The following is a 144,179-nucleotide window of genomic DNA, read 5'->3' as shown; positions in this document are numbered from 1 at the left end:
TCGGGATACAGCACTGCACCCCAAGGTGCTGTACCACCCTCGTCGACAGATGCGAGTCACGAGGAAGCAGTTGCTTCTGATTCGGAAGAGATTTTTCGGAAACGTCTTCTCCAGGGTCCCAAGAGTTGACTCTGCCACCGTCACCCACACCCCCCCTCCCCCCCCACCCCCATCCCCACAACAGCAGCGCTTGAGGTGCCCTGCTGCAAGACGACATGGCAGAAGGGGGAGCATAAGTGGGAACGGGAGGGTTAATATGAGGGGGACCGTGGTAGAAACATAGAAACATAGAAAATAGGTGCAGGAGTAGGCCATTCGGCCCTTCTAGCCTGCACCGCCATTCAATGAGTTCATGGCTGAACATGCAACTTCAGTACCCCATTCCTGCTTTCTCACCATACCCCTTGATTCCCCTAGTAGTAAGGACTTCATCTAACTCCTTTTTGAATATATTTAGTGAATTGGCCTCAACAACTTTCTGTGGTAGAGAATTCCACAGGTTCACCACTCTCTGGGTGAAGAAATTCCTCCTCATCTCGGTCCTAAATGGCTTCCCCCTTATCCTTAGACTGTGTCCCCTGGTTCTGGACTTCCCCAACATTGGAAACATTCTTCCTGCATCGAACCTGTCCAACCCCGTCAGAATTTTAAACGTTTCTATGAGGTCCCCTCTCATTCTTCTGAACTCCAGTGAATACAAGCCCAGTTGATCCAGTCTTTCTTGATAGGTCAGTCCCGCCATCCCGGGAATCAGTCTGGTGAACCTTCGCTGCACTCCCTCAATAGCAAGAATGTCCTTCCTCAGGTTAGGAGACCAAAACTATACACAATACTCCAGGTGTGGCCTCACCAATGCCCTGTACAATTGTAGCAACACCTCCCTGCCCCTGTACTCAAATCCCCTCGCTATGAAGGCCAACATGCCATTTGCTTTCTTAACCGCCTGCTGTACCTGCATGCCAACCTTCAATGACTGATGTACCATGACACCCAGGTCTCTTTGCACCTCCCCTTTTCCTAATCTGTCACCATTCAGGTAATAGTCTGTCTCTCTGTTTTTACCACCAAAGTGGATAACCTCACATTTATCCACATTATACTTCATCTGCCATGCATTTGCCCACTCACCTAACCTATCCAAGTCGCTCTACAGCCTCATAGCATCCTCCTCGCAGCTCACACTGCCACCCAACTTAGTGTCATCCGCAAATTTGAAGATACTACATTTAATCCCCTCGTCTAAATCATTAATGTACAGTGTAAACAGCTGGGGCCCCAGCACAGAACCTTGCGGTACCCCACTAGTCACTGCCTGCCATTCTGAAAAGTCCCCATTTACTCCTACTCTTTGCTTCCTGTCTGACAACCAGTTCTCAATCCATGTCAGCACACTACCCCCAATCCCATGTGCTTTAACTTTGCACATTAATCTCTTGTGTGGGACCTTGTTGAAAGCCTTCTGAAAGTCCAAATATACCACATCAACTGGTTCTCCCTTGTCCACTCTACTGGAAACATCCTCAAAAAATTCCAGAAGATTTGTCAAGCATGATTTCCCTTTCACAAATCCATGCTGACTTGTACCTATCATATTACCTCTTTCCAAATGCACTGCTATGACATCCTTAATAATTGATTCCATAATTTTACCCACTACCGATGTCAGGCTGACCGGTCTATAATTCCCTGTTTTCTCTCTCCCTCCTTTTTTAAAAAGTGGGGTTACATTGGCTACCCTCCACTCCATAGGAACTGATCCAGAGTCAATGGAATGTTAGAGGGAAGCGCGGCTTCAGGTAGGGGGATATTCGCATGGTTGGGAGGGGGTCCTTATTCTTGTGATTATTATTGTTATTTAAAAATTTGTTGACTGTCAGGAGGGTGGGTGGGTGCGTGTTTATGTCCTGTTATAGTTGAATCGTTATTGAAAATTTATTGTTGTGGGAGTTACTGTTATTAAACATGTGTTGACTGTTGGGTGTGGGGGTAGATGGGTGTTTCTATTCAATTATTTATTTAATGTATATGTTTGTTTTTTCACATAGTTTAGCTAAAAAAAAAATTACTTCAAGTGTTAAATCATTAAATATTTTTATTTAACTTTACAATTGTTGTGCAGTGTCTTCGAATAACAGAAGTTAAAACATGAATACAAGGGTTGCAAACAATGGCCAGGCCAGGATGAAACATAACGTAACGCAACTATAACTGTCACCAACGTAACTTCACGCAGTAGATAAGAGTGGAACCAAGCGAAGGCTGTGCCATCGAGCTGGACAAGAGGTGAGGTGCTGGACGAGGGTCAATCATGTCAAAGGCTGCAGAGAGGTAGAGGAGTTCTGACGAAGTGTCATCGACCTGAAACGTTAACTCTGTTTCTCTCTCCACAGATTGAGATCCGCTGAGATTTCAAGCATTTTCTGTTTTTTATTATCTGCTCAGAAAATGTCATTAATTGGGGCATTTCAGTTTCATGGGGTATCATATGTAACCTGTCCTCATCTTGATGCTTTCACACACTTCCAGCAGGGGTCACTGATTAACAATCAGAAGCAGGATATATGGACATTTTTAACCCTTCTCTAAACCAAGGACCATGAGACCATGTATATGCTCTGCTGCTGCCTCAGCCGACACCGGGGATCACACCGGGGATTGACCCTTGAACCTTCCAGTGGTTTCGTATGGTGAGCTGTTCACTGGACTAACTCATTGTGATACCGAGATTGATGTTACTTTAGGTAGGTTAAAAGATAGTATTACTTATTGTAAAGTAATTTTTGATGACTTATATTTCAATCATTACAAAAAGTTAAAACATCTGTTTAAGATATGCAGGTTGTGGCAGACCAAGAATGCGATATATTAAAACCATAAACTTTATTCCTGTTATAGCAAAAATTCCAGATTACGAATATATGTTGTGACCTTTTTCCTGTTACAGTTCTGTAACCTGAGCCTCCTACCTCCTCAAGGAAATGAATGTGAATGTTGACGGGTCAGTGCATAGCTGTGCGTTGCTCGCCACTGGGAAATTGAGAGGTTAATACAACACCCGCAGTTTGCAACTGAGGAACAATTTAAAATGGATGTCAATGTCAGCCTCAGCGATTGCTTCCTACTCCATCATTACAGTGCATTGAGCTCCTCACATTTACCCCGTTAGCTTCTTACTGGAAAGCATCAGCAATTCGAATGGAAATTCGGGGCAGTTTTCTGTCATCAACACAGATCCAGCGGGAATTGAGTTCATTGATTTTTGTTGCCCTCCACCTGACATCCTGAGTCAACTAAGAGGAAATATCAGTATAACCTTGGTCTGGGCTTGATTTAGACCTGGATTTTGGAGTTGAAAGAGCGGCCCTTTGGAACAATGCTCCACAAGCTCTGCCAGCTGGGAATGATCTTATCCAGATTTGTAACAATGAAATACTGTACAATAAAGTAATATAGACATATCTCAAAATACTTCTTTACGAGTCAATGGAAATGTGCTTCGGGTTACCTACCGCCTGTTATAAATGGAGCATTTTAATCCAGTGAGCAAACCTGGGAAGAATAAATAACATTTGGAAAAGCAATAATCATTTTCTACTTTGCACTAATTTTACTATCGCAACATGCACTTTTATAAGTCGCGTGACTTGACACAGCAGTCAAAGGCTGAACATACCATTATTGAAACCGTACATGCACCATCTGTTGTGTGACTGACAAACACTGCACAAAAGTCACTTGGGTATTTTTAGCAGGTCATCTATGGAATGTGCCTTTTAGACCTTGAAAGGTTAAACAATGTAGAAAGCAGCTGCCAGACAGCAATGGGCCTCCCCAAACTCCTGGTATAATCAAAAAATAGCATGCACTGTTACAAATATCGAGAGGTGCGTGTGTTTGTGGAATGGTTCTCCTTTCCTTTGAGGAAGGGAAATTAAAGGGGCATTGTCATTGTCAAAAAACAGCTTTGGACAAACACTTTGGCCTTGAAATTTGCCTGAGTGATAATAGCATTGGAACACTTCCTTCAGATACTTATCCAACTCCCTTTCTCTCTATCTACTCTGTCCAGACCCCTCATGATTCTGAACACAGCTATCAAATCTCCTCTCAATCTTCTCTGCTCCAAGGAGAACAACCCCAGCTTCTCCAGTCTATCCACGTAACTGAAGTCCCTAATCCCTAGAATTATTCTCGTAAATCTTTTCTGCACCCTCTCGGTAAGGCCGTCACATCTGTAATGTATTTGCTTCATGGGTTCTTTGCTTAAGAATTCATAGCAACATATTGCTATTAAGAACTAGTTGCTTTATTAGCAAAGGTTTAACAATCACACTACACATTACCAGTTCATCCACCAGGCTCACAACCACCTGTCTCATTGTGGACCCCCTGAACGCAACTGGCTGGGGTTTTATTCAGTCTTGTGAACATCACGTGACTGGCTAAACCACTCACAACTCAACAGCTAAATCAACCTATGAGCATACTCACGGTGCATACATTACACATATCCTTCCGAAAGTGCGGTGCCCAGGATTGGACACAGTACTCTAATTGGGACCGAACCAGAGTGTATACATGTTTATCATAATTTCTACATTCTATCCCTCTATTTTTGAAGCCCATAATCCCGTAAGTCTTTTTAACTGCTTTCTCAAACTGTCCTGCCACCTTCAATGATTTGTGCACACATACCCTAGGTCCCTCTGTATGTGCGACCCCTTTAGGATTGTACCATATGTCGTCTCCTCCAGCAAAATTTATCACTTCACACTTTTCTGCATTAAATCTTATCTGCCACGTGTCCATTTGCTACTTTAATGAGTGCATTTCTTTTAAATTTGCTAACACCTTCCTTAAAATAGTGGAGAAAATAATTTATTTCAAATGTATTGAGTGTTCATTTGCTGCTACCCAACATTTCATTTTCCTCTGGGAAGAACCATATAATGTGCGACACACATCATCTGTCGCAATATCATCACATGCAAGCAATGGCATGGAGAACTGCATTGGGGGTTATGGCATTGAGTCATGTGTTCAGAAATTAAGCATAATATATTTGCAAAACACTTTTGCCTGAAAATAGTTATCTTTCATAAAATGACAGAATACCAAAAGCCATATGTTTCCTACATTACAACAGTGACTATACCCCAAAAGTACTTCATTGGCTGTAAAGTGCTTTGAGACATCCGGTGGTCACGAAAGGATCTATAGAAATGCAAGTCTTGCTTTCTTTCTTTCTTTTGTTCTTTCGTTCTTTCGTTCTTTGATGGAAGAATGCAATACTCCAGCAAGTGATGATGTTTTGATAAATCAATCTGCCAAATGCCTGACAGCACAAATCAGGAGGCATGTGAAAATCTGAGTCTTCAGCATCTAGCCATAACTATTTGTCTTCAAGAAGAGATGTGAGGATTAAGCTTAGGCTTGGCCGTAAGACTTCTGTTCTTTAATAGGTTAAGAGCTGTACCCAGAGTGAGTTCTTACCGTGTAGATACAGGCTCAATGAACCCAATGATCTTCTTCTGTGGTATACAATTATGCGATTCAGTGACAATACCTCCTCACTCGGGGTTGGATATAAGTGCTCCCAGATGAATGAATATAAAAAAATGTTAGCAGTGCTGTTTCCACTGTATTACAGAGTATTATATAGTAATTATAGCACAGAAACCGGGCATTCGGCTCAACAGGTCCATGTCAGTGTTTATGCTCCACACGAGCCTCCTCCCACCCCTCTTCATCTCACCCCATCAACATATCCTCCCTACTCCCTCATGTACTTACATAGATTTCCTTTAAATGTATCTATTCTATTCGCCTCAACTATTCCCTGTGGTAACAAGTTCCACATTCTACATAACCTAAGAACATAAGAAATAGGAACAGGAGCAGGCCATACGGCCCCTCGAGCCTGCTCCGCCATTCAATAAAATCATGGCTGATCTGATCATGGACTCAGCTCCACTTCCCCGCTCAATCCCCATAACTCCTTATCCCCTTATCGATTAAGAAACTGTCTATTTCTGTCTTAAATTTATCCAGTTTCCACAGCTCTCTGAGGCAGCGAATTCCACAGATTTACAACCCTCTGAGAGAAGAAATTCCTCCACATCTCTGTTTTAAATGGGCAGACCCTTATTCTACGATCATGTCCTCTAGTTCTAGTCTCCCCTATCAGTGGAAACATCCTCTCTGCATCCACTTTGTAAAGCCCCCTTATAATCTTCTAACCACTCTCTGGGTAAAGAAGCTTCTCTTGAATTACTTATTTGGTTTATTAGTAACTATCTTATATTTATGACCCCAAGTTTTGAATTCCCCACAAGCAAACACATTTTCTCTAAGTCTAGCTTATCAAACACCTTCATAATTTTAAAGACCTCTATCAGGTCACCCCTCAGCCTTCTCTTTTCTAGAGCAAAGAGCCTCAGCCTGTTCAGTCTTTCTTGATAGTTATAACCTCTCAGTTCTGGTACCATGTTTGTAAATCTGTTTTGCGTCTTCTCCAGTGCCTCTACATCCTATATGTAATATGGAGATCAGAAGTGTGCACTGTACTCTAAATATGGTCTAACCAAGGTTCTATGGAAGTTTAACATAACTTCACTGCTTTTCAATTCTATCCCTCGAGAAATGAACCCCTGTGGAAGCTGGGTCATTGAATAAATTTAAGACAGAGATAGACAGTTTCTTAACTGATAAGGGAATAAGGGGTTATGAGCAGCGGGTAAGGAAGTGGACCTGAGTCCATGATTGGATCAGCCATGATCGTATTAAATGGCGGAGCAGGCTCGAGGGGCCGTATGGCCTACTCCTGTTCCTATTTCTTATGATCTTATGTTCTTATGTTGATGGCCTTGTTAACCTGTGTCACTACTTTTAGTCATTTGTGTATCTATAGCTCCAGATCCCTTTACTCCTTTACTTGATTTAGTCACTTATTTTCCAAGAGGTATTCTTTCTACCAAAATATACCACCTCACAATTATTTACCTTGAAGTTCATTTGCCAATTACATGCCCTTTCTGCAATTTTATTAATGTCTTCCTGAATTTGGTTGTAGTCCTCCTCTGTATTAACTGCACCCCCCAATTTGGTATCGTCTTCAAATTTTGAAATTATACTTCGGATTCCCGAGTCCAAATCATTTGTGTAAATGGTGAACAACAATGGGTCCCAGCACCAATCCTCGTGGAACACCACTTCCCACCTTTTGCCAGTCTGAGTAACTACCTTTAATTTCTACTCTTGGTTTATATTTTGCAGCCAGCTTTGTATCCATTCTGCTACTTGTCCCCTGACTCCACACGTTCTGACCTTTGTCATGAGTCCAATGTGTGGTATCTTATCGAAGGCCTTTTGAAAATCCAAATATTATTGCATTACCCTTGTCTTCCCTTTACATAGAAAATAGGTGCAGGAGTAGGCCATTCGGCCCATCGAGCCTGCACCACCATTCAATAAGATCATGGCTGATCATTCACCTCAGTACCCCTTTCCACCTTTCTCTCCATATCCCTTGATCCCTTTAGCCATAAGGGCCATATCTAAATCCCTCTTGAATATATCCAATGAACTGGCATCAACAATTCTCTGCGGTAGAGAATTCCACAGGTTAACAACACTTTGAGTGAAGAAGTTTCCCCTCATTTCAGTCCTAAATGGGTTACGCCTTATCCTTAGACTGTGACCTCTGGTTCTGGACTCCCCCAACATCGAGAACATTCTTCCTGCATCTAATCTGTCCAGTCCCGTAAGAATTTTATATGTTTCTATGAGATACCCTCTCATTCTTCTAAACTCCAGTGAATACAGGCCCAGTCGATCCAGTCTCTCCGCATATGTCAGTCCTGCCATCCCAGGAATCAGTCTGGTGAACATTTGCTACACTCCCTTAATGGCAAGAACGTCCTTCCTCAGATTAGGAGACCAAAACTGAACACAATATTCCAGGTGTGGCCTCAGCAAGGCCCTGTATAATGCTGTAAGACCTCCCTGCTCCTATGCTCAAAAATCCTAGCTATGAAGGCCAACATGCCATTTGCCTTCTTCACCGCCTGCTGTACCTGCATGCCAACCTTCAATGACTGATGTACCATGACACCCAGGTCTCGTTGCACCTCCCCTTTTCCTAATCTGCTGCCATTCAGATAATATTCTGCCTTCATGCTTTTGCCACCAAAGTGGATAACCTCACATTTATCCACATTATACTGCATCTGCCATGCATTTGCCCACTCACCTAACCTGTCCAAGGCATCCTGCAGCCTCTTAGTATCCTCCTCACAGCTCACACCGCCACCCAGCTTAGTGTCATCTGCAAACTTGGTGATATTACTCTGAATTCCTTCATCTAAATCCTTGATGTATATTATAAATAGCTGGGGTCCCACCACTGAGCCCTGCGGCACCACACTAGTCACTGCCTGCCATTCTGAAAAGGACCCGTTTATCCCAACTCTCTGCTTCCTGTCTGCCAACCAGTTCTCTATCCACGTCAATACATTACCCCTAATACCATTTGCTTTGATTTTGCACACTAATCTCTCATGTGGAACCTTGTCAAAAGCCTTTTGAAAGTCCAAATACACCACATCCACTGGTTCTCTCTTGTCCACTCTACCAGTTACATCCCCCAAAAATTCTAGAAGATTTGTCAAGCATGATTTCCCTTTCATAAATCTATGCAGACTTGGACCGATCCTGTCACTGCTTTCCAAATGTGTTGCTATTTCATCTTTAATAATTGATTTTTTTCCCACGACTGATGTCAGGCTAACTGGTCTATAATTAGCCATTTTCTCTCTCCCTCATTTATTAAAAAGTGGTGTTACATTACTTACCCTCCAGTCCATAGGAACTGATCCAGAGTCGATAGACTGTTGGAAAATGATCATCAATGCATCCACTATTTCTATGGTCACTTCCTTAAGTACTCTGGGATGCAGACTATCAGGCCCTGGTGAATAATACGCCTTCAATCCCATCAATTTCCCTAAAACAATTTCCTGACTAATAAGGATTTACAAAAGAACATAAGAACATAAGAATTAGGAACAGGAGTAGGGCATCTAGCCCCTCGAGCCTGCTCCGCCATTCAAAAAGATCATGGCTGATCTGGCCGTGGACTCAGATCCACTTACCCGCCCGCTCCCTATACCCCTTAATTCCCTTATTGGTTAAAAATTTATCTATCTGTGATTTGAATACATTCAATGAGCTAGCCTCAACTGCTTCCCTGGGCAGAGAATTCCACAGATTCACAACCCTCTGGGAGAAGAAATTCCTTCTCAACTCGGTTTTAAATTGGCTCCCCCATATTTTGAGGCTGTGCCCTCTAGTGCTAATCTCCCCGACCAGTGGAAACAACCTCTCTGCCTCTATCTTGTCTCTCCTTTTCATTATTTGAAATGTTTCTATAAGATCACCCCTCATCCTTCTGAACTCCAGCGAGTAAAGACCCAGTCTACTCAATCTATCATCATAAGGTAACCCCCTCATCTCCGGAATCAGCCTAGTGAATCGTCTCTGTACCCCCTCCAAAGCTAGTATATCCTTCCTTAAGTAAGGTGACCAAAACTGCACGCAGTACTCCAGGTGCGGCCTCACCAATAACCTGTACAGTTGCTGCAGGACCTCCCTGCTTTTGTACTCCAATCCTTCTTGCAATGAAGGCCAACATTCCCTTCGCCTTCCTGATTACCTGCTGTACCTGCAAACTAACTTTTTGGGATTCCTGCACAAGGACCCCCAGGTTCCTCTGCACCGCAGCATGTTGTAATTTCTCCCCATTCAAATAATATTCCCTTTTACTGTTTTTTTTTCCAAGGTGGATGACCTCACATTTTTCGACGTTGTATTCCATCTGCCAAACCTTAGCCCATTCGCTTAACCTATCTAAATCTCTTTGCAGCCTCTCTGTGTCCTCTACACAACCTGCTTTCCCACTAATCTTTGTGTCATCTGCAAATTTTGTTGCACTACACTCTGTCCCCTCCTCCAGGTCATCTATGTATATTGTAAACAGTTGTGGTCTCAGCACCGATCCCTGTGGCACACCACTAACCACCGATTTCCAACCTGAAAAGGACCCATTTATCCCGACTCTCTGCTTTCTGTTAGCCAGCCAATTCTCTATCCATGCTAATACATTTCCGCTGACTCTGCGTACCTTTATCTTCTGCAGTAACCTTTTGTGTGGCACGTTATCGAATGCCTTTTGGAAATCTAAATACACCACATCCATCGGTACACCTCTGTCCACCATGCTCGTTATATCCTCAAAGAATTCCAGTAAATTAGTTAAACATGATTTCCCCTTCATGAATCCATGTTGCGTCTGCTTGATTGCACTATTCCTATCTAGATGTCCTGCTATTTCTTCCTTAATAATAGCTTCAACCATTTTCCCCACTACAGGTGTTAAATTAACCGGCCTATAGTTACCTGCCTTTTGTCTGCCCCCTTTTTTAAACAGAGGCGTTACATTAGCTGCTTTCCAATCCACTGGTGCCTCCCCAGAATCCAGAGAAATTTGGTAGATTATAACGAATGCATCTGCTATAACTTCTGCCATCTCTTTTAATACCCTGGGATGCATTTCATCAGGACCAGGGGACTTGTCTACCTTGAGTCCCATTAGCCTGTCCAGCACTACCTCCCTAGTGATAGTGATTGTCTCAAGGTCCTCCCTTCCCACATTCCTGTGACCAGCAATTTTTGGCATGGTTTTTGTGTCTTCCACTGTAAAGACCGAAGCAAAATAATTTTTTAAGGTCTCAGCCATTTCCACATTTCCCATTACTAAACCCCCTTCTCATCTTCTAAGGGACCAACATTTACTTTAGTCACTCTTTTCCTTTTTATATATTGGTAAAAGCTTTTACTATCTGTTTTTATGCTTTGCGCAAGTTTACTTTTGTAATCTATCTTTCCTTTCTTTATTGCTTTCTTAGTCATACTTTGCTGTCGTTTAAAATTTTCCCAATCTTCTAGTTTCCCACTATCCTTAGCCACGTTATACGCATTGGTTTTTAATTTGATACTCTCCTTTATTTCCTTGGTTATCCACGGCTGGTTATCCCTTCTCTTACCACCCTTCTTTTTCACTGGAATATATTTTTGTTGCGCACTGTGAAAGAGCTCCTTAAAAGTCCTCCACTGTTCCTCAATTGTGCCACCGTTTAGTCTGTGTTCCCAGTCTACTTTAGCTAACTCTGCCCTCATCCCACTGTAGTCCCCTTTGTTTAAGCATAGTATGCTCGTTTGAGACACTACTTCCTCACCTTCAATCTGTATTACAAATTTAACCATACTGTGATCACTCATTCCGAGAGGATCTTTTACTAGGAGATTGTTTATTATTCCTGTCTCATTACACAGGACCAGATCTAAGATAGCTTGCTCCCTTGTAGGTTCTGTAAAATACTATTCTAAGAAACAATCCCGTATGCATTTCCTTCAGTTCCTCCTTCTCACTAGACCCTCGGTCCACTAGTATTTCCAGAAGGTTATTTATGTCTTCCTTCGTGAAGAGTGAACCAAAGTATTTGTTCAATTGGTCTGCCATTTCTTTGTTCCCCATTATAAATTCACCTGAATCTGACTGCAAGGGACCTATGTTTGTCTTCACTAATCTTTTTCTCTTCACGTATCTATCGAAGCTTTTGTAGTCACTTTTTATGTTCCCGGCAAGCTTCTTCTCGTACTTTATTTTCCTTCTCCTAATTAAATCCTTTGTCCTCCTCTGCTGAATTCTAAATTTCTCCCAGTCCTCAGGTTTGCTGCTTTTTCTGGCCAATTTATATGCCTCTTCCTTGGATTTAACACTATCCCTAATTTCCCTTGTTAGCCACGGTTGAGCCACCTTTCCCGTTTTATTTTTACTCCAAACAGGGATGCACAATTGCTGAAGTTCATCCATGTGATCTTTAAATGTTTCTGTTAATTCTTCACAGAATTCAACAAGGTTGGTCAAGCATGACCTTCCCTTTTGGAATCTGTGCTGGCTATTCTTTATTATATTTTCAGTGACTAGATGTTTTCCATTCCATCTTTGAGTAAGGATTCTATTCTCTTTCCCACCACTGACGTTAAGCTAATTGGACCATAGTTCCCTGCACTTGTTCTATCTCCTTTTTAAAATATAGGAACAACATTAGTTGTCCACCAGTCCTCTGGTACTATTCCCTTTTCTAATGAATTTTTATATTTTTGTAATAATGCCTCTGCTATCTCTTCCCTAACTTATTTTAGTGTTGGTGCACATCACCACCATAGGTGTCCTAATTGAGGAAGAGGTAACACGAGGATCCTTTTTTTTGGTATAAAGTAACAGTATCTGTATATTCTCATCCAATCTCTAGACTTGCAGCTTATGTCTGTCGTATTGCCTCCTTCTGTTCTGTAATGTCTATGATTCTATGAAAATTGGGCCAATGTAACATTTTAGAATTATACCATGACCCCTCTACTATTCCGAGCATTTACAAGTTGACAGCATTTGCTCAGTAGCCTTCATACAGTCCGTCAAAACAGCCACCTCAGAATGATGATTAGCATGAGTTTCAGAAGAGAGAAATATTGTACTTGGCCACAGTTTATGTTGCTGTGGATCTGCCAGAAAGTGCAAAGTAGCAGTGAAAACAATGGAAATAGAGGGAAAGGAATTGAGGTAAAGGCTAAAAATTCAAGAAAGTGAAATCAGCCACAACAATAATATGCTAAGAAGTGCACTTGAAATTGGAAATAAAAAAGAAAGAAAAGACTTGGATTTATATAGCAGATTTCATGACCACCGGATGTCTCACAGCGCTTTACAGCCAATGAAGTATTTTTGGACTGCAGTCACTGTTGTAATGTAAGAAGCACAACAGCCAATTTGCACACAAGCAAGCTTCAACAAACAGTAATGTGATAATTGTCATGTATTCAACTATCATTGTAACCCATGTATAAGCTGACCTAAGTTGTACACCTTGGGAATATTGACCACAAGGGGTGAACTTGTAGGAGACACACCTAACCTGGACTTTCAGGTATAAAAGGGGAAACTCCACCCACCTTCATCACTTGAGGTCTTGGGAATAAAGGAACTGGTCACAGAGTGACCTTCTCTCAAGTATGGGCCTCGTGTGCATTTATACTGCATAGTAAGGACGTATCACTGGCGACGAGAAACTGGGATTTAAACCACGTGAGCATGGCCACTAGCAGCACAGAAGAGAGGTACTATGCTGGTGATGATTGGGCCGACTTTATTGAGAGATTACAGCAAAATTTTGTCACTAAGGAATGGTTGGGACAGGATTCGGCCGACAAACGCAGGGCTCATCTCCTGACGGTTTGTGGATCCAGAAAGTATTCCCTGATGAAGGACCTTCTAGCGCCAGAGAAGCCGGCGGACAAGACGTTCGAGGAGCTCAGTAAGTTGATCGGGGAACACCTTAAACCAGCGAGCAGCATGCACATGGCGAGTCACCGGTTTGACACGCACCGGCGGCGAGAAGGGCAAAGCGTTCCAGACTTCGTGGCAGATCTCCGGCGACTGGCGAGCCTATGTAAGTTCCCAGATGCATGCAGAGCGGAGATGCTGCGAGACTTTTTTTTGAGGGCATCGGGCACGCTGGGGTTTTCAGGAAACTGATTGAGACCAAAGACTTGACCTTGGAAGCGGCGGCTCTGATAGCCTAGACATTTATCTCAGGGTAGGAAGAGACCAGAATGATGTATGACAAAAATCTTGGCTCAAATGCGGCAAACAACCAGGGAGTCAACATTGTTAACGCGACGCACAGTTCTCCAGGCAGGCAAGGGCAATCGGACATGCCCCAGCATGTAATCGAACCCAAAGGGGGAATTCAACAGAGACGATGGCTAGCTGAACGGCGATTCATGCCATCGCAATGGACAATGAGGCCAGTAATGGAGCCATCAACACCTGTTAATGGTGCGCTTAAGAGCAGTTACAGAGACGGTCAGAGACGATCGACTGGTAATGGCCTTTTGTTTCCAACAACGGGGCCTCCAGCTCATGCTGGAGGTGTGGAGGCAAACACCCAGCCAGAGCTTGCAGGTATCAGCAATATACCTGCAGAAACTGCAACGTCAGCGATCACTTGGCGCATATGTGCAGGAAGCCTGCAGCCAGGTTGATGTACGAGGAGGGCAGGCCCTGTGATGTATGTAGCACTCAAATCACTGACTCCACATAGTCTGGTTTTGTAGTAACTGCTGTGATCTTGGTCCTTTATTGTGTAACTCCAGAATGCCCTTCAGGTGTGGTGGTCAGCCTTTTATACTCTGTCTCGCAGGTACTTTCAGGTCTCCCACCACAGTGCCCCTTGTGGCGCACCATTGTAACTATACATTTAATGTACATGGACAATACATAACATCTCACTACCCCCCCAATTCCAAAAGCAAATTGTCGGTAACCTCGGCCTGGTTCGTCCTGGTTGATTAGTGAGTGTGAGTCCATGATCATCCACTTCCCTCTTCCCCCACATCCTGTAGAGATTATGCTTGCGATCCAGTGCAAGCGTGTGGTATTTGCAGTCCTTACATGGGTGATACAAGTACACAAACATAATCTCCAGTAGAAAGCAGGTACACATGGACAGTACATTTGTTTGCGTTGAAGAGTTATATCAAAAGGTTGCAGGTTATTAAATCTCAATTATTAAATCTGAACTCCACTGGCTGAGGTGTGCTGGAGGCATACTGCCCCTTTTTGCCCGAGGTAATGGGCTGCGCTGAGACAGGGAATGGCAACTAGTGCGTTGCCTCTGTTCTCAGAAAATAGTTGCCTTTTTGCGGCTTGTCTGCGGCTGCTGAACAATGCATAAATCACATTAAATCAGAAATCGCATTAATCCATTAGTCATGTTAGTCACAGATCCATTAACCCTTTTAACTGTGTATTGTGATATTAACTCTTTTCACCAATCATCTCAATCATTTTAATCACAGTAATCATTTTAGCATCAAAATATTAACTCTTGTCATAAATCACGTCATCATACAAATCACAGTAATCATTTTGAATCACTCTTGCACTTACAAAAGTCTCTTTGTGGGGACCGGCAATGGTGTAAGGCCCCTTGAAGACTCCCAGGTACATTTCCCTTTTAAGACGCCATTTTGATTTTTCTACGCGGTTTCTACTGGGCGCCGCCATTTGAGGTGCTCTGCTGGTGCCTGCCTGTCTCTCTCTGCAGAACTCTGCTGCCACGTGGCTCGCCGCCATCTTGAACTCGCTGTGCTGCTGCCTGCTCTCCCTCTCTCTCTCTCCGCAAACAGCTGGCGACCAAAGCAGCCCGGAAGAGCGCTCCGGCCATGGGTGGAGTGAAGAAGCCTCATCGCTACAGACCCGGCATCTTGGCTCTGAGGGAGATCCACCGCTACCAGAAATCCACCGAGCTGCTGCCTGCTCTCCCTCTCCCTTCTCCAGCTCGGTCGGCACTGCTGCTGGTTCCAGCGCCTCTTTCTCACTCTCAGTCTTTGCAGGGGAGAGTTGACGGCCACCGCTGCTCTGCCCAACCCCACACACGCTTCCTTCGCTTACATCCAATCCGAAGGTGGAGGCCTGCTCTGCCTGTGAACACGGGGGACAGCGGTCTGTGGAGGAATGAAGTATTCCCAGCTCCCGCGGACCTTCCCCATCCATCTCCTGCCGAGTAGTGTTGGCCCATCGCCTGCAATGATCCACAAAGGTAAACCGTGCGTCTCGCCACCGTGAGATACCTGCACATCCGCTCTGCCAAGAACAGGTATCAGTTCCTTGGTGTAGGTGTGCAGCTTCGCCGTGACCAGGACCAGCTTAGGTCGTGCAGCTGGGTTGACCCACAGTTTATCAAAAGTTTCCTGACTCATCAGCGACTGACCCGACCCCGTGTCCACTTCCATTCTCACTGGGACTCCGTTATTCTTGACTTCCATAATCACTGGGGCTGAATCGTCGGTACATGTATACAGTCCAAACGCATCATCTTCTTCTGCCTGGGGCTGGGATGCCCGTCGAGCCAAACCGCAATGCTCCTCGCTGGATAGCAGATCATCTACCATCTCCTCAGCCACACGGTGAATCATGTTTCTTTTGCACATAGGCTGAAGGTGGTCTTTCGTGTGACAGGTACTCTATGTATACTCCACAAACCTGCACCGGTGAGCCCCATGGCTTCCTCCGCAGCGCCATCATGGTGCTACTCGATTAGCCCCCCTCGGCGGACTCTGAGTTCCAGGACCCCGAGGTCCGTGCTCTCTGCCCTGGGCAGAGCCACGTTCTGCAGTTTTGTCCGTGACGGGCGCTATCCTGTGGCTAGTACCTACCGGGTTCGAGACTGTGTGGATCATCTGCTTGGTGCTGCAAGTCGAGGTCATAAATGCCCGGCTGATGTTGATGGCTTGCTGCAGGCTGACTGTAGGTTCAGTAGATAGCAGCTTGTGAAGGAGACCCTCATGTCCAATCCCCATAACAAAGACGTCTCGCAACGCCTGGTCAAGGTGTGTGCCAAAATCGCATGGCGCCGCAAGTCTCCTGATGTCCGCAGTATATTTTGTGACATCCTGGCCCTCAGGTCTGCAGTGGTGGTAGAATTTGTGCCTGGCCGTGAGGATGCTCTCCTTTGGTTTCAGTTGGTTACGAATGAGTTCAATCAGCTCCTCATATGACTTGTCCTTGGCGCTCGCGGGTGCCAGCAAATCCCTGACGAGACGGTAAACCTCCTCGCCACAACTGGAAAGCAATATCACCTTACGCTTCTCTTTCAGTGCATTCGTGTCCCCTGTCAGGTCGTTTGCTATAAAATAGTATGCGAGCCTTTCTGAAAAGGTATCCCAGTCATTACCCTCTGTGAAATCCTTTAGCGTGCCCAAAGTAGCCATGGTTGCATGAAGAGCTCGTCCGTGTCCTTGTCGCCAATTTGTGATGTATGTCGCACTCAAATCACTGACTCCACACAGTCTGGTGTTGTAGTAACTGCTGTGACCTTGGTCCTTTAGTGTGTAACTCCAGCGTGCCATTCAGGTGTGGTGGGCAGCCTTTTATACTCTGTCTCGCAGGTACTTTCGGGTCTCCCACCACAGTGCCCCTTGTGGCACACCATTGTAACTATACATTTAATGTACATGGACAATAGATAATAGGCCAAATGTAAGCCCTACGAGGCCAAATGAATACTGGGGGAAATCGCTGGAAGCTGAAGTTCAACGAGTTCATTTGGAGCACATATATGGTTCATACACCAGGACGCCACTGATAATGATGAAAGTGCTCCTCAATGGAATCCCAGTATTAATGGAGCTAGACACGGGGGCCAGCAAGTCCGAAAGGTTGTGGGTGTCCAAGGCCAGGAGGCCAAAATTATTGACGATTGACGCAAAGAAACGGACATATACAAAGGAGATCATTCCGGTGCTCGGCAGCGCCACGGTAGTTGTGACCCACAAAGGTTTGGAGAACAGGTTGCCACTCTGGATTGTCCCAGGGGATGGTCCCTCACTGCTGGGGAGGAGTTGACTTGCTGTCCTGAACTGGAAATGGGGCGATGTGAATGCAATTTCTTCTGTGGAATGAGTATCATGCTCCTGTACAAATTTGACTCATTATTTCAACACGGCATCAGCACATTCATGGGGGCCAAGGTAGTGATTCACATAAACCCGGACGTCAGGCCAGTACACCACAAGGCCAGAGCGGTGCCGTACGTGATGCGGGAAAAGATAGAATGCAAATTGGACTGCCTGCTGAGGGAAGGCATTATCTTGCCAGTCGAATTCAGTGACTGGGCGAGCCCGATCGTGACGGTGCTCAAGGTGGATGGGTCGGTCAGGATATGTGGCGATTACAAGGCCACCATCAATCGGGTGTCACTCCAAGACCAGTACCTGCTACCGAGAGCAGAGGACCTCTTTGCGATGCTATCTGGTGGCAAACCTTTTCAAAATTGCACCTGACCTCAGCTTACATGACCCAGGAGCTGGCGAGTGAGTCGAAGAAGCTGACCACCATCACGACACACAAGGGGTTGTTTGAGTATAACAGATGTCCATTCGGGATTTGTTCGGCCGCGGTGATCTTTCAACGAAATATGGAAAGCCTCCTCAAGTCGATTCCAAGGATGGTGGTTTTTCAAGACGACATCCTCATCACGGGTCGCGATACTGAAAAACATCTCCACAACCTGGAGGAGGTGCTATGCAGACTGGACCGGGTAGGGCTGCGACTGAAAAAGGTGAAGTGCATCTTCTTAGCTCCAAAGGTCGAATTCCTGGGGAGGAGGGTAGCAGCAGACGGGATCAGACCTACTGCGTCCAAAACAGAAGCGATCCAGAGAGCACCCAGACCCCGTAACACGATGGAGCTGCGTTCGTTCCTGGGGCTCCTGAACTATTTTGGTAACTTTCTTCCCAAATTGAGCACGTTGTTAGAGCCACTACATGTGCTCCTATGCAAAGGTCGTGATTGGGTCTGGGGGGACAGCCAGGAAAGGGCTTTTGATAGAGCACGCAATTTGTTATGCTCCAACAAACTGTTAATGTTATATGTCCCGTGTAAGAAACTTGTTTTAACGTGCGATGCATCGTCCCATAGGGTCGGGTGTGTGTTGCAGCATGTGAATGCCAATGGTCAGTTACAGCCAGTAGCTTATGCCTCCAGAAGTCTGTCCCAGGTAGAAAGGGGCTACGGGATGGTAGAAAAGGAAGCGCTAGCATGTGTATATGCAATAAAAAAAATGGACCAGTACCTGTTTGGCAGGAAATTTGAGCTGGAGACAGATCACAAACCCCTAACGTCCCTTTTGGCTGACAACTAAGCCATAAATGCGAATGCATCGGCCCGCATACAGAGGTGGGCACTCATGTTAGCCGCCTATGACTACACAATTCGGCACAGACCAGGCACTGAAAACTGCGCCGATGCACTCAGTAGGCTCCCACTAGCCACCACTGAGGGGACAACTGAGTATGTTGCTGAGATGGTCATGGCTGTTGAAGCTTTCGAAAGCAAAGGCTCACCTGTGACAGCCCGTCAAATTAAAGTCTGGACAAATAAAGACCCTTTAGTTAAGAAATGTGTCCTGAATGGGGACTGGGCAGCCACGTATGAGGTATGCCTGAGGAATTTAAACCGTTTCCTAGGCGCAAGGATGAACTCTCGATTCAGGCCGATTGCCTACTGTGGGGAAACCGAGTAGTCATGCCCCAGATGGGCAGAGAGGTGTTTATCAGAGAACTTCACAATGAGCACCCGGGCATATTCATAATGAAGGCAAATGCCAGGTCACACATTTGGTGGCCAGGGATAGATGCAGACCTGGAACTTTGTACTCGCAGGTACAACACATGTGCTAAGCTGGGCAACGCACCAAGGGAAGCTCCCCTTAGCCCCTGGTCCTGGCCCGCCAAGCCATGGTCACGCATCCATGTGGACTACGCAGGTCCTTTCATGGGAAAAATGTTTTTGGTTGTAGTAGACGCCTACTCCAAATTAATTGAGTGTGCCATTTTAAATTCAAGCACATCCTCTGCCATGGTAGAAAGTCTACGGGCAATGTTTACCGCCCATGTTCTACCGGATATCTTGGTCAGCGACAATGGCCCGTGCTTCACAAGCACTGAATTCCAGGACTTCATGGCAGGCAATGGAATCAACCATGTCAGAACGGCACCATTCAAGCCGGCCTCAAACGGCCAGGCGGAACGAGCAGTGCAGATAATCAAACAGGGGATGCTCAGAATCCAAGGGGGTTCCCTACAAAGCCGCTTATCGTGCCTCCTGTTGGCCAATAGATCCTGACCACACTCGCTCACAGGGGTTCCACCTGCAGAGCTGCTAATGAAAAGGACGCTCAAAACCAGGTTAACCCTTATACACCCGACTATGAAAGAAATTGTTGAGAGCAGGCGTCAGTCACAATATGACTACCATGACAGGAATGAGAGGGCGCGATATATTGATGTCAATGACCCTGTTTTTGTCTTTAATTACGCTGCAGGGCCCAAATGGCTTGCAGGCACTGTGATTGCCAAAGAGGGGAATAGGGTTTTGGTAGTTAAACTTACCAATGGACAAATTTGCCGCAAACACGTGGATCAAACTAAAAGGAGGTTCAGCAACCCCATAGAAGAAGCAGAGGAAGAACATGACAGGTGACTGAACACCGGAAGCAAGTGGAGGAGAGCCCAGTCACTGTGGGCAGTCCAGACAGGCCTGAGGCACCGCAAACAGCAGACACTCAGGCCAGCACCCAACAACCGAAGCCACAACTCAGGCGCTCTACAAGGGAGTGTAAACCACCAGAGAGACTTAACCTGTGATCCCAATAAGACTTTGGGGGGGAGGTAATGTCATGTATTCAACTATCATTGTAACCCATGTATAAGCTGACCTAAGTTGTACACCTTGAGAACATTGACCACAGGGGGCGAACTTTTAGGAGACACTCCTAACCTGGACTTTCAGGTATAAAAGGGGAAGCTCCACCCACCTTCATCCCTTGAGGTCTTGGGAATAAAGATAACTGGTCACAGAGTGACCTTCTCTCAAGTATGGCCCTCGTGTGCATTTATAATGTATAGTAAGAACGTATCAATAATGACCAGATAATCTGTTTTTTGAAGGATAAGTATTAGCCAGGACACCAGGGATAACTCCCCTGCTCTACTTCGAAATAGTGCCATGGGATCTTTTACATCCACCTGAGAGAGCATACAGAGCCTCGATTTAATGTCTCATCTGAAAGATGACACCTCTGACAGTGCCACACTCCCTCCGTATTGCACTGGAGTGTCAGCTTGGATTTTTCCTGTGTTCAAGAACCTGAAGTGGGACTTGAACCCACAACCTTCTGACTCAGAGGCAAGAGTGTTACCCATTGAACCACAGCTGACACTCATATAGCATTAGTGATCAGTGATGCAATTTGTTATGTCTGCAATAAAGGTTCAAACTGAGCACTGTTTAACTAAGCAAGGTACAAACTTGTCTCTGCTTTATTTAGGCCCAAAGTGCCTGACTCTCAAAGTGGCTGGCCTTATGTACCTGAGCAGCACCATGTGCGGCTGCTCAATGGTCTCCAACAATGACGCCATCTGGTGGCTACAAATAGAATGTACATACATGACACAATTCCTAATCTGGGCTCTTTTTCAAGGGTGCATTTGCACTTTCGGATAAAAATTGGACTTGCGTCTCCATTGGACATCAAGCCAGCAGAGCGTTTGATCTGTGTGCGGGTCTGTGCCTCCATTGAGCTGGTGAGTTGCAGCCGCCAAGCAGACATCTGGAATCAGCTCACCAATATATGCCAACTGTGATGCCGGCAGTGACCCTCAGGTAGGTCCATCGAGGGGGTAGGAGGCAGAAGAACTAGTCGGTGCTGCGTGGCTCAAGCTCTGCCTAGCCACTGTCCCATCCGTGTCCTAGAGTGAATATTTGAATAACCAAATCAGCCTTGCCGCCTGCTTCAGGCGGGTGCCATGGGCACAAGTGCCAGCCTGGGTTGTCTGGGCCGAATGGCTTGTTTCCGTGCTGTATATTCTATGTAATTCTAAGTAAAAGTAAACATTCAAATTCTTGTGAGGCACATTTCTGTCACCAATAGGGCACGGGAAATCGCGACCTGGTTTTGGACCCAGTTTCCCCTCATTCACGCCCAAAAAATGGATGCATTGATTTCCAATGTTCTAAAAAATCCTGTGTGTGTGGTGGCAGGGGGGGATCTCTGGAGAAGCAGCATGAACAGATTTATGGCAGTAGACTCAATGGTGGTAGCTCAACTGAATGACGAAGGAATTGAATGTAATATCTCCAAGTTTGCAGATGACACTAAGCTGGGTGGCAGTGTGAGCTGTAAGGAGGACGCTAAGAGGCTGTAGGGTGAAGTGGACAGGATAGGTGAGTGGGCAAATGCATGGTTGATGCAGTATAATGTAGATAAATGTGAGGTTATCCACTTTGGTGGCAAAAACAGGAAGGCAGAATATTATCTGAATGTTGACAAATTAGGTAAAGGGGAGGTGCAATGAGACCTGGGTGTCATGGTACATATATCATTGAAAGTTGGCATGCAGGTACAGCAGGCAGTGAAGAAGGCCAATGGTGTGTTGGCCTTCATAGCGAGAGGATTTGAGTATAGGAGCAGGAAGGTTTTACTGCAGTTGTACAGGGCCTTGGTGAGGCCACACCTTGAATATTGTGTACAGTTTTGGTCTCCTAATCTGAGGAAGGACATTCATGCTATTGAGGGAGTGCAGCGATGGATCACGAGACTGATTCCCGGGATGGCAGGACTGATATATGGATCGACTAGGCTTATATTCACTGGAATTTAGAAGAATGAGAGGGGATCTCATAGAAACATATAAAATTCTGAAGGGATTGGACAGGTTAGATGCAGGAAAAATGTTCCCGATGTTGGAGAAGTCCAGAACCAGGGGTCACAGTCTAAGGATAAGAGGTAAGCCATTTAGGACCGAGATGAGGAGAAACTTCTTCACTCAGAGAATTGTGAACCTGTGCAATTCTCTATCACAGAAAGTTGTTGATGCCAGTTCTTTAGATATATTCAAAAGGGAGTTAGATGTGGCCCTTATAACTAAAGGGATCAAGGGGTATGGAGAGAAAGCAGGAACGGGCTACTGAAGTTGCATGATCAGCCATGATCATATTGAATGGTGGTGCAGGCTCGAAGGGCCGAATGGTCTACTGCTGCACTTATTTTCTATGTTTCTAAGAAGTTTAGCATTGGCATGAAACACCTTCAACTTCGCATTGACACCAAGTTTGTGTAACGCGGGTTTCAGTGTCAAGGCCCAAAATGACTGAGGTGAAGCAAAGTGGTCCTCCTACCTCTAGGGAGTCCGACTCAACTTTACTCTGCTGGTAGGTCAGACACTGACTCCAGATTCATGCTTCATTTACATTACAGCTGCCGTGTGGTTGCAAAGCAAAATGGCTTTGCACTGACCCATACAGTTACAGTTATATGGTACTAACCAATATTCTAGAGTGAAATGGTATTACAGGTTGAACCTCTGTGGTCCGGTGTAGCGGAGGACGAAAACCCCTCATTTTACCCAAAAGGAAAAGGAGCTGTGGGATCTGCCTGTGCTGCAATAAAACAGAAGGCCAGTGTCCTGCAAGGAACAGACAACCCAGATCCAGGTGTGGGTTGCGACCGAGACGATGTGGCCTTGGCAGAGCAGTGATTGGATGGGGGAGGACACTGGAGGGCTAATGGTGGGATAGAGTTAGCCCAAAGCAAGGGGCTTCAAGCCAATGGGAGAGCACTTGCTCGAAAACTGTGGGACTGACTCATCACCATTATCGGGCTATTGTCTTCCCTATGTTTACACCATTATCAGGAAATTATGCAGACCTTCCCCACCAAAACTAGGGGACCCAAAACAAACCAAGGGTCTACACAATGGCTGCAGGAGGCCCACACCCTGCCAACCCAATCAACACCTACTCAACCCATGAGTAGGTTAACATCTGAATGGTCAGTGGAAAAAACCAGCGAAATCTAACACTGCTGCATTTTTCAAAATCACAAAGCCCACCAATGGGAAGGATCGATTTCAGCACGAGAGGTGGACTGGATATCTGGCTATAAGAAGGGCGTTCTGACCCAGTGTGTGTGTGTGTTCTGCTCTCGTGATCCAGCAACCAACAAGCCTCTCGACATAGAGGAAGACCAGTGTCCGAAGACATTGAAGACAGAAGAAACAAACCACCAGACTGCAAAAGGCACAGTAGTGAGTACTACCTCTGGTCCCCAGAACTCCCAACTCAGTTAGGTCAGGAAAGGTGGGAGGTTGGGCATTGTACTGCTAATACGTGTGTAAAAATTTTCGTTGTGTCCGTTTAGTTGGATTTAGGGGGATTGTTTTGATGGTGTATTGCTGTTTGTTGAGATACACCTTGTCAAATAAATTGGAAGCTTAAAGTTCCTCTTGGAATCGCCTCGTCTCAGTTCTGTTGTATTACATCTCCTGATCGTGAGTCTTGTGTCAGAACAGTGTAAGGAAAGCCAGTAGCACCTCGAAAACGCTCAACTGTGTGTCACAGGCTAGGGAAGAAAAGGGTTAGGAGTGTTTGACACTCACAGGTGCCTCACAGGCTAGTCATAAACTGTGGAGACGCACGCGTCTCAAAACCCCCTTCATAAGCTGTGGACACAGTCTCTCCAGGAGTGCTCTTGCAGCACTCAGGGTACCTCACAGGCCAGGCATAAGCTGTGAGGACAGAAGCCCAGAGAGAGACACCCAAGGCACAACACTCCCTCCCCTTATAGAACATGGGGACCGCGGCAGGACACAAGCAAACAGGAGATGTTAATATAACAGATGAGGTGATAAGAGAGGAAATTAAAATGGAGGAGAGAGGTCACCAAACCTTGGGTGCAAGCCCTCACTCGGGCAGAGCGCCCAGTGGATGCTGCTGCCCAGTGGACAGCAGGGAAGGACCACAACCACAAGGTGGAAAAGGCCATCTGGCTTATCTGCTTCACCCGCCAAGTCCGAAAGCTCGACCAGCGGGTGAAGGACTTGGAACAGAGTCTTCAGAAATCAGAGGAGCTCTCTGCTATCCGGGCTGCGGTTGGGGACAACCTGCTGGCCGAATTAGCTGAGGAGCAGCAAAGAAGAGGCAGTTGGAGGAGACCTTCCGAAATAGCCGGGACTATCTTCAGTGTCAGGTCACTGAGGCCAAGGGTAGTGAGGGGTCCCTCTGGGAACGGAACTCTCGATACACCCAGAAAATTAGGGAACTAGAGAATAAATTAAAAGACGTACAGGCAGCCTATAAGGTGGCCAGGAGCAGTGAGTTTGCAGATCACGGTCCCTGCCAGGAGAGGATTGAAACTCTCACCCACGCTCTATCCCAGGCAAAGAGGATGGTCGCCCTGATAGGACCTGGAGGGTCCACAGGGGACAAAGGGGAGTATTGGGGGGTAGAGGAGAATCCAAAGGCAAGAGAATCCCGACCACCTCCTGAGGCACCGGTGGTTTGTCCGGTGGGGTACCAGGAGGAGCGGGGCACGCAGGTAGTAGCATACCCAGGGCTGGGGGCAGGACCAATGTGTCCCGTTTGGCAGCAGGGATGTGAGACTCCCGCCGAGGGTCAGTTAAAGATTGGATCAGGCTACCAGGCACTGTTTGCTGCACCGGGTATGGTGGGACAGCCGGAGATAGAGGGACCAGCGCAGAAAGATCCTGAACCAGGGCGGATGTGCCCGGTCAGGCAGCGCAAGTACGGTCCTCCACAGGCAGGTGGCCAAGGTCAGGGAGCGCTGGAGAGTGACTTTATTATTCCCCATGGAGTTCAATCACTCAGGGCCATGGTGGCCCATTTGGCCAAACTCACTCGCAGCGGGGACCCGTCTATCCACTTCATGGAGGTGATGCAGGCAGGGGAAATTAATGGGTGCGACGAGGAAGAGACAGCCAAGCTGCTGCTCTTCTCTCTGGACAGCAAATTGTACCAGGCCCTACCGGCAGAATGCCGGAGGGGGCTGCGCATTTTTACTGAGATCCAGAGGGCCGTCCTTGAGGCTATGGGCTTCGATGACGGCAGTCCTTTCAAGGCAGCTCGCAGGGGAAACCCCGCAGGCATTTGCGGACAGGCTGTGGGTGGTATACCACACAGCCTGTGGGGAGCTCCTCGACCGGGCGAATCTTTCTGCGGTACAGACTGGCCGCTGGCTGAGGATGCTGGTGGCAAACTGCTTGCCCCGGCTCAAGGCCAGGGCAGAACTGTGGTTCGATTCCCGGGACCCCAACCTCATCGAGGAAGCAGTGGTCAGGCAACTGGCACTGATCCAACGGAATGGAGGAGGGGAGGAGGAGAGAACCTCCAAAGGTTGGGTAAATGAAGTAAAACCCAACTCGATTCCTAAAAGGAAATGGCACGAGGAGGGTGGTCGCTCGTCTGATAAGGAGGGAGTGTGCTACGGGTGCGGAAAAGCTGGGCATTTTAAAAGAGATTGCAGGAGCCCAGTAAAGAGATATGGGGGGAGAGGTCCTTCAGGAGCCGCCCAGAGTGGGGGAAGTGGAGCGAGCTCCTCACCATCCCTTGACCAGATAGCAGTTGCAGTGAGGACAGCTGGAGGGGACTGGGAAGGTAGCCACGGCAACAGGCAGGGAAGCACCAGCAACCCTGCCAGTACAGAGGCCGTGACTAGCACAGACTCAGCCTGCATACCTGTGCCCACTAGAATACGACCCCTGGGGACGACCCTGGGTCAAGATGAAGGTTGAGGGTGTATTGGGTATTTACCTTTTGGACACCGGTGCTTACAGCACCATAGTCGATTAGGAGGACCCTGCAACCTCACCTCTATCAAATGGGGTGCCGTATCAACTATTTTGGGTTCACAGGAAATGAGAAAGCTGGGTTTTTCTCAGTCCCGGTCGCAGTTCGTTTAGGAGCACTCCAAACGCAATGGAAGTGCGTCCTGATGAATTGGGAGCAGGTGGGAAAAGGGATCTTGGGGGCCGATTTTATCATCGCTCGCCAGATCCTAGCAGACTTGAGGAATCACTGTCTATGGGGCACAGTGAGCACGGTGCAGAGGGAGAAGTCATGGTTATTGATAAGAAACAGGGAAAAGGGACTCTGTATACAGTGAAACCAAAAGGGGGTTACGACCTGGAGGTTCTGGTCGGTAACATCCCGGCCGAGTACCGGGCCTATGTGCAAGTAAATCTTGCAGCATTTGCCACCCATAAACACGATTGTGGGAGAGTCACAGGAGTGGAGGTTAGAATAGATGGGGATCCCATGTCCCGCCGGCAAAAGCAGTATGGCTTTCCCCGAGAGGCAGAAGCAGACTTGGAGACAGCTTTAAGCTCGCTTTTCGAGCAGGGTGTTTTGAGACCTATAGCCACCCATGTCAACTCCCCGCTTTGGCCGGTTAGGAAACCGGACAATTCTTGGAGGGCTACTGTGGATTATAGGGTGCTCAATAAAAACATCCCAGCTTGTGCTCCCACAGTGGCGGCGGTTGCGGATCTGATAGGGGAAATCTCTGCATCCGCAACCACGTTCACAGTGTTGGACATATCCAATGGGTTCTGGTCTATCCCTGTATGGAGGGAAGACCAGTACAAGTTTGCCTTCATCTTCCGGGAACAACAGTATACATGGAGCTGCCTCCCACAGGGCTTTCATAATAGTCCCAGCATCTTTCACCAATGCATGGCGAACTGCTTAAAAGGCTTCAGCCAACCACACCAGCTGGTCCAGTATGTGGACGACCTGTTGTTGTTCACAGACAGCAGTGAGGAACACGGTCCACTGCTGGCTGAACTGCTGGTCTTACTGAAGGAAGGGGGTTTTAAAGTTAACCCCAAGAAAGCCCAGATAGGTCTAGGAGAGGTAAAATTCCTGAGCCTGACGATAAGGGCAGGAGAAAGGGCCATTGATGAGGCTAGAAGAAAGGCAGTGCAGGAACTCCCTGTCCCTAGGGATGTGTCGGGGGTAAGGTCTTTCCTGGGAATCACTGGCTACTGTAGGGACTTCATCGAGGACTATGCAGCCACTGCCACCCCTCTGCTCAGACTCCTACATAAGGGGTCGAGTGGGAGTGGGACAAGGGCTGTGAGGCAGCATTTGTCCGTCTTAAGAGAGACCTGCAGGTAGCACCAGCCCTAGGGGCAATTGATGGGGGGGAGGAATTCTTCCTGGAGATGGCAGCCAGTGGCGACAGCTTAAGTGCAGTGTTGCTCCAGGAGCGAAACGGTCAGCTGAGACCAGTGGTGTACTCCTCCAGGGTCCTCACGGAGGTAGAAAAGGGATACTCCAATTGTGAGAGGCACTTGCTTGCCACTCACTGGGCAGTAAAGAGAGCTCAGATCTTTACTGGAGTATCCCCCATTACACTCCTCACCCATCGTACCCCGACGCAGATGCTGTTGGACGGGAGGATTAAGGACGGGACAGTGAGCAGTGCTAGAATCACTCGCTGGACCCTCCTCCTCTCCCAAATGACTTTAAAGGTCAAGGGCCTCTGCGAGCCCAGGCTCGCAGCAAATTTAATCTATCCAGAACAGCCGCATAGATGCTCTGTGGAGGGGGTATGGGACATCAACTTTGGATTTCGGGCAGGGATACACCCCACAGGCCGCGAGATCTACGTTGATGGCTCCAGTTCAGTGTCAAGACTCACGGGCTGTGGAGTTTGGGATCCCAAGGCAGGGATTGCCTTGGCTCTTAAACTCCCATGCACCCTGAGCGCCCAGCAGGCGGAACTCTCGGCGGTGATGTATGTGGTCACACACCCCGAGGAATTCCCCACCCCATACACGATTTGGTCGGACAGCATGTTCACTTGCAATTCGTGTACAGAGTATCTGGCGATTTGGTCACGCTGGGGGTACTCCTCTGTGGATGGGAAGCCCCTTGTGACCAAATCCCTGCTAGAAAAGATCGTGGCTGCAGTGGGAGAAACCGGGGGTGTATATATCCATAAGATAAAGGCCCACTCCAAAACTGAGCCACGGGGGGAAGGTAACCAGCAGGCAGACCTGCTGGCAAGGCAAGGTGCTCTTACAGGTCACCTATAGGACCCATACGAGGCAGGCAGGATAGCAGAAGCAAGAAGCAAGCCAGGGACACAAGGGGCGGCTGCGGCCCCGGATCTTAAAGTCGTCCAGATGCAGGATCCGGTCCTGAAGGCTGCCTTCAAAAAGGGGGGAAAAGGCTGAGGGCCCGTACAGTGCTGCAGATATTGCTGTGCGGGAAGGCATGTTGTTTAAAGGGAACAAATGGGTAGTGCCACCACAACACCGGAGGGAGTTCCTTCAGCTGGCCCATGAAGGGTAGAAAAGGCAGGGTGGTGGCCAGGCCTCCGGGAAGACGTCCGCGACTTCTGTGCGGGCTGTCTGGTTTGTGCTGCAAACAACCCAGACCCTCAGAAAAGGAAGGCGTCTATGGGACATGTCAGCCGGGTAGAGGGACCATGGTAGTCAATCCAGATCGACGACATCGGACCCCTACCGGCCGCCCAGGGAGGTTATAAATACTGCCTCGTCCTGGTGGATGTGTTTTCCAAGTGGGTGGAAGCCTTTCCTTGCCGAACAGCTACCGCAGTGGGGACTGCAAAAATCCTGGTGAGGGAGGTGTTTTCTCGGTGGGGTCTACCTCAAATCGTGGGGTCCAACCGGGGAAGCCACTTCACTGGCCAGGTGATGCAGGCCACCCTAAAGATGCTGGGGATAAGAGCCAAATGGCATGTCGCCTACAACCCTCAGTCCTCAGGCCCCGTAGAACGCCTGAACCGGACCCTAAAGGAAAGGCTGCGCAAGGAGATGGGAGACTCACCGAACAAGTGGGTGGAGATCTTACCGTTGGTCCTCGTGAGAACCCGGGCCAGTCAGTCAAAGAGCACAGGGTATTCACCCCATGAGCTGATGACGGGCCGGATCATGAGAACCCCAGTGCATGTGTTGGCGCCGGTTCTCACCGAAGGGCAGCTCCGAGAGGACCGCTTCATCAGGAATCTCTTTGAACAGCTTCAACAGATTCACTGGCAGGTGGCCAACAACATGGGTAAACAGCACCGTGCCAATCGGCTGCTGCTGGAACCCCGCAGTCACCATGATTGGGAGGTGGGCGACCAGGTGATGGTGAGAAGCTTCGCCCGGGTCGGGGTATTTGAACCACTGTATATGGGACCATACAGCACAGTCGACACGGCTAGCCCTATGGTCTATGTGGTTCAATTGCCTCGCCGGGTGAAGTGGTATCACATTAATCAGTGTAAACTGTTTGACCCCAAAAGATATAAAAAACAGAGGGGACAAGCAAGGGAAGGGAATCAGGCACTGGCGGGGAGAACGGGCCCCGGTGGATTTGGAGGCTCCGGAGGAGGCAGCAGGCCCCGAAGCTCTACAGCCGGGGATGGCTCACTGCTCCAGTAAGGCTATCCCACCACTGGGTAGGGGTTCCCAGGCCACTAACAGAAGCAAGGTCCAAAGGGAAGCTGAACCTCCCATGGTGGATCAGCTGGGGTTAGCCCAAGAGGTGGAGGAGATGGCATTGCAGCCCATAACATGGGTCTCTGCACCGACAGTAAGGAGGAGTGACAGAGTGTCACAGCCCAGGGCGCCGTGGTCCCCTGTTTACTTAGCCCCCCGCCCCAGACCTAGAAGGCGAAAGACAACAGGGAGGGTGCTCTGTTGTGCTAGCAAGAGTCTCCCACCGATTATCCGGGGCTCATGAGGGCCTTGAAGGGCAGCACCAGATCCATTAAGGGGGACTATACGAGCCCCTCAGCGGAGGGCATCCTGGTCCCCAGGGTATGGTCAGCCGAGTGGTCGACGATGCCTATACAGTGACAGGATGTAGCCTGGCCACCCGGGGACGAGTGGCGGTGCATATATTTTCCCTTCCTGTTTTGTCACTTTGTGTTGTGAGTATATGTGTTTAGGTAAGGCAGTGATGGTTGGGTACAGCATTTTTGTGTTCGGAACATGTTACACGGGCCAAGCCTGGAGAGGTCTCTCAAGGCAAGGCCATGTTCTTCTTGCCTTTCAGATGTCAACACCTCCCTACTGGACGTTAGTGATGCTGGTATCGCTAAGGATCTGCACCGGACACCGAGGGGACACCGAGGACTCCCTGGTTTTCGGATGCTCCGGGGGCAGAGCGCCGACAATGACCACAGGAGAAGGGACTCCGGCGGCGGATGGCCGGGTCACCTACTCCCACGAGGGGAGATGGCCTGGGTGGTTGGGATCTAACTCCACCAAGTACTCCAACCATAAGGACTTTACCTACGGAGAGGCCTCCATCCCCTGCCTGGAGATCACTGTGGCCACTTCCAGAGTGAGAGTGACAGAAGGCAGGAAGGTATGCCTAACTTGCCAAGGGGACATACCTCTGGGATGGTGGTAGTGGCTCAGAAAGCTCAAGAGGGACGTGGGAGACCGACACTCGACTGGGAACGTCTGGATAATGATACCTACCGAACCATCATGGGGTCATCTGGCGGGGTCACGGTGTGCTGGGAGAAATGGTGGCCGTACGACCAAGGAACTTATTTGTGTATGTGGGGATTCGCTCGCGTGTGTTCAGAGGGGGTCTCCATTGCTTTCTATAGGTGGTGGCAGGATGTCGGGGATGGGGTGGTATGGGATCACAGCGGGGAGGCGTGTGTGACCCCCAATTCCCGGGTACCAGTAACTGCCACCGAACTAGTAGTTCGGGAAAGAAAACCCCACCCACGGCCAAGCCCACCAACCCACACGGGTGCCCGACAACAACCAGGGGGCCGGGGAATGGTTTAGTGTTGATTCCTACCGAGAAACTATTTTATCAGGGAGTACACTACGCGGTGGCATCAGTGGTGCTAAATCTGACAGAAGTCCGCCTACCTACGTGGTGTCCCCGGGAAACCGAGCTATTATACCAGGCTCTGCTGCGGGAGATGTTCCGGAAGTTCTACGAACTGGACTTCGGGGATGTCAAAGTGACAGACTTGTATAAACAGTGGGATAGGGCCGAACCGGGCAGGCAGAGGCGTGGCACTTTAAATGACATTTTCACGGGGTTTAACACCGGGGCGTCCACCATAAACAGTTTGGATAACATGCAGCTGGCCCTCCAGATAAATGGGTTAAAGAATCAGCTGCGCAAAATCCTGGGGGACGAGAATACCGTAGTGGGATCCGCGCTCCACGAAGAGGTGGCAATGACAGTTCACTTAAAGGAGATTATCTCTCAATTGGAGGCATAGGCCAGGGCTGTAAACGCTTTGATTCGGGAGGATAGAAACGCCTCCGAGCCAGCCGCCCAAAATGAGGTGTGCGTGCTCTATGGGGCCTGGTTGCTGGGAGAGGAACAGAGTAACCTCGAGGATCTGAGACAGGGACAGGTCCCCTCCTGGATCAGCAACGAGCACTTAGCAGCACTGCACCCTTATGATAATGTTTTGAGTCCTTGCCAACTTCGTGTAGCATCGGAAGCTTACCCGGTAGCGGTGGACTGTGGAAAGTCAAACCATACCATCATGGGTGTGGTGGTCAGGATGCCCGTGATGGGGGCATCCCCACGACCTCTGTACCAAGTGGAGAATGTGGGAGTTATTCGTGGAGGGTGCATGTTCGATTCCAAGAGGTCCCATCTTATGTCACAATGTGGGTGCACACTGTGACAGGTACAGACCTCTCGGGTTGTCGGAGCAGGGGAGCACAGGTAATCCTGTGCCCCCAGCACTTGAACGCTTTTGCAAGGCCACACTGCTGGGGCAGAGGCTATCAATTGCACAATGGAGGTAATGGCCCCTAACCACATGCCTCCACAGATAGCATATGTAGGCGGTGGGACATATTGTGTCACCACAAGTGCCCAACGGTATGAACACGGACCGGGAAGGTGGTGTCCAATACCGTACAGCAGCTTTTGCTTTAAACCCAGGGCAGAGGTTCAAGTGGCACACATCAGAATCACACCCATCTCTGAACCTCACGGTTCAAAACAACCTCAGCCACCTACAACAATATGTCGCCCATTTTGGCTATCCTATTGCCCCGCTACCTGAGAAACTTACAGCCCTCCTCCAGGCAGTGGATTTGTCTCAAAAACATTTTTACACCATGGAGCAGAAAACTGAAATTCTAGCAGGGGAGATTGCCCAGATTAAACCCTCAGCATGGTGGGATTTGGGGATACGGGCAGACATACCTGCGTGGATCCGGGTGGGATCGCATGCTTTAGTAATCGGCCAACTCCTGATTGTAGCTTATCTGCTAGCTACAAGCTGTAAGCTCAGGAGAAAAAGGAAAAGAACGCAGTTCCTCAGGCTACTACACAGACAGGAGAGCCGTTGCTAAACCCTCAAGGTGTGTAAACAAAGCTTGACTGCAACACTCAGGCGGTTTTGTTATTTCCAGGGATGACTGTGTTTTCATACATGACCCCTGGGGAGCTTACAGGGCAGGTTTGTTTGTTTTGCGGTTAAGACTGAAATGAGACTCAATGTGCAATTACTGCTGTAACCTAAAGTACATATATGTATATTGCTGTTGTATATTGTAACCTGTTGGATTCTGTGTTTTGCACCGCGTTAAAAGGAATTACGATATATATATCGACGGGATCAGTTTAGAGTTAAACTGGGGAAAGTTGGGCAATTTGGGAGACATGGGTTTTCTCACCACCCTGAACTTTGACACACTGGAGTGGTGTCTGACTGTGTCAGATGGGGGATTATGTAGGGGAGGACGAAAACCCCCTCATTTTACCCAGAAGGAAAGGAGCTGTGGATTCTGCCTGTGCTGCAATAAAACAGAAGGCCAGTGTCCTGGAAGGAACAGAGAACCTAGATCCAGGCATGGGTTGCGACCGAGACGATGTGGCCTTGGCAGAGCAGTGATTGGATGGGGGAGGACACTGGAGGGCCAATGGTGGGACAGAGTTAGCCCAAACCAAGGTGCTTCAAGCCAATGGGAGAGCACTTGCTCGAAAACTGTGGGACTGACTCATCACCATTATCGGGCTATTGTCTTCCCCATGTTTATACCATTATCGGGAAATTATGCAGACCTTCCCCACCAAAACTAGGGAACCCAAAACAAACCAAGGGTCTACACAATGGCTACAGGAGGCCCACACCCTGCCAACTCAATTAACCCTGTTAACCCTTGAGTAGGTTAACATCTGAATGGTCAGTGGAAAAAACCCGCGAAATCTAACAATGCTGCATTTTTCAAAATCACAAAGCCCACCAATGGGAAGGATCGATTTCAGCACGAGAGGTGGACTGGATATCTGGCTATAAGAAGGGCGTTCTGACCCAGTGTGTGTGTGTGTTCTGCTCTCGTGATCCAGCAACCTGCAAGCCTCTCGACACAGAGGAAGACCAGTGTCCGAAGACACTGAAGACAGAAGAAACAAACCACCAGACTGCAAAAGGCACAGTAGTGAGTACTACCTCTGGTCCCCAGAGCTCCCAACTCAGTTAGGCCAGGAAAGGTGGGAGGTTGGGCATTGTACTGCTAATACTTGTGTAAAAATTTTCGTTGTGTCCGTTTAGTGGGATTTAGGGGGATTGTTTTGATGGTGTATTGCTGTTTGTTGAGATACACCTTGTCAAATAAATTGGAAGCTTAAAGTTCCTCTTGGAATTGCCTCGTCTCAGTTCTGTTGTATTACATCTCCTGATCGTGAGTCTTGTGCCAGAACAGTATACGGGAAGCCAGTAGCACCTCGAAAATGCTCAACTGTGTGCCACAGGCTAGGGAAGAAAAGGGTTAGGAGTGTTTGACACTCACCGGTGCCTCACAGGCTATATTGTTGAACCAATCTTGCAGCTTTCGTTTTTTCTTTAATGAGTTTCTACCACCACTTCCACTGCTTGCTGGTCTCTTTGAAGCCACTCATAGGGGAAACTAAAACTAGGGTACATAGTCTCAGAATAAGGGTCCGTCCATTTAAAACTGAGATGAGGAGGAATTTCTTCTCTCAGAGGGTTGTAAATCTGTGGAATTCTCTGCCCCAGAGAGCTGTGGAGTCTGGGTCATTGAATATATTTAAGGCGGAGATAGACAGATTTTTGAGCTACAAAGGAGTCAAGGGTTATGGGGAGTGGGCAGGGAAGTGGAGCTGAGTCCATGATCAGATCAATCATGATCTTATTGAATGGTGGAGCAGGCTCGAGGGGCCAAATGACCTATCCTGCTCCTATTTCTTCTGTTCTTATGTTCACATATTCAGGGGTAAATTCGAGCTAAATAATGGCACAGAACGCAGAGCCACGATTACTGGCCGTATATAAACAAACTTTGCGGAAGCGTGGGAAACTGGGACGCCGCCCTCGCAAAGCAGCAGTTCCACAAACTAATGCCGAACCACAGATGTTTCCGGACCAGAGAGTCCCGGACCAGAGAGGTTCAACCTGTAGTAGATATTCTGTGCTGGTTTTGTGATATAATTTCAAAGAGAAATGTTAGACTACAGGTTTTTTTTAAATAACTTAGAAATTAGAGGGAGATATTGCATATAATGTTATAGTTTCATTCGACAGGCATTAGCAAAGTGGCTACAGTTAGATTCATTAGTAAACCCTTTGTTTATTAGTAATATGCAGTAGTGCACATTGTCCAATAGAAACTGCTGACCATCCCCAGGTGAGACAATGGCGACATCATTTTAGCCGCATGCCCTAATACGAGCAGAAAACACCGTACCAACAATATGTGAACGCACTTCATGTCCGTTCCAGCCTTATCAGGGAACGGAAAAAGGTTACATAGAAGGAAAGTGCTTTATATTTGCCTTTCATGTACTCAGGACATCACAAACTGTTTGATAGTCAATGTACTACTGAAGTATAATCTTCATTTGCAAAGACATGGAAAGGACAATCAGCATGGATTTGTTAAGGGAAGGATGTGTCTAACTAACTTGATTGAATTTTTTGTGGAGGTAACCACGAGGGTCGATGAGGACACTGCGTATGATGTAGTGTATATTTTTAGCAAAGCTTTTGATAAGATCCCATGTGGCAGACTAGTCATGCAAGTAAAAGCCCATGGGATCCAGGGCAAAGTGGCAAGTTGGATCCAAAATTGGCTCAGATGCAGGAAGCAAAGGGTTGATGGGTGCTTTTGTGACTGGAAGGCTGTATGCAGTGGGGTTTCACAGGGTTCAGTGCTAGGTCCCTTGCTTTTTGTGCGATATATATCAATGACTTGGACTTGAATGTTGGGGGTATGATTGAGATGTTTCAGACGACACTAAAACAGACTGTCTGGTTGATAATGAAAAATAAAGCTGCAGACTGCAGGCAGATATCAATGTACTGGTCAGGAACAGTGGCAAATGGAATTTAATCTGGATTAGTGTGAGGTAATGCATTTGGGGAGATCTAACAAGACAAGGGAATACACATTAAATGGTACAACATTGAAAAGTGTAGAGGAACAAACGACCTTGGAGTGCAGGTCCACAGATCCCTGAAGGTAGCAGGCCAGGTAGGTAAGGTGGTTAAGAAGGCATATGGAATACTTGCCAACAGCAAGGAGGTTATGCTTGAACTATATAAAACACTGCTTAGTCCGCAGCTGGAGTACTGTGTGCAGTTCTGGTTATCACACTACAGGAAAGATGTGATTGCACTGGAAAGGATGCAGAGGACATTTACGAGAGTGTTGCCTGAACTGGAGAATTTTGGCTATGAGGAAAGATTGGAGATGTTGGGTCTATTTTCTTTGGAACAGAGGAGGCTGAGAAGAGACCTCATTGAGTTGTATAAAATTATGAGGGGCCTGGATAGAGTGGATAGGAAAGACCTGTTTCCCTTGGCAGAAGGATCAACAACCAGGGTGCATAGATTTAAAGTAATTGGGGGGGAGGTTTAGAGGGGATTTGAGGGTAAATGTCTTTACCCAGAGGGTGGTGGGAATCTGGAACTCACTGCCTGAGATGGTGGTAGAGGCCAAAAGCCTCATCACATTTAAAAAATACTTGGATGTGCACCTGAAGTGCCGTAACCTGTAGGGTTAAGGACCTAGAGCTGGAAAGTGGGATTAGGCTGGATAGGCTCTAGTTGGCTGGCACTGACAAGATGGGTCGAAATGGCCTCCTTCCATACTGTAAACCTCTATGATTCTATGTTGAGTCCAGAAGGCTGTAAATGAAACATGAGGTGCTGTTCCTCGAGCTCGTGTTGAGCTTCATTGGAACAGTGTAAGAGGCCGAGGACGGAGAGGTCAGAGTGGGAGTCGAGCCGAGAATTAAAGTGACAGGCGATCGGAAGCTCGGGGTCACGCTTATGGACTGAATGAAGGTGTTCTGAAAAGTAATCACCCATCTGCATTTGGTCTCCCCAATGTAGAGGAGACCACATCGTGAGCAGCGAGTACAGTATATGAAATTGAAAGAAGTACAAGTAAATCACTGTTTCACCTGGAAGGAGTATTTGGGGCCCTGGACAGTGGGAAGGGAGGAGGTGAAGGGGCAGGTGTTGCATCTCCTGCACTTGCACGGAAAGGTTCCGTAGGAAAGGGAGAGGATGCAGGGGGTGACTGCGGAATAGACCAGGATGTCGCGGAGGGAGCGGTCCCTTCGGAATGCTGAGAGACGAGGGGATGGGAAGATGGTGGTGGGATCACGCTGGATGTGACGAAAATGGCAGAGGATGATCCGTTGAAAGTGGAGGCTGGTGGGGTGAAAGGTGAGGTCAAGGGGGAACCCTGTCGTGGTTCTGAGAGGAAGGGGAAAGGGTAAGAGCAGAAGTGCAGGAAATAGAACGGACACGTTCGAGGGCCATGTTAACCACGATGGAGGGGAATCCTCGGTTGAGGAAAAAGAAAGACATAACAGAGGTACATGAGTTAGAAAATGTCATTCATTTTGCATCCAATTTCCACCCTCCCCTCACCTTCACATAGTCCACCACTGACTCTTCCCTTCTCTGTCTCCATTTCCCGCGATAGGCTATTGACAAACATTCACTATGTGCCCACTGACTCCCACAGCTACCTGGACTACACTCCCTTCCACCCCATATCCTGTTAGGACTCCATTCCATTCTTGCAGTTCTCCACCTCCGTCACATCTATTCTGAGGACACCACCTTCCACACTAGTGCCTCTGATATGTCTCCCTTTTTCCTCAACTGAGGATTCCTCTCTGCCATGGTTAACATGCCCCGCTCCCCTTTTTATTTATCTTTTTCTCTTTCCCATGGCAACTGGTAATTATTCCGCCATTCATAGAAACATAGAAACATAGAAACATAGAAAATAGGTGCAGGAGTAGGCCATTCGGCCCTTCTAGCCTGCACCGCCATTCAATGAGTTCATGGCTGAACATTCAACTTCAGTACCCCATTCCTGCTTTCTCGCCATACCCCTTGATCCCCCTAGTAGTAAGGACCTCATCTAACTCCTTTTTGAATATATTTAGTGAATTGGCCTCAACAACTTTCTGTGGTAGAGAATTCCACAGGTTCACCACTCTCTGGGTGAAGAAGTTCCTCCGCATCTCGGTCCTAAATGGCTTACCCCTTATCCTTAGACTGTGACCTCTGGTTCTGGACTTCCCCAACATTGGGAACATTCTTCCTGCATCTAACCTGTCTAACCCCGTCAGAATTTTAAATGTTTCTATGAGGTCCCCTCTCATTCTTCTGAACTCCAGTGAATACAAGCCCAGTTGATCCAGTCTTTCTTGATAGGTCAGTCCCGCCATCCCGGGAATCAGTCTGGTGAACCTTCGCTGCACTCCCTCAATAGCAAGAATGTCCTTCCTCAGGTTAGGAGACCAAAACTGTACACAATACTCCAGGTGTGGCCTCACCAATGCCCTGTACAACTGTAGCAACACCTCCCTGCCCCTGTACTCAAATCCCCTCGCTATGAAGGCCAACATGCCATTTGCTTTCTTAACCGCCTGCTGCACCTGCATGCCAACCTTCAATGACTGATGTACCATGACACCCAGGTCTCTTTGCACCTCCCCTTTTCCTAATCTGTCACCATTCAGATAATAGTCTGTCTCTCTGTTTTTACCACCAAAGTGGATAACCTCACATTTATCCACATTATACTTCATCTGCCATGCATTTGCCCACTCACCTAACCTATCCAAGTCGCTCTGCAGCCTCACAGCATCCTCCTCGCAGCTCACACTGCCACCCAACTTAGTGTCATCCGCAAATTTGGAGATACTACATTTAATCCCCTCATCTAAATCATTAATGTACAGTGTAAACAGCTGGGGCCCCAGCACAGAACCTTGCGGTACCCCACTAGTCACTGCCTGCCATTCTGAAAAGTACCCATTTACTCCTACTCTTTGCTTCCTGTCTGACAACCAGTTCTCAATCCATGTCAGTACACTACCCCCAATCCCATGTGCTCTAACTTTGCACATCAATCTCTTGTGTGGGACCTTGTCGAACGCCTTCTGAAAGTCCAAATATACCACATCAACTGGTTCTCCCTTATCCACTCTACTGGAAACATCCTCAAAAAATTCCAGAAGATTTGTCAAGCATGATTTCCCTTTCACAAATCCATGCTGACTTGGACCTATCATGTCACCTCTTTCCAAATGCACTGCTATGACATCCTTAATAATTGATTCCATCATTTTACCCACTACCGATGTCAGGCTGACCGGTCTATAATTCCCTGTTTTCTCTCTCCCTCCTTTTTTAAAAAGTGGGGTTACATTGGCTACCCTCCACTCCATAAGAACTGATCCAGAGTCAATGGAATGTTGGAAAATGACTGTCAACGCATCCACTATTTCCAAGGCCACCTCCTTAAGTACTCTGGGATGCAGTCCATCAGGCCCTGGGGATTTATCGGCCTTCAATCCCATCAATTTCCCCAACACAATTTCCCGGCTAATAAGGATTTCCCTCAGTTCCTCCTCCTTACTAGACCCCCCGACCCCTTTTATAACCGGAAGGTTGTTCGTGTCCTCCTTCGTGAATACCGAACCAAAGTACTTGTTCAATTGGTCCGCCATTTCTTTGTTCCCCGTTATGACTTCCCCTGATTCTGACTGCAGGGGACCTACGTTTGTCTTTACTAACCTTTTTCTCTTTACATATCTATAGAAACTTTTGCAATCCGTCTTAATGTTCCCTGCAAGCTTCTTCTCATACTCCATTTTCCCTGCCCTAATCAAACCTTTGTCCTCCTCTGCTGAGTTCTAAATTTCTCCCAGTCCCCAGGTTCGCTGCTATTTCTGGCCAATTTGTATGCTACTTCCTTGGCTTTAATACTATCCCTGATTTCCCTTGATAGCCACGGTTGAGCCACCTTCCCTTTTTTATTTCTATGCCAGACAGGAATGTACAATTGTTGTAGTTCATCCATGCGGTCTCTAAATGTCTGCCATTGCCCATCCACAGTTCACCCCTTAAGTATCATTCGCCAATCCATCCCAGCCAATTCACGCCTCATACCTTCAAAGTTAGCCTTCTTTAAGTTCTGGACCATGGTCTCTGAATTAACTGTTTCATTCTCCATCCCAATGCAGAATTCCACCATATTATGGTCACTCTTCCCCAAGGGGCCTCGCACAACGAGATTGCTAATTAATCCTCTCTCATTACATAACACCCAGTCTAAGATGGCCTCCCCCCTAGTTGGTTGCTCGACATATTGGTCTAAAAAACCATCCCTTATGCACTCCAGAAAATCCTCCTCCACCGTATTGCTTCCAGTTTGGTTAGACCAATCTATGTGCATATTAAAGTCACCCATTATAACTGCTGCACCTTTATTGCACGCACCCCTAATTTCCTGTTTGATGCCCTCCCCAACATCACTACTACTGTTTGGAGGTCTGAAAACAACTCCCACTAACGTTTTTTGCCCTTTGGTGTTCTGCAGCTCTACCCATATAGATTCCACATCATCCAAGCTAATGTCCTTCCTAACTATTGCCTTAATCTCCTCCTTAACCAGCAATGCTACCCCACCTCCTTTTCCTTTTATTCTATCCTTCCTGAATGTTGAATACCCCTGGATGTTGAGTTCCCAGCCCTGCTCATCCTGGAGCCACGTCTCCGTAATCCCAATCACATCATATTTGTTAACATCTATTTGCACAGTTAATTCATCCACCTTATTGCGGATACTCCTTGCATTAAGACACAAAGCCTTTAGGCTTGTTTTTTTAACACCCTCTGTCCTTTTAGAATTTTGCTGTACAATGGCCCTTTTTGTTCTTTGCCTTGGGTTTCTCTGCCCTCCACTTTTCCTCATCTCCTTTCTGTCTTTTGTTTTTGCCTCCTTTTTGTTTCCCTCTATCTCCCTGCATTGGTTCCCATCCCCCTGCCATATTAGTTTAACTCCTCCCCAACAGCACTAGCAAACACTCCCCCGAGGACATTGGTTCCGATTCTGCCCAGGTGCAGACCGTCCGGATTGTACTGGTCCCACCTCCCCCAGAACCGGTTCCAATGCCCCAGGAATTTGAATCCCTCCCTGCTGCACCATTGCTCAAGCCACGTATTCATCTGAGCTATCCTGCGATTCCTACTCTGACTAGCACGTGGCACTGGTAGCAATCCCGAGATTACTACTTTTGAGGTCCTACTTTTTAATTTAGCTCTTAGCTCCTTAAATTCGTTTCGTAGGAACTCATCCCTTTTTTTACCTATGTCATTGGTACCAACGTGCACCACGACAACTGGCTGTTCTCCCTCCCTTTTTAGAATGTCCTGCACCCGCTCCGAGACATCCTTGACCCTTGCACCAGAGAGGCAACATACCATCCTGGAGTCTCGGTTGCGGCCGCAGAAATGCCTATCTATTCCCCTTACAATTGAATCCCCTATCACTATCGCTCGCCCACTCTTTTTCCTGCCCTCCTGTGCAACAGAGCCAGCCACGGTGCCATGAACTTGGCTGCTGCTGCCCACTCCTGATGAGTCATCCCCCTCAACAGCACTCAAAGCAGTGTATCTGTTTTGCAGTGGGATGACCACAGGGGACCCCTGCACTACCTTCCTTGCACTACTCTTCCTGCTGGTCTTCCATTCCCTCGCTGGCTGTGGACCCTTCTCCTGCGGTAAGACCAACTCGCTACACGTGATACTCACGTCATTCTCAGCATCGTGGATGATCCAGAGTGAATCCACCTTCAGCTCCAACTCCGCAACGCGGACCGTCAGTAGCCGGAGGTGGACACACTTCCCGCACATGTAGTCGTCAGGGACACTGGTGTTGTCCCCGTGTTCCCACATGATACAGGAGGAGCATATCACATGACCGAGCTGTCCTGCCATGACTTAACCCTTAGATACACTTAAATTGCCGACAACAATGTTAAAAGTTACTGACTAATAAAGAAAAAGAAAAACTACTCACCAATCAGCAGCCAATCACTTACCACGTTGGCTGTGACGTCACCTTTTGATTTCTTTCTACTTCTTTTTTGACTTCTCTCAGCTGGAGCTGCACCGGTACGTGTCTCTCGCCTCTCTCGACTCCCACCTCTCTCGACGCTCCCCGGACTGCTGAGTCTTTTATAGGCCGCTGCCTCTCTCGACTCCCGCCTCTCTCGACGCTCCCCGGACTGCTGAGCCTTTTATAGGCCGCTGCCTCTCTCGACTCCCGCCTCTCTCGACGCTCCCCGGACTGCTGAGTCTTTTATAGGCCGCTGCCTCTCTCGACTCCCGCCTCTCTCGACGCTCCCCGGACTGCTGAGTCTTTTATAGGCCGCTGCCTCTCTCGACTCCCGCCTCACACCCTACTTAGACTCATCTTTTGTTTCCTAACTTGTGCCATCACTATCTCAATTTGGCCTATCATCCCTTTTGTCTCTCTGATCATTCCTGCCTTCCCCCTATCACAGACCTTCCCTTTGGTTCTTTCCTCCCCTCCTCCTTTCACCGCCCCAGCAATTCCTTAAGAATCTGTTACATTTCAAACTTTCCCAGTTCTGACGAAGGGTCACAGACCCATAAAACGTTGACTCTGTTTCTCTCTCCACTGATGCTGCCTGACCTGCTGAGATTTCCAGCATTTTCTGTCTTTGTTTCATCTTCTCTCTCTCCTGCCTTGAGGATCTGTGCCGACGCAGGAAGAAAACCAAGGCACTTTGAAGAAATTCCCAGACATTTCTCAAAAAATTCATTTCCCAAAACTTCTGATGAATCGAGGATTTCTTTCACATTGTAGTGAATCCACAGCAAGGGGGAAAAGAGGGATTTATATATAATGCAGTAAATTTAAAGGAATATCGCTACTTATGAGAGGTGTTGATAGAGTAGCTAGGGAGAAACTGTTTCCACTGGCAGGAGGGTCAATAATCAGAGTACACAGATATAAGATCTTTGGCAAAAAAGCCAGGACAATTGTTTTATGCAACAAGTTTTTAATGATCTGAAAGGTACTGCACTAGTACTTTTCAAAGGGGAATTAGATATATACTTAAAAATTTTCAGGGCTACAGGGAAAGAGCAGGGGTGTGGGATTAATTGATAGCTCTTTCAGAGAGCTGGCACAAGCTCAATAGACCAAATGGCCTCTATTGTGTATTGAATAAAGAGTCTGACCAGATACTGTGAGCTCAAAGTAAGGTGTGACCGTAGTCCTTTATTACAGGTCTCCAGAGTGCCTCTCCAGCCTGTGAGGCCTCCTTATGTATAGGTGCCCCCAAGGGATTGTGGGATCCCTTGGGACACCAGGGGATGTGCCCTCTGGTGGATAAACAAGGTATTTACAGGTTTACATATAAAACAGCCACCTTCTGTGCTGTATGATTCTAAGAATATGCAAGTGTCTCAAAGGCTTTAATCTGTGAAGAAGAGAGTATACACCTAATAAATACTTGGGGAAATTGTAATGCCTTGGTTCACTCCGCTCCAGACCTCATTACAGCCTTGGTCCAAACATGGGCAAAAGAGCTGAATTCCAGAGGTGAGGTGAGAGTGACTGCTCTTGACATCAAGGCAGCATTTGATCGAGTGTGGCATCAAGGAGCCCTAGTAAAACTTAAGTCAATGGAAATCAGAGGGGAAAACACTCCACTGGCTGGAGTCATAGCTAGCACAAAGGAATATGGTTGTGATTGTTGGAGGTCAATCATCTCAGCCCCAGGACATCGCTGCAGGAGTTCCTCAGGGCAGTGTCCTAAGCCCAACCATCTTCATCTGCTTCATCAATGAACTTCCCTTCATCATAAAGTCAGAAGTGGAGATATTTGCTGATGACAGCACAGTGTTCAGTGCTATTTGCAACTCCTGAGATAATGAAGCAGTCCAAACCCGCATGCAGCAAGGCCTGGACAACATTCAGACTTGGGCTGATAAGTGGCAAGTAACATTCACGCCACACAAGTGCCAAGCAATGACTCCAACAAGCGAGAATCTAATCACCGCCCCTTGGCATTCAATGGCATTTCCATCGCCGAATCTGCCACCATTAAGGTCCTGGGGGTCATCATTGACCAGAAACTTAACTGGATCAGCCACATAAATACAAGAGTGGGTCAGAGACTGGGTATTCTTCAGCGAGTGGCTCATCTCCTGACTCCCCAAAACCTTGCCAGCGACGCTCGCATCCCGGAACGAATTTTAAAAAACTGCACTGAGAGTACACAACTTCATGTTGCCTAGACAGACAGAATCACTCACTGCAACGGAACAGTGCTACTTTGGAGTGGGAATCTTCAGTTGTAAAGGTCAGTCTTTATAAAAGACTTCAGAAGTTTTAATGATATAAATGTTTGCTTTAGTTAACTCCGAGAACAAAAACTTTGAAAAAAAATTGTTTTAAATTTTTTTAAATTAATAAACTCTGTGTAGACATTCCATTGCAGTTTTCAGCATGTAACAAATTATGATAAGTATATAACTTATAATGATGAAAGAACGATTTTCAATTTTGACAGTTATGTGGTTGCTTTCTAATAAATAGGTCCAACATACCTCAAGCAAATTGACTTTTCCCTTTTCTAAAATACAATGCGCTAGTTGTGTAGCGTCGTTGTGACTTGTTAGCAGACTAATTTTTAATTTGCATTTTCTTCTTCAGGTGAATTTCTCAGCCCTTAGGCAAAACAATCAAGATTAATGTTGTGTATAGGTTAAGGCAGATTTGGCACAGTCACTTTAACGCAACAACATCGGATTAACAAACAGCAATAATAATGTTAAATACTGTAAATGTTGCCAGTACGAAACCCACTCCAACTGCCATGCATCATGTTGGATTTCAACAGCGTCTCCATGTTGCAACAAGATGGAGCAAGACTGGTACTGTGGCAAGCAACCTTCGCACTGCCACTGGCAACCACAGGTGGCAATTTACAGCTGCATATTAGAGTTAAATCTGGGATTTGTTAGAAAATGTGAACCACTTATTAAAATGGAGAGCAGCTCTGCTGAGAGTGTAATTGATATCATAAGATCTTAAGCTAACCATGGATGAGGAAACCCAACCACACCCATCTTAGTTCATCCATCGAGAATAGTCCCTCTATTCCACCATCCAATTGGTTCTTAAATAATTCCAGGACTTTTCCCTCAACTGTTACATCCATGAGTCCATTCCACGAGCTGACCTCTCTTCATGTGCAGAAGTACTTCTCAGTGTCAGTAACTGTTTATTAGTTTGAACCTGTGTCGCCTTGTACTACTCTTGAAATTTAACATACTTGTTAGCTATCTGATATACCTTGACAAAATCGCCTCTCAGACATCTAGGGGTCGAAATTGTCCTGTGCCCCGATTGGGGGCAATAACCTTCTGGGATTTTATCAAACGGCCTGGAAGTTCCGCTCCCGATACAGAATTGGGCCTTACGCCCCTCAAAGAAAGTGGAGCACTGTCTCTGGCACTCCGCTTCCTTTGAGGGGCACTCCTGGGGCGAGCATTAAAGGGGAGGGTGGCTGCGCATTCTGCATGGCCCTTTGGTGGCCGCCACGGATGCATGAGACCGGGCCAGCAGCCCGGCACACAAAAACAGAGTGCCAGGCTGCACAATGGCGGACCGGTCCACACTAGGACCGCCATGGTCCAACAAAGATGGTGGCCCGGGGCATTGCAGCTCTCCCCTATAAACAGAGCCCCCAGAACGGATGTCTGCCCACTTCGCAACCCATGAGGCAATTTCCCCTGTGGGGCGTTAAGCAGTCAGCACACGGCCATGACGTTATCGGCGGTTGCACGCCGGGGAGCTAATTGTGAGGCACGGTGCTGCCGAGACAGCACCTCCCAAACCTCCGGGCCAATTTCCCGGGAGGCGGAAGCACCCCCCTCCCCTGATCGAAAACATCCTTGCGACCTGTTAGCGCCCCCTCCCGCGAAGCGCTAACGGGACTATAAAAAGGAGCAATTTCGCCTCCCTCTACCTTTAAGACAAAAAACCCAAGTTCCTCCAGTATTTCCTTACAATTCACAACTCTAGTGTTGGGATCTGTCATAAGGTCAGTAGTGGAGCTGTTCACTGATGATTCCACAGTGTTGAGCTACATTCACAACTCCTCCAATAAGATGTCTCTTGGTAAGCTTACATCATGACCATCCAGGCTTGGGCTGACAAATAGTAGGTACCGTTCGTGCCACGTAAATGTCGGGTAATGAGCATCTTGAATAAGAGAAGGCACAGCCATTTCCCCTGACCTTCAACTTCACCACCCTTGTTGAGATTCCCAACAGCATTATGGCCATTGACCAGAAACTTTACTGAATCACCATTGTGGCTACCAGAGTAGGGCAGAGACTAGGCGCTCTTCCAAGAGTGGCTGACCTCCTGAACCTTCATAGAAACATAGAAACGTAGAAAATAGAAAGTAGGTGCAGGAGTAGATCATTCAGCCCTTCGAGCCTGCACCGCCATTCAAGAAGATCATGGCTGATCATTCAACTTCAGTACCCCTTCCCTGCTTTCTCTCCATACCTCTTGACCCCTTTAGCCATAAGAGCCACATCTAACTCCCTTTTTAATATATCTAACGAACTGGCATCAACAACTCTCTGCAGTAGAGAATTCCACAGGTTCACAACTCTCTGAGTGAAGAGGTTTCTCCTCACTCAGTCCTAAATGGCTTACCCCTTATCCTTAGACTGTGACCCCTGGTTCTGGACTTCCCCAACATCGGGAACATACTTCCTGCATCTAACCTGAACAGTCCGTCAGATTTTTATATGTTTATATGAGATCCCCTCTCATTCTTTTATACTCCAGTGAATACAGGCCCAGTCGATCCAGTCTCTCCTCATATGTCAATCTTGCCATCCCGGGAATCAGTCTGGTGAACCTTCGCTGCATTGCATCAATAACAAGAATGTCCTTCCTCAAATTAGGAGACCAAAACTGAACACAATATTCCAGGTGAGACCTCACCAAGGCCTTGTACAACTGCAGTAAGACCTCCCTGCTCCTCTACTCAAATCCACTAGCTTTGATCATGTCTTCCTCTGACTTGTATTGTGCTGTTTTGGCTTCATAATGCAATATCCTATTGACTTTGTTGATTGCCGCTCTGCATTGATTCGACATTTGAGCATCACACCTACCAAGATGCCTCGGTGTTTTTCAACTTTAATAATAGAGCCTACATAGCCCAAAGTCCATTATTTACAGGGCTCAAGTCAGGAGTATGATGGAATACTCATCATGTCAGCTGTGGTTCAGTGGGTAGCACACTCATCTGAGTCAGAAGGTTGTGGGTTCAAGTCCCACTCCAGGGACTTGAGCACATAAATCTAGGTTGACACTCCAGCGCAGTACTGAGGGAGTGCTGCACTGTTGGCGGTGCCGTATTTCAGATGAGATGTTAGACCGAGGCCCCGTCTGCCTGATCCACCAGGCTTCTGCCAACAACACTCTGAGTTAGTATGCGCACTGCTCAGTAATGTCTCTCCTCCTCAAATTGGAGGCCTCTACACTCCACTTAATGCTTTTGCACAGCTAAGATCGGTAAGTTAACATCTTGAAGGACTACAGGAATCAACTTACACTCCCCATACTGAGGGGGTGCTGCACTGTCGGAGGTGCTGTTTTTTGGATGAGACGTTAAACCGAGGTCTCCATCTGCCCTCTCAGGTGGACGTAAAAGATCCCGTAGCATTATTTCGAAGATGAGCAGGGGAGTTCTCCCCGGTGTCCTGGCCAATATTTATCCCTCAATCAACATCACAGAAACAGATGATCTGGTCATTATCACGTTGCTGTTTGTGGGAGCTTGCTCTGCGTAAATCGGCTGCCACTTTTCCCACATAATAACAGTGACTACACTCCAAAAGTATTTCATTGGCTGTAAAGCACTTTGAGACATCCAGTGGTCGTGAAAGGCGCTATATAAATGCAAGTCTTTCTTTCTAGCTTTCACCTAGATGGGTGCAGCTACAACAACACTCAAGAAACTCTGCACCATCAAGGACAGAGCAGTACATTTGGTTAGTGCCCTACCACTGTGGCTGAAATATTCAAAATCTACAGATTGCACTCACCAAGGCTACTTCGATAGCATTTCATAAGAACATAAGAACTTAAGAAATAGGAGCAGGAGTAGGCCACCTGGCCCCTCGAGCCTGCTCCGCCTTTTAATAAGATCTTGGCTGATCTGATCATGGACTCAGCTCCGCTTTGCATAACCTTTTATTCCCTTATCGCTCAAAAATCTGTCTATCTCCTCCTTAAATATATTCAATAGCTCAACCTCCACAGCTCTTTGGGCAGAGAATTTCACAGATTTACAACCATCTGAGAGAAGAAATTCCTCCTCATCTCACTTTTAAATGGGCAGCCCCTTATTCTGAGACAATGCTCCCTAGTTTTAGTTTCCCCTATGAGTGGAAATATCCTCTCTGCATCCACCTTGTTGAGATGTCTCATTATCTTATGTTTCGATAAGATCGTCTCTCATTCTTCTGATCTCCATTGAGTATAGGCCCAACATACTCAACCTATCTTCATAAGTCAACCCCCTCATCTCTGGAATCAACCTAGTGAACCTTCTCTGAACAGCCTCCAATGGAAGTATATCTCTCGTTAAATACGAAGACCAAAACTACACGCAGTACTCCAGGTGTGGCCTCACCAATATCCTGTATAGTCGTAGCAGGACATCTCTGCTTTTATACTCTATCCCCCTTGCAATAAAGGCCAACATTCCATTTGCCTTCCTGATCACTTGCTGTACCTGTATACTAACTTTTTGTGTTTCATGCACATGGACCCCCAGGTCCCTCTGTACTGCAGCATTTTGTAATTTTTCTCCATTTAAATTAGAATTTGTTTTTCTATTTTTTCTGCCAAAGTGGATAACTTCATATTTTGCCACATTATACTCCATCTGCCAAAATTTTGCCCACTTTAGCCTGTCTATATCCCTTTGCAGATTTTTTGTGTCCTCCACACACATTGCTTTTCCTCCCATCTTTGTATCATCCGCAAACTTGGCTACATTACACTCGGTCCCTTCATCCAAGTAATTAATATAGATTGTAAATAGTTGAAGACCCAGCACCAACTCCTGCAGCACCCCACTAGTTACTGTTTGATCCATTTATCGGACCCATCGCCTCCCCTGCAACCTGACAGGGACAAGGGCAACAATATTGTGGAAACACCATCACCTCCAAGTTCCCATCAAGTCACATACCATCACTGTATCTTTGTTATCGGCAGGTCACTGTCCTGTAATTCCCTAGATAATATCATTGTGTGAGCACTAACACTACAAGGACTACAGCAGTTCAAGGAGAAAGCAAACACCACCTTCTCACGGCAGCTACGAATGGACAGTAAACGGCCGTGCGGGCAATGCCCACATCCTTAAATCATTTTTTTTTTAATCAGCTTTGTGTTTCTTCTTTGCACTGCTTCCAACACTTGAATGTCTCCCTTGTGTCTTGCTGAATACATACAAGGTATGGTGTGAGCAGTACACTATAATGTTTGATCATGACTTCCTCTGACTTGTATTGTGCTATTTTGGCTTCATAATGCAATATCCTATTGACTTTGTTGATTGCCGCTCTGCATTGATTCGACATTTGAGCATCACACCTACCAAGATGTCGAGGTGTTTTTCAACTTCAATAATAGAGCTTGTATAGCCCAAAGTTTCAGGGTATATTTTCAGGCCAGAACACTTCCTGTACAAATCTCCAATGCGCTCATAATACAGGTGACATTCCACTTACCCTGGTTAATCCCAGAAAAATTTAGTGAGAGCATGTTAGTAGTTTGTATGGGAACAACACCTGTGGGAATATATAACCCTTTGTATGGGTAATGATGATATACTTCAGTAATTATGTGGAACTCGTTACCACATGGAGTAGTTGAGGCGAATAGAATAGGTGCATTTAAAGAAAAAAAATAGAAAGACTTGCATTTATATAGTGCCTATCCTGACCTCAGAATGTCCCAAATCGCTTAACAGTCAATGAAGTATGTTTAAAGCATAGTCACTGTTGTAATGTGGGAAATGCGGCTGGCAATTTGCGCACAGCAAGGTCCCCTAAACGGCAATCTGATAATGATCAGATAATCTATTTTTGTTATGTTGATTGAGGGATAACGTATTGGCCAGGACACCGGGGATAACTCCCCTGCTCTTCTTCAAAATAGTGCCATGGGATCTTTTAAGTCACCTAAAAAAGCAGGCTCGGTTTAACGTCTGATCTGAAATACGGCACCTCTGACAGTGCGACACTCCCTCAGCACTGCATTAGAACGTCAGCCTAGATATTTGAGTTCAACTTTTTGGAGTCAGACCAAACTTCAAGTGAGGGCAAGACAAAGGAGACACAGCAGCATCTAATGATTGGATGTTTGTTTTAAAACCGGGTTGCCTCACACATAACTGAATTTGTTAAAAGGATAATACAGAAACCAAAGTACAAAACGTTGGGAATGCTCAGTAGGCCATTCAGCAATTAACTCATCAGTTCTAATGAAAGGATCTCATCCACAACATTAAACGTTCCCTTTCAGATTGACATATCTGCAAAGGTCCGCTGTCACAAACTCCTGATGTACCCTAGAGTTTCAAACCACCAACACCTTTGTTTGTGCATTCATTTTTTGACCATGACATGTGCAGTGAACTAAATATTCAAAATGCACATCGAAGACCCCTATTTAACATTGGATAGATGGGAATGCTTTTAAGGGTGCAAACTGAGGGCCAGGTGTTTATAAACCACAAGTGATGCTTGAGCAATTTAAGATACGATCTGATGTATGGCAACTGCACATAGACGTAGAAGAACATAAGAACATAAGAAATAGGAGCAGGAGTAGGCCCCTTGAGCCTGCTCCGCCATTTAATAAGATCATGGCTGATCTGATCTTAGGTTCAGCTCCACTTCCCTGCCCGCTCCCCATAACCCTTGACTCCATTATCGTTCAAAAGTCTGTCTATCTCCGCCTTAAATATATTCAATGACCCAGCCTCCACAGCTCTCTAGGGCAAAGAATTCCATAGATTTAAGCTTTCAATCGTCATAAAATTCAGCTTTGGAACTACAAAATAACTTCCTCATTGTAGCTTTCTGTGAATCCTATTCTGTAACAATGACGCAATAGCCTCTCAGTCTTCAATTTTCTGCTGCCACTTAGCTACAGTTTACTTTTATCACTTCCAGCGGACCCTGACACCCAAGGCCCCACCCCACTGCTGGTCAAGAATGGGGAAACACTCATCAAGGACACCGAGGCAGTCAGGGCCCGCTGGAAGGAGCACTCCGAAGATCTCCTCAATCGAGACTTTGCCTTTGACTCGAGTGTTCTCAACTCCATTCCGCAGCATGCTACCCACCACCACCTCACTGAGACCCCAACACTGCACGAGGTAGAAAAAGCCATAAGACAGCTAAAAAGCAACAAGGCTACGGGTGCAGACGGAATCCCTGCTGAGGCACTGAATTATGGCGGAGAGGCACTGCTGGCACGAATAGACAACCTTATCTCTCTCATCTGGAGGGAGAAGAGCATGCCAGGAGATCTTAGAGATGCAGTGATCGTGACCATCTTTAAAAAAGGGGACAAGTCCGACTACGGCAACTACAGAGGAATCTCCCTGCTATCAGCCACTGGGAAAGTCGTCAGTAGAGGCCTCCTCAACCGTCTTCTCCCCGTGGCCGAGGAGCTCCTCCCGGAGTCACAGTGCGGATTTCGTCCCCTACGGGGCACAATGGACGTGATTTTTGCAGCGCGACAGCTGCAGGAAAAATGCAGGGAACAGCACCAGCCCTTATACATGGCCTTCTTCGACCTTACAAAGGCCTTTGACACTGTCAACCGCGAGGGTCTATGGAGCATCCTTCTCCATTTCAGATGCCCCCAAAAGTACATCACCATCCTCCGCCTGCTCTACGACAACATGCAGGCCGTGATCCTTACCAACGGATCCATCACAGACCCGATTCACATCGGACCGGGGTCAAGCAGGGCTGCATCATCACCCGAAACCTCATCTCAATCTTCCTCGCGCCATGCTCCACCTCACAGTTGACAAGCTCCCCGCTAGAGTGGAACTAAACTACAGAACCAGTGGGAAGCTGTTCAACCTTCGCCATCTCCAGGCCAGGTCCAAGACCATGCCAACCTCTATCATCAAGCAACAGTACGTGGATGACGCCTGCGTCTGTGCACACACAGAGGCTGAACTCCAGGACATAGTCAACATATTTACCGAGGCATATGAAAGCACGGACCTTACGCTAAACATCAGTAAGACAAAGGTCCTCCATCAGCCTGTCCTCGCCGCACAGCACTGCCTCCCAGATAGCAAGATCCACGGCGCGGCCCTGGACAATGTGGACCACTTCCAATATCTCGGGAGCCTCCTATCAACAAGAGCAGGCATTGACGACAAGATCCAACACCACCTCCAATGTGCCAGTGCAGCCTTCGGCCGCCTGAGGAAAAGAGTGTTTGAAGACCAGGTCCTCAAAACTGTCACCAAGCTCATGGTCTACAGGGCTGTAGTGATACCCGCCCTCCTGTATGGCTCAGAGACGTGGACCATGTACAGTAGACACCTCAAGTTGCTGGAGAAATACCACCAACGATGTCTCCACAAGATCCTACAAATCGCCTGGGAGGACAGACGCACCAACATTTGCGTCCTCTTCCAGGCCAACATCCTCAGCATTGAAGCACTGTCCACACTTGATCAGCTGTACTGGGCAGGCCACATAGTTTGCATGCCAGACACGAGACTCCCAAAGCAAGCGCTCTACTCGGAACTCATCCATGGCAAACGAGCCAAAGGTCGGCAGAGGAAACGTTACAAGGACACCCTCAAAGCCTCCCTGATAAAGTGCAACATCACCACTGGCCAAAGACTGCCCCAGGTGGAGGAAGTGCATTCGGGAGGGCGCTTAGCTCCTCGAGTATCGTCGCCGAGAGCATGCAGAAATCAAGCGCAGGCAGCGGAAGGAGCGTGCGGCAAGCCAGGCTCCCTGCCTACCCTTATCTTCAACCACTGTCTGTCCCACTTGTGACAGAGACTGTGGTTCTCGTATTGGACTGTACAGCCACCTAAGAACTCATGCTAAGAGTGGAAGCAAGTCTTCCTCGATTCCAAGGGACTGCCTATGATGATGATGATGACTTTTATCAAGATCGTAGACATTAAGTTATAAATGGTTGGGTGAATCTTGAATTTACTCAATGACTGAGCATCCACAGCACTCTGGGGTAGAGAATTCCAAAGATTCACAACCCTTTGAGTGAAGAAATTTCTCCTCATCTCAGTCTTAAATAACCTATCCCATATACTGAAACTGTGCCCCCTAGTTCTAGGTACACCAGCTAGGGAAACATCCTCTCTACATCTGCCCTGTCAAGCCCCTTAAGAATTTTATGTTTCAATGAGATCACCTTTCATTCTACTAAACCCTAGGGAAAATAAGCCCACTCTACTCAATCCCCCATCCCAGGAATCAATCTAGTGAACATTCATTGCACTTCCTCCAAGGTAAGGAGACCAAAACTGTACACAATACTCTGTGTGCGGTCTCATCAGGGCCCTATATAATTGCAGGAAGACTCCTTTACTCTTATACTCCCAATTCTTTTGTAATAAAGGCCAACATACCATTTGCTTTTTAATTGCTTGCTGTATCTGCATATTAACTTTCTATAATTCATGTAAAAGGTACCTCTGAATAGCAACATTTTCCAATCTCTCAACATTTAAAATATATTCTGCTTTTCTATTTTACCTAACAAAGTGGATAACTTCACATTTCACCACACTATATTCCATCTGCTATGTTCCTGCCCATTCACTTAGCCCACCTATATCCCTACTTCATCCGTGCCTTTGTTATCTTTAGACACAACAATACCAATGCTCTCCTGATTGGCATCCCAATCACTATCACTAAAGAAATAGTATTCGGTAAAATAATGGAACTAAAGGCGAACAAGTCACCTGGACCTGATAGCGTGCATCCTCGGATCTTAAAAGAAGTGGCTGCAGAGATAGTGGATGCCTTGGTTGTAATCTACCAAAATTCCCTGAATTCTGGGGAGGTCCCAACAGATTGGAAAACCGCAAATGTAATGCCCCTATTTTAAAAAGGAGGTAGACAGAAAGCAGAAATTGTAGACCAGTTAGCCTAACATCTGTTGTTGGGAAAATGCTGGAGTCCATTACTAAGGAAGCAGTAGCGGGACATTTGGAAAAGCAAAATTCAAACAAGCAGGGTCAACATGGTTTTTATTAAAGGGAAATAATGCTTGACAAATTTTCTGGAGTTCTTTGAGGATGTAATGAGCAGGGTGGATCATCATAGGCAGTCCCTCAGAATCGAGGAAGACTTGCTTCCACTCTTAACATGAGTTCTTAGATGGCTGAACAGTCCAATACGAGAATCACAGTCTCTGTCACAGGTGGGACAGATAGTCGTTGAGGGAAGGGGTGGCTGGGACTGGTTTTCCGCACGCTCTTTCCGCTGCCTGCACTTGATTTCTGAATGCTCTCGGCGACTGGACTCGAGGAGCTCAGCGCCCTCCCGGATGCACTTCCTGCACTTAGGGCAGTGTTTGGCCAGGGACTCCCAGGTGCCAGTGGGGATGTTGCACTGTATCAGGGATAAGGGGCAACCAGTGGATGTAGTGTATTTGGATTTCAAGAAGACTTTCGATAAGTTGCCACATGAATAGCTACTGCACAAGATAAATGTTCACAGGGTTGGGGTTAATATATTAGCATGGATTGAGGATTGGCTATCTAACAGACTAATTAGTGCCACAGCGATTGGTGCTGGGGCCTCAACTATTTACAATCTATATTATTGACTTGGGTGAAAGGACCGAGGGTAATGTAGCCAAATTTGCTGGTGATACAAAGATGGATGGGAAAGCAAAAAGTGAGGAGGACAAAATAAATCTGCAAAGGGATATAGACAGGCTAAGTGAGTGGGCAAAAATTTGGCAGATAGAGTATAATGTGGCAAAATGTGAAGTTATCCACTTTGGCAGAAAAAATAGAAAAGCAAATTATAACTTAAATGGAGAAAAATTGCAAAGTGCTGCAGTGCCCAGGGACCTGGGAGTCCTTGAGCATGAAACATAAAAAGTTAGTATGCAGGTACAACAGGTGATCAGGAAGGCAAATGGAATGTTGGCTTTTATTGCAAGGGCGATAGAGTATAAAAGCAGAGAAGTCCTGCTACAACTGTACAGGGTATTGGTGAGGCCACACCTGGAGTACTGCATACAGTTTTCGTCTCCATATTTAAGGAAGGATATACTTGCATTGGAGGCTGTTCAGAGAAGGTTCACTAGGTTGATTCCGGAGATGAGGAGGTTGACTTATGAAGATAGGTTGCGCAGGTTGGGCCTATACACATTGGAGTTCGGAAGAATAAGAGGTATCTTATCAAAACATATAAGATAATGAGGGGGCTCGACAAGCTGGATGCAGAGAGGATGTTTCCACTCATAGGGGAAACTAGAAATGGGGGGGCATAGTCTCAGAATAAGGGGCTGCCCATTTAAAATTGAGATGAGGAGGAATTTCTTCTCTCAGATGGTTGTAAATCTGTGGAATTCTCTGCCCCAGAGAGCTGTGGAGGTTCGGTCATTGAATATACTTAAGGTGGAGATAGACAGGCTTTTGAGCGATAAGGGAAGAAAGGGTTATGGGGAGCAGGCAGGGAAGTGGAGCTGAGTCCATGATCAGATCAGCCATGATCTTATTAAATGGCGGAGCAGACTCGAGGGGCCAGGAGGCCTACTCCTGCTCTTATTTCTTATGTTCTTATGTTCCTCTGTCCCACATTGCACCTCTGTAAACTTGAGCTCATTCATAAGTTTGCTGCCCATATCCTAACTTGTACCAAGGCCCATTCATCCATTACCCCCTATACTCATTGACCGGCATTGGGTCCGATCCAGCAACACCTCGATTTTAAAATTCTCATCCTTGTATTCAATTCACTCCATGGCCTTGCCCCTCCCTAACTCTGTAACCTCTTGCAGCCTTACTACCCCCAGAGATCTCTGCGCTCCTTCAATTCTGGCCTCTTGTGCATCCCCGATTTTCATCGCTCCATCATTGGTGGCCATGCCTTCCCCTGCCTAGGCCCTAAGCTCTGGAATTCCCTCCCGAAACCTCTCTGCCTTTCCACCATTCTATCTTTCTTAAAACTACCTCTTTGACCAAGCCCAATGCTCAGTTTGGGTTCCACTCAGTTGCCGACCTCATTTCAGCCTTGGTCCAAACATGGACAAAAGAGCTGAATTCCAACAAGTGAGGTGAGACTGACTGCCCTTGATATCAGGGCAGCATTTGACCGAGTATGGCAATAAGGAGCACTTGTAAAATTGAAGTCAATGGGAAACAGGGAGAAAACTCAGCACTGGCTGGAGTCATACCTAGCACAAAGGAAAATGGTTGTGGTTGTTGGAGGTCAATCATCCCAGCCCCAGGAAGTTGCTGCAGGAGTTCCTCAGGGCAGTGTCCTGGGCCCAACCACCTTCAGTTGCTTCATCAATGAACTTCCCTCCTTCATAAGGTCAGAAGTGGGGATGTTCACTGATGATTGCACAGTGTTCAGTTCCTTTCGCAACTCCTCTAATAATGAAACAGTCCGTGCCCACATGCACCAAGACCTGGACAACATTCAGGCTTGGGTTGATAAGTGGCAAGTAACATTCATGCCACACAAGTGCCAGGCAATGACCATCTTCAACAAGTGAGTCTAACCACCTCCCTTTGACTTTCAACGGCATTACCATTGCCGAATCCACCACCATCAACATCCTGAGAGTTATCGTTGACCAGTAACTTAACTGGATCAGCCACATAAATGCTGTGGGAACAAGAGCAGGTCAGAGGCTGGGTATTCTGTGGCGAGTGTCTCACCTTCTGACTCCCCAAAGCCTTTCCACCATCTACAAGGCACAAGTCAGGAATGTGATGGAATACTCTCCACTTGCCTGGATGAGATCAGCTCCAAAAACACTCAAGGAGCTCGACACCATCCAGGACAAAGCAGCCCGCTTGATTGGCACCCCATCCACCACCTTCAACATTCACTCCCTCCATCACCGGCGCACTGTGGCTGCAGTGTGTACGATCTACAAGATACACTGCAGCAACTTGCCACAGCTTCTTCAGCAGCACCTCCCAAACCCATGACCTCTATCACCTAGAAGGACAAGTGCAGCAGGCGTATGAGAACACCATCACCTTCAAGTTCCCCTCCAAGTCACACACCATCCTGACTTGGAAATATATCGCCGTTTCTTCATTGTCGCTGGGTCAAAATCCTGGAACTTCCTCAATAACTGCACAGCGGGAGTACTTTCACCACACGGACAGTAGCGGTTCAAGAAGGCAGCTCACCACCACCTTCTCAAAGGCAATTAGGGATGGGCAATAAATGCTGGCCTTGCCAACAATGCCCACATCCCGGAACAAATTTTAATAAAGCTTTTGGTCACCTGTCCCGATATCTCCTTACGTGGCTCGGAGTGAAATTTTGTTTGAAATCGCTCCTGTGAAGTGCCTTGGACTGTTTTACTATGTTAAAGGTACTATATAAATGCAAGTTGTTGTTGTGATGTTTTGATGCTAAAACAAAGGTTGGTGACGTTTCTGATAGAAGCTCATTTACAGCCTCATGCACTTTCATTACTTTTCAACAGCATTTACTGTGCAATTAAAAGCCCAAATACCTTTGAATATTATAACAGGAAGATATCTATAGAGACCAGTATCTCTCAGTATAGTCGTACTGTTCAAACCTTCTGGTCAAAGCAACCTGGGAAGAGAAATCTCGTGTAAACTCCTTTCTCCTATGGGACATCCTTGATGAGAACAGAAGGATGTAGGCAACACCCAGACTTCGCAATATCGCAGATGAAGGGAAATTCTTAATTATAATGTCAGCTCCCAGGTTGTATCTGACCAGCAATTTAATGCATTAGGCACAGGGACAAAGGATGACAAGACGCCAGCAAGTGTGCAAATAGCTCCCTTTAGGATTGCATGAAAATTCACATGAATGCAGCTCCCCTTTAAACAGGAAACAAATAATATCTGTCCTGCGTCAATCATATACTGTAGTTTGCCTGTTAAAAAGATCGCACTGCCTGCGAGAGAGTCCATGATCTACTTAAACCATTCAACGACTCTTACAAAGCATCCTCGAGAGTGTACTGTACCTCATTGTTGTCCGGTGCATTAGCCACCAGCCGCATGTGACAAATTGTGAATCCAGATGTGATCTCAATACTAATATGACCTTTCTGTGCACTTGTCGGTCAAATGACAAGACGAAAAGCAGAGTGTATGAGTGTTTTGGATCATTGTGAGTGCTTTACTTCCTTGGTTACTTAATGGTGGAAGATGTTAGTTAAGTAAAGGTACACATGAAGTGCGTTCACATATTGTTGGTTCAGTGTTTTCTGCTCGTATTAGGGCATGCGGCTAAAATGGTGTCACCATCGTCTCACCTGGGGATGGTCAGCAGTTTCTATTGGACACTGTGTACTACTGCACACTACTAATAAACCAAGGGTTTACTAATGCATCTAACTGTAGCCACTTTGCTAACTACTGTCGAACGAAACTATAATATTATATGCAATATCTCCCTCTAATTTCCAAGTTATTTAAAAAAATGCCTGTAGTCTAACATTTCTCTTTGGAATTATATCACGAAACCAGCACAGAATATCTACTACAGATTGAACCTCTCTGGTCCGGGGTTCTCTGGTCCGGAAACATCTGTGGTTCGGCATTAGTTTGTGGAACTGCCGCTTTGTGTGGGTAGCGTCCCAGTTTCCCGTGCTTCCGCAAAGTTTGTTGATATCCGACCAGTCATCGTGCCTCTCAGTGTTCTGTGCCATTATTTAGCTCTAATTTACCCCTGAATATGGCTTACATAAGAACATAAAAACAGAAGAAATAGGAGCAGGAGTAGGTCATTTGGCCCCTCGAGCCTGCTCCGCTATTTAATAAGATCATGATTGATCTGATCATGGACTCCGCTCCACTTCCCTGCCCACTCCCCATAACCCTTGACTCGCTTGTCACTCAAATATCTGTCGATCTCCGCCTTAAATATATTCAATGACCCAGCCTGCACAGCTATCTGGGGCAGAGAATTCCACAGATTTACAACCCTCTGAGAGAAGAAATTCCTCCTCATCTCAGTTTTAAATGGGCGGCCCCTTATTCTGAGACTATGTCCCCTAGTTTTAGTTTTCTCTATGAGTGACTTCAAAGAGACCAGCAAGCAGTGGAAGTGTTGGTATAAACCCATTGAAGAAAAAGCAAAATACATGAGGCAAGCCAAGCTGCAAGATTGGTTCAAGAAGGTAGCCCAGGAGAGCGATGAGCAGCACTCTACAGGTGTCGGTAAGCCTAAGCTCGGCATGTGGTTACATCGGGAGTATCGGTCCAGTCATATACTGACCTCCCATGGCTCGGAAGATTCTCTGTTTCGGCACCAGTCAGGTCCCAAAGGTGCCGAACCACAGAGGTTCAATCTGTAATACCATTTCACTCTAGAATATTGGTTAGTACCGTATAACTGTAACTGTATGGGTCAGTGCAAAGCCATTTTGCTTTGCAACCACACGGCAGCTAAGATGTAAATGAAGCATGAATCTGGAGTCCGTGTTTGACCTACCAGCAGAGGGAAGTGGAGTCGGACTCCCTAGAGGTAGGAGGCCCACTTTGCTTCACCTCAGTCAGTTTGGGCCTTGATACTGAAACCCGCGTTACACAAACTTGGTGTCAATGCGAAGTTGAAGCTGTTTCATGCCGATGCTAAACTTCTCAGCTCTGATATTCAGTTGAGCTGCCACCACTGAGTCTGCTGCCATAAATCTGTTCAAGCTGCTTCTTCAGAGATCGCCCCTGCCACCACAGGCACAGGAGTTTTAGAGCATTGGAAATCAATGCGTTCATTTTTCGGGCGTGAATGAGGGGAAACGGGGTCCAAAACCAGGTCGCGATTTCCCGTGCCCTATTGGTCCCAGAAATGTGCCTCACAAGAATTTGAATCAGTTTACTTTTACATAAAATTACATAGAATATACAGCACGGAAACAAGCCATTCGGCCCAAACAACCCAGGCTGGCACTTGTGCCCATGGCGCCCGCCTGAAGCAGGCAGCAAGGCTGAGTTGGTTATTCAAATATTCACTCTAGGACACGGATGGGACAGTGGCTAGGCAGAGCTTGAGCCACGCAGCACCAACTAGTTCTTCTGCCTCCTACCCCCTCGCAGGACCTACCTGAGGGTCACTGCCGGCATCACATTTGGCACATATTGGTGAGCTGATTCCGGATGTCTGCTTGGCGGCTGCAGCTCACCAGCTCAATGGAGGCACGGACCCGCACACAGATCAATGCTCCACTGACTTGACATCCAATGGAGACGCAAGTGCAACTTTTATCCCATAGTGCAAATGCACCCTTGAAAAAGAGCCCAGGTTAGGAATTGCATCACCGATCACTAATGCTATATGCATGTCAGCTGTGGCTCAATGGGCCGCACTCTTGCCTCTGAGTTAGAAGGTTGTGGGTTCAAGTCCCACTTCAGGGTCGTGAGCACAGAAAAATTCAGGCTGACACTCCAGTTCAGTACTGAGGGAGTGCTGCATTGTTGAAGGTGTCATCTTTCAGATAAGTCATTAGAAACATAGAAAATAGGTGCAGAAGTAGGCCATTCGGCCCTTCGAGCCTGCACCACCATTCAATAAGATCATGGCTGATCCTTCCCTCAGTACCCCTTTCCTGCTTTCTCTCCATATCCCTACATCCCTTTAGCTGAAAGGGCCATATCTAACTCCCTCTTGAATATATCCAATGAACTGGCATCAACAACTCTCTGCGGCAGGGAATTCCACAGGTTAACAACTCTCTAAGTGAAGAAGTTTCTCCTCATCTCAGTCCTAAATGGCCTGCTCCTTATCCTAAGACTGTGTCCCCTGGTTCTGGACTTCCCCAACATCGGGAACATTCTTCCCGCATCTAACCTGTCCAGTCCCGTCAAAATCTTATATGTTTCTATGAGATCCCCTCTCATCCTTGTAAACTCCAGTGTATAAAGGCCCAGTTGATCCAATCTCTCCTCATATGTCAGTCCAGCCATCCCGGGAATCAGTCTGGTGAACCTTCCCTGCACTCCCTCAATAGCAAGAACGTCCTTCCTCAGATTAAGAGAACAAAACTGAACACAATATTCCAGGTGAGGCCTCACCAAGGCCCTGTACAACTGCAGTAAGACTTCCCTGCTCCTATACTCAAATCCACTTGCTATGAAGGCCAACATGCCATTTGCCTTCTTTACCACCTGCTGTACCTGCATGCCAACTTTCAATGACTGATGTACCATGACACCCAGTTCTCGCTGCACCTCCCCTTTTCCTAATCTGCTGCCATTCAGATAATATTCTGCCTTCGTGTTTTTGCCCCCAAAGTGGATAACCTCACATTTATCCACATTATACTGCATCTGCCATGTATTTGCCCACTCGCCTAACCTGTCCAAGTCACCCTGCAGCCTCTTAGCGTCCTCCTCACAGCTCACACCGCCACCCAGTTTCATGTCATTTGCAAACTTGGAGATATTACACTCAATTCCATTATTTAAATCATTAATATATATTGTAAAGAGATGGGGTCCCAGCACTGAGCCCTGCGGCACTCCACTAGTCACTGCCTGCCGTTCTGAAAAGGACCCGTTTATCCCGACTCTCTGCTTCCTGTCTGCCAACCAGTTCTCTATCCATGTTAGTACATTACCCACAATACAATGTGCTTTGATTTTGCATTAAATCAAGGCTCTGTCTGCTCTCTCAAGTGGATGTAAAAGATCCCATGGCACTATTTCGAAGTAGACCAGGGGAGTTATCCCTGGTGTCCTGGCCAATATTTATCCTTCAAAAAACAGATTATCTGGTCATTATCACATTACTGTTTGTGGGAGCTTGCTTGTGTGTAAATTAGCTGTTATGTTTCTTACATTACAACAGTGACTGCAGTCCAAAAGTACTTCATTGGCTGTAAAGTGCTTTGAAACGTCCAGTGGTCATGAAAGGTGCTATATAAATCCAAGTCTTTTCTTTCTTTTTTATTTCCAATTTCAAGTGCACTTCTGAGCATATTATTGTTGTGGCTGATTTCACTTCCTTGAATTTTTTGCCTTTACCTCAATTCCTTTCCCTCTATTTCCATTGTTTTCACTGCTACTTTGCACTTTCTGGCAGATCCACAGCAACATAAACTGTGGCCAAGTACAATATTTCTCTCTTCTGAAACTCATGCAAATCATCATTCTGAGGAGGCTGTTTTGACGGACTGTATGAAGGCTACTGAGCAAACGCTGTCAACTTGTAAATGCTCGGAATAGTAGAGGGGTCATGGTATAATTCTAAAATGTGACAATGGCTCAATTTTCATAGAATCATAGAAATTACACAACAGAAGGAGGCAATACGACAGACATAAGCTGCAAGTCTAGAGGTTGGATGAGAATATACAGATACTGTTACTTTATACCAAAAAAAAGGATCCGCGTGTTACCTCTTCCTCATTTAGGACACCTATGGTGGTGATGTGCACCAACACTAAAATAAGTTAGGGAAAAGATAGCAGAGGCATTATTACAAAAATATAGAAATTCATTAGAAAAGGGAATAGCACCAGAGGACTGGTGGACAACTAATGTGGTTCCTATATTTTAAAAAGGAGATAGAACAAGTCCAGGGAACTATGGACCAATTAGCTTAACGTCAGTGGTGGGAAAGAGAATGGAATCCTTACTCAAAGATGGAATGGAAAACATCTAGTCACTGAAAATATAATAAAGAATAGCCAGCACAGATTCCAAAAGGGAAGGTCATGCTTGACCAACCTTGTTGAATTCTTTCAAGAATTAACAGAAAGGGAAGACAAGGGTAATGCAATAATATTTGGATTTTCAAAGGGTCTTTGATAAGATCCCACACAGTGGACTGATGAAACATAGACACATAGAAAATAGGTGCAGGAGCAGGCCATTCGATCATTCGAGCTTGCACTACTATTCAATAAGATCATGGCTGATCATTCACCTCAGTACCCCTTTCCTGCTTTCTCTCCATACCCCTTGATCCCTTTAGCCGTAAAGGCCATATCTAACTCCTTCTTGAATATATCTAACAAACTGGCATCAACAACTCTCTGCGGTAGGGAATTCCACAGGTTAACAACTCTCTGAGTGAAGAAGTTTCTCCTCAACTCAGTCCTAAATGGCTTACCCCTTATCCTTAGACTATGCCCCCTGGTTCTGGATTTCCCCAACATCGGGAACATTCTTCCTGCCTCCAACCTGTCCAGTCCCGTCAGAATGTTATATGTTTCTATGAGATCCCCTCTCATCCTTCTAAACTCCAGTGAATACAGGCCCAGTTGATCCAGTCTCTCCTCAAATGTCAGTCCTGCCATCCCGGGAATCAGTCTGGTGAGCCTTCGCTACATTCCCTCAATAGCAAGTATGTCCTTTCTCAGATTAGGAGACCAAAACTGAACACAATATTCCAGATGAGTCCTCACCAAGGCCCTGTACAACTGCAGCAAGACCTCCCTGCTCCTATACTCAAATCCCCTAGCTATGAAGGCCAAAATGCCATTTGCCTTCTTCACCGCCTACTGTACCTGGTCAGGTTAAAAAGATCAGAATGTGTGGAGTCAGGGGACAAGTAGCAGAATAGATACAAAGCTGGCTGCAAAATAGAAAACAAAGAGTAGAAATTAAAGGTAGTTACTCAGACTGGCAAAAGGTAGGAAGTGGTGTTCCACAAGGATCGGTGCTGGGACCACTGTTGTTCACCATTTACACAAATGATTTGGACTCGGGAATCAGAAGTACAATTTCAAAATTTGAAGACGATACCAAATTGGGGGGTGCAGTTCATACAGAGGAGGACTACAACAAAATCAGGAAGACATTAATAAAATTGCAGAAAGGGCATGTAATTGGCAAATGAACTTCAAGATAGATAATTGTGAGGTGGTACATTTTGGTAGGAAGAATAAAGAGGTCAAGTACCTCTTGGAAATAAGTGTCTAAATCGAGTAAAGTGGTAAAGGGATCTGGAGCTATAGATACACAAACGACTAAAAATAGCGACACAGGTTAACAAGACCATTAACGTAAGAACATAAGATCATAAGAAATAGGAGCAGGAGTAGGCAATACGGCCCCTCGAGCCTGCTCCGCCATTTAATACGATCATGGCTGATCCGATCATGGACTTAGGTCCACTTCCCTGCCCGCTCCCCATAACTCCTTATTCCCTTATCGGTTAAGAAACTGTCTATCTCTGTCTTAAAATTATTCAATGACCCAACTTCCACAGGAGTTCATTTCTCGAGGGATAGAATTGAAAAACAGAGAAGTTATGTTAAACTTCCATAGAACCTTGGTTAGACCATATTTAGAGTACAGTGCACACTTCTGATCTCCATATTACATATAGGATGTAGAGGCACTGTAGAAGGTGCAAAAAAGATTTACAAGCTTGGTACCAGAACTGAGAGGTTATAACTATCAAGAAAGACTGAACAGGCTGGGGCTCTTTGCTCTAGAAAAGAGAAGGCTGAGAGGTGACCTGATAGAGGTCTTTAAAATTATGAAGGTGTTTGATAAGCTAGACTTAGAGAAAATGTGTCTGCTTGTGGGGAATTCAAAACTCGGGGTCATAAATGTAAGATAGTTTCAAAGGGCTAGAATTTCCTTAACCTGTTTTTCTGGTGCCCTCACTCAAGGTACGCCGCTTTTGTCCGCCTCCAAGTGCGCCAAAAAAAGATCTCCGTATTCTGACCAATCCCCAGCCTCTCCTCAGTCGTGGCGCAGCATGGCCCAATGGATTGGGGGCGGAGCCAGGTCCCAGCGCTGAAAACAGTGCCGGGACCTCTGCGCATGCGCGCTAGAGTCTGCGCGCATGTGCAGTAGCTCTTGGCAGGCCATTTCTGCAAACACGTGCTGTAGGCTGTGTGAGAGGGGCTGAAGCACGCCGTCCCTAGCCCCGGCTGAATGGCCTCCCTCATTGGCAGCCAGAGTGTGGTCTTCAGGCTGTGTCACCTCTGACCTGATTGTAAAACTCCTGAAGAGTTTCTGGGGGGTCTGGGTTTGAAACTCTTGACCAGATGAACTGGGGATTCATGCAGGTGTTTGATGCCATGCCGGACATCAGTCTAGACCTGCTTCGAGGACTCTGAAGGGGATTGTGGACCATTATCATCAGCAAGTGATCATCACCAAAGCCCTCCAAGATCAGTGCCCCAAATGTGAAGCCAGACCCTCTGTGAGCGAGGACGGGAGTAACTGCGTAGCGCAGGCAGCCCAGTTAGCGGCCCCCACAGCAGGAGCAGATGTGCCTGAGCGGAAGGAACGTCCATCGTATCTCGGGCGAACAAGATCCTCAGGATACTGAAGTCCAAGGGGCTGGCTCCAGACCTTCCAGAGGATTTGTACCATTTGATCAAGAGGGTACTTCCACCTCCCTCCCCCTCCTCTACCCCCTCCTTCCCTCCTCTCCCCCTCCTCTGTCCCCACTCCCTCCCCCCTCCTTCTCCCTCCCCCCTCCTCCTCTCTCCCCTCCTCTCCCCTCCTCCTCTCTCCCCCCTCCCTCCCTCCCCCCTCCTCCTCTCTCTGCTCCTCTCCCCCCCTCCTCTCCCCCCTCCCTCACCCTCCTCCTCTCTCCCCCTCCTCTGTCCCCCCTCCCTCCTCCCTCCTCCTCTCCCCTCCTCCTCTCTCCCCATCCCTCCCCCTCCTCTCCCCTCCTCCTCTTCCCCCCTTCTCTCCCCCTTACTCTCTCCCCATCCCTCCCCCTCCTCTCCCCCCTCCTCCTCTCTCCCCTCCTCTCCCCCCTTACTCTCTCCCCCATCCCTCCCCCCTCCTCCCCCCTCCTCTCCCGCCCTCCTCTCCCCCCTCCTCTCCCTCCCTCTCCTCTCCCCCCTCCCTCCACCCCTCCTTCTCTCTCCCCCCTCCCTCCCTCTCCTCTCCCCCCTCCTCTGTCCCCCTCCCTCCCCCTCCTCTACCCCTTCCTTCCCTCCTCTTTCCCCCCTCCTCTTCCCCCCTGCTCTCCCCCCTCCTCCTCTCTCCCCTCCTCTCCCCCCTTACTCTCTCCCCCATCCCTCCTTCTCCTCCCCCCCTCCTCTCCCCCCCTCTCCTCTACCCCCTCCCTCCACCCCTCCTTGTCTCTCCCCCCTCCCTCCCCCTCCTCTCTCCCTCCTCCTCTACCCCCTCCTCAGTCCCCCTCCCTCCCCCTCCTCTCTCCCCCCCCTTCCCCCCCAGCCTTGGACGAATGGGCTCCCTCATCAGCGGCCCATTGCGTTCCCTCAGGTAGAAGTTCTATTTTTTATTTGTTATTTACTGATTGATTTTGGTGCTTTAGGTGCAGGGTTCCATCTAATTTATTTGTTAATTAATTGCTTATTACTTTTTGTGCTTTGTTTGGTGCTTGGTGATGCTTTAAATGTAGTTACTTGCGCTGATTCCTTAACTGTAAGTAAGGTCTTTCTGTGGGGACAAAAGTGGACACATACGCTGCCCTAAGTTAGTTTAGCACAACATTTTTTTTGCCAAACGCCCCCTTTTGAAAAAAAAACTGACCTAACAAAAAACCTAACTAACTCACTTACACTGGCGCAAATTAAATGACCATATTTGCAACTAAAAAAATATACCAGAAAAATCAAGTTACACCAAAACAAACATTGCAACTCATGGGGAAATTTGGGCCCTAATAAACCAAATAAGTAATTCAAGAGATGCTTCTTTACCCAGAGAGTGGTTAGAAGTTTATGATGGGACTTGACAAGGTGGATGCAGAGAGGATGTTTCCACTGATGGGGGGGAGACTAGAACTAGAGGGCATGATCTTAGAATAATGGGCCTCCCATTTAAAACAGAGATGAGGAGAAATTTCTTCTCTGAGAGGGTTGTTAATCTGTGGAATTCACTGCCTCAGAGAGCTGTAGAAGCTGGGACATTGAATAAATTTAAGACAGAAATACTCAGTTTCTTAAACGATAAGAGGATAAGGAGTTATGGGGAGCGGGCGGGGAAGTGGAGCTGAGTCCACGATCAGATCAGCCATGATCTTATTGAATGGCGGAGCAGGCTCGAGGGGCCGTATGGCCTGCTCCTGTTCCTATTTGTTATGTTCTTATGTTATGTAGAATGTGGAACTTGTTACCACAGGGAATAGTTGAGGCGAATAGAATAGATGCATTTAAGGGAAATCTAGGTAAGTACATGCGGGAGAAGGGAATAGGAGGACATGTTGATGGGGTGAAATGAAGAGAGGTGGGAGGAGGCTCATGTGGAGCATAAACATTGACATGGACCTGTTGAGCAGAATGCCCAGTTTCTGTGCTGTAATTACTATGTAATACTCTGTAATACAGTGGAAACAGCACTGCTAACATTTTTTATATTCATTCATCTGGGAGCACTTATATCCAACCCCGAGTGAGGAGGTATTGTCACTGAATCGCATAATTGTATATCACAGAAGAAGATCATTGGGTTCATTGAGCCTGTATCTACACGGTAAGAAGTCACTCTGGTTACAGCTCTTAACCTGTATTGAAGAACAGAAGTCTTGCAGCCAAGCCTAAACTTAATCCTCACATCTCTACTTGAAGACAAATAGCTATGGCTAGACGCTGAAGACCCAGATTTTCACGTGCCTCCTGATTTGTGCTGTCAGGCCTTTGGCAGACTGATTTATCAAAACATCATCACCTGCTGGAGTATTGCATTCTTCCATCATTTGACCTTACCTGTAATCAGTGACATCAGAGGTAGCACAAGTGGCAGAAAATGACCTCTTGTGGGTTTATTTAACTCCAAAAGTACTTAATTGGCTGTCAAGTGCTTTGAGATGTTCAGTGGTCGTGAAATGCGCTATATAAATTCTAGTCTTTTTTTCTTTTTTATTTAAAGCTGTCAAACCTTGAGCACAGAAACATTCTATAGTAATTAAATCTTGAGTCAACAGGATTGTGGAGTTCTTCATACATACGGGCCTTTCAAGTAAGCTTTCATTGTCAATTTAAAACCTTCAGGTTTTGTTTTAGTGTAAAAAAACAACCAGAGGGGTGATGAGGAGAATATGTTTTACACAGTGAGTTGTTATGATCTGGATTGCAGTACCTGAAAGGATGGAGATTCAATAGAGAATTGGATATATACTAAAAGAAAAACAATTGGAGGACTATGGGGAAAGAGTGAGCCCAATTGTATAGCTCTTTCAAAGAGCCGGCACAGGCATGCTGGGCTGATTTGTCTCCTTCTGTATTGTGTAATTCTATGAAATAGTCGGCCGCCATTCATTGTCAGAGCTCATGTGTGAAGAACAGCTGCTTGAGCAAGCTATTGGGAGAACAGCTGATATCCATGGAATCAAACCCTTGAATGAGCCAGTGGATTCAGGAGAAGGGGGAAATCACGTTGGGTGGGAGAAGGAGCGATAGGAGCAATGCCAATGAGAAACTGATTGCCAAGTGAACACTTTGAAGGCCTATTTTGATTTAACATCCTTTAAACGGCTCAGAAAGAACATTTTGCAACGTGTTATAAAACAAACAACACAAGACTTAGACGGTACCAACTCGTTCGCACTTACAATATATATATTTATATGCGCCGAGGGTGTAACATGGAGGGAATAAGGCTACAATGACAGGTAAATTCCAGAAGGCTTTCATGTATTACAATCGCACATTTTAGGATCTAACAGATCCGATGTCAGAGGCCATACAACTCTGCAAAGCACAGCTATGCTTACAATTTAGAAGGTTGCCCGCATCTTGGCTTTTAGAGTCCATCAGCACTGTTTAGATTATGATCCTAATCTCTCCATTTAAGAGAGTAACCACAATTGTGCATGAAACAATCAAGGCAACTTTCTCCTGCTGCAGGGGAGGGGATTCACTTTCCATGAAAAATGTTGGGCTTCTTTTGACAGACCAGCTAATTTCGATGCAGAACAGGCCTGCAGTCATCAAAAGGTTCGATGGTCAAATCACCGAGGACAAAAAGAAAGACTCGTATTTCTGTAGCGCTTTTCACGAGCACCAGTTGTCTCAAAGCGCTTTACAGGTAATGAAGTACTTTGTTTGAAGTGCAATCACTGTTGTAATGTAGGACACGCAGCAGCCAATTTGTGCACAAGCAAGCTCCCACAAACAGCAATGTGATAATGACCAGATACATTTTTTTATCAGTGCTGTTGAGTGAAGGATAAATATTGGCCAGGACAGCGGGGAAAATGCCCCTGCTCTTCTTCGAAGTAGCACAATGGGATAACTTTGCATCCACCTGAGAGAACAGATGGGGCCTCGGTTTAACAAAATGCAGTGCAGCATTCTCTCAGCGATGCACTGGAGTATCAACCTAGGTTATTGTGCTCAAGTCTCTGGAGTGGGACTTGAACCCACATCATCATAGGTGGTCCCTCGTATCGAGGATGACTTGCTTCCATGTCAAAAAGGGATGAGTTCACAGGTATTTCAATGGAGGACCGAATATTCCAGGTCCCGAACTAAATATTGAAGGGCGGAAGATGCCTGTGCGTGGATTTTTTTAACATGTGGTAGCTGTTGCACACCAGCCACCAATGGGTTTGACAGAGCTAGGTCTTGGTCCAGTGGCAAGGATCAACCAAGACAACTGGAGACCAGCTCTGCTGCACCAACCTAGTGCGCACACATATCACAGTGTGGGCTGGCCCGTGCTGCCCCTGGGCCCTCGCCTCTTCTGGGCTCTGAACTCACGCCTCTCCTGGGTCCAGATCACACCACTCCACGATCACTCGCCGCTCCTGCGCCCCAACCTTGCCTCTCCTGCTATACCTGCCCATGCTCCAATCAGCGACCTGGACCTTGGTGACGTCCAATCCAATCGCTTTCTTCACAGCCATTGCTCTCCAGCACGCGCTGTACCTTAAAGTGGTAGGCCCCGACCTGCTGATGGTCCTTGCAGGTCGGGGCTCAGTTGAACCCACAACTTTCTGACCCAGAGGCGAGCATGCTACCTAGTGAGCCACGGCTGACAAGTGAAAATAGCACTGAACTGTTGTGGCTGCATTCTGTTTAGTGAACTGAAAATTAACACACTTATTAGGACTAAGCTTGGATCGCTCCCAACCGGCATTGTACAATTTTTATGTTTTTCTCTCCAGTTGCAAGCCTGATAAAAGACTATCGATAGGATGGGAAGGAATGGAAAGGAAAGGAAGTCTGGAATGCATTTATGGCAGTTGTAAGAAACTCAGCTCCTTATCAATACCACAATCTCTCCAGTGGATTGCACCATGGCAACAACAGGATTTAAAAAAGGTTATGTGCTAGAAACTGGTTCACTTGGAGTGCGACACATGTTCAACCTAGATTCTTACCTGAGGAACCTTTATGAAAACTTTTGGGATTCTAGAATCTATCAGATATAAAAATCGGGGGAACTAATGTGCAGGTTTTATTAACTTCCATAAGCAAACAACATTTATATAGCAAGTTTGATGTAGAAAATATTTTATGGAGGTCAGGGGGAAAGGAATGGGAAAAAAAAGAGAACTAGATAAGGAAATGGATGCCAAGCTCTGAAGGATTAGGTATAAACAGAAGCTTCATCAAAAATGTGTCTTATGAGGTTTCTAAACTCCAGAAAATATAGGCATAGTCTAAATCTCTCCTCATAGGACAGCCCTCTCATCCCAGGAATCAGTCCAGTGAACCATCTATGGCAAGTATATCCTTCCTTAGGTAAGGAAACCAAAACTGTGCACAGTACTCCAGGTGTGGTCTCACTAAAGCCCTGTACAATTGCAGCAAGACTTCCTTTCTCGTATACTCCAACCCCTTGCAATAAAGGCTATCATAACATTTGCCTTCCTAATTGCTAGCTGTATCTGTATGTTAACTTTCTGTGGTTCATGTACAAAGACCCCCAAACCCCCTCCAAAAGTGGATAATTTCACATTTCCCCACATTATACTCCAACTTACACAATCACTTAACCGGTCTGTATCCCTTTGCAGCCTCTATGCATCCTCCTCACAGCTTACTTTCCCACCTAGCTTTGTATCGTCATCAAACTTGGATATGTAATGTATGTACATAAGGTCTGCCCACCATCAGGGGGCACTGCCGTCAGAGGTCCGAGGGTCATAGGTACACTCATGCTGGGCCCGGTATATAACCTGAACTTCACCTTTGTATCTTCACTTCTGGGAGCCATTAAAGACTGACCAGGTTACACCTGGTCACTGGCTCACAGTATGGAGTTCATTGTAGCATTTCATACACGACAACTGGCGATGAAGCAAATACGCACAATCGAGTACTGTTGGAATTCTTGAGAGATTCAATGAGGGAGAGGATTGGGGAGGTTCCACGGATCGTCTTGGCCAGTAACTTGTGGCAAACGACCTAAACAAAGACAAGGATGCAGAGAAGCGAAGGGCAGTTCTTCTCACCGTCTGTGGCCCCACTGTTGTGTTTGCATGCCTGTTTACTGTGTGATGTCTGAAACACTGTTATGCAACACTGAATGTACCCTTACACTGTACACGTCTTATCTGTACACCAGAGGGTGCTGCTGCTGGAGACCTAGGGGTTGCCTGCACACGGCAGGTAACCCAGTATAAAAGGGAACTCACAGCTTGTTGTCAGCACTCAGGAGCTGCAAATAAAGGACTACAGGTCTACACAGTTTAAGTATCATAACCTGCCTCGTGGAGTCATTACTAAAGGTGCCTACATACACTACAACTGGCGATGGGAATACGAGGTCACGAACTACATGCTCAACTTGTCTAACCTCAGCAACTTTCAGCAATTTACAGTAGGGGAAGATTGGGACGCTTTTGTGGAAAGATTGGAACACTTCTTTATAGCCAACGACCTGGACGGGGACACACCGGCCACAATACCGAACAAACGCAGGGCCATCCTGCTTAGCAGTTGTGGGCCCACCATCTACGGTCTCGTCAGGGACTTACTAGCCCCGAAGAAGACAACCACCAAGAGCTTGTAACAATCTTACAGGAACAACTAAAACCGAAAGAAAGCATCCTCACAGCCAGGCACCGGTTCTACACTTACCGGCGACCTGAGGGCCAAGAAATTGCCAAGTATGCTGCACACTAAAGAAGACTAGCTGCACCGTGTGATTTTGGTGACCACCTTAATGAAGCACTAAGGGACATATTTGTCATCGGAATCGGCCACGAAGGCCTCCTACACAAATTGCTCTCAGCTGACATCACGGTCACCCTGCAGGAAGCAATTCAAGTGAGCCAGGCCTACATGGTTTCGGCCAGCGACTCCAGGCGAATACTGACCCAGGACTTTAAACCGGCGAGCGCAGTGCACCGCACGGATACTTCTAAAGGCAGAAATGCTGCCCCGAGTCCCGCAACCCTGAGTCCGCCACATGGGGCTAACCGGATAGCCCCGTGCTGGCGCTGTGGAGGAAACCACAGGGCCCACCACTTTTTTTTTCAAAAATATACTTTATTCATATAAAAATTTGTACAGTACATTCAAAAGCAGTTCAGTACATTTAGCTGCGGTCAGCAGTCCCATACACTACATTTGGGTGCTGACGGCAGTTCCGTTCGATACATTTCCTTGCTTTTCAGTTCAAGTACAATTCGGTCCAATACGGGATGCATTGTAGTACATTCAACAAATTACATTACATGTGTCACTATACAGTACACGGAATGGGTGACGGTAAATTTACATTTTTCTTTTCAACGTGCATTATGAAACAGACCTTGCATTGTATATGGCACTACATAGGTGATTACAGATCATGGTGCTCCATGTACACAAAAAAAGAAGTTACAAGTACAGGCCGAGGGGAGTTTTGTACTGATTCCTGCCCCTGGGTTTACCGTGGCAGAAGGGCTTTAAACTGTGGCCCTTCCCCACCGTGCCTTTGTTGCGACTGCACCAATTTTAAGCGCGTCCCTCAGCACATAATCCTGGATCTTGGATTGCGCCAGTCTGCAACACGCAGACGTGGACATCTCCTTACTCTGGAAGACCAGCAAGTTTCGGCAAGACCAAAGAGCGTCTTTGACCGAGTTGATGGCCCTCCAGCAGCAGGTGATGTCTGTCTCGGTGTGTGTCCCTGGGAACAGTCCGTAGAGCACAGAGTCCTGTGTTACGGAGCTGCTTGGGATGAACCTCGATAGCAACCACTGCATCTCTTTCCAAACCTGCCTTGCGAAGGCGCAATCCTGAAGGAGATGGGTGACAGTCTCGTCCGCCCCGCAGCCGACTCGGGGGCACCGTGCCGTGCTGCTGAGACGTCAGCTGTGCATGAACGCTCTGACGGGTAAGGCCCTCCTCACCGCCAACCAAGCTACGTCTTGGTGCTTGTGTGAAAGCTCTGGCGATGAGACATTCTGTCAAACGAGTCCGCTCAGGGAACCACCTGACAGGGTCCACCCTCTCCTTCTTTCGTAGGGTGTCCAGGACCTTACGTGCTGACCACTGTGTATGGCCTTGTGGTCAAAGGGTTTTTTTGTGAAAAACGTTTCCACGAAGGACAGGTGGACAGGCATGGTCCAGCTGGTGAGGCCGTTTCATGGCAGCATGGCCAGGCCCATCCTGCGCAACACCGGGGACAGGTAGAACCTCAGCACATAGTGACACTTGGTGTTTGCGTACCGGGGGTCTGTGCACAGCTTGATGCAGCCGCACACAAAGGTGGCCATCAGGATGAGGGCCACGTTCGGAACATCCTTTCCTCCACTGTCCAGAGATTTGTACATTGTGTCTCTGCGGACACGTTCCATTTTGGACCTCCAGATAAAGTGGAAGACAGCCCGGGTAACTGCCGCGGCACAGGAGCGAGAGATGGGCCAGACCTGTGCCATGTGTAGCAACCCCGAGAGCACCTCACTCCTGATGACCAGGTTCTTTCCTGCCATGGAGAGGAAGCACAGCTTCCACCATCCCAGTTTTTGCTTCACTTTGGCGATACGCTCTTCCCAGTTTTTGGTGCACGCCCCGTCCGCTCCGAACCATATTCCCAACACTTTCAGGTAATCTGGCTTAACGTTGAAGGGAATAAAGGATCGGTTGGCCCAGTTGCCAAAGAACATGGCCTCGCTTTTGCTGAGATTGACCTTCGCTCCCGAGGCCAGTTCAAACTGGTCGGAGATTGTGAGCAATCTGCAGACCGACAAAAATATAGAACGCTTCACGAATTTGCGTGTCATCCTTGCGCAGGGGCCATGCTAATCTTCTCTGTATCGTTCCAATTTTAGTATATGTGCTGCCGAAACGAGCACAGGACCCACCAGTGCCGCTACAAAGACTATACATGCAAAGGCTGCAAAGAGAAAGGGCACCTTCAGAGAATGTGCAGAAAAGGCTGTACTCACCACATCTCTAATGAGTTGGCTGATCACCGGGGCTCCGACACAGATGAAGAGGAAGTTGCTCAAACCCTGGAAGAAGAGTATGGAATCTATATCTGCTCCACCGGAAGTTCTCCGTGGATGATGGAAGTGGACATCGACGGGGTCCCAGTCTCCATGGAGGTTGACACAGGGGCGAGCCAGTCTGTGATGAGCCAAATGACCTTTGAAAAAATTTGGATGAATCCTGCCGCTCGACCAAAACTGTCTCCTGTCCAGGCAAAGCTGCTCACCTATACCAAAGGTAAAATCCAAATCGTTGGCAGTGTAGACGTCCAGGTCTCCCAGGGCGGCGTGTTGAACAAACTCCCCCTGTGGATTGTAGCCGGTGACGGTCCCACACTGCTGGGCAGGAATTGGATGAAACGGGTCCACATCAGGCGAAGTGGCCCTGTGGAAGAAAAGACCACCACAGCCCTCCTGCAGGAAATGGCTGCAGCACCAGCAGCACAAGGAGAAACACTTGTAATCAAAATGGCCGCCGTCATGCCACCAGTGAGCATAGAGGAGCATCACATGACACCACGCGGCCAATTGGATTTGAAGGCTCCCTTAAAGGAGACCGGTAACCAAAGAAATTTAAAGGGGAAGTTTCAACTATTTGAGTACACGGACTTTAAAGCTAAAGATGCGATTAAAGGGTGCAAGTATGAAAATGTATGCAATGTAACCATGAATTGTGATGCTGGTTTAACTAATGTGACTAATGATATGAATGCAGGTGTCAGTAAGGTTGAGAACAAGTTTATTATGCTTAACAGTAATGATAGAGATTGTGAAATGCCTAATGTAACCACGTCTGGTGAAACCAGGACACCCAAAAGCGATGCAAATGCTAGAATGTATAATGCAGGCTCGACTATGTGTGACCAGAGCCAAGGTGTCATGTATACTGGTAGGACACTGCCAAAGGACACTGGGTCCTACAGGGACCATGCTGATGCCAATGGAATCCCCCTGTGGGAGACCCCCAGGTCCAGCAGGCTACCTGACCATGTAGCCTGGACCTTTGGAATGAATGTCATGCCCCTTGCAGGACACACACACAGGCAGTGGGAGCAGACCCACTACAGGGACAGTGGTCAATGGGCAGCCCAGCCACCACCAATGGCAACCGGCACCAGACCAGCGCTACAACCTCTGGCATGAGGCCAATACCCTCCAGCTTCCCTGGCAAACCCTGGGATGACTTGACCCTCATCCCAATTGGTGGGCATACACACCACCCACTGCTGCCGTGGCTACCTCCCCAAGGGATCCCACAACAATGACACCCACATGGTCTGTGTGTGAGGGAGGGGAAACGTATGAGGCCAGCCTCAAGCACAGGCGTCACATCTGGCAAACACCACAACCCTCACCACAACCTCCCATAGCCCACCACTGATCACCTCCCCTGGTCATGACAATAAGGATATGAAAAATGCTTAGGAGGGAGTGTTGTTGTATATGCATGCCTGTTTACTGTGTGATGTCTGAAACACTGTTATGCAACACTGAATGTACCCTTACACTGTACACACCGTGCCTGTACACCAGAGGGTGCTGCTGCTGGAGACCTAAGGGTTACCTGCACACTGCAGGTAACCCAGTATAAAAAGGAACTCACAGCTTGTTGTCAGCACTCAGGAGCTGCAAATAAAGGACTACAGGTCGACACAGTTTAAGTATCATCACTTGCCTCATGCAGTCATTACTAAAGGTACCTCCATACGCGACACCCACGATCTCTGCACTCATCAAGAATCTGCTCTCACCCATGCTTCCTACAGAAAAGGATTACAAAGAACTGTGTGCTCTAGTTCGGGAACACCTTAAACCCACAGAAGGAATCCTCATATCTAGATATCACTTCTATACGCACGTTCATCCAGAAGGCCAGGACGTAGTGGCATTTGTTGCCGACCTGAGACGTCTTGCAGGGCCTTGCAAATTTGGGCCTGCATTGGAAGACATGCTGTGTGACTTTTTCGTGATCAGGGACAACCACGAGGTGATCTTAAGTAAGCTGCTGGCTGCGGAGACGCCGGACCTCAGCAAGGTCATCACCATCGCCCAGGCTTGCATGTCCGCGCAGAAAAGCACGAAGCAGATATCGCGACAAAACAGGAACTCCACAGCAAACACTGTGTACAAAATTGTATCGACGGCCGACAGAGCTGCACATGGCAGGGCCTACTCGACTGCGTCGGCAAGACTGGGAGCTGCTCAAAGTTCGCCATCGAGGGCCTACTCGATTGCATATGCGAGAACGGGAGTCGCTCAAGGTTCGCCACCGAGGGCCTACTTGACTGCGTAGCGAGAATGGGAGCCGCTCAGAGCCCGCCATCAGGCGCAAATTGAGCTCAATGTGTTGGCGTTGCAGGGGCAATCACCGACCCCATCAGTGCCGCTTCAGGCAGTATGTATGCAGAGGGTGTGCGAAGATGGGGAACCTTCAGCGGACGTGTCCACAGCAGAGCAAGCGAGCTGTGACACACCACGTGGATGATGATCAATTCAGCGTGGATCTGGTGATGCAACCCGAGACATTTGAGATCTCTGAGGAGCAAGTGTATAGCGTACTTGCGTTCCTAACAAAGAACCAACCGATAATGATGGAGGTAAAATTAAACGGTGTGCCGGTACGCATGAAATTAGACACGGGTACGAGTCAATCAATAATGAGCCAGAGGACTTTTGAAAAGCTGTGGGAGACCAAGGCAGAGAGACCCAAGCTGAGTCCAATAAATGCAAAGTTGCGTACCTACACTAAAGACCAGTGATCGGTAGTGCAGCAGTAAGAGTGTTGTATGAGGGAGTGGTTCATGATTTACTGTTATGGATTATCCCGGGCAACGGCCCATCGTTATTCAGCAGGAGTTGGCGCGAGAAAATAAAATGGAATGGTACGATATCAAAGCTTTGTCATCAGCGGATGATGATTTGTGTGCTCAAGTGCTGAGTAAACTTCCCTCACTTATTGAACCTGGAATTGGCAGCTTCAGGGGAGCCAAGGTGCAGATTCACCTAGGCCCAGACGCAAGGCCCATCCATCACAAAGCCAGGACAGTCCCATATATGATGAGAGAAAAGGTCGAGCTGGAATTGGACAGGCTACAACGCGAGGGGGTCATCTCACCGGTGAAATTTAATGAATGAGCCAGTCGCATTGTTCCAGTGTTAAAGAGCGATGGCATGGTCAGGATTTGTGGAGACTACAAGGTCACGATCAACCGAGTTTCGAAACAAGATCAGTATCCGCTACGAAAGCTGCTGACCTGTTTGCAATGCTAGCCGGGGGAAAATCGGTCACCAAATTGGATCTAACGTCGGCCTACATGACACAGGAACTGATTGAATTATCAAAGACACTTACGTGCATCAACATGCACAAAGGGCTGTTTATTTACAACAGGTGCCTTTTTGGCATTCGTTCGGCGGCAGCCACATTTCAGAGAAACATAGAGAGCCTATTGAAATCCATCCCCAGGACTGTGTTATTCCAAGACAACATCCTAGTCACAGGTCGTGACACCACCGAGCACCTACACAACCTGGAAGAGGTTTTGCATCGTCTGGACAAAGTGGGACTTCGGCTGAAACATTTGAAGTGCGTTTTCATGGCACCAGAGGTCGGATTCCTTGGATGAAAGATTGCTGCAGATGGAATCAGACCTACAGACGCGAAAACAGAGACCATCAAAATGCACCCAGGCCCCAGGATGTGACGAAACTGTATTCGTTCCTAGGTCTTCTCAACTATTTCGGTAACTTCTTACCCAAAATTGAGCACAGTATTAGAGCCTTTGCACAAGCTGCTCAGGAAAGAAGACAACTGGGTGTGGGGTGAACTTCAAGACACAGCCTTTGAGAAGGCTAGAAATCTGTTGTGTTCCCACAAGCTACTGGTACTGTATGACCCATGCAAGCGTCTAGTTTTGACCTGTGATACGTCGCCCTATGGGGTCGGCTGCGTACTCCAGCAAGCCAATGAGTCAGGCAAACTACAACCAGTTGCATATGCATGTACGGCATGGTAGAGAAAGAGGCTTTAGCATGTGTTTATGGGGTAAAAAAATGCACCAGTACCTGTTTGGGCTTCGCTTCGAGCTGGAAACCGATCACAAGCCGCTTATATCGTTGTTCTCAGAACATAAAGGTATCAATACCAACATGTTGTCCCGCATCCAGAGGTGGGCACTGACATTATCTGCCTATGATTCACCATAGACCAGGCACCGACAACTGCGCTGATGCATTGAGCCAGTTACCGTTGCCCGCACCAGAGGTGGAAACGCCAATGCCCGCAAAGCTACTCATGGTCATGGATGCCTTTGAGCGTGAAGGTCGCCTGTCACTGCTCAACAAGTTAAGACCTGGACCAGCCAGGATCTGACCCTATCGGTTGTAAAACATTGTGTTCTTAACGGGGATTGGTCGACCCAAGGAAATGGGTGATGAAACCCAACCGTACAGCCGTCACAAAGATGAGCTTTCCATCCAGTCCGACTGTTTACTGTGGTATAATCGTGTTGTAATGCCCAAGAAAGGCAGGGCGAGATTTGTATGAGAGTTACATAGTATGCATCCTGGTATTGTCATGATGAAGGCCATCGCCAGGTCCCATATTTGGTGGCCTGGCATTGACTCGGACTTAGAGTCATGCGTGCATCAGTGCAGCCCTTGCATGGAGTTAAGCAATGCCCCAAAGGAAGCTCCGCTCAGTCTGTGGTCATGGCCATCCAAACCATGGTCTCGAATCCACATCAACTTTGCGGGCCCCTTCCTCGGTAAAGTGTTTTTTGTGGTGGTGGATGCATACTCCAAATGGATAGAATGTGTGATCATGTCATCCAGTGCTTCCACTGCCACCATTGAGAACCTGAGAGCCATGTTTGCCGCACATGGTCTGCCAGACATCGTTGTCAGCCCCGTTCAAACCCGCGTCCAAAGGTCAAGCGAAGTGGGCAGTTCAAACCACCAAGCAGAGCCTGAAATGTGAAACTCACGGTTCCTTGCAGACACGCCTGTCACGCATACTGCTCAGTTACAGGACAAGGTCACACACGCTCACCGGGGTCCCGCCTGAAGAATTATTGATGAAGAGAGGCCTCAAAACCAGGCTCTCTCTTGTCCATCCTGATCTTAACGATCATGTCGAAACCCGACGTCAACGCCAGCAGTGGTATCATGACCGTGCCGCCGTGTCACGCGACATATCTGTAAATGACCCAGTGTATGTACTTAACCATGGTCAAGGGACAAGTGGCTCCCAGGTAATGTTACGGATAAGGAGGGTAACCCGGTATGTATGGTTAAGCTCAAGAATGGGCAGATGTGCAGGAAACACATTGATCAAATCAAGCTAAGACACACTGACGAACCGGAACAGTTGGAAGAAGACACCACGAGCTTAGACGACCAACCAACTCACATCCAGCCATCAGAAGAACCCACTGTGGACAACGCCCAGCCCCAAGTCGTGAGAGACTCCAAAAGCACTGGGATTGTACTGAGACGGTCAACCAGGGAGCGAAGGGCTCCTGACCGTCTGAACCTGTAATGTGGAATTATGCCAAGAACTGGGGGGGGGGGAGGGGGGGGGAAATGATGTAATGTATGTACATTAGGTCTGCCCACCACCAGGGGGCACTACCGTCGGAGGTCCTAGGGTCATAGTTAAACTCATGCTGGGCTCAGTATATAACTTGAACTTCACCTTTGTATCTTCATTTCTGGAAGCCATTAAAAACTTATAAGGTTAAACCTCGTCACTGGCTCACAGTACGGAGTTCATTGTATCATTTCATACACTACAGGATACATTACGCTTGGTCCCCTCATCTAAGTCATTGATTCCTTGTGCTCAGTTGGTCGCACCCTTACCTCTGAGCCAGTAAGCTGTGGGTTCAAATCCCACTCCAGAGACTTGAACACAAAAACCTTGGCTACGCTCCAGTGCAGTACTGAGGCAGCCTTTTGCATGAGAGGGTAAACCGCAGCCCCGTCTGCTCTCTCAGGGGGATGTAAAAGATCCCACGGCACTATTTCGAAGAACAGCAGGGGAGTTATCCCCGATGACCTGGCAATATGTATCCTGCAATCGACAGCACTAAAATACATTATCTGTTCACTATCACATTGCTGTGTGTGGGAGCTTGCTGTGCGTAAATTGATTGCTGCGTTTCCTACATTGCAACAGTGACTACACTTCGAAAAGTACTCTTTGTCTATAAAGTGCTTTCTGCCATTCGGCGGTTTAACAACAACATGTATTTATATAGCACCTTTAACGTAGTGAAACGTCCCAAACCGCATCACAGGAGTATTATGCGATAAAAATTTGACACTGAGCTGCATAAGTAGAAATTAGCGCAGGTGATCAAAAGCTTGGTCAAAGAGGTATGCTTTAAGGAGCGTCTTGAAGGAGGAGAGAGAAGTAGAGAGGTGGAGAGGTTTAGGCAGGGAGTTCCAGAGCTTGGGGCCGAGGCAACAGAAGGCACGGCCACCAATGGTTGAGCGATTATAATCAGGGATGGTCAGGAGGGCAGAATTAGAGGAGCGCAGACATCTCGGGGGTGGGGGGGGGGAGGTTGGAGTTGGAGGAGATTACAGAGATAGGGAGGGGCGAGGCCATGGAGGGATTTGAAAATAAGGATGAGCATTTTGAAATCGAGGCGTTGCTTAACCGGTAGCCAATGTAGGTCAGCGAGCACAGGGGTGATGGGTTAGCGGGACTTGGAGCGAGTTAGGACCCAGTAGCCGTGTTTTGGATCACCTCTACTTTACTTAGGGTAGAATGTGGGAGGCCAGCCAGGAGTGCATTGGAATAGTCAAATTTAGAGGTAACAAAGGCATGGACGAGGGCTTCAGCAGTTGATGAGCTGAGGCAAGAGCGGAGACGGGCGATGGTAGAGGTGGAAATAGGCGGTCATAGTTATGCTGCGGATATGTGGTCGAAAGCTCATTTCAAGGTCAAATATGACACCGGGGTTACAGGCGCTATATAAATGCAAGTCTTTTTTTTCTAGCATTTTCCCTCCTACAGATGTCAGGTTAACTGGCCGATAGTTTCCTGTTTTCTCTCTCAGTGGGGTTACATTTGCTACCTTCCAATCCACAGGGAGTGTCATAGAATCTAGGGAATTCTGGACGATCAAAACCATTGTATCCACAATCTCAGCAGCCACCTCGACTGTAGGCCATCAGGTCGAGGGGATTTGTCGGCTTTTAGTGCCATTAGTTGCTCCAGTAGTTTTTCTTTACTAATCTTAATTACTTAGTTCCTCACAATTTCCAGTGTGTTCTTCGTGTCTTCTACAATGATGACAGACATAAAATCTGCTTGAAGTGTTGGAGGCGATTTACAAAGAATGAAGTACTTTTTGAAGTGTAGTCACTGTTGTAATGTAAGAAATGTTGCAGCCAATCTGCGCACAGCAAGGTCCAATAAACAGCAATGGGATAATGAACAGATAATGGCCGACTTTGGCCGACTCTGCAACCGGGTTTTCGCCGCGATTTGACCCTCCGCGGCGAAGACCCGGTCAGCGGAATTCTCTGTGACCTCTTTGTGGCAGCGCTTCCATGTACCGCTGGGGAGAGGTGCGCCGGCGTGCAACAATGCAAATTGCGTTTGCATCGTATTTTCGGCACGCCCAGAATACCGACAGGCCTGCCGGTACAGCCGATCCACCAGTATGAAGACCTGCAAAAAGGTAAGTTAAAGTTTTTATTTTTTAATTATTTCGCCGAGATTTAGTCGGTAAGTGTTTTTTGAATTTTTTATTTTTGCAATTCCCCGCCTCCCCTCCCAAGGCCTCTCTCGCAGCGCTACCAGCCTGGGACTAAAGTTGCCTAAACTCGCGGTTTGCACCGCGAATCTTGGTGCAAATCCGATTTTGCCGATGCGCCAAAGTAAAGGCCGAAAGTTAGGCCTGAAAACGGTAGTTTTGGTGCAAAATTACCGTTTTTGCAAAAGGTCGAAAATCCATCCATTTCTGTGTTTAGTGATGTTGGTTGAAGGGTAAATATTGGCCAGGACACTGAATATAAATTCTCCAGCAGCTGTGGTGGGCTTTGACCTCATGAGTCACAGATCATTTGTCCAGGTTGTGGATTACTAATCTCGTAACATAAGCACCATGCTACCGTGGTGGTGCCATTGACTTCTTTAGTCCTATCACCTCTGGGGCCTATTCAAATCAAGCCCAGCTGAACATACATCATTAGTATATATATATATCCATGTTCAATGTGCTCTTGATCTATTACTTTAGAATGTTTCAGGATACAGTAGTTTGGGTTCTCAACCCAGTTGTGTGTCAGTTTAAGCACACAGTTACAAAGTGCACGCAATTCAAATTTATGGGTGTTGCGGGAAATGGACAGGAAAAATTCCAGTTATGTGGAGGGTCCTCCCCTCAGGCTGGGGTTAAGACATCCTGCTGGGCGAGAGTCAGTGCTGCAGTATCCTACATTTAACCTCTGCTGGGCTGATCTGCGTTTCCTTGAAGCTGATGCCGCTCATCTCAAATGAGAAGATTTTAAAAAGGAAAAAAATATAAAAGGATTTATCAGACAATAAAATGGAGGAAAGCAAAGATTTTAATTGCGTTACTTTTCATCTTCAAAATTCCCTGTGCCCTACAATCCTGTTGGCCGCTGAGCAACTTTGAAAAGTTGGAACAGAAAACAAAGCTATTTGTTACTTTTGGCGCAACCTTGAACTGCTCAAATATGTTCAAACCAGCAGTAGTAATTAAACCTCAGCCGATAATTTAAAATATTCATGCTGAAAACAGACATCTGTCGAAAATTTACTATGTACAATTATTGCTTTGCAAGAACACTGAAGCATAGAACAAAGTTAAAACATTTCCTTCTCTTGCTGCATCATGTATAGCAAAAATAGATTCGAACACAAAAGGTGTGCAGAACCTTTTGCCAACAAATTGACCAAAACATTAGCGAATAATTCGTCAGCCAGAAATAACTATATTAGCCAGAGCCAGCCAGGCACCTGGGAGTCTCTGGCCAAAGACCGCCCTAAGTGGAGGAAGTGCATCCGGGAGGGCGCTGAGCACCTCGAGTCTCATCGCCGAGAGCACGCAGAAATGAAGCGCAGGCAGCGGAAAGAGGGTGCGGCAAACCAGTCCCACCCTCCTTTACCCTCAACGACTATCTGTCCCACCTGTGACAGGGACTGTGGCTCTCCTATTGGGCTGTTCAGCCACCTAAGGACTCATTTTAAGAGTGAAAGCAAGTCTTCCTCGATTCCGAGGGACTGACTATGAAGATGATAATGAAAAAGGAGAAACAGTGACACCTATTGGTGAAGAGTTGCACATGCCAGAGTGACAATTTCAAGATTGACACTAACTATTTTGTACAACTTGCTTGCAGTCAGTTTCAATCTCTCCGCAACTATAGAATGCAAATACTATTCGTTGGAGCTGTCCGCCTAAAAAGGTGGCTCTTGGAAGTTTTCAAGAAAAAAAAGACACACATCACGCAAGTTTCGGTGCTGCTCATACTTCAGTGCTGGATTAGCCATCGCCAAAGGGACCTTACTTCTTCACCTGATGGCAACAGGTGTCGGTGTTTAAGGAGTACAACTGCTTGAAGGAAAGCAAATTCACAGCTTGATTTGTGGAGCACTGGCACCAGTACTGGGGTAAGAGGAAGCTAAGATCATAAGAAATAGGAGCAGGAGTAGGCCACCTGGCCCCTCGAGCCTGCTCCGCCATTTAATAAGATCATGGCTGATCTGATCATGGACTCAGCTCCACCTCCCTGCCCACTCCCCATAACACTTTATTCCTTAGGATGCAAGCCATCAGATTCAGGGGACTTGCCTGCTTTTAGTACCATTATTTTACCGAGTACTACTTCTTTAGTGATAGTGATTGTATTCAGTTCCTCCCTCCCTTTAGCCCCTTGATTATCCTCTATTGGGATGTTTTTAGTGTCTTCTACCATGAAGACCGATACAAAATACTTGCCCAAAGTCTGCCATTTCCCTATTCCCCATTATTGATTCCCCAGTCTCATCCTCTAGGGGACCAACATTTACTTTAGCCACGCTTTTCCTTTTTATGTACCTGTAGAAACTCTTACTGTTTTTAAAATTCGTGTTAGTTTACCTTCATAATCTATCTTCCCGCTATTATTTTTTGAGTCGGTCCTTGCTGGCTTTTAAATTTCCCAATCCTCTGGCCTCCCACTAGTCTTGGCCGCTTTGCATGCCCTTGTTTTTAATTTGATACGATCCCTTATTTCCTTAGTTAGTCACGGATGGTTATCCTTTCTCTTACAGCCTTTTCTTCTCATTGATATATTTTTGTTGAGAGTTATGAAATATCGCCTTAAATATCTGCCACTGCTCATCAACCGTCCCACACTTTAATCTATTTTCCCAGTCTACTTTAGCCAACTCTGCCTTCATACCTTTGTAGTCTCCTTTATTTAAACTTAGGCCTCTGGTTAGTGATCCAACTTTCTCACCCTCCAACTGAATTTCAAATTCAACCATGTTATGGGCACTCATTCCTAGAGGATCCTTTACTAGGAGATTGTTTATTAATCCTGTCTCATTACACAGTACCAGATCAAAGATAGTCTGCTCTCTGGTTGGCTCTGCAACGTACTGTTCAAGGAAACTATTCCGGACATACTCTATGAACTCTTGTTCAAGACTACCCTGGCTAATTTGCTTTGTCCAATCAATGTGAAGGTAAAAATCGCCCATTCCATTTTTACAAACCTCCGTTATTTCTTGATTTGTACTCCGTCCAACAGTGTAGCTACTGTTAGGGGGCCTATAGACTATGCACACCAGCGACTTTTTCCCCTCATTATTCCTTATATCCAACATCTTCATCTTCTGAGCCAGTATCGTTTCTCACTAACGCACGGATCTCATCCTTTATTAACAGTGCTACCCCACCTCCTTTTCCTTTCTGTCTGTCCTTCCGAATTGTCAAATACTCCTGAATATTTAGTTCCAAGCCTTGGTTGCCTTGCAACTATGTCTCTGTAATGGCTATCAGATCATACCCATTTGTATCTATTTGTGCCGTCAACTCATCTATTTTGTTATGAATGCTACGTGCATTCAGATAAAGAGCTTTTAAATTTGCTTTTTTACCCTTTTTTCCTGCTTTGACCCCACTTTCTGATTCACTTTTTTGTTTATACATTCGGTCCCTTCCTGTCACGCTCTAGCTTTCATTTCCCACAGTACTAGTCTGCTCCATTACCTTCTCCTTATTCTTTGACTTTTTACATTTTCTCTCAGCTGAACCCTTCCCCTCACACACTATTTAGTTTAAAGCCCCCTCTACAGGCCGAGTTATTTGATTCACTAGGACCCTAGTCCCAGCATGATCTATGTGGAACCCCTCTGATGAGAGCAGCTTAGGAAATTGCTGGAATCCATTATTAAGGAAGCAGTAGCTGGACATTTGGAGAAGCATATTTCAATCAAGCAAAGACAGTATGGTGTTATGAAATGGAAATCATGTTTGACAAATTTGCTGGGAGTACTTTGAGGATTTAATTAGCAAGATGGATAAGAGGGAACCAGTGGATGTGGTGTATTTGGATTTCCAGAAGACATTCGATAAAGTGTCACATAAGAGGTTACTGCACAAGATAATGGTTCACGGGATTGGGAGTAATATATTAGCATGGATAGAGGATTGACTAACAAACAGAAAGTCGGGATAAATGGGTCATTTTCCCATTGGCAAACAGTGACTAGTGGGGTGCTGTAGGGATTGGTGCTGGGGCCTCAACTATTTGGGTGAAGGGACCGAGTGTAATAGAAACATAGAAAATAGGTGCAGGCCCGAATTCAATATAATCATGGCTGATTATGCAACTTCAGTATCCCATTCCTGCTTTCTCCCCATACCCTTTGATCTTTTTAGCCGTAAGGGCCACATCTAACTCCCTTTTGAATATATCCAACGAACTGACCTCAACAACTTTCTGTGGTAGAGAATTCCAGTTTCACAATTCTCTGAGTGAAGAAGTTTCTCCTCATCTCGGTCCTAAATGGCTTACTCCTTAACGTTAGACTGTGACCTCTGGTTCTGTACTTCCCCAACATCGGGAACATTCTTCCTGCATCTAACCTGACCAATCTCATCAGAATTTTATATGTTTCTATATGAGATCCCCTCTCATTCTTCTAAATTCCAGTGAATATAAGCCTAGTCGATCCAGTCTTTCCATCCCGGGAATCAGTCTGGTGAACTTTCGCTGCACTCCCTCAATAGCAACAATGTTCTTCCTCAGATGAGACCACCAAAACTGTACACAATATTCAAGGTGTGGCCTCACCAAGGCCCTGTACAACTGCAGTAAGACCTCCCTGCTCCTATACTCAAATCCTCTCACTTTGAAGGTCAACATGTCATTTGCCTTCTTCACCACCTGTTGTACCTGCATGCCAACTTTCAATGCCTGATGTTCCATGACACCTCGGTCTCATTGCACCTCCCCTTTTCCTAATCCAGATAATATTCTGCCTTCCTGTTTTTGCCACCAAAGTGGACAACCTCACATTTATCTACATTAGACTGCCCACTCACCTAACCTGTCCAAATCACCCTGTAGCCTCTTAGCACCCTCCTCACAGCTCACACTGCCACCCAGCTTAATGCCATCTGCAAACTTGGAGATATTACATTCAATTCCTTCATCTAAATCATTAAAGTATACTGTAAATAGCTGGGGTCGCAGCACTGAACCTTGCGGTACTCCACTAGTCACTGCCTGCCATTATGAAAAGGATCCATTTATTCCTACTCTTTGCTTCCTGTTTACCAATCAGTTCTCTATCCATGTCAATGCATTACCCCCAATACCATGTGCTTTAATTTTGCACACTAATCTCTTGTGTGGGACCTTGACAAAAGTCTTTTGAAAATCCAAATACACCACATCCACTGGTTCTCCCTTGTCCACTCTACTAGTTACATCCATGTAGCCAAGTTTGCTGATGATACAAAGATGGATAGGAAAGCAAATTGTGAGGACACAAAAAATCTGCAAAGGAATATAGACAGGCTAAGTGAGTGGGAAAATATTTGGCAGATGGAGTATAATGTAGGAAAATGTGAGGTTATCCACTTTGGCAGAAACAATAGAAAAGCTGATTATAATTTAAATGGAGAAAAACTGCAGAGTGCTGCAGTACAGAGACACCTGGGGGGTCCGTGTGCATGAAACACAAAAAGTTAGTATGCAGGTACAGCAAGTAATCAGGAAGGCAAATGGAATGTTGGCCTTTATTACAAGGGGAATAGAGTATAAAAGCAGAGAAGTCCTGCTACAACTGTACAGGGTATTGGTAAGGCCACACCTGGAGTACTGCATGCAGTTTTGGTCTCCGTATTTAAGGAAGGATATACTTGCATTGGAGGCTGTTCAGAGAAGGTTCACTAGGTTGATTCCAAGAGATGAGGGGGTTGACAAGATAGGTTGAGTCTATTCTCATTGGAGTTCAGAAGAATGCGAGGTGATCTTATCGAAACATATAAGATAATGAGAGGGCTGGACAAGTTGGATGCAGAGTATATCTCCACTCATCAGGGAAACTAAAAGTAGGGGACATAGTCTCAGAATATGGGGCCGCTCCTTTAAAACTGAGATGGAGGAAGAATTTCTTCTGAGGGTTGTAAATCTATGAAATCTGCCCGGAGAGCTGGGTCATTGAATATATTTAAGGCATAGACAGATTTTTCAGCGATAAGGAAGTAAAGGGTTATGGGGACCAGGCAGGGAAGTGGAGCTGAGTCCATGATCAGATCAGCCATGATCTTATTAAATGGCGGAGCAGGCTCGAGGGGGCCTAATGGCCAATCCTGCTCCTATTTCTTGCGTTCTTGATTTATGTAGGAGGTACTGATGTTTAAAGCGGGTGAGAAACAAATTAAAATTCAATCCGGTTTAGTGTGAAAAAAACATGTTTGAAGTTTGACATGAGCAGCACCACATTCCTGGCTCATATCTATGTTATTTAAAAGGCACCTTTGAGAACACGGACAGCTGGTTACCAGAAATCAGCAAAGCATTTCAGCAATTTAGATCCTCTCCCACCCACCCCCGCCAAAAGTATTTCTTCCAAACACACCAAATGCTTGTAATTAGTAACAGGCTTAGAAATGAAAGATTAGGGCGTTAGTTGAAAAGATTGCAGTATCTTTGTAAAGGGGTTACCCCTTAGTATTCACCCTAACTATTTGCAGCAATGTTTCCCTCCTTTGCCATCAAGGTAGAATCTTAACAAGTATGACAGGGGGTAAAAATATGGAATAAAAGTTTTCGGGCATTTCAGAAAATATCAAAACTGGAGACTCCTGGAACCAGCTGTTTGCCCCTTCTCCAAAAAACTCAAAGGTTGTACATACAATATCCATGCAAATTTGCACTATTGTTTAATCCTTGGCCAAAAGTAAAAGCATCCTACTCCCCTCTGCCTCTTTTATTTTTTGAATGTAATTACTAGCATGTTCTTTTGGTTTAAATACACTTAACATTCCAATGAAACGATTAGATGCTTTTTCCAAACCAGTGTGAAATCTAGTTTGCACTAGATTGCAATATTAAACCATTTAGGCTAATACTGTTGCTGAACATTGCTAACGTGAGCCAAATTTATTAATTTTTTTAAAAAGTGAGGCTGGAATGAATATCACGGTGTAAGGATGGTCTGTAATTTAGTAAGAGCCAAGTAAGTACTTAATAAGTATATTAATATAGAAACTCTGTGTAAAACATACCAAATGTAAATCTGCACTCAGTCAAAATCTAGTGTTCTCTCAAGCTTTTCATGCATAGGTTTTAAGATTAAAGGGTAGGAACAGACCAGTATAAACAAAGATATTGCGGAGCAACATGGTGTGCTGGATACATAAGGGTTGACATAGCCTGGTTCAAATCCCAGCCCGAGATAATCACACTCGTGCTTCCACCAGATGCCAAGTTGCTGATCACGACCAGGCACGCACAGGTGATAAAAGTTCCCTGCCAACAAGACGAGGAAGAAAATAATTGGAATTCCACCACAAGTCATTGTCAGCATCTCCTGCAAGCTACTCCACCCGCTGATATATCCGCTGTCTGTCTGCCAACGTTCAGAGAGCATGAATCGTTCACAAAGGGGACAAGATCGGGATTCTACTTATAAAGTCTATTTCAGAAAATGTGGGAAAGCTTAGAGTGTGTGTCGTGATTAGCTTTAAGGTGGCCCAGTCAGCTCTCCATGGAAGCTCAGGAAAACAAATGTAAAAGTGCTTCTGGAACTCCAAATTACACAAGATTTGTTTAGAAAAAAAAAAACGGCCTCAGTGTGAGAGCAGTGCACAAAATGCATTTGCTGTACAACTTCCAATGTTGCTCCACTGTTACAAGATGCAGCACCAAATTATCAGTCACTGCAATATAAACAAAGCCAAAGCATGAAAACAACACACAGTCTGAGTGTCACAGGTCAGCTCAGGGTATGAAGCCACAAAATGTCAGGCAGAACCATCAGATGGGCATGGTATGTGTCTGGGTTCCTGTAATTTAGAAATTCAAGGGACCGGGGATGGGGTGGACTGGACAGGCAGCAAGAAAATAAAAGCCACAACTGGTTAACTCTTTGTGGACAAAATAAAAACAAAACCCTTTATTCAAGCACGTGCTTTGTACTCCAGTACAGTCACCCCAACCTTAATCAGGACCCAGGTTTCCAATATCGATACCCACCCGTGTACCGTATGTATTGCAAAGCATCAAAAAATATACCACAAAGAAAAGGATTTAATATATTCTGTTCTACAGAATATGCACATTGCTGTATTTTTTTGTTGCAATTCACAGTAATTATACAGTATAAAAGCTGTTGTGCTGCAAGATACAAGCAAAGTTCGGACTGCAGCAGTTAATGTCTTCAGAACACTCGATATAAATACTCATGCTTCGATTTACTTGGTGTGTGTTTTTAATATACAGCAAAGAAAAACATGAAAACAGTCCTAAAATAAAACAGTCTGTTTACATTTGAGGACTAGGATTCAATTTTCTTTTTGTGTTTAAAAGAAAAAGAAAATCCTTACCCTGCTGAATAAACCGGGACTTCTTACAGAGAGCATAACAAATGTTATGACAAGAGCTTCAGAAGTTGGAGGAGGAATTAATAAGTACCATAATTAATAGGGAGGCAGTCATTTTCTTCAATGATACAAATCGAGTCAAGTGGGCTTTTTTTTTTGGTTAGGGCTAGGGAAGCAGAGAAAGCACAGCAACTGAGACCGAATTTCTCCCCTCCGAGTAGACCTAAACTGTCATGGCTGGCAAAGAAATAACAAGAATATCGGCTTTTGAAAAGAAAAATGTATAGAGTTCGTGGAATAAGCAGGACATTGCTAATGTCTGTTGTGAACAACATAACAATTAAATACTCCAGGGAGAAAATGTTTCCCACACTTAAGGGGGGGGGGGGGGCAACGGAGATCTCCTAGGAACCAGATGCGACACCCGCGCATTTAGCGCGCAGAAATAATTCTTCCCCCCCACCCCACCAACACCAAGTGCAGTCCAACTCAGTTATAGAATGGAAACAAAATCAGAACACAAAACATTACAATGCAAAAAGATTTCTTGTGCGCCTGTTACAAAAAATACAAAACAGTCACCCATTTTAGTTTCATTTGGGGGAATTTTCAGATTTTTTCACCCCAGCCACACAGACATGATATTTGGATATAAAAATATGTTCCGAGTTATGAGCTTCAAATTACAACAATAAAAGGTACTATAACAAAGGAAAAGAGTCAAAAGTTCAATAGCTCTTTGTCATCTCATAGGAATCTGGAAACACGGCAGAACTGTGACCCGAACCCATTACAAGAGGCAGAATACCAGCGTTTGGGACCACATTCCAGGACAGAGTCAAAGTGATGTTTTCATTTCCCCTGTTAAAAGAAAATGGCAAATGTACAAATTAGATTTTATTGGGACAACACAAGCATTTACACATATACATCAGATGAATCCCACTGAACTCCTGACTCGTCCCAAGTCCCATTTACCAATGACTCCTGCGCTCACTCACCTACATAGGCTTCCAGTCCAGCAATGCCTCAATTTCAAAATTTTCACCCTCGCATTCAAATCCATCCATGGCCTCGTCCCTCCCTATCTCTGTAACCTCCTCCAGCCCTACAACCCACCTAGAACATTGCATTCCACCAATTCTGGCCTCGTGTGTCCCCGATTTCCACTAACCCTCCATTGGTGGCCATGCCTTCAGCTGTCTAGGCCCTGAGCTCTGGAATTCTCTCCCAACACCTCTCGCCTCTCCTCCTTTAAGACACTCCTTAAAACCTACCTCTTTGACCAAGTTTTGGTCATTAGTCCTAATATCTCCATATGTGGCTCGGTGTCAAATTTGATCGGATTAAGCATGTGAAGCGCCTTGGAATGTTTTACTATATAGTTATTATTGTGAATTAAAAAGATCGGTTAAGTTTTAAAACACTCAGCAAGAAAGAACCTGCAACTAGATTGAAAGCATAAAATCTTTGTCAGATTAAACATGGGTAGACATTGGAGTCTCTCAAGTGGTTTCATTTATTAAAAAAATCCACTCCAACACACACAAGTTCTAATGCAGACTATTTCAGGACTTTAGTCGGTGCTGTAATGTGCAGATACACAACACTTTCAATGCGTGTGTTAATGCTCAAGTGCTTCCCAGCATCTGCCCAGTACACATGGGTTATGGAGCTACCGTCATATAATACGCACTATAGATACCACACATCGTATGTGCATTTCTCCATTTCAAAAGTTAGCTGGAAAAAATGAATAAATGGGATCAAGAGTCCAACGGCTTCAATGGATATTGGTGAGCCTGTGAAGAACGGTAACTTCTACAAGCTCAGCACTGACGCCAAGAGGTCCTTGATGGTACTGCAGGTACTCATCATCATAGGCAGGCCCTCAAAATCGAGGAAGACTTGCTTCCACTCAGTGAGTTCTTAGGTGACTGAACAGTCCAATGCAAGAATTACAGTCTCTGTCACAAGTGGGACAGAAAGTCGTTGAAGGAAAGGGTGGGGAGTCTGGTTTGCCGCACGCTCCTTCCGCCGTCTGTGCTTGTTTTCTTCATGCTCTCGGCGACGAGACTCGAGGTGCATAGCTTCCACCCAACTGCTAAGAATTATTACCTCCATTGGCTATTAAGTAAGGGATATCTCACGGCGGCTGGAGAGGAATTTGGAAAGGGAGGGGGAAAACCCAGTTGTCGTAGTCCATGTCAGAACAAACGACTTAGTTAGGAACAGGGAGAAGGTCCTGCTGAGGAAGTATCAGGAATTAGGAGCAAAATTAAAAAGCAGGACCTCTCTGGATTATTACACGAGCCACGTGCAAATTAGCATAGATCAGGAGAATGAAGATAAATATGCATACAAATGAGGGAAATGAGTAAAAAACAGAATAATCATCATGGGGGGGCGGTTTCAACTACCTCAAAATTAATTGGCCAGAAAAGGTAGGTAATGGGGATAAGGGAATGGAGTTCCCACAATGTGTACAGGACTCCTTTCTAACCCAATATGCAAGGAGCCTGACGAGGATTCGCTACTGGATCTAGCAATGGGAAGTGAACCAGAGCAGATAAGGGAAGTAAAAGTAGTGGAACATCTAGGCAATAGTCAGTTTGAGGGCGCGAAACTTGTGTCCTGAACTTAAATAAAGGCAATTACAAAGGTATGAAGACAGAGTTGGCTAAAATTATAAGACTGTAGATAAGCAGTGACAGTCATTTAGAAACACAGAAACAAAGAAAATAGGTGCAGGAGTAGGCCATTCGGCCCTTCGAGCCTGCACCGCCATTCAATGAGTTCATGGCTGAACATGCAACTTCAGTACCCCATTCCTGCTTTCTCGCCATACCCCTTGATCCCCCGAGTAGTAAGGACGACATAAGAACATAATAAGAACATAAGAATTAGGAACAGGAGTAGGCCATCTAGCCCCTCGAGCCTGATCCGCCATTCAATAAGATCATGGCTGATCTGGTCGTGGACTCAGCTCCACTTACCCGCCGTCTCCCCGTAACCCTTATTGGTTAAAAATCTATCTATCTTTGACTTGAAAACATTCAATGAGCTAGCCTCAACTGCTTCCTTGGGCAGAGAATTCCACAGATTCACAACCCTCTGGGAGAAGAAATTTTTTCTCAACTCGGTTTTAAATTGGCTCCTCCGTATTTTGAGGCTGTGCCCCCTAGTTCTAGTCTCCCCCACCAATGGAAACAACCTCTCTGCCTCTATCTTGTCTATCCCTTTCATGATTTTAAATGTTTCGATAAGATCACCCCTCATCCTTCTGAACTCCAAGGAGTAAAGACCCAGTCTACTCAATCTATCATCATAAGGTAACCCCCTCATTTCTGAAATCAGCCTAGTGAATCGTCTCTGTACCCCTTCCAAAGCTAGTATATCCTTCCTTAAGAAAGGTGACCAAAACTGCACGCAGTACTCCAGGTGTGGCCTTACCAATACCTTATACAGTTGCAGCAACACCTCCCTGCTTTTGTACTCCATCCCTCTCGCAATGAAGGCCAACATTCCATTTGCCTTCCTGATTACCTGCTGCACCTGCAAACTAACCTTTTGGGATTCATGCACAAGGACCCCCAGGTCCCTCTGCACCACAGCATGTTGTAATTTCTCCCCATTCAAATAATATTCCCTTTTACTGTTTTTTTCCCCCCAAGGTGGATGACCTCACACTTTCCGACATTGTATTCCATCTGCCAAACCTTAGCCCATTCGCTTAACCTATCCAAATCTCCTTGCAGCCTCTCTGAGTCCTCTACACAACCCGCTTTCCCACTAATCTTAGTGTCATCTGCAAATTTTGTTGCACTACACTCTGTCCCCTCCTCTAGGTCATCTATGTATATTGTAAACAGTTGTGGTCCCAGCACTGATCTCTGTGGCACACCACTAACCACTGATTTCCAACCGGAAAAGGACCCATTTATCCCGACTCTCTGCTTTCTGTTCGCCAGCCAATTCTCTATCCATGCTAATACATTTCCTCTGACTCCGCGTACCTTTATCTTCTGCAGTAACCTTTTGTGTGGCACCTTATCGAATGCCTTTTGGAAATCTAAATACACCACATCCATCGGTACACCTCTATCCACCATGCTCATTATATCCTCAAAGAATTCCAGTAAGTTAGTTAAACATGATTTCCCTTTCATGAATCCATGCTGCGTCTGCTTGATTGCACTATTCCTATCCAGATGTCCCGCTATTTCTTCCTTAATGATAGTTTCAAGCATTTTCCCCACTACAGATGTTAAACTAACCGGCCTATAGTTACCTGACATCTAACTCCTTTTTGAATATATTTAGTGAATTGGTCTCAACAACTTCCTGTGGTAGAGAAATAGAAACATATAGAAACAATAGAAACATAAAAAAAGGAGATATATCATAATTCTAAACAAAGATATATTCCAATGAGAAAGACTCTGAAAAGGATGAACCATCTGTGGCTAACTAAGGAAGTTAAGGATGGTATCAAATTGAAAACAAAGGCATACAATGTTGCAAAGATTAGTGGTAGGCTGGAAGGTTTGGAAAATTTTTAGAACCAGCAAACGACGACTTAAAAAAAAAAGAGGGAGAAGATAGATTATGAGAATAAACTAGCAAGAAATAAAAAAACAGACAGCAAGAGGTTCTACAGGTATTTAAAGAGGAAGCGAGCAACTAAAGTAAACGTTGGTCCCCTAGAGGATGAGACGGGGGAATTAATAATGGGAAACAGGGAAATGGCAGAGACTTTGAAGAAATATTTTGTATCGGTCTTCACGATAGAAGACACTAGAAGCATCCCAATAATAATAGTTAATCAAGGCGCTATAGGGAAGGAGGATCTTAAAACAATCACGATCACTAGAGAAAAAAGTACTCGGCAAACTAATGAGACTAAAGGTGAACAAGTCCCCTGGACCTGATGGCCTGCATCCTCGGGTCTGAAAAGAAGTGGCTGCAGGGATAGCGGATGCATTTCATTGCAATCTACTAAAATTCCCTGGATTCTGAGAGGTCCCAGCAATTGGAAAACTGCATTGTAACACTCCTATTCAAGAAAGGAGGGACACAGAAAGCAGGAAAGTATAGACCAGTTAGCCTTACATCTGTCATTGGAAAAATGCTGGAGTCCATTATTAAGGAAGTCGTAGCAGGATGCTTAGAAAATCATAATATAATCAAGCAGAGTCAGCATAATTTTATGAAAGGGAAATAATGTTTGTCAAATTTGCTGGAGTTCTTTGAGGATGTAACTAGCAGGATAGATAAAGGGGAACCAAGTACATGTAGTGTATTTGGATTTCTGGAAGGCATTCGATAAGGTGCCACATAAAAGGTTACTGCACAAGATAAGAGCTCACAGGGTTGGAGGTAATATAATAGCATGGATAGAGGGTTGGCTAACTAACAGAAAACAGAGAGTCAGGATAAATGGGTCATTCTCAGGTTGGTAAACTGTAACTAGTGGGGTACTACAGGAATCAGTGCTGAGGCCTCAACTATTTACAATCTATATTGAATGAAGGGACAGAGTGTACTGTAGCCAAATTTGCTGATGATACAAAGACAGGTGGAATAGCAAGTTGTGAGGACACAAATAATCTGCAAAAGGATACAGATACGTTAAATGAGTAGGCAAAAATTTGGCAGATGGAGAATGTGAAAAAATGTGAGGTTATCCACTTGGGTAAGAAGAATAAAAAAGCAAAATGGAGAGATTACAAAATGCTGTGGTACAGAAGGATCTGGGGGTCCTTGTACATGAAACACAAAAAGTTAGCATGCAGGTACAGTAAGTAATTAGGAAGGCAAATGGAATGTTGGCCTTTATTGTAAGGGGGATGGAGTATAAAATTTACCAAAATTCCCTGGATTCTGGGGAGGTCCCAGCAGATTGGAAAACTGCAAATGTAACGCCCCTATTTAAAAAAGGAGGCAGACAAAAAGCAGGAAACTATAGACAAGTTAGCTTAGCATCTGTGGTTTGGAAGATGTTGGAGTCCATTATTAAAGAAGCAGTAGCAGGACATTTGGAAAAGCAAAATTCCGTCAGGCAGTGTCAGCATGGACTTATGAAGGGGAAGTCATGTTTGACAAATTTGCTAGAATTCTTTGAGGATGTAATGAACAGGATGGATAAAGGGGAACCAGTGGATGTGGTGTATTTGGACTTCCAGAAGGCATTTGACAAGCTGCCACATAAAAGGTTACTGCACAAGACAGGCCAAGTGAGTAGGCAAATATTGGGCAGCTGGAGTATAATGTTGGAAAGTGTGAGGTCATGCACTTTGGCAGAAAAAAAATCAAAGAGCAAGTTATTATTTAAATGGAGAAAGATTGCAAAGTGCTACAGTACAGAGGGACCTGGGGATACTTGTGCATGAAACACAAAAGGTTAGTATGCAGGCACAGCAAGTGATCAGGAAGGCAAATGGAATCTTGGCCTTTATTGCAAAGATGATGGAGTATAAAAGCATGGTATTGGTGAGGCCACAACTGGAATAGTGTGTGCAGTTTTTTTTTCCATATTTACGAAAGGATATTCTTGCTTTGGAGGCAGTTCAGAGAAGGTGCACAAGGTTGATTCCAGAGATGAGGGGGTTGACTTATGAGGAAAGGTTGAATAGGTTGGGCCGATACGCATTGGAATTCAGAAGAATGAGAAGTGATCTTATCAAAACGTGTAAGATTATGAGGGGGCTTGACAAGGTGGATGCAGAGAGGATGTTTACACTGATAAGGGAGACTAGAACTAGAGGGCATAATCTTAGAATAAGGGGACCCCCCCATTTAAAACTGAGATGAGGAGAAATGTATTTTCTCAGAGGGTTGTGGATCTGTGGAAGTCACTGCCTCAGAGAGCTCTGGAAGCTGGGACATTGAATAAATTTAAGACAGAAATAGACAATTTCTTAAACGATAAGGGAATAAGGGGTTATGGAGAGCGGGAAGGAAAGTGGACCCGAGTCCATGATCGGATCAGCCATGACAATATTAAATGGCGGAGCAGGCTCAAGGGGCCGTATGGCCTACTCCTGCTCCTATTTCTTATGTTCTTGTGTTATAAAAGTAGGAAAGTTTTGCTATAACAGGTAAGACCACACCTGTAGTACTGCGTATAGTTTTGGTTTCCTTATTTAAGAAAGGTCCTACGAGACGAATTTAAGGAGCTAGGAGCCAAATTAAAACGTAGGACGTCAAAAGTATCAATCTCGGGATTGCTACCAGTGCCACGAGCTAGTCAGAGTAGGAATCGCAGGATAGCTCAGATGAATACGTGGCTTGAGCAGTGGTGCAGCAGGGAGGGATTCAAATTCCTGGGGCATTGGAACTGGTTCTGGGGGAGATGGGACCAGTACAAACCGGACGGTCTGCACCTGGGCAGGACCGGAACCAATGTCTTAGGGGGAGGTGTTTGCTAGTGCTGTTGGGGAGGAGTTAAACTAATATGGCAGGGGGATGGGAACCAATGCAGGAAGACATAGGGAAACAAAATGGAGCCAAATGCAAAAGACAGAAAGGAGTTGAGTAAAAGTGGAGGGCAGAGAAACCCAAGGCAAAAAACAAAAAGGGCCACTGTACAGCAAAATTCTAAAGGGTCAAAGTACAATAAAAAGGCAAGCATGAAAGCTCGGTGCCTCAATGCAAGGAGTATTCGGAATCCAGGAGAGGGCTCTGAGCTAGTTAGAGTGGGTGAGAGCGCAGATGAACAGGACCCAAGAAAGAATGCAAAAGGCAGGAGGCAACAGAGCAGAGTAGCACTGGGGTAAGTGTAAACCACAAGGTGATAGGAAGGGACAATATGTATGAATATAAAGGGCTGCAGGAGGGGTCAAAACTAAAAATCATGCTTTAAAAACTAGTATTAAAACACTCTACCTAAACGTACGCAGCATTCGAAATAAAGTAAATGAGTTGACGGCACAAATCATTACAAATGGGTATGATTTGGTGGCCATTACAGAAACATAGTTGCAGGGTGGCCAAGACTGGGAATTAAACAGACAGGGGTATCTGACAATTCGGAAAGATAGACAAGAAGGGAAAGGAGGTGGGGTAGCTCTGTTAATAAAGGATGATATCAGGGCAGTTGTGAGAGACGATATTGGCTCTAATGAACAAAATGTTGAATCATTGTGGGTGGAGATTAGAGATAGTAAGGGGAAAAAGTCACTGGTGGGCGTTGTTTATAGGCCCCCAAATAATAACTTCACGGTGGGGCAGGCAATAATCAAGGGAATAATGGTGGCATGTGAAAAAGGAACGGCAATAATCATGGGGGATTTTAACCTACATATCGATTGGTCAAATCAAATTGCACGGGGTAGCCTTGAGGAGGAATTCATAGAATGCATACGGGATTGTTTCTTAGAACAGTATGTTACAGAACCTACAAGGGAGCAAGCTATCTTAGATCTGGTCCTGTGTAATGAGACAGGAATAATAAATGATCTCCTCGTAAAAGATCCTCTCGGAATGAGTGATCACAGTATGGTTGAATTTGTAATACAGATTGAGGGTGAGGAAGTAGTGTCTCAAACGAGCGTACTATGCTTAAAAAAGGGGACAACAGTGGGATGAGGGCAGAGTTGGCTAAAGTAGACTGGAAACACAAACTAAACGGTGGCACAATTGAGGAACAGTGGAGGACTTATAAGGAGCTCTTTCATAGTGCTCAACAAAAATATATTCCAGTGAAAAAGGGCGGTAAGAGAAGGGATAACCAGCTGTGGATAACCAAGGAAATAAAGGAGAGTATCAAATTAAAAACCAATGCGTATAAGGTGGCCAAGGTTAGTGGGAAACTAGAAGATTGAGAAAATTTTAAACGACAGCAAAGAATGACTAAGAAAGCAATAAAGAAAGGAAAGATAGATTACGAAAGTAAACTTGCGCAAAACATAAAAACAGATAGTAAAAGTTTTTACCGATATCTAAAACGGAAAAGAGTGAATACAGTAAATGTTGGTCCTTAGAAGATGAGAAGGGGGATTTAATAATGGGAAATGTGGAAATGGCTGAGATCTTAAATAATTATTTTGGTTCGGTTTTCACAGTGGAAGACCACAAAAACCATGCCAAAAATTGCCGATCACGGGAATGTGGGAAGGGAGGACCTTGAGATAATCACTATCACAAGAGGGGTAGTGCTGGACAGACTAATGGGACTCAAGGTAGACAAGTCCCCTGGTCCGGATGAAATGCATCCCAGGGTATTAAAAGAAATGGGGAAGTTATAGCAGATGCATTCGTTATAATCTACATAAAAATTCTCTGGACTCTGGGGAGGTACCAGCGGATTGAAAAGCAGCTAATGTAATGCCTCTGTTTAAAAAAAAAAGGGGGCAGACAAAAGGCAGGTAACTATAGGCCGGTTAGTTTAACATCTGTAGTGGGGAAAATGCTTGAAGCTATCATTAAGGAAGAAATAGCAGGACATCTCGATAGGAATAGTGCAATCAAGCAGACGCAACATGGATTCATGAAGGGGAAATCATGTTTAACTAATTAACTGGAATTCTTTGAGGATATAACGAGCAGGTTGGATCGAGGTGTACCGATGAATGTGGTGTATTTGGATTTCCAAAAGGCATTCGATAAGGTGCCACACAAAAGGTTACTGCAGAAGATAAAGGTACGCGGAGTCAGAGGAAATGTATTAGCATGGATAGAGAATTGGCTGACTAACAGAAAGCAGAGAGTCGGGATAAATGGGTCCTTTTCGGGTTGGAAATCGGTGGTTAGTGGTGTGCTACAGGGATTGGTGCTGGGACCACAACTGTTTACAATATACATAGATGACCTGGAAGAGGGGACAGAGTGTAGTATAACAAAATTTGCAGATGACACAAAGATTAGTGGGAAAACGGGTTGTGTAGAAGACAGAGAGGCTGCAAAGCGATTTAGATAGGTGAAGCGAATGGGCTAAGGTTTGGCAGATGGAATACGTCGGAAAATGTGAGGTCATCCACCTTGAAAAAAAAAGTAAAAGGGAATATTATTTGAATGGGGAGAAATTACAACATGCTGCGGTGCAGAGGGATCTGGGGGTCCTTGTGCATGAATCCCAAAAAGTTTGTTTGCAGGTGCAGCAGGTAATCAGGAAGGCGAATGGAATGTTGGCCTTCATTGCGAGAGGGATGGAGTACAAAAGCAGGGAGGTCCTGCTGCAACTGTACAGGGTATTGGTGAGGCCGCACCTGGAGTACTGCGTGCAGTTTTGGTCACCTTACTTAAGGAAGGATATACTAGCTTTGGAGTGGGTGCAGAGACGATTCACTAGGCTGATTCCGGAGATGAGGGGGTTACCTTATGATGATAGATTGAGTAGACTGGGTCTTTACTCCTTGGAGTTCAGAAGGATGAGGGGTGATCTTATAGAAACATTTAAAATAATGAAAGGGATAGACAAGGTAGAGGCAGAGAGGTCGTTTCCACTGGTCGGGGAGACTAGAACTAGGGGGCACAGCCTCAAAATACGGAGGAGCCAATTTAAAACCGAGTTGAGAAGGAATTTCTTCTCCCAGAGGGTTATGAATCTGTGGAATTCTCTGTCCAAGGAAGCAGTTGAGGCTAGCTCATTGAATGTAATCAAATCACAGAGAGATAGATTTTTAACCAATAAGGGAATTAAGGGTTACGGGGAGCGGGCGGGTAAGTGGAGCTGAGTCCACGGCCAGATCAGCCATGATTTTGTTCCTAATTCTTATGTTCTTATGTGCATTGGAAGCAGTTCAGAGAAGGTTCACTGGCTTGATTCCTGAGATGAAGGGGTTGTCTTATGAAGAAAGGTTGAGCAGGTTGGGCCTCTACTCATTGGAGAGGTGATCTTATTGAAACATTTAAAATTCTGAGGGGGCTTCAGAGAGGTAGATGATGAGAGGATGTTTCCCCTCGTGGGGGAATCTAGAACTAGGTGGCATAGTTTTAGATTAAGAGGTCGTTCATTTAAAACAGAGATGAGGAGAAATTTTGTCTCTCAGAGCGTCCTCAATCTTTGGAATTCTCCACCCCAGAGAACTGTGGAGCCTGGGTCATTGAACCTAGTTAAGGTGAAGATGGACAGATTTTTGAACGATGAGAGTCAAGGGTTATGGAGAGCGGTAGGAAAGTGGAGTTGAGGCCAAGAACAGATCAGCCATGATCTTATTGAATGGCGGAGCAGGCTCGAGAGGCCAAATGACCTACTCCTGCTCCTATTTCTTATGTTTTTATAATGACCATAAAATAATATGCTTTAAGATAATAAGTGAGGACAATTTTGAGGTGCTGAGAATAAAATTGGGAAAATAAAATGGACAATATTTGCAAAAAACGTGAGTGGGAGTTGTGTACAGACCTCCAAACAGTAGTAGTGATGTTGTGGAAGGGCATCAAACAGGAAATTAGCGGTGCATGTATTAAAGGTGCAGCAGTTATAATGGGTGACTTTAATATGCACATAGATTGGGCGAACCAAACTGGAAGCAATACGGTGGAGGAAGATTTCCTGGAGTGCATAAGGGATGGTTTTCTAGACCAATATGTTGAGGAACCAACTAGGGGGGAGGTCATCTTAGACTGGGTGTTGTGTAATGAGAGAGGATTAATTAGCAATCTCGTTGTGCGAGGCCCCTTGGGGAAGAGTGACCATAATATGGTGGAATTCTGTATTAGGATGGAGAATGAAACAGTTAATTCAGAGACCATGGTCCAGAACTTAAAGAAGGGTAACTTTGAAGGTATGAGGCGTGAATTGGCTAGGATAGATTGGCGAATGATACTGAAGGGGTTGACTGTGGATGGGCAATGGCAGACATTTAGAGACCGCATGGATGAACTACAACAATTGTACATTCCTGTCTGGCGTAAAAATAAAAAAGGGAAGGTGGCTCAACCGTGGCTATCAAAGGAAATCAGGGATAGTACTAAAGCCAAGGAAGTGGCATACAAATTGGCCAGAAATAGCAGCGAACCCGGGGACTGGGAGAAATTTAGAACTCAGCAGAGGAGGACAAAGGGTTTGATTAGGGCAGGAAAAATGGAGTACGAGAAGAAGCTTGCAGGGAACATTAAGATGGATTGCAAAAGTTTCTATAGATATGTAAAGAGAAAAAGGTTAGTAAAGACAAACGTAGGTCCCCTGCAGTCAGAATCAGGGGAAGTCATAACGGGGAACAAAGAAATGGCAGACCAATTGAACAAGTACTTTGGTTCGGTATTACTAAGGAGGACACAAACAACCTTCCGGATATAAAGGGTCGAGTAAGGAGGAGGAACTAAGGGAAATCCTTATTAGTCAGGAAATTGTGTTGGGGAAATTGATGGGATTGAAGGCCGATAAATCCCCAGGGCCTGATGGACTGCATCCCAGAGTACTTAAGGAGGTGGCCTTGGAAATAGCGGATGCATTAACAGTCATTTTCCAACATTCCATTGACTCTGGATCAGTTCCTATCGAGTGGAGGGTAGCCAATGTAACCCCACTTTTTAAAAAAGGAGGGAGAGAGAAAACAGGGAATTATAGACAGGTCAGCCTGACCTCAGTAGTGGGTAAAATGATGGAATCAATTATTAAGGATGTCATAGCAGCGCATTTGGAAAGAGGGGACGTTTGTGAAAGGGAAATCATGCTTGACAAATCTTCTAGAATTTTTTGAGGATGTTTCCAGTAGAGTGGACAAGGGAGAACCAGCTGATGTGGTATATTTGGACTTTCAGAAGGCTTTCGACAAGGTCCCACACAAGAGATTAATGTGCAAAGTTAAAGCACATGGGATTGGGGGTAGTGTGCTGATTGGTTGTCAGACAGGAAGCAAAGAGTAGGAGTAAATGGGTACTTTTCAGAATGGCAGGCAGTGACTAGTGGGGTACCGCAAGGTTCTGTGCTGGGGCCCCAGCTGTTTACACTGTACATTAATGATTTAGACGAGGGGATTAAATGTAGTATCTCCAAATTTGCGGATGACACTAAGTTGGGTGGCAGTGTGAGCTGCGAGGAGGATGCTGTGAGGCTGCAGAGTGACTTGGATAGGTTAGGTGAGTGGGCAAATGCATGGCAGATGAAGTATAATGTGGATAAATGTGAGGTTATCCACTTTGGTGGTAAAAACAGAGAGACAGACTATTATCTGAATGGTGACAGATTAGGAAAAGGGGAGGTGCAACGAGACCTGGGTGTCATGGTACATCAGTCATTGAAGGTTGGCATGCAGGTACAGCAGGCGGTTAAGAAAGCAAATGGCATGTTGGCCTTCATAGCGAGGGGATTTGAGTACAGGGGCAGGGAGGTGTTGCTACAGTTGTACAGGGCCTTGGTGAGGCCACACCTGGAGTATTGTGTACAGTTTTCGTCTCCTAACTTGAGGAAGGACATGCTTGCTATTGAGGGAGTGCAGCGAAGGTTCAACAGACTGATTCCCGGAATGGGAGGACTGACCTATCAAGAAAGACTGGATCACTGGGCTTGTATTCACTGGAGTTCAGAAGAATGAGAGGGGACCTCATAGAAACGTTTAAAATTCTGACGGGTTCAGACAGCTTAGATGCAGGAAGAATGTACCCAATGTTGGGGAAGTCCAGAACCAGGGGTCACAGTCTAAGGATAAGGGGTAAGCCATTTAGGACCGAGATGAGGAGAAACTTCTTCACCCAGAGAGTGGTGAACCTGTGGAATTCTCTACCACAGAAAGTTGTTGAGGCCAATTCACTAAATATATTCAAAAAGGAGTTAGATGAAGTCCTTACTACTAGGGGGAGCAAGGGGTGTGGCGAGAAAGCAGGAATGAGGTACTGAAGTTGCATGTTCAGCCATGAACTCATTGAATGGCGGTGCAGGCTAGAAGGGCCGAATGGCCTTCTCCTGCACCTATTTTCTATGTTTCTATGTTTCAAACAATGTACAACAGCAATGGGAAACATTTAAAGTGGTGTTCAACAGATTCCAGGAAAAATATATTCCGCTGAAAAACAAGAGCAAGCTAAACACTAATGAGACACCATGGATGAATAACGGTATAAGAGAAAATCGAGGATACACTAAGTACATGGGCAGCAGGGGAGACCACAACAAGAGGAATATGAGGAGATTAGGAGTGAAGTAAAAAAGCAATTACGAAGACAAAAGGGAACTATGAAATTAAATCATCAAAGAACATAAAAGAAAATAGTAAAATATTCTACAGGCACAAATTAAAAAAAGGAAAGTCGGAATGGGAATAGGACCACTACGGTATGGACAGGATAAATATCACAGGCAATACAGAAATGGCAGAAATATTAAATAATTACTTTGCTTCAGTATTTACCAGGGGGACAGATCAGATGGACATGACATCAGCAGAAAAGATTAGAAATAATATAGCCGCATTTAAAATAAAAAGGAGAAATATTAAATAAACTAATTAAACTCAAAAAGGATAAAAAAAACTCCTGGGCCCCAAAATTCGCCACCATTTAGTTTCAAAGTTTTGGAGGCATTCGTGCTTTTTGGAGCTCACTTAATTTTGCAAGTTACATCAAGGGTATAATGCCATCCTTAACAGGTAACGGACGATTTTTTTTTAGTTAAGGTTTTTATGACGTTACTCAGGGTCAAACCCACCCATAACGTCATTTTTGCGAGATTCACCAATCAGGATTTTTTCAAAAACGGCGCTGGGAACCACTTTGAAATACCTTACCGTACCAAATCGGAGTCAGATAGAAATCGGCGCTTGGCTTCCAAAGAAGCCCGGGTTGGGGGGGGGGGGGGTGTGGTGGGGGCGGGGAAAGAGGGGGAAGCTAAGCCGGGGATGGGGCGTCAGCAGCGGGGACCTTTCGGCCGGGGATGGGGCCTCTCAGGCAGTCATCTTCAAATGAAAGGCTGCACGGCCAGTGATAATGTTGGCTCGGGGAAGTGACAAAATAAAATTGCCAAACTAGTGGTGCAAGCAATGAAAATCGAACTGTAAAACAACCATGATCTCTTCTGATGAGAAAAAAAAAGTATAAGCTGGCTTTTATCATTAACCCAGCTTTCTTGATAGACACTTTCTGCAGGGCAGTCAGATCAGTCTTCTTGTTTTTCATTGTCTGCAGTTATTTCTTTGCTCTTTGTCCTTTCAGCAGCAGCAGGACCTTTCGGCCGAGGATAGGGACGGCAGCGGGGGTTCCCTTCGGCTGGGGATAGGAGCAGAAAATCTCAGCGGGTCGGCAGGGGAAAATCAGCACAGGTTACCCTGGAAACAAACGCTTAGGTATGCGCAGAACGGGGCCTCAGGATTTCAGTGCTATCAAATAGCTCCACCCACAGAAGCTCAGGTTTTCTGCGCAGCGCCAAATTCAAAGAGAATAATGGCAAAATTTTGGATTTTTTTTGTGGCGCTACTTCACCTCAAAAAAAAATCAGCCGTTAATCTTAAATAGCGCCAAAAAAAGCCAAGGTGGAATTTTGGGCCCCTAGTCCAGATGGATTAAATTCGCACATTTAAAAAAAAATCTAGGGCAGAGATAGCAGAATCACCTTTACAAATATTTAATAATTCATTAGGTGTAGTGCCAGAGGGCTGGCAGATAACTAACGTGAGATAAGGTACCACATAATTAATGAATAAAGTCAGCGAATACACGTGCGCACACTACCCAATCCACTCCTGTTTGTAACAAAAAGAACAAATGCTATAAATACAAAGGCCGGCACCTAAAGAGAAAAGACAGAATATAATTTCGAGTAGGAGCTTGCTTCACAACAGTTTCAGGCAAGGCCCCACCAAAGCTTTAATCGGTTTTCAAATGCTGATGGACTTGTATTTTTACTAACATCTTCTACTTTTTGTTCAATTTTTCTTCTCATCTCAGCCCTGTAAAGCATTTAGTTTGCCTCACCTGGGAATAATTCTGTCAATCATGCTGAGCATTAATTCAAACAATTATGATTGCTTTAAAAGCTGCAGTTTAAGTAATACTGTTAAATTAAGATGACACCTTTAGTGGATAGATGTGCGTAAATTGCTTACTTGAGGCCATTTCCATCATCGAAGAAGAAATATTTTGACTTCACGTCTTTCAGCTCCAACTTTGTCTTGTCTCCTCGAAGAACAATCTTGTCCCAGAGAACAACCTGGTTCAGTGCCTGCATTTACAAAAAGACCTTAAATAACTTGAGCACTCAAGACTTTTTTTTTTATTATTGTTGGTATCATGCAGGCATCGCTGGCAAAGCCATCATTTATTGCATTTCCCTAATTGCCCTTGAGACAGTAGTGGTGTATTGCCTTTTTGAACCGCTGCAATTTTTCCTAATGGTTTAATACAACTGGATGGCTTGCAAGGCCGTTTCAGAGGGTAGCCAAGAGTCAACCATATTGCTGTGCGTCTGAAGTCACATATAGGCCAGACTGGGTAAGGACAGATTTCTTTCCCTAAAGACATTAGTGAACCAGATGGATTTTTACAACAATACGGTAGATTCATATTCACTATTACTGATGCTAGCTTTTTAATTCCACAATTTAAATTCCACAACTGCCATGGTGGGATTTGAACTCATGTCTCTGCATCATTAGTCCTGTCCTATGAATTACTAGTCCAGTAACATAACCACTATGTTACTGTTTCTGACACCAGCACACAGTGTATCATGATACTAAGAAACACAAAGCTTCAGGTGCTGGAGATCTGCATCTGTGTGGAGAACAGTTCTGGTGAGGGGTCCAGACCCGAAACATTTTAACTCCTCTGCTCTCCCCATAGACGGAGACTGACCTGTTGAGTGTTTAATCACATGGATACTTTAATCACTCTTCATTCAGAGAGTTGTTAACCTGTGGAATTCTTTACCGCAGAGAGTTGTTGATGCCAGTTCGTTAGATATATTCAACAGGGATTTAGATATGGCTCTTATGGCTAAAGGGATCAAAGGGTATGGAGAGAAAGCAGGAAAGGGGTACTGAGGTGAATGATCAGCCATGATCTTATTGAATGGTGGTTCAGGCTCGAAGGGTCGAATGTCCTACTCCTGCACCTATTTTTCTATGTTTCTATGTATGGGGACATTTGTTCCCATGACTTATAACTAAGTCTGAAGATAGATCAGAGTTGTGCAATTTAATTATTCCTCATTAAATTAAATGGAAATAAATGGAAATCACAGAATTATTCACAACATTTTACCGATCACTTTATAGTAATCAGATGGCAAAAACACCAATACAAATTTTTTGTTACCCAATTTAACATTTGTTTTCAACATTAAACTTTCTGCTGCTTGAAGGATTGCAGTGCAGAACTTAATAACACTTGCAGAGGATTAAGCAAAGCTAGAAAAAGCTGGAAATACTCAGGTCAGGCAGCACCTGTGGAGAAAGAAACAAGAGTTAATGTTTCAGGTCGATGACCTTTCGGCAGAACTCTGACAAAGGGTCATCGACCTGAAATGTTAACTCTTTTTATTTCAGATTTCCAGCATCTGCAGTATTTTGCTTTTGTGTGAAGTAAAGCTAATTGGGTGCCTTCTGAGCACACTCTCTATATGGATTACAGTCTACATGCTAATGGGAGTGGTTCGTACAGAGTTCTTCAGTGATAAATATAAGGAAAACATTTGGTGGAAGCCCAAAGATTGTAAGTCTTAGCATCAGAATGAAACAGATTTGTATGTATTTGAGGTAGAGTCCTAACTGATTCGGAGACCCATATTTTTATGGATCTCAAGTTATCATTGGGTCTGCAGTTAAAATGCGGATTCCTTCCCTTTTAGTAATGGGAACTGTGGGTCTCTGCCCTTAATTTGGAGAGGTGGAAGAAATGTAAATCAGGTAAATCAATTGTTTCTTAGAACAGTATGTTACAGGACCTACAAGGGAGCAAGCTATCTTAGATCTGGTCCTGTGTAATGAGACAGGAATAATAAACGATCTCCTAGTAAAAGATCCTCTCGGAATGAGTGATCACAGTATGGTTGAATTTGTAATACAGATTGAGGGTGAGGAAATAGTGTCTCAAACGAGCGTACTATGCTTAAACAAAGGGAACTACAGTGGATAATGGCAGAGTTGGCTAAAGTAGACTGGGAACACAGACTAAATGGTGGCACAATTGAGGAACAGTGGAGGACTTATAAGGAGCTCTTTCATACTGCTCAACAAAAATATATTCCAGTGAAAAAGGGCGGTAAGAGAAGGGATAACCAGCCATGGATAACCAAGGAAATAAAGGAGAGTATCAAATTAAAAACCAATGCGTATAAGGTGGCCAAGGTTAGTGGGAAAATAGAAGATTGGGAAAATTTTAAACGACAGCAAAGAATGACTAAGAAAGCAATAAAGAAAGGAAAGATAGATTACGAAAGTAAACTTGCGCAAAACATAAAAACAGATAGTAAAAGCTTTTACAGATATATAAAACGGAAAAGAGTAACTAAAGTAAATGTTGGTCCCTGAGAAGATGAGAAGGGGGATTTAATAATGGGAAATGTGGAAATGGCTGAGACCTTAAACAATTATTTAGCTTCGGTCTTCACAGTGGAAGACACAAAAACCATGCCAAAAATTGCTGGTCACGGGAATGTGGGAAGGGAGGACCTTGAGACAATCAATATCACTAGGGAGGTAGTGCTGGACAGGCTAATGGGACTCAAGGTAGACAAGTCCCCTGGTCCTGATGAAATGCATCCCAGGGTATTAAAAGAGATGGCGGAAGTTATAGCAGATGCATTCGTTATAATCTATCAAAATTCTCTGGACACTGGGGAGGTACCATCGGATTGGAAAGCAGCTAATGTAACGCCTCTGTTTAAAAAAGGGGGCAGACAAAAGGCAGGTAACTATAGGCCGGTTAGTTTAACATCTGTAGTGGGGAAAATGCTTGAAGCTATCATTAAGGAAGAAATAGCGGGACATCTGGATAGGAATAGTGCAATCAAGCAGACGCAACATGGATTCATGAAGGGGAAATCATGTTGAACTAATTTACTGGAATTCTTCGAGGATATAACGAGCATGATGGATAGAGGTATACCGATGGATGTGGTGTATTTGGATTTCCAAAAGGCATTCGATAAGGTGCCACACAAAAGGTTACTGCAGAAGATAAAGGTACGCGGAGTCAGAGAAAATGTATTAGCATGGATAGAGAATTGGCTAACTAACAGAAAGCAGAGAGTCGGGATAAATGGGTCCTTTTCGGGTTGGAAATCGGTGGTTAGTGGTGTGCCACAGGGATCGGTGCTGGGACCACAACTGTTTACAATATACATAGATGACCTGGAAGAGGGGACAGAGGGTAGTGTAACAAAATTTGCAGATGACACAAAGATTAGTGGGAAAGCAGGTTGTGTAGAGGACACAGAGAGGCTGCAGAGATTTAGATATGTTAAGCGAATGGGCTAAGGTTTGGCAGATGGAATACAATGTCGGAAAATGTGAGGTCATCCACCTTGTAAAAAAAAGTAATAGGGAATATTATTTGAATGGGGAGAAATTACAACATGCTGCGTTGCAGAGGGACCTGGGGGTCCTTGTGCATAAATCCCAAAAAGTTAGTTTGCAGGTGCAGCAGGTAATCAGGAAGGCGAATGGAATGTTGGCCATCATTGCGAGAGGGATGGAGTACAAAAGCAGTGAGGTCCTTCTGCAACTGTATAGGGTATTGGTGAGGCCGCACCTGGAGTACTGCGTGCAGTTTTGGTCACCTTACCTAAGGAAGGATATACTAGCTTTGGAGGGGGTACAGAGACGATTCACTAGGCTGATTCCGGAGATGAGGGGGTTACCTTATGATGATAGATTGAGTAGACTGGGTCTTTACTCGTTGGAGTTCAGAAGGATGAGGGGTGATCTTATAGAAACATTTAAAATAATGAAAGGGATAGACAAGATTGAGGCAGAGAGGTTGTTTCCACTGGCCAGGGAGACTAGAACTAGGGGGCACAGCCTCAAAATACGGGGGAGCCAATTTAAAACCGAGTTGAGAAGGAATTTCTTCTCCCAGAGGGTTGTGAATCTGTGGAATTCTCTGCCCAAGGAAGCAGTTGAGGCTAGCTCATTGAATGTATTCAAATTACAGATAGATAGATTTTTAACCAATAAGGGAATTAAGGGTTATGGGGAGCGGGCGGGTAAGTGGGGCTGAGTCCACGGCCAGATCAGCCATGATCTTGTTTAATGGCGGAGCAGGCTCAAGGGGCTAGATGGCCTACTCCTGTTCTTAATTCCTATGTTCTTATGAAAGTGGCACACAAGGCAACAGGTCTCTGTTTAAAATCAACACCTTGGGACCACTACTATAATGCAAGAGCAATATGACAGAGGGGACCTATACAGCCACAGAAGCTTATACTACAGAAGGTAGCCATTTGTCCCTGATACAATTCCGGTTCCTCCCAACCATTACTTTGAAAGTCTCCCCGTTCTTTGGCACCAAGTATCTGAAGATTATCTGCCAGATGTCTATTGAACAGTCTTTCATTTAGAAAACATACTTACATTATTCTTAGTTTTGTACTCTGCTGATAAATAAAGGAACAGTTGCTTGACATTCCAGTCAAATATTGGCTTCAAATGTAGAAAAAAGTTAAAGAAAAAGTGCAGCAAGAACAAGGTTATCAAACTGTGGCAAAATGTTAACTCAGACAGACAGCAGCTATTTTAAGACTCACCGCTCAAAACATTTTTATCAGTCACAAAGGCAGCTGCAAGATTCTGCTCCTACTCCATTCCAACTAATGGGTCTGAAATGAGACCAACCATAATCAGGAGCACTCTTAATTCTGCCTCTCTACTCAGCTCCTACAACATCTAGGGCTAGAAACTGGCCAGGCATTGCACCCGTTTTTTCGGTGATATTTCGCCTTTTTTGACAGAAAAAGGTGTTCACTTCAATTAGCTAAAGTTGTGTGCCAGTGGTTTTGAAATACCGCTTAAAAGCGGACCGCCGGCTTGCAAGACAAAAAAAACGCTGTTACTTTAAATTGGTCGTTCGGTACACCCGTATTGTGGGCGAAAAAAAACGTCCGAGAAAAGTCTGCGTTGCAGCCCCAGAAACAGCGGAAAGGATGAAGTGTCTTGTGAATGTTTTGTGATTTTTTTTTGTTTTTTGCAATTTGTGTGTGTGTTTTCCCCTCTCCCAGAGCCTGTATTTTTCGCGGTAATCGGTCTCAGACTAAAACTGGCGAAGACCGTGGTTTCCAACGTGAATCCTCGTGCAGCGCCAATTTTTACCTTCGGGCGCATATTTTTTGCCAGTTTTAGGCCTTTAAAAAATAGCGGTATTTTAACAGTATTTTTGGCGAAAAGTCAAAAAAATACCGCTGTGCCTAAGGAACAATTTCTAGCCCCCAGTGTATAGTCACTTTGGCAATGGTTTGTCTCTTTCCCTCAACAGTTGTAAACATTTACTCAAAGCAAATTCTGCTCGATATTATGACCTCGAGAAACAGAACTATAAATTCTGGTTGTAGTTAGAGAGACCCTGAGCGCATTACTGTACTCAGTTGGATTTTTACAGCTACAAAAAACAGATGGAGTCCTTCTGCAAGTGTCCTTTTCCTACATTTTGTTGGGTTTTGCCCATTCAGGGGTCCACTAAAGACTCCTCGCCGCACAGCACTGCCCCCCAGCCATCAAGATCCACGGCGTGGCCCTGGACAACCTCTGGAGCCTCTTATCAACAAGAGCAGACATTGACGACGAGATTCAACACTACCTCCAGTGCGCCAGTGCAGCCTTCCGCCGCCTGAGGTAAAGAGTGTTTGAAGACCAGGCCCTCAAATCTGCCACCAAGCTCATGGTCTACAGGGCTGTAGTAATACCTGCCCTCCTGTATGGCTCAGAGACATGGACCATGTACAGTAGACACCTCAAGTCGCTGGAGAAATACCACCAACAATGTCTCCGCAAGATCCTACAAATCCCCTGGGAGGACAGACGCACCAACATTAGCGTCCTTGTCCAGGCCAACATTCCCAGCATTGAAGTACTGACCACACTCGCTGGGCAGGCCACATTGTTCACATGTGACTCCCAATGACACGAGACTCCCAAAGCAAATGCTCTACTCGGAACTCCTTCTCGGCAAACGAGCCAAAGGCGGGCAGAGGAAACGTTACAAGGACACCCTCAAAGCCTCCCTGATAAAGTGCAACATCCCCACTGATACCTGGGAGTCCCTGGCCAAAGACCGCCCTAAGTGGAGGAAGTGCATCCGGGAGAGCGTTGAGCAACTCGAATCTCATCGCCGAGAGCATGCAGCAATCAAGCGCAGGCAGCGGAAAGAGCGTGCGGCAAACCAGTCCCACCCACCTTTTCCCTCAAAGATTGTCTGTCCCACCTGTGACAGAGTCTGTGGTTCTCGTATTGTACTGTTCAGCCACCTAAGAACTCATTTTAAGAGTGAAAGCAAGTCTTCCTCGATTCCGAGGGACTGCCTATGATGATGATGAAAGACTTTCAGGAGAAAGCTGCATGGATCCAAGTGCAACGACTCAGATGTACAATTGAAGGGTGCTGGGCTGCTCTGGACAAATTGCATTTGAGTAAGCGATGCATCAATATACAATGTACTCACAGACAACAGATTATGCAAAAGTGCTGCTTGCTCATGGGCTTTTACCTGAAATTTAGAAAGCTCCATTCATAGGCAGTCCCTCGGAATCGAGGAAGACTTTCTTCCACTCCCAAAGTGAGTTCTTTGATGGCTGAACAGTCCGAAACAAGAGCCACAGACCCTGTTACAGGTGGGACAGACATTCGTCGAGGGAAAAGGGTCTGTGGGGCTGATTTGCCCCACGCTCAGTCTCTTCATGCTCTTTGCGTTGGGACTCGAGAGCTCGACGCCCTCCCGGATGCACTTTCTCCACCTTGGCGGTCTTCGGCCAGGGTCTCCCAGGTGTCAGTGGTGATGTCGCACTTTACCAGGGAGGCTTTGAGGGGGTCTTTATAACGTTTCCGCTGTCCTCCTTTGGCTCGTTTACCACGAACGATCTCTGCATAAAGCATTTGCTTTGGGAGTCTCTTATCTGGCTTGCGAACTATGTGGCCTGCCCAGCGAAGCTGATCGAGTGTGGTCAGTGCTTCAATACTGGGGATGTTAGCCTGGTCGAGGACACTGATGTTGGTGCACTTGTCCTCCCAGGGGATTTGCAGGATCTTGCGGTGACATCGTTGATGATATATCTCCAGCGACTTGACGTGCCTTCTATACATCGCCCATGCCTCAGATCCATACAGGAGGGCGGGTATTTCTACAGCCCTGTAGACCATGAGCTTGGTGGTAGATGGCTATGGTTGGGATCTCAGAAGGAAGTACATTTTATTAAGAGGTTTTGCATCTGTATGATTGAATTTGTGTCTTCCTCCTGGCTGATATTATCTGTCATGTGCTTGACTGGGAGTAAGATCACAGGACCATAAGAAAAGTGGCCATAAAAAGCACCCTACTTGGATTCACTGCCTTTGACATTTTAGTCTTGTTGCTGTGGAGTGCACCGAAGGTTCAACCCAGCGCTTCCAACTCGACCCCATGTCCACACTCAGTACAGACACCAAACTCTTCAGCTTAGTCCCTTCGTTCTGCTGTCCTGTGAACTCGGCACTCCCAGCTTGCCCAGCTCTGTAGCTACGCCAAACCTGGAAGCCTTCAAGCATTCTTACGGGATTTCTACTCATCGTCTTATTAAACAAAACAAACTAAATAATTCTTCAACTATAAATGGGTTGAATAGATACTTGATACTGCACAGTGCTGCATTTTCATCATATATTGAGCGACAAAAACAGGTCGCGACTCCCTCCCTGGTCAAAGTGCTTTCTTTTGAAATTTCTTTGTGCTATCGGCAATTCTGAGAACAGCAAGTTCACTCCATGCAAATGTACTTTGAGCAGTGGGAATCTGCTTTGAATGATCATCATTTTGATGATCAATTCTCACCCATCTTTAACATGCTTTTTTTCCCCGCTACTAGCTATATCGAAGAGTTTGTGCTGGGAAGAAAGAATTAATGCCCAAAAGTTATATTCAAACGTGACAGGAGCGTCTGCTCTCAGTTCTGCTCACAGGCACCGAGGCAGGGCTGGCAGCAGCCATTCCAAGTTATATCAGAATTAAGACATTCTTTGGACATCAACTTTTAGCATTGCTTCAGTGGAGCTTAATTAAATGAAGGGAAAGAATTCATGGCAGTTCGAGCAGTGCAATAGCTGTTAACTGATGGAATACTTAAACTCCCACTGCGCTACTTGAACTGTTCAGCTGCCAGACTTCAGATGCAGTGATCGTTAGGATCTGGGATCATTCGGGCACCTGCCCAATACAACAGTTGTTAACAAATTTCACTGTAATCCCATCACTGGACACACGTGTTCCACTCTACTACCTGTAGGGTTTTGTTTTGTTTATTTTTTTTTGCATAATCAAAGGATATCTGCAGATAGGTCAAACGTGATCAATCCCAAGTCACTTCTTTCTCTGGGTCCCGTAAAATCTTCCACATTTTTCCTGCAATAAAAATGTTTGAGTACTTATTATGCAAACCACATTGAAGATACTCAATTATTAAATAATGTGTAGGAAGCCAGCCTTCAAGTATACACATTGAATATGGGGTTGTGCAGCATGGTAACTAGGTTTCAGCTTGGCTTAGTTGGTAACACTTTCACCCAAGTCAGAAGTTTCAATCCCCATTAGACTTCCTAGTGGAAACATTCCCAACATTACATAGTAGTTATAGCCCAATAGGCCCACATCAGTGTTTATGCTTCATGCAAGCTTCCGTCCACCTGTTTTTCAACTAATCCCATAAACATATCCTTCTAACAGCTCAAATCTTCCCTCATGACTATATGCGATCAACATTGCATCTCAAAGACTACTTTTGGATGAAATCGTGCCAGTGAGACTCTCTCAATTGAGGCAGCATATTCATTGCTGAATTAAGCAGTCACAGCAGAATCAATTTGTGCAATCATAGAATCTTACAGCACTGAAGGTAGCCATTCGTCCATTCATGCCTCTTTGAAAGCACCATTCAATTGCACAGGATATACGTCAGAGAAACAGGCCGTTCGACCCAACCAGTCCATGCCAGCATTTATGCTTCACTCAAGCCTCCTCTCATCTTTCCTCATCTAACTATCAGCGTAACCCTCTATTCCATTCTCCCTCATATGCTCATCTAGCCTCCCCTTAAATACATCTATACTATTTACCTCAACTACTCCATGGCAGCGAGTTTCACATTCTCGCCACCCTCTGAATTCCCTATTGGGTTTCTTGGTGACTATTTTATATTGATGGCTTCTAATTATGCTCTTCAGCACAAGTGGCAACATTCTCTCTGTATCCACTCTATCAAAACCTTTTATAATTTTAAGACCTCTATTAGGTCACTCCTCAGCCTTCTCTTTTCAAGAGAAAAGAGACCCAGACAGTTCAACCTTTCCTGATATGTATACCCTCGCATTTTTATCATCCTTGTAAATCTTCTCTGCACCCTCTCCAGTGCCTCTACATTTTATAATATGGCAACCAGAAGTGTGGTCGAAACAAGGTTTGATACAAGTTTATAACTTCCCTACTTTTCAATTCTATCCCTCTAGAAATAAACCCCAGTGCTTGTTTTTTTTTATGGCCTTGCTAACCTATGGCACAACTTTTAGTGATGTGTGCATTTGTACTCCGAGATCCCTTTGTTCCTCTACCCCACCTAGACTCGCATGTTCCAAGTAATAAGTGACCTCCCTATGCTTCCTACCAAAATGTTATACCTCACATTTATCTGTGTGGACCTTCATTTGCCAATTATATGCCCATTCTGCAAGTTTATTAATGTCCCCGTGATCTGTTGCAGTCTTCATCAGCATTGACTGTCCCCCAATTTGGTGTCATCCGCAAATTTAGAAATTGTGTTTTTGATTCCAAAGTCTAAATCATTAATATAATGTGTGGACAACAGTGGTCCCAGCACTGATCCGTGTGGAACACCACTACCCTCCTTCTGCCATTGTGAACAGCTAGCTACCCTTTACCCATACTCTCTGCTTTCTGTCTTGAAGCCAGCTAGCTATCCATTTTGCTACGTGTCCCGACTCCGGATTCTCTGACCTTGTTCATCAGTCTATTATGGGGTGCCTTATCGAAGGCCTATTGAAAATCCAGATAAATTACATCTACTGTATTACCCTTGTCTACTCTGTTACCTCCTCAAAAAATTCAATTAGATTGGTCAAGCAAAACTTTCCCTTTTAAAATCCGTGATAACTATTTTATTATCGGTTTTGTTTCTAGATGTTCTTCTATTTTCTCCTTTAGTAGGAATTCCATTATTTTTCCCAACGCTGTTAAATTGACTCGACATGTTCAATCCCTCTTCTTAAATATAGGTATTATGTGAGCTATCCGCTACTCCTCTGGCACTGCACCTTTGAACGAATTATTATATTTGTGTAATAGTGCCTCTGCTATCTATTCCCTAGATTTCTTTTTAAAGTATGGATGTAATCCATCCGGACCAGGGTTTTTTTTATTCTTCGAGTTTGATTAGTTTATTTAATAGATATCTTTTTATTTTAAATGCATTTATTTCATTTCTAATCTTACCTTCCAGTGTCACGTCCATCTGTTCTATCTATCTCCCTGGTAAATACTGAAGCAAAGTAATTATTTAATATGTCTGCCATATCTCTAATGCTGCTTGTGGTATTATCCTGTCCATCCAGACCTTCCTTTTTTTTTTAAATTTATGTCTGTAAAATATTTTACTATTTTATTTTATGTTCCTTGATGCTTAACTTCATAGTTCCTCTTTGCTTATCAATTGTTTTTTTGACTTCTCTCCTAATATTCTCCCTCATCATGCTCTACCCTGCTGTAAATATACTTAATGTATGCCTCTTTCCTGACCCTCAATTTTTCCCCTAAGGCTTCATTCATCCATAGTTTCCCATTAGTATTTAGTTTTTTTTTTAAAAAGGGGAATTTATTTTTCCTGGACCATTTTAAATCTTTCCCATTGATGTTCTACATCATTGTTTACCAACATTGTTGTCCATTTTATATTTCCAAGTTCTATTCTCAGCCCCTCAAAATCAGCTTTTCTCCACCTTGGTCTTCGTCCGTCAAATTATTATCTTAAAGCGATAATATTATTGTCACTATTGCCCAGATGTTCCCTTACTTTTACCTCTCTTATCTGCTCTGGTTCATTCAATTAGTCTCACTCCCCTGCTCTTTCAGGGTGGATAAAGGGGAACCAATGGATGTGGTGTATTTGGACTTCCAAAAGACATTTGACAAGGTGCCACATAAAAGGCACAAGATAAAAGTTCACGGGGTTGGGGGTAATATTTTAGCATGGACAGAGGATTGGCTAACGAACAGCAAACAGAGAGTAGAGATAGATGGTTCATTCTCGGGTTGGCAATCAGCAACCAATGGGGTGATGCAGGAATCAATGCTGGGACCCCAACTATTTACAATCTATATTAACGGCTTGGAAGAAAGGACTGAGTGTAACGTAGCCAAGTTTGCTGACGATACAAAGATGGGAGGCAAAGCAATGTGTGAGGAAGACACAAAAAATCTGCAAAAGGACAGACAGGCTAAGTGAGTGGACAAAAATTTGGCAGATGGAGTATAATATTGGAAAGCGTGAGGTCATGCACTTTGGCAGAAAAAAATCAAAGAACAAGTTACTATTTAAATGGAGAAAGATTGCAAAGTGCTAAAGTACAGCGGGATCTGGGGGTACTTGTGCATGAAACACAAAAGTTTAGTATGCAGCTACAGCAAGTGATCAGGAAGGCCAATGGAATCTTGGCCTTTATTGCAAAGGGGATGGAAGCAGGGAAGTCTTGTTACAGTTATACAGGCTATTGGTGAGGCCACATCTGAAATACTGCGTGCAGTTTTGGTTTCCATATTTACGAAAGGATATACTTGCTTTGGAGGCAGTACAGAGAAGGTTCACTAGGTTGATTCCGGGGATGAGGGGGTTGACTTATGAAGAAAGGTTGAGTAGGTTGGGCCTCTACTCATTGGAATTCAGAAGAATGAGAGGTGATCTTATTGAAACATATAAGATTATGAGGGGGCTTGACAAGGTGGGTGGATGCAGAGATAATGTTTCCACTGATAGGGGAGACTGGAACTAGAGGGCATAATCTTAGAATAAGGAGCCTCCCATTTAAAAAAGAGATGAGGAGAAATTTCTTCTCTCAGAGGGTTGTGGATCTGTGGAATTTGCTGCCTCAGAGAGCTGTGGAAGCTGGGACATTGAATAAATTTAAGACAGAAACAGACAGTTTCTTAAGCGATAAGGGAATAAGGAGTTATGGAGAGTAGTCAGGGAAGTGGACCCGAGTCCATGATCGGATCAGCCATGATCGTATTAAATGGCGGAGCAGGCTCGAGGGGTCTTATGGCCTACTCCTCCTGTTTCTTATGTTCTTTCCCCACAGCCCTGTGAATTTTTCCCTTTCCTACACCACAGCCTGTGCCAAAATGTAGTGTGATCAGTATTAAGTGTGCGTGCAGAGCTCCACACAGTCTGCAACCCAAGCAACATCAAAAGCTACAACTTGAAGTCCCACCAGCATAATTTAATCAAGCTGCATTAGAATTATCTCAAGACCTGTCAGGGTGCAAAATTAATTCTAAGTAGACCATCCAAAGATCCTGCTTTTAATGCGCAAGGTCAATCCTAACCCTGCCAACATAAACACAAGCAAGTTGCTTTCTTTTTTTTTTGCAAACCAATACAGACGCCGAACTACAGCACAGCAATCCCTCGTCTCTCAGGCTGTACAGCTTCTTAGGAATTGAGCTCACTGCAGTTTCCATTTTACAAATATATTCACAATAAACCTCGCCTTCCAGTAATTACTGCACAGCATTACAAACATTCAGACATCCACAAAAGAAACAGCGTACTTCAACATTCACTCCTAGCACAGACACAGTTTTAGCAGTGAGGCGAGACTGACTGCCCTTGACATCGAGGCAATATTTGACCGAGTGTGGCATCAAGGAGCCCTCATAAAATTGAAGTCAGTGGGAATCAGGGGGGAAAACTCCTCACCGGCTGGAGTCACACCTAGCACAAAGGAAGATGGTTGTGGTTGCTGGGGACAAATCATCTCAGCCCCAGGACATCAGTGCAGGAGTTCCTCAGGGCAGTGTACTGGGTCCAACAATCTTCAGCTGTTTCATCAATGACCTTCCCATCATAAGATCAGAATTGGGGATGTGCGTTGATGATTGCAGTGTTCAGTCGCGTTCACAGCTCCTCAGATAATGGAGCAGTCCATGCCCACATGCAGGCTTGGGCTGGTAAGTGGCAAGTAATATTTGTGCCATATAAGCGCCAGGCAATGACCATCTCCAACAAGAGAGAGTCTAACCACTGCCACTTGGCATTCAATGACATTACCATCGCCAAACTTCCCACCATCAACATCCTGGGGGTCAGCATTGACCAGAAACTTAACTGGACTAGCCACATAAACACTGCGGCTACAAGAGCAGGTCAGGAGCTGGGTATTCTGTGGCATGTGACTCACCTCCTGACTACCCAAAGCCTTTCCACCAGCTACAAGGCACAAGTCAGGAGTGTGATGGAATACTCTCCACTTGCCTGGATGAGTGCAGCTCCAACAACAAAGAAGCTCGACACCACCCAGGACAAAGCAGCCCGCTTGATCAGCATCCCTCCACCACCTTAAACATTCACTCCCTCCACCACCTGCGCACTGTGGCTACAGTGTGTACAATCTACAAGATGCACTGTGGCAACTCTCCAAAGCTTCTCCCAAACCTGCAGCTTCTACTACCTAGAAGAACAAGGGCAGCAGGTGCATAGGAACACCACCACCTCCAAGTTTCCCTCCAAGTCACGCACCATCCTGACTTGGAAATATATCACTGTTCCATCATGGTCGCTGGGTCAAAATCCTGTCACGCCCTACCCAACAGTACTGTAGGAGTACCTTCACCTCACGGATTGCAGCAGTTCAAGATGGTGGCTCACCACCACCTTCTCAAGGGCAATTGGGGATGGGCAATAAATGCTGGCCTTGCCAGCGATGCCAACATCCTGTGATTGAATAAATAAAAAAGTCCGTCAGAACTGCCTGGGCTAATAGCGATCCTACGCTATGCGTCAGTGGGTAGCACTCGCGCCTTTGTGTCAGAAGGTCATGGGTTCAAGTCCCACTCCAGAGACTTGAGCACAAAACTCTGGCTGACACTTCAGTGCAGTAAGGAAGGAGTGTTGCACTATAAGAGGTGTCATCTTTCAGATAAGATGTTAAACCGTGGCCGAGATCCCATCTACTCGCTCATTTTACCACTGCACTATTTTGAAAGGGCCCATATTTATCTCTCCAACAGCTAATTGGAAAAAAAGAGATTAGCTAGCCATGACCACATTGCTATTGGGGGACAATGCGGTGCACAAATTGGCTGCTGCGTTTTCTATATTGCAACAGTCAATACACTTCAAAAAGTACTTAATTGTCAGGAAGCATGCTGGAAATTGCACAAGAAGCAGTTGCCATCATCATAGGCAGTCACTCGGAATCGAGGAAGACTTGCTTCCACTCCTGTCATGTTAAAGGAGTGGAAGATGCCTGTGCGCGAGTTCTTTTAACATGGGATGGTCGTTGCACACCGACTACCACACGGGCTTAGCAGAGCAAGGTCTTGATCCAGTAGCAAGGGGGTCCAAGACGACTGGAGTGAATTAATGCATGGCATACAAGACACAAGTAAAATGGGAGATTTTCCCATTAGAAAACTATTTTATAGATCAAGCCTGGGAATGCCATTCATATTTGTCTCGACTCCAAGTACTGTGTCAAAACTGGTTAATTAATGACCCCTAAAGAGATACATAGAAAATAGGTGCAGGAGTAGGCCCTTCCAGCCTGCACCACCATTCAATATCATGGCTGATCATGCAACTTTAGTACCCCATTACTGCTATCACTCTACACCCCTTGATCCCTTTAGCTGTAAGGGCCACATCTAACTCCCTTTTCAATATATCTAACGAACTGGCCTCAACAACTTTCTGCGGTAGAGAATTCCACAGGTTCACAATTCTCCGAGTGAAGAAGTTTCTCCTCATCTCAATGCTAAATGGCTTACCCCTTATCCTTAGACTGCGACCCCTGGTTCTGGACTTCCCCAACATCGGGAACATTCTTCCCGCATCTAACTTGTCCTGTCCCATCAGAATCTTGTATGTTTCTATGAGATCCCCTCACATCTTCCTAACCTCCAATGTATAAAGGCCCAGTTGATCCAGTCTCTCCTCATATATCAGTCCTGCCATCCCGGAAATCAGTCTGGTGAACCTTTGCTGCACTCCCTCAATAGCAAGAACGTCCTTCCTCAGATTAAGAGACTAAAACGGAGCACAATATTCCAGGTGAGGCTTCACCAAGGCCAAGTACAACTGCAGTAAGACCTCCCTGCTCCGATACTCAAATCCCCTTGCTATGAAGGCCAACATACCATTTTGCCGCCTTCACTGCCTGCTGTACTTTTATGCCAACTTTCAATAACTAATGAACCATGACATCCAGGTTTCTTTGCACCTCCCCTTTTCCTAATCTGCCACCATTCAGATAATATTCTGTCTTCACGTTTTTGCCCCCAAAGTGGATAACCTCACATTTATCCACATTATACTGCATCTGCCATGCATTTGCGCACTCACCTAACCTGTCCAAGTCACCCTGCAGCCTCTTAGCGTCCCCCTCACAGCTCACACCGCCACCCAGTTTAGTGTTATCTGCAAACTTGAAGATATTACGCTCAATTCCTTCATCTAAATCACTGATGTATGTTGTAAAGAGCTGGGGACCCAGCACTGAGCCCTGCGGCACTCCACTAGTCACTGCCTGCCATTTATCCCGACTCTCTGCTTCCTGTCTGCCAACCAGTTCTTTATCCATGTCAGTATATTACCCCCAACACCATGTGCTTTGATTTTGCACACTAATCTCTTGTGTGGGACCTTGTCAAAAGCCTTTTCAAAGTCCAAATACACCACAACCACTGGTTCTCCCTTGTCCACTCTACTAGTTACATCCTCAAAATATTCCAGAAGTTTTGTCAAGCATGATTTCCCCTTCATAAATCCATCCTGACTTGGACCGTCACTGCTTTCCAAATGCGCTGCTATTTCATCCTTAATAATTGATTCCAACATTTTCCCCACCAAGGAATATGTAGTTGTATGTGCAGAGCACATTAAGCTAAGAGGCACAGTTCATAGAATCATTGAAATTTACAGCGCGGAAGGAGGCCATTTCGGCCCATCATGTCCGTGTCGGCCGACCAAGGGCTACCGAGCCTAATTTCCAGCAGTTCCCACAGTTATGTTGTGTAGATGGGATATTGAGCAAAGGCAAGTAAATGGAGTCGAGGTACAGATCAGCCATGATCAAATTGAAGAAAGGGACAGGTTCATGGGGCCGAATGGACTACTCCAGTTCCGATATTTTCTATTGGGATATAGGGCACCAATGGGAGCTGCTATTGCCGTTTAATGCTCTAGCGATGCTGTATTTGTTGACTGTGTTACTGAGGTATGTAACTTGTCGCTGGGCAGTTAATTTTATAATCTATACAGTCGGTTAAGTTTTTAATTATTTGGTACTATTTATGCTGCCATCACTTAGGTAGTACTTGCAAGCAGTATATTCTGTGAAGTGTTACGCTCCCCTACGGAATAAAGATGGCCAAGCACTGCTCCGTCTGGTACATTTGCTAGTTTTTCTCGAAATGTTCAGCTGTTTCCTACTCATTGCACGCCACTAGCTCACTGATGTTGGATTGCTGTCATTTAGAAGCTAGCCAGAACCACATCACAATTTGAATTTACGTTGATTGGTTCAAGACCAAGTTTCTTCTTTAAGCCGGACCAGCAGATATTCTGTCCCTTGGTACCTGGTACGATCCAACAGCTGGGCTACGCAAATAGCACCCGAGATTTTGGACAGTGCTACCTCCGACTGCACCACGTGACCTCTGCACAACCGTTCCACGGCTTTTCCAAAATATATTCCAATATTTTTGTTCCACTGACTCCAAAGACTTTGAACCGCTCAGGCTTGGAATCAAAACAACACCAGCAAACAGCTGCGGCCTTTAAATAAAAGGCCGTCAGCGCAGTCCCCAAGGCAAACCTGTCCGGCATTCAGATGACCTAGAGAATTGGCCACGTAAAGTAAGAAACTCAAACTCTGCACACAATACAGCCTGGATCTCTGGAGCAAGGCCAGTGTACATGAGAGAATCGTGTATGGCGCAACAGACAGCTGTTATACCCGTCGAAGTTACAGACTACCGCTTTCCAAACTACTTTCTAAGTTTCGGGAGGGCATTGTAATGGAGGACACAAGTGCACCTGGGCAGGACCAGAACCAATGTCCAAGGGGGAGTGTTTGCTAGTGCTGTTGGGGAGGAGTTAAACTAATACGGCAGGGGGATGAGAACCTATGCAGGGAGATAGAGAGAAGTAGAATGGGGGCAGAAGCAAAAGATAGAAAGAAGAAAAGTAAAAGTGCAGGGCAGAAAAACCTAAGGCAAAAAGCAAAAAGGGCCACATTACAGCAAAATTCTAAAGGGGCAAAGTGTGTTAGAAAGACAAGCCTGAAGGCTCTGTGCCTCAATGCGAGGAATATTCGGAATCAGGTGGACGAATTAACTGTGCAGATAGCAGTTAACATAATGATATAATTGGCATCACGCGACATGGCTCCAGGGTGACCAAGGCTGGGAACTCAACATCCAGGGGTATTCAACATTTAGGAAGGATAGACAGAAAGGAAAAGGAGACGGGGTGGCACTGCTGATTAAAGAGGAAATTAATGCAATCATAAGAAAGGACATTAGCTTGGATATGTAGAATTGGTATCGGTGGAGCTGCGGAATACCAAGAGGCAGAAAACACTAGTGGGAGTTGTGTACAGACCACCAAACAGTAGTAGTGAGGTTGGGGACAGTATCAAACAAGAAATTAGGAATGCGTGCAATAAAGGTACAGCAGTTAGCGTGGGTGACTTTAATTTACATATTGATTGGGCTAACCAAACTGGTAGCAATGCAGTGGAGGAGGATTTCCTGGAGTGTATTAAGGATGGTTTTCTAGACCAATATGTCGAGGAACCAACCAGGCAGCTGGCCATCCTAGACTGGGTAATGTGTAATGAGAAGGGACTAATTAGCAATCTCATTGTGCGAGGCCCCTTGGGGAAGAGTGACCATAATATGGTAGAATTCTTTATTAAGGAGAGTGACACAGTTAATTCGGAAACTAGGGTCCTGAACTTAAGGGAAGGTAACTTCGATGGTTTCAGGCGTGAATTGGCTAGAGTAGACTGCCAAATGATACTTAAAGGGTTGACTGTGGATAGGCAATGGCAAACATTTAAAGATCACATGGATGAACTTCAGCAATTGTACATTCCTGTCTGGAGTAAAAAATAAAATGGGGAAGGTGGCTCAACCGTGGCTAACAAGGGAAATTAAGGATAGTGTTAAATCCAAGGAAGAGGCAAATAAATTGGCCAGAAAAAGCAGCAAACCTGAAGACTGGGAGAAATTTAGAATTCAGCAGAGGACAAAGGGTTTAATTAAGAGAGGGGAAATAGAGTATGAGAGAAGCTTGCTGGGAACATAAAAACTGACTGCAAAAGCTTCTATAGATATGTGAAGAGAAAAAGATTAGTGAAGACAAACATAGGCCCCTTGTAGGCGGATTCAGGTGAATTTATAATGGGGAACAAAGAAATGGCAGGCCAATTGAACAAATACTTTGGTTCTGTCTTCACAAAAGAAGACACAAATAACCTTACGGAAATACTAGGGGACCGAGGGTCGAGTGAGAAGGTGCCTCCTCCTCCATCACAGTTCATGGTCCAACTTTGGTCTCTTTCTCCCTTATTAGGTGGGAAATTGTGTTAGGGAAATTGATGGGATTGAAGGCCGATAAATCCCCGGGGCCTGATAGTCTGCATCCCAGAGTACTTAAGGAAGTGGCCCTAGAAATAGTGGATGCATTGGTGATCATTTTCCAACAGTCTATCAACTCGGGATTTGTTCTTATGGACTGGAGGGTAGCTAATGTAACACCACTTTTTAAAAAGGGAGGGAGAGAGAAAGCTGGTAATAATAAATCAGTTAGCCTGACATCAGTGGTGGGGAAAATGTTGGAATCAATTATTAAGGATGAAATAGCAGCGCATTTGGAAAGCAGTGACAGAATCGGTCCAAGTCAGCATGGATTTATGAAAGGGAAATCATGCTTGACAAATCTTCTGGAATTTTTTGAGGATGTAACCAGTAGAGTGGACAAGGGAGAACCAGTGGATGTTGTGTATTTGGACTTTCAAAAGGCTTTTGACAAGGTCCCACACAAGAGATTGGTGTGCAAAATTAAAGCACATGGTATTGGGGGTAATGTACTGATGTGGATAGAGAACTGGTTGGCAGACAGGAAGCAGAGAGTCGGGATAAACGGGTCCTTTTCAGAATGGCAGGCAGTGACCAGTGGAGTGCCGCAGGGCTCAGTGCTGTGACCCCAGCTCTTTACAATATACATCAATGATTTGGATGAAGGAATTGAGTGTAACATCTCCAAGTTTGCAGATGACACTAAACTAGGTGGCGGTGTGAGCTGTGAGGGGGACGCTAAGAGGCTGCAGCGTGACTTGGACAGGTTAGGTGAGTGGGCAAATGCATGGCAGATGCAGTATAATGTGGATAAATGTGAGGTTATCCACTTTGGGGGAAAAAACAATTAGACAGATTTTCTGAATGGTGGCAGATTAGGAAAAGGGGAGATACAACGAGACCTGGGCGTCATGGTTCATCAGTCATTGAAAGTTGGCATACAGGTACAGCAGGTGGTAAAGGCGGCAAATGGTATGTTGGCCTTCATAGCTAGGGGTTTTGAGTATAAGTGCATGGAGGTCTTACTGCCGTTGTACAGAGCCTTGGTGAGGCCTCACCTGGAATATTGTGTTCAATTTTGGTCTCCTAATCTGAGGAAGGACGTTCTTGCTATTGAGGGAGTGCAGCATAGGTTCACCAGACTGATCCCCGGACTGACATATGAGGAGAGACTGGATCAACTGGGCCTTTATACATTGGAGCTTAGAAGGATGAGAGGGGATCTCATAGAAACATGCAAGATTCTGACAGGACGGGACAGGTTAGATGCAGGTAGATTGTTCCCGATGTTGGGGAAGTCCAGAACCAGGGGACACAGTCTTAGGATAAGGGGTAGGCCATTTAGGACTGAGATGAGGAGCAACTTCTTCACTCCGAGAGTTGTTAACCTGTGGAATTCCCTGCCGCAGTGAGTTGTTTATTGCCAGTTCATTGGATATATTCAAGAGGGAGTTAGATATGGCCCTTACAGCTAAAGGGATCAAGGGGTATGGAGAGAAAGCAGGAAAGGGGTACTGAGGGAATGATCAGCCATGATCTTATCAAATGGTGGTGCAGGACCGAAGGGCAGAATGGCCTACTCCTGCACCTATTTTCTATGTTTCTAATTGCTGAAAAACAGAATGCATTTGTATTTAAAGGACTCAGTCAGCAGGCCACGGTTAGACGCTGAGCCCCTGACAAGCCTCAAGCACAATCTCAGCATTTGCATGACATTTCTATTTCCCAAACCACCTCTTCGCATGGCCACTCTCCGCAAGCTTCATTTAGTCCTGAATTCATTGTTGTTTCTGTGCCTTAAGCCCACTGGAACTGGACAAAGACAATCTAATTTCATTTTGTGTAGGCGTTTACAAGCATGACAGAGGAGAAGTTCACCCCATCGGTGAGGACCAGATTGGAACTCAGATACTGAAAATGAAGGGGACAGGTTCCAAACAGCTACAAGTTAGGCTAGGAACACAACAGGAGATGGCCATTCAGCCCCTCAAGCCGGTTCCGCCATTTAATTAGATCCTGTCTGATCTGTACCTCAACTCCATTTCCCTCCCTTGATGCCCTTATGTAAGAAAAAAAAATCTATCCATTTTTTTTTTTAATTGAACCAGCATCCATGCCTTTTTTGGGAGAGATATTTTCAACATGCTTTGTGTGAAAATGTGCTTTCTGATTTCACTTTTAAATGGCCTAGCTCTCATTTTTAAGATCATGTTTTGGATTTTCCCCACCCGAGGAAATAGTCTCTCTGTATCTACCTTTTGAAATCCGCTATCATGTTAAAGATCTCAATTAGATCATCCTGCAATCTTCTGAACTCAAGGGGATGCAAACCAAGTTTATGCAATTGTTGCTCAGAATTTAACCCTTTATATGCTGGTGAATCTGCATTGTAACCCTTCCAAGGCCAATCTATCTTTTCTGAGGTTCAGCTCGTACAACTGAATGCATAACCTCAGATGGGGCCTGACCAAAACACTGCACAACATAGAAACATAGAAATTAGGTGCAGTAGGCCATTCGGCCCTTCGAGCCTGCACCACCATTCAATATGATCATGGCTGATCATGCAACTTCAGTACCCCATTCCTACTTTCTCTCCATACCCCTTGATCCCTTTAGCCGTAAGGGCCACAAAAGCACAACTTCCTCACTTTTGTCTTCCAGGCCTGTGCACTAGCTTTTAAGAACATAACAAAAAGGAGCAGGAATAGGCCATTCGGCCCCTCGAGCCTGCTCCTCCATTCAATAAGATCATGGCTGATCGTCTACATCAACACCACTTCCCTGCACTATCGCCATATCTCTTGATATTATTCGTGCCCAAAAATCTATCGACCTGTTTTGAGTATATTCAACGACTGAGCATCCACAGCCTTCTGGGGTAGAGAATTCCAGAGATTCACCACCATCCAAGTGAAGAGATTTCTCATCTCCATCCTAAATAGCCGACCTCTAATCCTATGACCCATATTTTTAGACTCACCAGACAGTGGAAACAACTCTCAGCATCTACCCTGTCAAGCCCTCTCAGCATTTTATGTTTCAATGAGACCTCGCATTTTTCTAAACTCCAGAAAATATAGGCCCCTTTTAGTAATTTATGCACAATACACCAAAATCCGTTTGCGCTCCCTCTCGCTCCTTGAATCGCTGCTAATCCTTATAGGGACTGTGCTCCCACAATGGTGTTAGGTGGGGAACATAAAAATTAGGAGCAGGATATATGGCCCCTCGTGCCCGCTCCGCCATTCAATATCATGGCTGATCTTCGACCTTAACTCCATCTCCTTCCACCTGCCCATTTCCATATTTATTGATCCCCCTAGTGTCCAAAAATCTATCTATCTCAGCCTTGGATATACGCAATGATTCAGCATCCACAGCACTTTGGGGTTAAGAATTCCAAAATTCTCAGCAATGATGAATAAATGGTAATACATGTTTAAGTCAGGATGGTGCGTGACTTGAAGGGGTACTTGGGAGGTCAGAATGGTTATCAAATCCAGTGGCATGGACAATGAAACAGACTACTCTGTCCTGGATGGTGTCGCAATTCCCGATTGGAGAAACATCCAAACGAGTGGTGCGTGTTTCATCACTTGAATTACGTCGCTGTTGGAAAGGCATTGAGGTGTCATTGTCACAGAATATCCAGCCTCTACCCTGCTCCTTTAACCAGAGTCCCTATAGCTGGTCCAGTTAACGCTTCAGATAAATGGCGACCCACAAGATGTCTAGGGTCATGGCAAATGCTGTGCTATTGAAGGCTTGGGAAAGTGGTTGGGCTTTTCCTCATTGGAGATGACCATGTCTAGTGTCAAAAGCTCACCCATTCCACTCACACCAATGTTATGGAGAGACACATGATTAGGTGATCCAACGTGCCCTGTGTGACTGCAATGAATCCGTCATATACATGACGCCAAGCTCTGTATTTCAACAAATTCAATAGGAAAACTTAGGTACCACTAATTAAGTCTCCAGTATATGCTCTAGATCAATTTCTACACCATTTTCTAAGTGCTAAAGCAATTAAAAGTGGCAGAGATACCCAGATCGAGAGAGACATGATCGGCAGACCTTCCCACTAATGGCAGGGACTTTAAAGATAAGGTTATAGTTGTAAAGAACGAAACTGTTAGAAGCACAGGAAGTTGCAGGTCAACAAATGGAAGCTTCTCATGGCTTGTGGTCCCCATAATATCTGGAACTAGTTGCCCATTGAATTGTAAAAGGTCTTTAGGCCTTCCGCATTCAGCATCCACCACCAAAAACAGAGGCTGACAGGAAGCTTCCCCTGACGCCCACCAATGCCATGCATCCTAAGCATAATTTCCCTAAAACTCCTCCTTTGCACAACTGCTTTTGACTCTTCATTCTCCCACTTACTTCATTCTCATGACAGAATATTAGTGCCAAAACCAGGTGAAATGGGATCCAGGGCAAAATCACTGCGCACATATGTCTTCTTACATGCTTAAAGCACAACAGACACTGCGAGAGAGAGAGTGAGAGCGAGAGTGAGAGGGTGGCTGAGGTGAAAGGAAAGTTGAACAGAAGGATCCTCGAGACTTTTGAAAGCAGGGACAGAAATGACAATGTGGAGGTGCTGAGAGCGTGGGATAGTGGTGGGAGGAAGAGTGGCCGATGAGGGAATGAAGCCCAAGCTGGTGACAGAGCAGTAGAGGGACCGACATCTGGAGGAGATCGCTGAGGGGGGAGAATAATCCTGTGGAGAGATTTGAAACTAAAGAGGGCAGCCATGGAAAGCCACTGGAGCTTCAAAATAACTGGAATGAGGGGAGAGTAAATCTTAATGCAGGCAAGAACACGATCTTTGATGTTCTGGATAAATTGGAGTTTAGAAAGAGTGATGAAGGTGGGTAGGCCGGCAAGGGGAGCACAAGAGAAATCAAGTGATAAAAGGTATACAAGTTCGGGGCTTACACACTGAACATCAATCAGACACACACCAGAGACTGTGAAAGAAAGACAGACTTGCACCTTTCACCACCCCAGGATGTCCCAAAGCTCTTTATAGTCATTCAAGTACTTTTGAAATACACCCACTGTTGTAATGTAGAGCACTAGTGTACAGTAGATTTTAATATCAGAAGCTAAATTCAAAATGGCCAATCAAAAAGGTTTACTGGTGACAACCCAAACTTCTGAACTGAATTTAGCTAGTTCTGCCATACTGACAAGTGAAGAGAGTTTATACCATGCACAACATACCAACTTCACAAATGTCCAGTTTTCATATTTCCCAAGCAAACAGTCAATGACATCTCAAGAACCGTACTGCAGTCAACACATCAGTAAAGTCCTCCAATTCAAATTTACATCATTCATACTCGTATATCCTCAGCTACAGCTCAAACCTTTTTTTTAAAAAAAGTTCATGGGCAACTTTTCGTGACAGACTTTGAGAAGTGACATAAGTCTTACAGCACTTTTTATGTCTTGTAACTCTCCTGTGAAGTGCCTTGGGATGTTTTACTGCGTTAAAGGCGCTATATAAACACAAATTGTTGCTTGCTAAATCAGGACACAAGGCAAGTTAACAATGCCTGTTGACAGAAAATTCTATTTCCGTTTCAGATTTGCAACCTTTGCACTTCTTAAAAAAAAAGACAAGAATGACCATTAAAACATAAATTGCAAGAACTGTATGCTATGCATATATTTAGATTTATGATTATGTGAGACACCTCTGGCCAGTGAAGTTACTTTTTTTTAAATAAAATAAAGTTAACCAAATTGACGAATATTAGGATGCACAGTTATCAGTACGTTTTATTTTCATCCAACCCACGTCATAACCTCCATGTGGGTCAGACAGCAGCTGCAGTACTGCTGCTGGCTTCGTGTATACGTGGACTACACTGATTGGCAGGTACCAAGACGGATATGAAACCGCAGTTACCCTTTGAACACGAACCACGATATGTTGGAGAAAAATAACCTGCAGCTCTGGTTAAGATCTGCCAAAAGTGCAACTGCACCGGGTATAGTTTATCTCCACACACATACACACGTGTTAAGTAGCTACAGCAAAGGTTGCCACTCTCGGCACAGAAGGTCAACATTACCATATGGCAGAGCAAAGGCAAACTTTCAACCCACTTTACTAATCTCTCGGGGGATACCACTCGTCAAATTAGTTTATATATTACGCATATGCAAGTCGCTGTAAAGTGTGCGGCGACCAAAAAGGTGCACAGAGCTATCTGTATTTTTCACAACGGCAAAATAGATCAGATCACACAGTAAGCAGTCTGCAAGCATCCGGGTAAAGAGATAAATTAATCGAGGATAAAACGTGCCAAACCTCAGAGAGAGAAATATATATATACTGTATATATTACACAAACACACACACGGGTCTGTGTGAGTGCCCTTACATCAGGAAAACGAGGCAGAGAATACAGGAGGTATGAAAGGCTCTGTGTAAAACACCAGAGCCCAGTGGAAACATTGAGAGAAAATACAAAGAGCATTTACAGGAAACACAGCAAAATAGCACATCAATAGGACCAGATAGATTGAGAAAATGATATAAAGAGGGAAACAATCAATTCTTCAACACATGGACAGAGGATCCGTGTACAAAGACAGTCAGCAGAGAGGAGGAGAGAGCAAAACATGGTCAGCGGTACAAAGAAACAGAAAGAGGCGGAGAGAGGGAGGGAGGGAAGGAAAGGCGACCGCATGGAGTCTGGCGAGAAAACCACATCTAAATCGAGACCCGAGGGGATTGGGTACAAGAGAATTATGAGAGTCTCTCACCCCAGCCCCGCGCACACACACACACACACACACACCACCCCATGCCTCCAGCCTCACCCCCGGCACACTTCCTCACCCCTTCCCCACTCCCTCCCTCCGGCCAAGAGCCCAATCTCCTCCCCACCCACCCTGTCCCCGGGCTCCCAGACCCGCACCCTCTCCCCCATCCCCGGCCTAGAGCCCCATCTCCCCCCGCCCCAGACACACACCCCGCAGACCCTCTCCTCCTCCTCCTGTGGCCCCTCTTTGTTCCCCCCTCCCCCCGGTCCTGTCCACACCCCAGTACAACACACAGAAGTAGCTCCCTCCACCCCTCCCTCCCTCTCTCTCTCTCTCTCTCTCTCCTCACCCCTCCCTCACTCACAGCATGACTTTGGCCAGCTGGATGTGCACGGGCACGGAGCGCTCCTTGAAGGCGGTGCTGAGGAAGCAGCCGAGGGTGAGCACGGCCATCACACTCAGCGAGAAGGCGAACAGCGAGTTGGCGCGGGACAGCGCCGTGTTCATGGTGCTCTCCGGGCGGGCACTGACAGCGAGCGAGAGCAGCCACGGCCCCGCAGCGACCCGGAGCCGACAGCCGGCGCACACTTCCGGCTTCCGGGCCCGCCCACGACATGCGCCGCCCGGAAACCGGGGGTTGGAGAAAGGGTCCCCACCCACATACTGTGTGTACAGGACCAGGACCAGGCGCCCCCCGCGCCCCCCGCCCTACACTGTGTGTACAGGACCAGGGCGCCCCCACCCCCACTGAGTGTAATGTCTGTAAGCTTGTAATGTTTGTAGCTCCACAATGTGGATGTAGATGTATTGTGTACTGCAACTGCAGAGTTAATAAGTTAACTCTGAGTTAAACAGAACCAGGCAGATTCCGGAGGCTTCCGAGAAAGCTGCCTGCCATGTTAGGAGCTGTGTGTGCTTGTGCTCTGTGAATATATCACATTTGGCGGCGAGATGGGATTTTTCAGATGATTTAAAGTTTAAATTTTGTTGGTGAAGGATACAGCCAGCCGACAGAGAGATGTTGGAAGTTTCTGTCTTTGGAAAAAGCTACAAAAATCCGAGTTAAACTACAGCACACGGTGCGAACAGCTAGAGATTAAAATGGCAGGTGTAATCGGACATTTGGGGGAATATAGACACGACCGGGAATGTTTTAAAGCGAATGTGGATCGGCTAGAAATTTATTTCACTGCATATAACATAATCGAAGTTCCAGACAATGCAGTCCAGAACCGAACTGTGTTGGAACATAAGAAAGCGATCGTCTTATCGGAGGCAGGTCCGGCATTGTACGAAACTCTTGTAAATCTGCTTGTGCCCGACGAGCCAAAGGACACAACGCTTAAAGAGATTTTAACGAAGCTGGACCAGCACTATAACCCCAAATGGTTAGAAATTGCTGAAAGCTCTCATTTCGGGATTCGGAATCAAAAGGCCGATGAAAGTATCAGTGATTACATCGTAGCATTAAAAAAGCTATTGATGCACTGCAATTTTGGAAACTTTCAAAACCGAGCATTATGGGATCATTTTGTTTGTGGGGTGAAAAATGATGCGATCAGAAGGAAGTTATTGATGACGGACGACTTGACTTTTGAGATTGCTTGTCAGACAGCGAGGTCGATGGGCATAGCCGAACAATATTCCCGAGAATTAAATAATGATTACGGTCGTCAGTCAACCGAGGTAAATCACCTACAGGTTCAAAGTAAAAGACGTTGGGGGCCCAAAGTCTCAGAAACTTGAAATTCTAACAGACGTTGAAGTCGTGCTATAGGTGCCTGGGACAACACATTGCTCAAAGTTGTCCATCCGTGAAGGCAGAGTGTTTCTTCTGCAGAAAGACTGGGCATCTTGCGAAGACATGCCGACTGAAGGGTAAACCAGGTAACAGATAAAAATACACATCCATTCTTCATTCATAGGAATGAATTATCAGTCGATAAAGATTGTATCATGTGGGGTGCAAGAGTGGTTATACCAAATAAATTCAGTCCAAATTATTAGGAGACCTCCATGACCAGCACCTGGGAATGTGCTTGACCAAGAGTTTTGCACGCAGTTATTTATGGTGGCCAGGTCTTGATAAAGATATAGAGTACATCGTGAGTCAGTGTATGGCATGTCAATCGGTAAGCAAGCAACCACCACCAGTACCATTACAGCCATGGAAATGGCCTCCCAGGGTGTGGCAAAGGCTACGTCTTGATTTTGCTGAGTTAGAAGGACAACAATTGTTCATTGTGATTGATAGCCATTCGAAGTGGGTTGAGGCGTTCCCGATGTGGAAAATAACAAGAAGTAAAACATTGGACATTTTGCGAAAATTATTTTCTTCATTTGGCCTCCCTAAAGAAATTGTTTCGGATAATGGACCACAATTTTGTTCAGAAGAATTTGCACAATTCACGAGCAAAAATGGCGTGAAACATACCAAGGTTCCACTATACCATCCTGCTTCGAATGGTGCAGCAGAGCGCACTGTGCAAATTGTAAAACGTGCCCTCATAAAACAAATGTTAGATCCAAATCCATTGTCATTGGATCACAAATTGGATAATTTTTTGATTACATATCGAAATACTCCTCATACAACTACTGGTAGAACACCAGCAGAGTTGTTTCTCAAACGACAGCTACGAACCAGATTCTCTTTGTTAAATCCAAATTTGGCACAGTCCGTAGAAGAGACACAATTAAGACAGAAAGAGAATCATGATAGAGGTAGAGTAAAAGAGAGAAGTGTGAAATTAAACCAGAAGGTGAGAGTGAAGAACCATCACCATAAATGGTTAAAGTGGTTACCAGGAAGAGTGGTGAAGATATGTGGTCCTCGCACATATTTGGTAAAGATGTTTGATCATGGACAGGTTAGGTTTGTTCATATTGATCATATTTTACCGACAGACATGGAAGGAGTTGAAGGTGGGAATGATTCAATTATTTCTGACTCATCAGATAGTTTTGATACACCAGTAGCAAATCCTAAATCCAATGTACTGGAAACAAATACAGCAGCGAATCAGAACATGAAAGTTACGTATGATGTTTGTTATAATAACTTTTTCATTAAGGAGGGAGAAGTGTAATGTCTGTAAGCTTGTAATGTTTGTAGCTCCACACTGTGGATGTGGACGTATTGTGTAAGTGCAGGGTTAATAATAAACAGAACCAGGCAGATTCCGGAGGTTTGCGAGAGAGCTGCCTGCCATGTGAGGAGCTGTGTGTGCTGTGCTCAGTGAAGATATCACACTCTGTGTACAGGACCAGGACCAGGGCCCCCCCCACACACTGTGTACAGGACCAGGCCTCCCCCCCCCACACTGTGTGTACAGGACCAGGGCCTCCCCCCCACACTGTGTGTACAGGACCAGGGCCCCCCCCACACTGTGTGTACAGGACCAGAGGCCACCCCCCCCCCCACACTGTGTGTACAGGACCAGGGCCCCCCCCCCCACACTGTGTGTACAGGACCCGCCCTCCCCCACACTGTGTGTACAGGACCAGAGGCCACCCCCCCCCCACACTGTGTGTACAGGACCCGCCCCCCCCCCCACACTGTGTGTACAGGACCAGCACCCCCCCCCATACTGTGTGTACAGGACCAGGGCCCCCCCCCACACTGTGTGTACAGGACCAGGGCCGACCCCCCTCACACTGTGTGTACAGGACCAGGGACCCTCCCCAACACAGTGTGTACAGGACCCGCCCCCCCCCTCCCCCTCCACACTGTGTGTACAGGACAAGGCCCCGCCCCCACACTGTGTGTACACTACCAGGCCCCCCCCATCACCCACACAGTCTGTACAGGACCAGGGCCCACCCACACTGTGTGTACAGCACCAGCCCCCACAGTCTGTGGACAGGACCAGGGCCATCCGCCCCCCACCCCTCCCCCCGCTACATTGTGTGTACAGGACCAGGACCTCCTCCTCCCCCCCCCCCACCCACACTGTATGTACAGGACCAGTCCCCCACCCCCCCCACCCCCCCCCCCCCCCCCCCACACTGTGTGTACAGGACCAACTGTGGAAATGTATTTTTATCTAAGCTGATACCATACGGTATTTGTGTGCCCTTTGCAATATTTATATAACAAAATGGAGTCCTGGTCCTTCCAGAACTTTCTGCATAAAGGCAGTCAGCTTGCATAAACCTGGTTTGAGATGGCTGATGGCCATCAGACAGCTAGGAGACAAGTCATGCTGAGACAAGTACCCCCCCCCCGCCCCCATGGTGCTCTCCTATTGTCTATACGACAAGTTCCATGCCACCCCACCCTTTTCGAAAACTCAAACCACCAGCCATTATCTCTTGTAGAGACCTCATCCATTTGATGCAAACAGATAACAGACTGGAAACTGAACAATCCTGACACAATGCAAGACAGGTAATAGCTCATTACCACACTCTCATGGAGTAATGGCCGGCTGGCCAACTAATAACCCTGACAAAAGGAAAAATCTGGAAACCATGTCAGGACAAGGATGTAGTAATTAACTCTTTATCTGTATTCACTTACTGCGAGACAGAGCCAATACACAGGGAGAGGCCATAACTTGGGTTTTACTGTATAAATATCTTGTGAAACTGTACCATTGCGGAGGTGTTCACTTAGCCCTTGACTGAGTGTGACCTGCCCCTTGCTAGCAAGTAAATTAAAGAAACTTCTGCCGGAGCTGAAAGTGTCGGAGTCATTCTTTTCGGAGGTCGAGATTGCGACAGTTACTTCTTGGAGGTTCCACCGAGATGCATACTCGCTGCCCTGTGAGTAAAACGGATACAGGCATAGTGCCTCTCCAGTGAAAGGCTTCAGTGGCCAAAACAAGGTGAGCCTTTTGCTCACAAGAGGATTCTTCACTGTTGAATCGCATATGTAATCTGTTGTCCACAGGGGAGGTACTGCAATCTACAAGACTCGACATTTAAAAGCTAAAGTTATTTTTTATAACCACTTCTTTCTCAGCTCGCAAGCAGAAGAGAACAGGTTCTGGAAAAAATCTCGAAACAGCCCGGGGAAGGTTTCAGTAGGTAAGGGAGCGCTAGTCGATCGAAAAAGGTTCCTAAAGGTTCTTATGTGATAAGATTAGGAAAAAAAAAGCGCTAATCGATCGAAGGTTCTTATGTGATAAGAGTTTTATTGTTTTTAATTAGGAAAAGGTTCTTATGTGATAAGAGTAGGAAAAAAAAAAGAGAAGCGCAATCGATCAAAGGTTCTTATGTGATAAGAGTTAGGGTATGGAACCATAAGTTTTATCAGTTTTATAAGTTTTATTAGGATAAGTTAAGTACTCGGTCTGTAGTGGCGTACAACGCAGACTGGGAATTGATTATTTGTTTAGATAGAGTGTGAGGTTATGATTTGTGTACTCGCGTGAATATTGTTTGTCCTAGTTGTCCTTGTTATACTGTTGTGTGCAATACCTTTGTGCGACATTGCCGTTAGAGAAACGGGAAGAGTCACTAGGGAATATTGTGATTCGGAAAAAAAAACAAGGATTGATTGAGAAAAGAAACAGCAACTGATTGATCAACTACGGTTGGTTCGAGCCAACATATCTCACACACCCAGACTGAGCCCGAATTAAGAGCCTTTTCAGGCCACGTAACGGCCAGGAGAAGTGGGCGTAGAGAACTCGGTTGGTCGAAAGGATTGTGAGATCAGAAACTGTGGAAAATCTTAATCATCCAGAATGGGGGCTGGAGCAAGTAAACCACCACCAAAAGGGACCCCAGCCCATTTTATGCTCCAGAATTGTGGTCAGTCTTCAATTGACCACCTAAGAGAATGGGTAAAATGGACTAAGGGTGAAAACAGGCCATTTCCACCCGATGGCTCATTTAATTTAGAGAGAATAACCTGTCTAGAAGAATGCCTTATAGACAGAGACCCAGGTAGAAGAGGAAAAAAAAAAGTGAATTGGTCGGCGTTTGGAGATTGGAAAAGAGAAGCTGAGGAACGACACGAGAAGAGCCTAAGAGTTAGCAAGCAGTGTACTAGAGGGAGAAAGCAGGGGGATGAACGGGTAGAGCAGGTGAATCGCCCTCGACATAGCAAACATCCATCTGTTATGGTTGCTAAAGAGACAAAGGCACACTCACCAAGTGCCTCTAAGGGTTGGGAAAAAGATGAGGATGAGGAATGGGACGATGATTGGACTCCCTACAGCCATCGACCACCGCCGTATGTTCCAGGCCAACAAGGAGGAGATGATCCTCGGGCCGGAGCACAGAGAAATGGGGTAACACCCGCTCCCAACAATGCAGGTGCGGCTGCAGGAAAAATAGATCAGTCACAAGGGAATCAATACCATGACGGCCCTGCAGGTGGCACACGAAGTCTTACCCGTGGACAAGGGCCCGGTGCCCTGGAGCCATCATCATCTGCATACCAGTAAGACTTTTTCCCAGTCCACTCTCTGGGGGGGGGCTACGGAACCTATTTATCGACCATGGTCAACAAGTGAGTTAAGAATAATTGTGGAAGGATTGGCAGACCCTAAAACCAATATTGAAAAGGCCATAGACCAGTTAAAAGTGATCATCTTGTGCCACAAACCCAGTATATTAGATGGTCAAATCTTACTGAAAGCATGGTTAAAGGACACAAAATTTGCCGAACTTGAGATAAAATTCAAAAATGTTAAAACCCATCGAGAGGCTCCAGATGCAGATCCCAGCACGGAGCCAGGAGAGGGGTTCTGGGAAAGATGTTGGGAAGCCTTACATTCGAAGTTCCCAAGGAAAACAAATTGGTCCAAAATTATGGAAACTACACAAAGAAAGGAGGAGGATGTTGAGGATTATGTAGAAAGAATGCGAGAGATCATGAACCAATGTTCAGACATGAAAATAGAGGAGGTAGAAGCTCCTATGATCAGCGCCGTGGTAAACGGGCTACGACCCGAACTCAGAGATCCCTTTAAACTAGTTTGTCTCGGATGGCGACAGGAATCGCTATTCAAGGTTGTATCTATGTTAAAGGACATACAAGAGCGAAATAGGGAATCTAAAAGCAAGGTCACTGTGTTTGTGGAACAAGCAGCTCCAACAACACCCACCCCGGTGACACCGTCCTACGGCCCCCCCCAGGGTAGAGGAAGAGGGCGAGGCAGAGGAGGAAATTTCAGGGGAAGAGGGAGAGAAGGTGCAGGGCGGGAACAATATGATACCTGTTATAATTGTGGTCAGATTGGACACTGGGCTAGAAATTGCCGGGCAAAACAGCAACAACCAAATTATGATTGGACTCAACAGGCAGGTAATAGAGCACCCCCTCCCCCTCCAGGACCCAACCCGTATGCGACCCAAGTCCAGGTACATGCTAGACCTCAGACTAATTTCTCTGTTTAAGATCCATTTGGATCACAGAATCAAAAGCAATTCGGCCAACAACCAAATTGCCCGTATAATGATCAATGACGCCCAATCCCAGACCCGAGTGCTGCGAACAAACAGCTACCCGTCGTTTCGTTAAATGCCGTAAGAGAACCTGATAGTGACTTATGGATTCAAAAAAAAAGAGAAGCTTTATTGAATGGAGAGAGACTTTTGTGAATATCTTGTCTTTGAATGAGAGTGCGTGAATGTCTTGTCTTTGAATGAGAGTGCTTCTGTGTTTTTTTCTTGTGTCTGGAAACCTGTTTGGAAAGGTTGTGGAGCTGCCTGTTTGTTTTAGCTCCACCCACTTTTTCAAACAAAGTGAAGTTTTTAACCCTTCATAGTGTTGTCCTGTATGTGGGAAGTTTAAGACATTTTAAGTTAGAAGCACAAGTGTGGATTTATTCGGATGAGAAGTTACGGAGCTAGGAAATGCACAAAGGATAGGTTTGTTGAGACATGGTCCCAGTGGTTAAAAGTTGTAATGCCTTGGGAAGTTGTAGTGCCTTTTTTTTTTAAAAAAAGCCTTTGTGGGTCTCTCGAGGTGCAGGCTGGGGGAGTTGTCCTTGGTGTAAAATCTTGACGCGAAAGCTTCTAGCTCAGTAAGAGGATTTGTTTTTTTTGATAGAGTGTCAGTACAATAGTTGAATTGGGATTTTGAGATATTTCAGGTGATCTCCTTGATCAACATTTTGGGTGTATTGGAAAAATCTTGGGTTTGGAAGCCTTTTAATAAGATTAGAAAACAAGTACTTTACATTCTGTGATCTATGAATCACTATAAGCATAAATGAGAAGTCCGTGTAACACACCGATTCTTCCAGTTCAGAAGCCCACACAAATGGAGGTTTGTCCATGACCTACGAGCTGTGAATGAATCTACTATATTCTCACAATGCTTAAAGAAGGATTTGGAATGAAGTATCCCGGAATGCTTTCCAGAGTCTTAAGCAGTCCCTCACTTCAGCACCAGCCTTGGGATTACCAGATTACACTAAGCTATTCAACTTATTTGTGCATCACAAGTCGGGTTTTGCACAATCTGTTTTGACTCAGTTACGTGGGGACAGGCAGCGACCGGTAGCGTATTTCAGTACCCAACTAGACCCAGTGGCACGCGGACTACCAGGATGTCTTCCTTCGCTGACAGCAGCTTATTATGCTATGCAACAGGCTCAGACAATAACTCTAAATCATCAGACCATTTTGTACATCCCACACTCTGTCGAGATTTTACTTACTAAATGTGCCACCCAACACCTAACCTCCGCAAGAACCACTAAATATGAAGTTGAACTGTTATCAAATCCGAACCTTATAATTGCTCAGGCCCACCACCTACTATTAATGATGTGCTGGCCTTTCAGACACAGGCCAGTACGGAGGAGGTGGTGACCTGGACGAAGGATCAATGTTATAAAAATCCAGAAGGAATATGGGTTCACCACGACGGCCGCGTGGTGGCGCCCAGATCCTTACTCCCATGGATTGCCCGATGTGTTCATACATTCACACATGCAGGCAAAGGGGGATTGGCAGATTATATTTTGGCAACTTGGTATGCACCAGGTATTTCGGCAATTGCAAAACAAATCTGTGAAAATTGTGTTACCTGTCAGACAATGAATCCAGGTAAGACGGAAAAAGTAGAATCTGCCTCCCACCCAAATCCAGTCGGGCCTTTTGTACATTTAATGGATTTTATTGAATTACCTATGTGTATGGGATTCAAGTATGTATTAGTTATTGTAGATGTGTTCTCTAGATGGATTGAAGCCTTTCCATGTAAAAAGGCCGATGCCACTACTGTTGCTAAATGTTTGTTAAAGGAAATCGTACCGCGCTTCGGAATCCCTGCTAAGCTTTCTAGTGATAACGGGTCACATTTCACGGGAACTGTTATAAGAGAAATGTGTAAAGCTTTGCAGATTAATCAACGTTTTCATTGCAGTTATCATCCACAATCAGCTGGACTTGTTGAAAGATATAATGGAATGCTTAAAAATAAGCTGGCAAAACTATGCAATGACACTGGACTGAAATGGACAGAACTGCTGCCCTTAGCTTTGATGGTAATGCGATCTGCAACCAACAGAACAACAGGCCTGTCACCGCATGAGATAGTTATGGGACGTCCCCAACGACTACCTTTTACAGCACCATTTACTGCAAAACAAATGGACATCCACAAAATGGAGGAAAATATGTTGACTCATTGTATTGCACTAACCAAATGTATTTCCAGCTTTCATTCACAGGTAAAGGAAGCGCAAGTCAAGCCAGCGGAAGGGAAGTGTCATAACCTGGAGCCAGGGGAATTCGTTTACATCAAAATTTTTAAAAGAAAAAGCAGTCTACAGCCAAGATTCGAAGGACCATACCAGGTCTTGCTGGCGACCAATACTGCAATCAAGGTAAAGGAAAGACCAACATGGATCCATGCATCCCATTGCAAACGGGCACCCGACCAGGAGGAAGGGAAGAAGGAACCAGAGGAACAGAAAAAGGAAGACTGAATAAGGAACCGTATGGACTATGGGGACTGATGGTGCTGGGCTTGACAGGGTTTTACTTTGCATTATTGATTACACCAGGGGTACAGATCCGCTACCGAAGGGAACTGCAAGTAAACTTATTTATGGCACTGAGTCATAAGTATGCTTAAGAAAGAAACTTGTCGAGTTGTTGGATATGTTCCCATGTACCTGTCCACTCCAAAGGGGGTATTCCCCTGAGATCTGTCCCCTTTAACGAATCAGAAATGGTAGAATGGTTGACAGTGCAAAATAGGACAAACCTAACTAAGGGGCCAGAAACAAAGGAGCAAACAGAATGGAGGTCAGCAGGGTATAAACTTACAGCCTTCCAGGGATGGTACCAGCCCAATTATGATAATAACCGTCAGCCTCCCTTCCTAAGCATTACTCCCAGAATAGGAAATCCTGAAGGTATAATATGCCTAGTGAGTAATGAGACTAAAGGACCAGAAATGGGACGCAGCAAGTGTTCCTAAATGGCAAGCCACAACTAATCCCACTGATGGGAGAAAGATAGCAACCGTTGGCTGTCCATAACAAAGCCCCAGGTGAAGGGTGGGAAGGTGAGACCACTCGAGTAGGGATGGCGCGAAAGGACCAGGAGCTGACGTCCTATAATTGCACCTACTTTATTTGTGGCCATAAAGCGTACCCATGGTTACTAGCCAACTGGACAGAGTCCTGTTACTTAGGATATGTGGTACCCTTTATCAGATCAATAAAGACTTTAAGGGATGCCTATGGAAGTCATAGATTTAAACGGGATTTGAAATGGCTAAACGGAATATTCAAGGTAATGGTGCCACCCTATGGAATAGCATCAACCGAATGGCAGTTACGGGAACTGGCTAACTTAGTCGAATCAGTAGCCAACGCAACTTCCCAAGTCTTTGAAGGGGTAAATGATGAAATGGTAGCTATTCGAACAGTGGCTCTCCAAAATCGTATGGCCTTAGATTATCTCCTAGCCAAGGAGGGAGGGACATGCGCATTAATAGATGAAGAATACATATATCCCAGATAAATCAGAAGAAATCGGCAGTCTAGCTGAATACATCAGGAAAAAGGTAATAGAGTATAAACAGACAGTTGGCCAGGACGGTATCACCTTGTGGGGTTGGGCATCGGGATGGTTGGGATCCCTAGGGAAATCTGTGGTACAGGGTTTGATCATATTCCTGCTGATAGTCTTCGCCCTGTATCTATTATTTGTCGTCGTTAAGTGTTGCTGTGCCAGGGTGGGAGAAACTATGTTACCTACCGAGACCACGGCTAGAGTTATGGTAGCAACAACTGCTGAAGGCTCTTGTGTGGAAATGGAAATGGAGAGACTGTACAAGATCAGAATGGATTAAGTTGTCCTTGTGAAGGACAAAATGTGGAAATGTATTTTTATCTAAGCTGATACCATACGGTATTTGTGTGCCCTTTGCAATATATATATAGGTATGTAAAGAGAAAAAGGTTGGTGAAGACAAACGTAGGTCCCCTGCAGTCAGAATCAGGGGAAGTCATAACGGGGAACAAAGAAATGGCGGATCAATTGAACAAGTACTTTGGTTCGGTATTCACTAAGGAGGATACAAACAACCTTCCGGATATAAAAGGGGTCAGAGGGTCTAGTAAGGAAGAGGAACTGAGGGAAATCTTTATTAGTCGGGAAATTGTGTTGGGGAAATTGATGGGATTGAAGGCCGATAAATCCCCAGGGCCTGATGGACTGCATCCTAGAGTACTTAAGGAGGTGGCCTTGGAAATAGCGGATGCATTGACAGTCATTTTCCAACATTCCATTGACTCTGGATCAGTTCCTATGGAGTGGAGGGTAGCCAATGTAACCCCACTTTTTAAAAAAGGAGGGAGAGAGAAAACAGGGAATTATAGACCGGTCAGCCTGACCTCAGTGGTGGGTAAAGTGATGGAATCAATTATTAAGGATGTCATAGCAGTGCATCTGGAAAATGGTGACATGATAGGTCCAAGTCAGCATGGATTTGTGAAAGGGAAATCATGCTTGACAAATCTTCTGGAATTTTTTGAGGATGTTT

General features: G+C 45.7%; 1 protein-coding gene and 1 non-coding gene across 2 annotated transcripts; both read right to left on the bottom strand.

The window, feature by feature from the left end:
• Positions 1 to 74,175: 74,175 nt before the first annotated feature.
• LOC139279955 (U6 spliceosomal RNA) lies at positions 74,176 to 74,282 on the bottom strand. Its single transcript, XR_011596564.1, has one exon. It is a non-coding gene; the product is annotated as a U6 spliceosomal RNA (small nuclear RNA).
• Positions 74,283 to 90,208: 15,926 nt separating this feature from the next.
• Positions 90,209 to 132,815, bottom strand: spcs3 (signal peptidase complex subunit 3). The gene is made up of 5 exons (XM_070878405.1): positions 132,579 to 132,815; positions 114,888 to 114,961; positions 110,953 to 111,029; positions 106,486 to 106,601; positions 90,209 to 91,363 (listed from the first exon to the last, which is right to left on the bottom strand). Exons 1-5 carry the CDS (start codon positions 132,719 to 132,721, stop codon positions 91,231 to 91,233), a joined length of 543 nt encoding a protein of 180 aa, XP_070734506.1. The 5' UTR covers positions 132,722 to 132,815; the 3' UTR covers positions 90,209 to 91,230.
• Between the last annotated feature and the right edge of the window lie 11,364 nt (positions 132,816 to 144,179).

The sequence above is a fragment of the Pristiophorus japonicus genome, chromosome 1, assembly GCF_044704955.1.
Source record: "Pristiophorus japonicus isolate sPriJap1 chromosome 1, sPriJap1.hap1, whole genome shotgun sequence".
NCBI lineage: Eukaryota > Metazoa > Chordata > Chondrichthyes > Pristiophoridae > Pristiophorus > Pristiophorus japonicus.
The sequence above is the reverse complement of the archived record's forward strand: the minus strand, read 5'-3'. Positions and strand labels throughout refer to the sequence as shown.

Bases quoted from the DNA above. Each gene is read 5' to 3' on its own strand.
- spcs3 (XM_070878405.1), bottom strand. From the start codon at position 132,721: ATGAACACGGCGCTGTCCCGCGCCAACTCGCTGTTCGCCTTCTCGCTG. The intron at 111,030-114,887 runs ATATCCTTTGAT...ACTTTTTTCTAC, and splicing joins CACGTTTGACCTATCTGCAG to ATTTGAAGCCAATATTTGAC. The intron at 91,364-106,485 runs GTAAGCAATTTA...TTCTTTTAACAG, and splicing joins GATGATGGAAATGGCCTCAA to GGGAAATGAAAACATCACTT.